The sequence below is a fragment of the Stomoxys calcitrans genome, chromosome 2 (assembly GCF_963082655.1).
Source record: "Stomoxys calcitrans chromosome 2, idStoCalc2.1, whole genome shotgun sequence".
NCBI lineage: Eukaryota > Metazoa > Arthropoda > Insecta > Diptera > Muscidae > Stomoxys > Stomoxys calcitrans.
In genome coordinates this window covers 6,563,490-6,707,668 of record NC_081553.1, presented here as the reverse complement: position 1 = coordinate 6,707,668, position 144,179 = coordinate 6,563,490, and the positions used below count along the sequence as shown (strand labels likewise).

Here is a 144,179-nt window from a genome sequence, read left to right as displayed (position 1 = left end):
GCTGATATATTTTCAGGGATAAGTGTTTTTGGGCGACCACCTCACTCCTCAAAACACCCCAAAATCGGACATATTTTCCGATCACGTACGAAATTGATTCGCACTATCGGGATCAATTTTCTGGGTGTGTACCCTTTCCCCAAAAACCCTCCGAGCGAATCCATAGACGATTAAAGATCTTATGCAATTCAGATAAAGGCATTTATATTGTTATACTGTTTGTTAAGCTACATACACATACTAGCATGATATTTCACTAAATGCTCTTTAATTTTCAAAAATAAATATTTAAAGGATAATTTTGTTACATATAAAGTAAAAGAAGGCGCAGCGGAGCGGACCCTGTCCAGCTAGTCTTATATATAAACAAGTAAAAGCGTGCTAAGTTCGGCCGGGCCGAATCTTATATACCCTCCACCATGGATCGCATTTGTCAAGTTCTTTTCCCGGCATCTCTTCTTAGGCAAAAAAGTATATAAGAAAAGAGTTACTCTGCTATTAAAAAGATATCAAGATATGGTCCGGTTCGGACCACAATTAAATTATTATTGGAGGCCTGTGTAAAATTTCAGCCAATTCGTTTAAGAATTGCGCCCATTGGGGCTCACGAAGTAAAATAGAGAGATCGATTTATATGGGATATGTATCGGGCTATAGACCGATTCAGACCATAATAAACACGTTTGTTGATGGTCATGAGAGGATCCATCGTACAAAATTTCAGGCATATCGGATAATAATTGCGACCTCTAGGGCTCAAGAAGTCAAGATCCCAGATCGGTTTATATGGCAGCTATATCAGGTTATAAACCGATTTGAACCTTATTTGACCCAGTTGTTGAAAGTAAAAATAAAATACGTCATGCAAAATTTCAGCCAAATCGGATAGGAATTGCGCCCTCTAGAAGCTCAAGAAATCAAATCCCCAGATCTGTTTATATGACAGCTATATCAGTTTATGAACCGATTTGAACCATACTTGGCACAGTTGTTGGATATCATAACGAAATACTTCGTGCAAAAATTCATTCAAATCGGATAAGAATTGTGCCCTCTAGAGGGTCAAGAAGTCAAGACCCAAGATCGGTTTATATGGCAGCTATATCAGGTTATGGACCGATTTGAACCATACTTGGCACAGTTGTTGGGTATCATAACAAAACACGTCGTGCGAAATTCCATTCCAATCGGATAAGAATTGCGCACTCTAGAGGCTCAAGAAATCAAGACCCAAGATCGGTTTATATGGCAGCTATATCAGGTTATGGACCGATTTGAACTATACTTGGCACTGTTGTTGGATATAATAAGAAAACACGTGGTGCAAAATTTCATTCCAATCGGATAAGAATTGCGCACTCTAGAGGCTCAAGAAGTCAAGACCCAAGATCGGTTTATATGGCAGCTATATCAGGTTATGGACCGATTTGAACCATACTTGGCACAGTTGTTGGATATCATAACAAAACACTTTGTGCAAAATTTCATTCTGATCGGATAAGAATTGCGCACGCTAGAGGCTCAAGAAGTCAAGACCCAAGATCGGTTTATATGGCAGCTATATCAGGTTATGGTCCGATTTGAACCATACTTGGCACAGTTGTTGGATATCATAGCAAAACACGTCATGCAAAATTTCGTTCCAATCGGATAAGAATTGCGCACTCTACAGGCTCAAGAAGTCAAGACCCAAGATCGGTTTATATGGCAGCTATATCAAAACATGGACCGATATGGCCCATTTACAATACCAACCGACCTACACTAATAAGAAGTATTTGTGCAAAATTTCAAGCGGCTAGCTTTACTCCTTCGGAAGTTAGCGTGCTTTCGACAGACAGACGGACGGACGGACGGACGGACGGACGGACGGACGGACGGACAGACGGACGGACATGGCTAAATCGACATAAAATGTCACGACGATCAAGAATATATATACTTTATGGGGTCTCAGACGAATATTTCGAGTAGTTACAAACAGAATGACGAAATTAGTATACCCCCCATCTTATGGTGGAGGGTATAAAAATAATTTGTGTTGGTTTCTCGGCTTGTTTGTTTGTTCCGTATAGACTCAAAAATGGCTGAATCGATTACCTTTATATTTTTACAGATTGTGTAGATCGACCAGGAAGGAAACATAAGCTATATAAATTTTTGATAACGGAAGGGGGGCGGACCCAACAGTACTACCCAAAAATAAAAGTGTACCGGTCAGAACAATATGGAACTCAAATGAAAGGTATACAGGAGTAGAGTACGAAGTTCATATTAAAAATTGCGTCCAAGTAACTGTGGGGCCGCCCAAACCCCAAAACAACCTGAAATAGGTTTATTGGACGAGCATGACAATATGGGACTCAAATGAAAGGTATTCGGGAGTAGTTTGCGAATAAAGTTAGGGAGAAGAAATATGCTCTTTAATTTGTTGATATCGAAAGGGGACGGAACCTCCCCCGTTACCCCAAAATCACCACCCAAAATCAAAAGCCGACCGATATGGATATCAAATGAAAGATATTGAAGAGTAGAATACGAAAATGGTAATAAAAAATTGGGTGCAAGTACCCAGGAAGTCGCCCCAACCCCAAAACTTCTAAAAGCAGACAAATTGAACGTCCATATCAATATGGGGTTCAAATGGAAAATATTCGGAAGTAGATTACAATTCTGGCATACAAAATTAGATTGAAGTGTTGGGGGTCACCCCACCCCCCATATAACACATCATGACTACATGAGACTCGGTATGTTTGTTTGTTCCGTAGAATCAAAGACGGCTGAACCGATTTTCTTAAAATGTTCATAGATTATGTAGGTTTTTTGTAAAATGTATCATAGTTTATATAATTTTTAGTTAGATGATGGTGGCGGATCCTCCCTCTTACCCCAAAAACGTCAACCAAATCCAAAATTTTAATGAGAGACACAATAATTAAAGATTTTGGAGACTAGAAAGCGAATATTGTAATAAATTTTAGATCCATGTACCCAGCGAGTCCCCCAAACCCAAAACACCTTTAAACCTGCCAAATGGATATATAGACCAATCACGACAATACAGAGCCATGTTATATACAAGCTAATGGGGTTGGATATTGATTGATTGATTTTCGGGAAATTGATTTTAATTTTCGGGACAAAGACCCTGGGATCCACCCCACCCTCAAACACAACTTCCATTCCATTAAGGGGCTCATATGAAATGTGTTTGCTAGTAGATCATCTTATATTTACTTTAATAAGTTAGTGACCACCCCCGAAATACCCACTAAACCAGAAATATTTACCTATACGGTAATTGGACTCAAAAGAAAGGTATTTAGAAGTAGAGTAAAAATTTGCCCAGGCACCGAGCAAGGGCAAACTTTTCACACATCAATGAGTGCTTTCGGATTCAAATATATATAAAATTTATTAAAATATGGGCAAAAAATGGTATCCAATGTGAATACCTCGGTGATTTTCCAATACATTCAAGTTAAATCACGCATTTGGACTTTAAAGAACAGAAATTCAGAACAAATACAAATATATTTATGAAATTTGAAATGAATAGAGGGAAGGTATTTCATAGATGATATGCAAAATTTCAAGGGCTTAGAAGGCCTGGGCCCTATTTGCGGTTCCCTCATTCATTTACGGTCCGATCTATTAAAACCATTATAGTTTATGCGAAATATCTCCTACAGTTTTGGACATATTCGACTTATATTCGAAATATTTACCTATACGGTAATTGGACTCAAAAGAAAGGTATTTAGAAGTAGAGTAAAAATTTGCCCAGGCACCGAGCAAGGGCAAACTTTTCACACATCAATGAGTGCTTTCGGATTCAAATATATATAAAATTTATTAAAATATGGGCAAAAAATGGTATCCAATGTGAATACCTCGGTGATTTTCCAATACATTCAAGTTAAATCACGCATTTGGACTTTAAAGAACAGAAATTCAGAACAAATACAAATATATTTATGAAATTTGAAATGAATAGAGGGAAGGTATTTCATAGATGATATGCAAAATTTCAAGGGCGTAGAAGGCCTGGGCCCTATTTGCGGTTCCCTCATTCATTTACGGTCCGATCTATTAAAACCATTATAGTTTATGCGAAATATCTCCTACAGTTTTGGACATATTCGACTTATATTCGTATTTTGTGATTTTCGAAGAAATTTGTAAAAAGATTTTTCATATTTATTTACAGACTTAGATTGCTTACAAAATTAACAATAATTTTGATGCATTATATTACTCCTCAGCTATAACCATGTGAGATATCTTCGTCCATTAAAATATAGCAGACTTATTTCTACTTATTTTTCCCCATCCCACAATGCAGCGCCCTACCAAAGGCAAAGCTGCTTCTTTATTTCGTTTTTCCCCAAATATAATTTGAAAAGGTTTAAGTAAGTTGATTAGCCAAATAATTGACATCCCATTTAGGAATTTTCGCATACGGATTAGTCGAATAACCGATTTTAATTTTTTTCCGAATAAATACCCAAGCATTAGGTATTTACCCAGTAGAAACACATCTCTAAACTTACTGAATGCAATAAATATGTTATAGTTATTATATATGTTAAAAATGTCTGTTTGCGCTTTTTTTTATTCATTATTCTATTTAACATATCCTTCTGATTATTTTTCTTGGTTGAAAATGAAATCGCGATAAAGGAAACCAGTCAAATGCTTCTAGCAACAACACACAGTGTTTCCATCCTAATAACTGCAATGCTATCTATGTGTTCAAAATTATCCCTAATCGATTTTTTCAAATGCGGTATCTCTTTGGAATCGCTAGTAGAATCGCTTTACAGCACTCAAGGATGAAATGTTCCTAAAAGTATGCTCAACTTTTAATGAAGAGAAATGACAATACTAAAAGGGGCCTTTCCACGTTTTAAATAACAGAGTACAAATCAAGTACAAATACTGATTGTTAGAAAGCAAATCACAATTTGTTATGATATGTATAAGCATTTAGCCGTGCATTTTAAAAAAAACTTGGTTGATTGTTGCAAATGGAGAAAAAGTTTGTCCTTAAAAATAATTTATTATTTATACTGTTATAAATAAATTTATAATATATATATATATATATATATATGTATAGAATGCGGTAGATAATTTTTATTTTACATTTTACGATGCATGCAATCAAAAGACGTCAATGAAATCATTATGAATTTAATTTTCTAAATACCATCTTTTACTAACATAATTAAAAAAAAATAAGTTTTATGACTGGAAATGAACGAGCACAACATGATTAATACAATGTGTTTTTTATACATGCTTAAAACCAGCCCTGATTATAAATTGTAATTCTCCTAAAAGTATTCTACAATAGTAGAATAAAGTTGTGCTTCGGAAACTTAGCAACGCAAAGTTCAAAATGACCATAGTTTTATTAAATATAGATAAAGATTTTGGAATCCACAAATGGACTGGTTGGTAACTCTCGTGAGAATGGATAACCATAGATAAAGTATATTATTATTTCTTGTCTCTGGGATAACAAAGAGTTATCTAAGTATGGGGGTATACCAATGTCGCCATTCCGTTTGTAACACTACGAATTATTCGTCTAGAACCTCATAAAGTATAAATATTCTTGATCGTCATGACATTTTAAGTTGACATAGGCATGTCCGTCCGTCTGTCTGTCAAAAGCACGCCAACTTTCGAAAGGGTGAAGCTAGACATTTGAAATTTTGCACTAATACTTCTTATATGTGTATATCGTTTGGGATTGTAAATGCGTAGAATCGGTCCATGTTTTCACATAGCTGCCATATAAACCGATCTTCTGTCTTGACTTCTTGAGGTTCTAGAGGGCGCAATGCTTATCCTTTTAGACGGAAACATTGCACGTGGTGTTTTGGTATGACTTCCAATAATTGTGCCATGTATGGTCGAAACTTGTTCATATCCTGATATAGCTGCCATATAAACCCATCTCTCGATTAGACTTCTTGAGCCTCTAGATGTCGCAGTTCTTATCATATGTCGTTTCGTTATGACTTCCAATAAGTGTGCCAAATTTGGTCTAAATCTGTTCATGACCTGATATAGCCGCAATATAAACCGATCTCCCAATTTTACTTTTTGAGCTTCTAGCCTGAGGTGATATTTTCCTACGACTTCTAACAGCTATGACAAGTATGGCCCATATCGGTCAATAACTTGATACAGCTCATATAAAGAACTTGGCAATTGCGATCCATGGTAGTGGGTATATAAGATTCGGCCCGGTTGAACTTAGCGCGCTTTTACGCGTTTTTGAAAATTTGTAATCCATTCCATCCGTTTTACAAATCACAAACCCTAACTCTTTTAACCGATTAACAGCCCACCCTAAAAAACTTCAAGCGGGTTTGTAGTATTGTATTTGTAAACATTGTTACCTTTCTTCTACACTAGTTTTGACTTAGCTTCCCATGTTACTTTTGCATGCTTACATGTGCAGGTAAAAGAAAGAAGCACTTATCGCGAATGTACCTACCTGGCTCAATGTGCATATACAGGGTGGCTGATGAATATTGCTACAATGATGAATATTGCTACATTTTTTTTTCGGTGTATGGAATACATTTTTCTTTTATTCATGTTAAATTAAATTATTAAATTAATTATTAAATTATTATTAATTAAATTAATTAATTAATTAATTAAATTAATTATTAAATTATTATTATTAAATAGAAAAAAAGTTATTACATTTTTTTTTGGTAGCGGCTTTCATCAGCCACCCTGTACAATTGCATATATGTATCCTGTCTGAATGCGCTGGTTAATACAATTTCATACGTGTCTTAAAATGCAGTTTAGTAATTTTTATACCTTATGCCAAAGGACGGGGGTATACTAATTTTATCATTCAGTTGATAACACATTGAAATATTGATCTGAGACCCAAAAAGTATATATGTTCTTGATCGAAATTAGTTTTTAAAGACAAAATTTCAATAATTTTAAGGAGTTTTTAAGTACTAAATTTCAGCGAAAAATTTAAAGACAACCTAACCTTGAGATTAATTTTTAAAGCCAAAATCTCAGTTAAATTTTTCATTTTGCGCTAATACATTTGCATAAACATTTTTAAAGAGATCAAGAAATCAAGATCCGAGATCAGTTTATATGGCAACTATATCAGATTATAAAGTGATTCGAACCATTCTTGACACAATTGTTGGAAATCTAAACAAAACACCTCATGCAAAATTTTTGCCAATCAGATAATATTTGCGTCTCTAGAGGCTCAAAAGTAAAGAGCCGAGATGGGTTTAAATGGCTGCTATAAAAGATTATGTGCCGATTTAAACCATATTTGGCAATGTTGTTAGAAGACGAAATAAAACACCTCAGCTAAATTTCGGCCCAATCGGATAATAATTACGCCCTCAAGAAGTGAAGATCTTAGATCGATTTATATGGCAGCTATAACAGGTTATGGATGGATTGAGACCGCACCAGGTACAATTGTTGGAAGTCAAAATAAAACACCACATGCATAATTTCAGTCAAATCAGATAAGTATTGCACACTCTTAAGGTTCAAGAAGATAAGATCCGAGAACGGTTTATGTGGTAGCTACATAAAAACGTGAATCGATATGGCCAATTAACAATCCCAACCCACCTACACTAAAAGGAAGTGCAAGTGAAAATTTTGCCCATGAACATTCCACTAAGGAACAGGGGTAAACTTCTCACATATCAATGGGTGCAGTCCGAATCAAGTTTAAGCTCAATGATAAGGGGCCTCCTTTTTATAGCCGAGTCCGAACGGCGTGCCGCAGTGCGACACCTCTTTAGAGAGAAGTTTTACTTGGCATAGTACCTCACAAATTATGAGGAGGGGAAAACCACCGCTGAAAATTTTTTCTGATGGTCTCGCCAGGATTCGAAACCTGGCGTCATAGGCGGACATACAAACCTCTGCGCTACGGTGGCCTCCAACCATATAAGCTTTACTTATTATATGATTTCGCTGAATAAGATTCAGATCGAACTATATTTTGATAGAGCTATCATATAGACCAAGCCTGCTTCAATTGACGCATTGCAAGATAACATTGAAACATTTATTTGTGAGATGCCGGCCGAAATGTTGGAAAGAATATGCCAAAATTGGACTAAGCAAATGGACCATTTGAGGCGCAGTCACATTCAATATTTCCATGAAATAATCTTCAAACATTAAATTATATCGACAGTACAATCGATTCGACAGTACCCCTGTTCCTTAATGGAATGTTCATGGACAAATTTGCAATTTTACTACCGATTCAAATAAAGATTTCATGCATGAAATAAATATTTTTGTAACTTGGAAAATACTTAATTTTTCTAAATTTTTGCATATATTGTAGAAGTTGAGGTTACTGGTAAACTGTTAAGAAAATTGAGTTAAAAATAAAGCTTTTATGGGCTTCAGACCCTTAATCGACAGATCGGCCTATATGCTATATCTAAAGTACGTGATAAGTACGGTTTAAGTCGTGGTAAGTACGGTTGTTGGAATACTTGACAGAACACTACGTACATAACTTCAGGCAAATCGGATAACAATTGCGGCTTTCTTGGGCTAAGAAATTAAAATTCGGAGATCGATTTATTTGGTACTTAGTACGGTTGTTGGTAGAGAAAAATGTCAGCGAAATTGGACAACAATTGAGTATTCTAGGGGCACAAGAAGTCAAATCAAGGATCTCTTTATAAGGAAGCTATGTCCTAATCTAAACGGATATGGCCCATTTACAATCCTCGTAGACATACATTAAAAAGAATCTGTACAAAATTTCTAGCGGATATTTTCATTCTTTCGACCGCTACCGTGATTTCGACAGAAGGACGGGCGGAAATGGCTAGATCGACTTAGAATGTCTAGCCGATCAAGAATGTATTGTATATAATTTTTGGAATTCCAGATCAATATTTCGATGTGTTAATGACACCAGGTAAACAAGGTAAGTATACCCCCATCCTATGTTGGTGGGTATAAAAATCAATCTCCTGATTAGATTTCTAGAGCCCATAGAAACCTCATTGAAATAATCGATATATATATACAAAGCTAAGTAATTTGTGCACTGTCTTAACAAAATTCACGTTGGTGAGGTAACCAAGGTTCAATCGAAACGCGTCTTTTAACTTGCCTTTGAACTAAATTGTAATTAGATAACACCCATTAATATGGGAAGTCTCACAGCTGTTTCTAAATGATATGCTCGTGGGAATACTTGCATTTTTTACCCTCCACCATAAGATGGGGGGTATACTAATTTCGTCATTCTGTTTGTAACTACTCGAAATATTCGTCTGAGACCCCATAAAGTATATATATTCTTGATCGTCGTGACATTTTATGTCGATCTAGCCATGTCCGTCCGTCTGTCTGTCGAAAGCACGCTAACGTCCGAAGGAGTAAAGCTAGCCGCTTGAAATTTTGCACAAATACTTCTTATTAGTGTAGGTCGGTTGGTATTGTAAATGGACCATATCGGTCCATGTTTTGATATAGCTGCCATATAAACCGATCTTGGGTCTTGACTTCTTGAGCCTCTAGAGTGCGCAATTCTTATCCGATTGGGATGAAATTTTGCACGACGTGTTTTGTTATGATATCCAACAACTGTGCCAAGTATGGTTTAAATCGGTCCATAACCTGATATAGCTGCCATATAAACCGATCTTGGGTCTTGACTTCTTGAGCCTCTAGAGGGCGCAATTCTTATCCGAATGGAATGGAATTTCGCACGACGTGTTTTGTTATGATACCCAACAACTATGCCAAGTATGGTTTAAATCGGTCCATAACCTGATATAGCTGCCATATAAACCGATCTTGGGTCTTGACTTCTTGAGGTTCTAGAGGGCGCAATTCTTATCCGATTTGGCTGAAATTTTGCATGACGTATTTTATTTTAACTTTCAACAACTGTGTCAAATAAGGTTCAAATCGGTTCTTAACCTGATATAGCTGCCATATAAACCGATCTGGGATCTTGACTTCTTGACCCCTAGAGGTCGCAATTATTATCCGATATGCCTGAAATTTTGTACGACGGATCCTCTCATGACCATCAACAAACGTGTTTATTATGGTCTGAATCGGTCTATAGCCCGATGCAGATCCCATATAAATCGTTCTCTCTATTTTACTTCGTAAGCCCCAAAGGGCGCAATTCTTATACGAATTGCCTGAAATTTTACACAGGTCTCCAACATATAATTTAATTGTGGTCCGAACCGGACCATATCTTGATATCGTTTTAATAGGAGAGCAACTCTTTTCTTATATCCTTTTTTGCCTAAGAAGAGATGCCAGGAAAAGAACTCGACAAATGCGATCCATAGTGGAGGGTATATAAGATTCGGCCCGGCCGAACTAAGCACGCTTTTACTTGTTTTCACTTGCAATTGCACTTGCAATCCATTCCTTGCTTTCATTCATTTCTTAAAGTGGTAATGTGGAGGTTTTACATTTTCGATGGAACTATAAGTTTTAATTCAGTTGGACGCACCTTGAGCCTTTAAGCTAAGTACAACAAGATATATTGAAATATATAGCATGTTATAACATTAAGTGATTACCTCCGACCTCTATAAGAAATTCCATCAAAATATGAAGTTATTAGAAAGAACTGCATTTTATGTACTTCCAAAGTGACAAAGTATGTTGTTTTCCTTCATCTTGGGATGTAATGCAGAATAGCATTGGCAATGGTATGTTTAACCGCTTCTGTGAAATATACATAAAAGGGGGGAGTTATGAATGAATTACATTTACATGTTTAATAGCTTCAAAGTGACATATATTGGTTGAGCGCTGTACGCCGTTTTTGACTATTAAAGTTAAGTGCTTTAAAAGAGATTTCGTCATACTCTTGCAGAATTTTTAGTCGATTTTCCATTTGAACGTTTTACGTTGCGTTTTTATACCCATCACTAATCTAGTCATTCGTTTTGTAACATCTCGAAATATTCGTCTAAGACCCCATCAAGCATATATATTCTTGATCGTCTCAATGTTCTGAGTCGATCTAGCCATGTCCGTCCGTCACGATAGCGGTCGAACGCGCAGAGCTAGCAGCTTGAGGATTCTGCGCAGATACTTACCATTGATGTAGGTCAATGGCGATTACAAATGGGCCATATTGATTCAGATTTATATATAGCTGCCATATAAACCGATTACCCGATTTGACTTCTTGAGCCCCTACAAGCTGCAATTTGTAAGAGCTCAGGTTATAGACCGTTTTGGACCGTACTTGACACAGTTGTTGAAAGTAATAACAGAACACTATGTGCAAAATTTCAACGAAATCGGACAAAAATAGAGTATGCTAGGGGCACAAGAAGGCAAATCACAGGATCACTTTATAGGGAGCTATATTCAAATCTTAAAGGATATGGCCCATTTGTAGAGATGGGCGATGGGTAAAACCCAAAAGTTATGTACCCGATAAATTGGGTACCCATTTATACCCAAAAGCTGGGTATTTATAATTTTGCAGATATCTTGGGTATAAAAAATTTTTCAACAAATTTTTTACGATTTCGTATTCTCTGTATATAAACCTGATCTTCTGATCTAATATAGCCGCTATATAGACCGATCTCCAGACTTAAAGTCTTGAGGCAATAAATAGGTAATTTTTCATCCGATTTCGATGAAATTTGGCACAGTGAGTTCCGGTAGACCCCTATTCATTTCTGTGAAGTGCGGTTCAGATCGGACTATATTTTGATATAGCTGCCCTTAGACCGGCCACCCGATCTCCCGATATAGGGTATTGAGGTCATAAAAGATCCATTTATTACCCAAATTCATTCCATTCCTTTCAAATGTGGTGCAGATCGGACCATATTTGGATAAATCTTCCATATATACGGATCTACCTATATTGTGTAATGAGCCTATAAAAGAAGCATTTTTTATCCTGTTTCGATGAAATTTGGCACAGCGAATTCCGGTACCCCTCCTAATTTTTTGTTGAATATCGTCCAGATGGGGCCATATGTGGATCGGGTCGTCGGTCTAAGGGCACCTATATCCAAATATAGTCCGATCTGAACCGCACTTCACAGAAATTACAATAATATGGGACCACCAGAACGCACTGTTCGCACTGTTCGGTCTATATAGCGGCTATATAAAACTAAAATCCAACTTTATGAGATTAGAAGGTCAGGTTTATGTACAAAGAATACGAAATCATCAAAAATTGTTCCGAAAATTGTTTTATACCCAAGATATCTGCAAAATTATAAATACCCAAAAAAGGTATTTTTGGGTATTTACCCCATCTCTACCCATCTCCCCAAAGACATACATAAATAAGAAACTGTACAAAATTTCAAGCGGATATTTTCATTCGTTCGACCGCTACCGTGATTTCGACAGAAGGACGGACTGTATATACTTTATGGAATTTCAGATCAATATTTCGATGCGTTAATGACACCGGGTAAACAAGATAAGTATACCCCTATCCTATGTTGGTGGGTATAAAAATCATTCTCCTGATTAGATTTCTTGAGCCCATAGATGCCTCATTGAAATAACCGACATATATAATAAGCTAAGTAATTTTCTAACTTTCGAAGGAGTAAAGCTCGTCGCTTGAAATTTTGCACAAACTTCCTCAAATTTGATCATTGTATGATCAGATTTCTGTTCCATGGTTCTTTAAGCATGATCTGATTTACCTCGCCTACGATTTCCTTTGCGGGAGGAATTTTGTCTTTATGATGCAACAGTTCTAATGAGGATTTAAAAAAGGGCCCACACAAAGCCATGGTTCAATTCAAGAATCAAGGCGCTTATCGGAGACAGGGACTTGGTTTACAGTAGATGGAAGAGTTTCAAGTCTCCAGAGCTGAAAGAAAATTCCGTGAAGCCAGTAGAAAAGTTAATAGTTTTATTAATGGGGCTCAAATGCAGTATTATTATTCTAGATTTAATTACGCAGTCGGCTTGAAGAGTATGTAGAAGGTGATAAATGATATCGGAGTGGGTAAGCACAAGTCAAACATTCGATACCATGGGGATCTAGATGAACTAAACAGGACCTTCGTAAGCATTCCCGCAATTGTACAGTGATGATAATGGGCCGGCTTTTGTGTTTGATGCCCGCAATCCTCTTGAGTTTAGATGTGTTAGACAAGAGGAAGTTTATGAGAGTTTTATCCAAGTTAAGTCAAATGCAATTGGTTTGGACGGACTTGATCCGAGATTTGTTCGAATGTTACTTCCATATCTCCTACCGTACTTTGCGTGCCTGTTTAATATAATTTTGAGCTCCAGTGTGTATCCTATCATATGGAAGCATGCAAAGATTATCCCCATTCCCAAATCCAACGTTGATTATCGACCGATATCAATTCGATGCTATCTCTCTAAGGTTTTCAAGAAAATACTTCTTAGACAGATGTCGGTATATCTTTACCAAGAGTCCCTGTTGTCTGAAAAGCAGTCCAGCTTCCATTCTGTTCATAGTTGCATTACTGCATTGGTTGAAAAGGCTGAATCAATCAGAAATGATAATGATAAAAACAAAGTTGGCTTTCTGGTTCTTTTGGATCACTCCAAAGCTTTCGACACGGTTGGTCACCTGAATTTGTGCGGAAAACTACGGATTTTTTCAACTTCATATCAATGGCAACGAGTCTGGTTATGTCGTATATGAGCGATAGAGGTCGTCTGTATGAGCAGGGAATATAATATCTAACCCCTTGTTCATACCTAAGGGGGTTCCACAATATGCGAACGACTTGCCTCGTCACCTAGCACACGGTCAGATTATGATGTATGCTAATGACGTATAGATATTTCGATGTTGACGACTGCATAAGTAAACTTAACGCGGACCTTCTTCGAGTTTATGATTGGACGACTGCAAATGGTTTGTTGAGCTGGTCCGGTCATGCTAACGTTACAGCCAGGCAGCCTTATGCAAAGCTTCGTGCTTTATGAAACACACACTTTCTTACACCCATAAATATCCGAATTCTTCTGGCGAAAACATTCCTAGTTCCAGATTTGATACACACTCTCTTAAACCCATAAATATTCGAATTCTTCCGGCAAAAACATTCCTAGTTCCAGGTTTGATACATGTTTGAGAACTTTTTTTGAATTGTGATTCTTCGAGCCTCCGCAAATTGAATGCAGCTTTTAACAGCATAGTCCGTTATGCCATGGACTGGACTTAGTTTCAACATTGGACTTAGTTTCAACATTGGACTTAGTTTCAACAATCTTCTAAATAACAGATCATTAATATTTTTACATAATGTTATTTTGGAAAAGACACCCAGATATTTGTTTGAGAAACTGAGATTTGCTCAATCTGATAGAGAAAGAAAGTTAATACCTTTTAGAAGACGGAGCCTTATGTCTGAAGGACAATTTTATATTAGCAACATATGTCTTTGGAATAATCTCTCACAGGGTATTCAATGCATCAGCAACACGATTACATTTAAAACACGGTTTATTCAATTTTTCTCATAGTTAACCGATATTTCATTTCTTTAAATTTTGCTTTAAAATTTTTTTAACTTATAAATTTATATGTGCTTTGGTTAAATTTACAATTACATACGGCTGTTTTTTTTAACAACATTCTCCATCATTCAATTGGATTATGGTCGAAATCGAACCATAACTTCATATAGCTCCAATAGCAAAACAATTATTTTTCTATATCCATTGTTGGCCTAAAAAGAGATACCGGGAAAAGAACTCGACAAATGCGATCAATGTTGGGGGTATATTAGATTCGGCCCGGCCGATCTTAGCACGCTTTTATTTTTTCATTTACACTTGCACTTGCTCTCATTCATTTCTTAAAAGTACATTTATATTGGGCACTAAATCCAGAGTTATGGTCATTTCGAGGTTTAATGGTAAATCTTGTGTATTTTGCAAGTCTTACGCTACAAAAATAAATTCCATTTTTGCAGGATTTTTTAGTAGCTATATCTAAAAATGAACCGATCTGAACCATATACGACATGGATGTCGAAAAGCCACGTAAGTTAATGTGTCATTTTCAGTTAAATCGGATTATAAATGCGCCTTTTATGGGCCCAAAACATTAAATCGAGAGATCGGTCTATATGGCAGCTATATTCAAATCTGGACCGATCCGTGCCATAATTTAGAAGTATGTCAAAGGACTTAACTTAACTCGCTGTCCCAAATTTCGGCGACATCGGACAATAAATGCGCCTTTTATGGGCCTAAGACCCTAAATCGGAGGATCGGTCTATATGACAGCTACATCCAAATCTAGACCAATCTGGGCCAAATTGACGACGGATATCGAGGGGCCTAACACAACTCACTGTCCCAAATTTCAGAAAAATCGGATAATAAATGTGGGTTTTATGGGCCTAAGACCCTAAATCGGCGCATCGGTCTAAAGGGGGCTATATCAAGATATAGTCTGATATAGCTCATCTTCGAACTTAACCTGCTTATGGACAAAGAAAGAATCTGTGCAAAGTTTCAGCTCAATATCTCTATTTTTGAAAACTGTAGCGTGATTTCAACAGACAGACGGACGGACGTGTCTAAACATTTCTTTTTTAAACATTTTCTTTTTTACACCTATAAATCATATTTATCGTTAATATAAACTGAGGTCAAATTTCTCACTATAAGGCGTGTCGCAGTGCGACACCACTTTGGGTTGAAAGTTTTATATGGCATAGCACCTCACAAATGTCGCCAGCATAAGGAGGGGGTCACCGCACTTGAAAATTTTTTGTGATGTTTTCATTACGATTCGAACCAAGGCAAGACATGCTAACCTCTACACTTCGCTGGCCTTCAGCAAGTACATTTGTCAAATCGAAAAAAACAGTATAAGTTGTTGGAAAAAGAACAACCATGGCTCAAAAAATAATTCATAACACTTGATTTTCTACAACAAATCTGAAAAAATAATTAGGATTATTTTATTATTTGAGGGGGTGCTAATTAAGTGAATGGCAGTGAAGGAGTTACAAACGGAATGGTAATATTTGACAGTATATTGAATTGATAGCTATTGTCAGGTTTACAACATCAAGAATTGGGAATAAAATTGTTCTGTAGCTGTACCCTGATAATTAATTATAAACACAAACAAATTTTGCCCATGAACATTCCATTAAGGAACAGGGGCAAACTTCTCTCATATCAATGAGTGCAGTCCGATTCAAGTTTAAGCTCAATGATAAGGGGCCTCCTTTTTAAAGCCGAGTCCGAACGACGTGCCGCAGTGCGACACCTCTTTGGAGAGAAGTTTTACATGGCATAGTACTTTACAAATGTTGCCAGCATTAGGAGGGGAAAACCACTGCTGATGGTCTCGCCAGGATTCGAACCCAGGCGTTCAGCGTCATAGGCGGTAATGCTAACCTCTGCGCTACGGTGGCTTGTCTGATTAATTATTAATTTTAATACCAAATCCCTTTTTTATATAAACATTTTTTATGGTATATATGAACTACGATATTCATTTAATTTTCATAGAGATAGAAATGTGTGCATTCTTCCCAATCTCTGCTATGTCTGTCTGACCAACAAGCTAGCGAACTCATAACTGCACTGAACTTCTTGACGATGTAGACGATTTAGCTATGAGTTCATTGGGTTCTTCTTGTATCCGATCATTAACACAGCTTCTTTTTGATATTCTGGTTTCTCTTCGAATGATAATTCAGTGCGCTCGGCTCGCTTGATGGTCATCGTTGGGTCGTGGAGGGAACGCAAGTCTGTGGTGGAAGAAACCACCAAATTGAATATTCGTTATTGTTATCGTTATTGTTTTAAATGCGAATAAGTATTAATATTCATACAAAAAATAGTATATCGGCAACATTTGTACAGACCACATATATACATATGTTGGTACTTACAAACAACCATCTGTAGCTATTCTTGTCTAATTTTTGGTGGTCAATGCTACTTCCGCATTTTAAGATATGAGATATGACTATGATTATGCCCTAGCATTTGTCGTTTTTACTCCATGCCCATGGTCCAAGTGCTATGCCATAAAGCGACCGGTTGCGAGTGAGCGTGTGTGTATGCATGGTTTATCCACATCCGATACCTATGAATAACAAATTGGACTGAAACATATAGTTACGGCGCTGGACCACTCCGTTAGGTTCTTAATATTTGTGATATTGAACTCTAACTGCTAACTGGTCTTACATACATACATATGCTTGCTGTGCCAGCGATGCTGGGCTGGAGTTTGCCTGAACCATAGCAACGGCGACAACACCATAGCCCCACAGAACTGGGTTAGTGGTCTCGAATGAACTTGAAATTTGGAAATTCGTTTTATCTGCATATTAGAACAACAAATGTTCTCACTAACTTGTCTTTATCAGGTGGTTATCAATGTGACTCCTTTTTTTTTTGTTTATGCATTGGAGAATTTTTTCAAAAATAAAGATTTTTTTTTAAAATTATTTTGAATGCAATTCGCATTAGCTTCGAATGAAATTTAAAATTTATTATTGATTTTCGTTTTATTGAGTATCTATGTGTTGTGCATGCTATGCGTGCACAATCTAAGCTTGACACGCGATATACGCGAGCGCCGCCGCATCATTCACGTGAGGCTAGCGACAATCATTGGCATCAAAACTGCTGGCAGTACCGCTTTAAAATGACGTTCTTCATATTGGCTGCCGTTTATATTATTTTGACTGATAATTTCCGTGGTGACAGCAGATAAAGCATCAAAATTAAATAGAGCCATTTCGCAAATTAAATGAAGAGTTAATCCGATGAGGCAAAACCTATTTAAATCAATTTATGCAAATACATTGCCTACCAAAGAGCTTTGGAAATCGTTGACTTAATCGAACCGATTTATTTCAAGGGAGTTTTGATTTAGCTGGTCTTCAATATGCCTATCAGTCATTTTAGTGAAGAAAAGTAATAGTCACGTAAATACATAGATATAAATATACAATGCATTTACGATTTCTAACTGGGGTATTAGTACATCAATTTTCATTTATTGACGATTTCATGCGATAACAGCGCTGTGGAATAAATCTAACTAAATTTGAGAACAATTATAAAAAATTTTAATTAAATGAATTTTTCAACATAGCTGTTAACATATTAGTTCTATTATTTCTGATTTATTGAAAATTAAATTTTAATTCTTAATATCCTTATTTGTTTAAATAAATCGATTGAAATGCAAATACTACTTCACTGCAACTAACAAACTAACACTCAAACGAATAGAACTCAATCATGCAAAGCACATAGAGTTGTGATCCAAATAAAAGTAATGTGCTCCTCTAAAATTAAAATTTAATCAATTCTCTAAATTGTGTGAGGATAAATTATATATTGTAATTGAGGCTACAAAAATTTAAAATATTTTTTTCCAAAATTCGCTTTTCAAAATAATAGGAGTCTTGATGTATAGCCCAATACTTTTAAAGCAAATGACACAAAAGATGAAACTAATTAATAAAAACTTAAATTATTTTTATGCCTTCATCAATAACGTCTTTTTTGATGACTTCGGCACAACTATGATGCATGGAGTCTCAATAGAATAGGTTAGGTTTGAAAAAAAGGTACAGATATCAATCCGCCCCATGCCACTATGGACATACACCTAAGCCAGTAATAGGCTTGTCGTGCACTCTAAAAACTTTAAAGTAACCTCTAACAAGTAAAAGCGTGCTAAGTTCGGCCGGGCCGAATCTTATATACCCTCCACCATGGATCGCATTTGTCGAGTTCTTTTCCCGGCATCTCTTCTTGGGCAAAAAAAAAAGGATATAAGAAAAGATTTGCTCTTCTATTAGAGCGATATCAAGATATTGTCCGGTTTGGACCACAATTAAATTATATGTTGGAGACCTGTGTAAATGTCAGCCAATTCGAATAAGAATTGCGCCCTTTGGGGGCTCATGAAGTAAAATAGAGAGATCGATTTATATGGGAGCTGTATCGGGCTATAGACCGATTCAGACCATAATAAACATGTATTTTGATGGTCATGAGAGAATCCGTCGTACAAAATTTCAGACAATTCGGATAATAATTGCGACCTCTAGAGGCTCAAGAAGTCAAGATCCCAGATCGGTTTATATGGCAGCTTTATCAGGTTATGAACCGATTTTAACCATACTAGGCACAGTTGTTGGATATAATAACAAAACACGTCGTGCAAAATTTCATTCCAATCGGATAAGAATTGCGCACTCTAGAGGCTCAAGAAGTCAAGACCCCAGATCGGTTTGTATGGCAGCTATATCAGGTTATGGACCGATTTGAACCATACTTGGCACAGTTGTTGCATATCATAACAAAACACGTCGTACAAAATTTCATTCCAATCGGATAAGAATTGCGCACTCTAGAGGCTCAAGAAGTCAAGACCCAAGATCGGTTTATATGGCAGCTATATCAGGTTATAAACCGATTTGATCCATACTTGGTACAGTTGTTGGATATCATAAGAAAACACGTCGTGCAAAATTTCATTCCAATCGGTTAAGAATTGCGCACTCTAGAGGCTCAAGAAGTCAAGACCCAAGATCGGTTTATATGGCAGCTATATCAAAACATGGACCGATATGGCCCATTTACAATACCAACCAACCTACACTAATAAGAAGTATTTGTGCAAAATTTCAAGAGGCTAGCTTTACTCCTTCGGAAGTTAGCGTGCTTTCGACAGACAGACGGACGGACGGACGGACGGACGGACGGACAGACGGACAGACATGGCTAGATCGACATAAAATTTCACGACGATCAAGAATATATATACTTTATGGGGTCTCAGTCGAATATTTCGACTAGTTACAAACAGAATGACGAAATTAGTATACCCCCCATCCTATGGTGGAGGGTATAAAAAGAAAATTGTAAGTTAGGAATTCCGTGCTACTTACAAAATCCTTAATTGTTTTCAATACCACCCCCCTAAGTTAGTTCATGTCTGATATTGTGTCTCCACCTAAGTACCGGTATCTGTTCGACGCGAAAGCCGGGCAATGACAAAGGAAAGGCCCCAACGTCTCATCATCTTTCCCTCATGCCCTACACATGCTATCACTTGCCGCACCGATTTTACATAAGTGAGCTCGTAGTCCTATTTGTCCCGTTATGATACTAATAGCTATACTGACCTCCTTCTTGCTTCCATTTAGTATAAAGCTAGCTGTTCTAAAATTGGAATAAATGCTTCTTATTGATGTAAAACAGTTGATGACATATTGGTGTCTGACTGTATGGAATATTTATATTTTAAATGAATCAAGCCCGTCTAGATACCTACATCTGGCAAATCCACTCTAAATGGCTAGCTGCTCTAAATTTGGAACAAATGCTTGTTATTGTTATTGTACAACAGTAGATGAGGCAAGTCTCATATGTTGATAGCACCAATGTAAGCCGATCTTCACTGTTGACTTCTTCGGACCCCTGAAGATGCAATATTTCCCGATTTAGCAAAAAGATTTTGTAATGATGTCAAGGCCGAACCAAAAGCCGATCTCCAGAGTTGACTTGTCAAGAACATGGGGAATATAATTCTTATCTGATAATGTGGATATGTTTTTAGATCCAGATATGAAATATAGTCCAAGGAACATTACAAATCTTTGATGTACAGTATATAAGGGTTAATCAATTTTGGTTCAGGAAATGGTATTAAATAAGAACGCTAACCGTCCTACCGATCAGCAAATCTATCTCCAAATAATCAATTAATCGACTTGTGCTAATATGCAGATAATTTAGAAATCCGAATTTGTATTCTGGCAGCAAGTGTGATCGATTTTGACTTTGGCAAGTATTTTTATAACCACCACCGTAGGAAAGGGGTATATTTAATTAGTCATTCCGTTTGCAATACATCAAAATATCATTTTCCGGCCCTATAAAGTGTATATATTTCGGAACGTCGTAAAATTCTAAGACGATTTAACGATGTCCGTGTGTCTGTCCGTCCGTCTGTTGTAATCACTCTACAGCCTTCAAAAATTGAAATATTGAGCTGAAATTTGGCAAAGATGTTTCTTTTTGATGCACGCTGGTTAAGTTCATCAACGGGCCAATTCGGACCATATTTAGATATAGCTGCTATATAGACCGATCTGCCGATAAAGTGTCTTATTACTATTAATATATATAATCTTTTGATATGGGACTCCAATAAGATGTATTTTTGAGTAGAACAAAAATCTGATTTGGTTCAACGTCCCCAGAGAGCCGCCTAAAATTTTTCTACATTCAACTTTTTCAACCGTGATTGCCTTTTGTTTTATTGCTGTCTTTGTTAAAAGAAGTATATTGGTTCAACCAAAGTTTACAAGAAGTTGGCATATCATCATAGGGACACAATTTTCGGCACCGTATATTGAAATAAATCGTAATGGATACCAACCTCAGCATTTCGCGTATAACATCTTGAAGTGTTGATCCACATGAAGGGGTGCTGTATAGTAGTTTTGTTTTTGTCAACCGATATAAGGAAGCCTAATTAATTTATGGATAATTACATATTCCAACGCAACATAACATACCTAAATACCTCGTCTTATTATATCCACCACCGAAGGATGGGGGTATATTCATTTTGTCATTCCGTTTGGAACACATCGAAATCCCCATTTCCATTTCCCTTCGACAGCCCTCTTCTCTTTAGCCCAGATCGTTTCAGATTTGGGCACGTTTCGCATGTATTCAATTTTTCTATTTAAATTTTTTCCGGATGAGCCGATTTAGGCCATGTTTAGCACAGTTGTTGGAAGTAATACCAAAACATCTCATTTAAAATTACGGCCAAATCGGATAAGAATTGCGCCCTCTAAAAGCTGAAGTAGTCAAGACCCCAGATCGGTTTATATGGCAGCTATACAAGGTTATGGACCAATTCAACCATATTTAGCACAGTTGTTAGAAGTGATACCAAAACACCGCGTACAAAATTTCAGTCAAATCGGACGAGAAATGCGCCCACTAGAGGCTCATGAATTCAAGACCCAAGATCGGTTTATATGGCAGCTATATCAAAACGTGGGCCGTTTTGGCGCATTTACAATCCCAACCGACTAATACAAAGTATTAACTAATACAAAGTATTTGTGCAAAATTTCAAGCGCCTAGCTTTACTCCTTCGAAAATTAGCGTGCTTTCGACAGACGGACGGACGGACAGACGGACGGACAGACGGACGGACGGACGGACAGACGACCGGCGGACGGACATGGCTAGATCGACTTAAAATGTCATGACGATGAAGAATATATATACTTTATGGAGTCTTAGACGCATATTTCGCATCCTATGTTGGAGGGTATAGAAACCTTTCTAGAGAATTTGCTTTTTGATAATATTTATACATTGTGGTACAGGGTATTATAAATTTGTGCATGCACGGAATGTTGCACATATCACTTTTTTGGCCCAAGGACGAACGCTATTGATTTTGCTAAAAATCGCTTCAGATTTAGATATAATTCCCATATATATGTATCGCCCGATTTGCACTTAAATGGCCGTAGTAGCTAAAATTTTCAACCGATCTGCACAAAATTTGGCATGGACAGTTTTGTTTCTAATCCTAGCATATGTGCAAGATTTCATTAAAATCGGTTCAGATTTGGATACACTTATAAGGCTGTAGTACACACAAAATATATATTAAAATATATACCAATTATAGTTGCTTAATGTTTTCAGCTTATTTGCGTAAAATTTTATGGAAATAAAAGTCATTAAAACCATTTGACCAATACAAAAATAACCTTTTGAAATCATAAAACCAGTTTTGAGAGCAAATTAAAATGAGGTCAAAAGAAAAAATTTCATCAAAATACTGTCGCTGATTTTCTGAAAATCTCACGATAAAACTAAGAAATTTGCAAAGACAATCACATTTTGAAGGATTTTAAAGATTAGAGTAGGCCTAAAAAAAAGTGTGTTAGCAAGCAGTACAAAACTTGATTTATGACCATATACCACCGCCGAACTTTAGTCCCAACACCCAATAGTGACCACAACTTTCAACAAAAAATTGAGGTACCTTTACCAATTTTGGGAATTTTTCGATTTTGAAAAAATTGTGTGGTGGGCCCCTTTCCCAAAATAAAGTTCTGGCTACGTTCCTGGTGCCAGTATAGTTTATGTTAGGTTGAAAAGTGGGTGCACATATTAATCCGCCCTATGCCACTATGAACATACACGTAATCCAGTAATCGGCTTGTTGTGCGCTCTAAATACAAACAAAAAAAATAACCTCGAAAAAGAAAATCTAAGTTAGTTGGTTCATGTCTGGTATAGTGTCCCCACCTAAATGCCGGTATCGGTTAGACACGAAAGCCGGACGATGACATGGCGCCAGTACATGAGTGCACAAAAAAAAAGAATCATGTCAGTATCTTAAAAATGCAAATTTGTCCATGAAAATTCCTGCATACAATTTGCCGCTTGGCAAATTTCAGAAAAATCTAGGTAAAAATGTTGTTTCCGTAGAAAAAAAAAAAACAAAAATCGGATGTATCGGACCTACACCGAAAGTTGGACCGTATAGACCACAATTCTAGATGGGTATAACACCAATTGCTTTGTTTGCCTTCGAAATTATAGAATAGGCTCGGCTGATATTTTTTCCGAAATCGATAACTTCCGGCCAAATAATATTGTTATCCATCATCCAACTAGTATTACCGAGACGAAGCATATCTTCGAACAAAAACTCGATCGAATAAAATGTATTTGAGTGTAGATTATATTTTGTAAAAGAAATCGCAGAGGAGAGGGCCTGATTTAGATAGTAGTCCATAGACCTAAAATTGTGTCTTAAGTGAATTGTATTTCAAATTTGTTATTTTTATACCCATCACCATAGGATAGGGTGTATATTCATTTAGTCACTCCGCTTGCAACACATCGAAATATCCATTTCCGACTCCATGAAATATATATATTCCTGATCGACGTAAAATTCTAAAATGATTTAACAGTGTCCGTCCTTCAACGGGTCAATTCGGACCATATTTGGTGTAGCTGCCATGTAGACCGATCTGCCGATTTAGGGTCAAAATCTCGTAACTGCTGTATTTATTATCCTATTTCGCTCAAATTTGAAACAGTGAGTTGTTTTAAGCCACATCGGACTTTATTTGGACATAGCTGCCAAATAGACCGATATTCCGATTTATGGCCTTAAAACCATAAAAGCCGCATCTTTTATCTGAATTGGCTGATATTAGAAACTGTGAGTTAATTTAAGCCTGCCGTTATCCGACTTAAATATGTTCCGGATCTGACCATATTTATATATAGCTGTCATAAAGACGATCTACCGATTTAGCATCTTAAGCCAATAACTGCTATGTTTATTAACCGATCTCGCTGAAATTTATAGCGGTGAGTTGTTCTTTGTCTCCCGATATCCGGGCCAGGTATGGTCTAGATCGTACTATATTTAGATGTAGCTGCCATATAGACCAATCTATCGATTTAGGGCATAAAGCCCATAACTGCTGTGTTTAGTAACCGATTTCGCTAAATTTTAAACAATAAGTTGTTATAAGTCTCATCATCCGTCATCCAACCAGAAAATAGACCAGATCAGGCCAATTTTTAGATATAGATATCATATAGATCGACCTTCCAATTTATCGTCTTAATCCCATACAAAGCGGATTAATTGCCAATTTCGCTAAAACCGTGGCTTGTATAAGAGTTCTGGCATCTGAATCAAAATCAATGCGGACCAGCCCATATTTGGATATAACTACAATATGTATGTGGTATTGGAGCTATAATAAAATAGGAAGATAAATATGGTCGTGAGCATAAAAAATTAGGCACAACCGAACTTAACACGTTTCTACTTATTTTAACTTGGTAAGATTATAATTGCAGTCTGAAATCAAACTGACTTAGACTGACCCCTGGACCAGCAATCGGATTCTGTTACCAACTTAGCTACCGGTACCCCCTTTAAAAAAAAAGATTCATACTAGTTTTTACAAAACTGAGGAACAAAATCATTAAGGAGTGTTGTCAGAAAAATAGAAAATTTAAAAGTTAAAAATTATTTGATTAAATAATTTCGTGATTCCAGGCAATTTTGTAATCTTTTATCTATCCAACAAACTTTTTGTTAGTTTTTGATCGCGTGACATATAGTCAAAAGAAGAATTTAAAAGGAATTTGGAAAAACTGAATGCTTGGAACAAATCATGATTAAATTTCTTGTTTTCATTTATGTATGTATCCGCTGGCATTATTAACTAACCATTTATGTGTGTGTCCGGTATGTTTGGACGAGAAACCAGAGAAAATATCAAGTTCAATGTCAAGATTATTATGCTCTGAAGCATCACCGAGTGTAGCCCCACCAAAGTGTTTGGTGTAGCCAAACACCATCGCATCTCAAGATGGTCTAACAGTTATAACAGTAAAAATTATCATCTTAAACTTGTCGCAACAGGAAATAAACTAAAATTGTTAACAGAAACAAATAAATAAATATGTATAGAAACATACACAAAAGAATTCGAAAACCAAAAGTGAATAATATCGCTGGCAGCAACAGCATTAAAACAGCCCCATTGTTACTGGCTTGAAAAAATTTAATTAAGAAAATTAACAGAGAGAAATATGACAGAATGCCAAAATCATGGAGACAACAACGAAGAAAATGTGGACGATGATGGGCTGATGAATATCGGAAATGTATGTTCGCTAATGGACTTATCGCTAAAGAACCGTCGAAACAAATTCAAGTTGAAACGCAACGTTTTGTTAGACTTGCCATGTTCTTATTTGGCTCCGTGTTCTGTACTAGTGCATCGTCTTTAATTTTCTTTTGACCAAATCCAAACCAATACTGAAATGAAGCCATTGATTATTGCCATTGGGAGGTCCATGGTGGATGATCCAAAACTCTAAAAATCGAACGCGCATATTCACATGCATTAATTAAAAGGTCTATGGACGAGCACACACTACAGCCTATACCACATACATATGCAAATTGATCCATACGCACACGGGCATTCAAAGCCAAGCACACAAAAAGTTGTCAAAGAACACCCAACAGATGGCGTGGTGTGCGTGTGTGTAAGGGTTTTGTAGCCAACACACAAACACACACTGCCGCTCGCAGGCTTGCTAACCCAGTCATGCGGCATCAAGAGTTTGGCAAAGCCAAAGGTACCGGTAGCACTGCAGAGATTGTATACTTAGTGCCGTACACATTCACCCAACTGATCAGTTTGTGAATGGGAGTCGTGGTAAGCGGATGTCAAAGGTTTCGAGTGTAGTGAACAAAATAGTTGAGCGTAAATAGTTCTTCTAACCAAATAAAAAATCCAAGAAAATTTTAAAACAATTTGGGAAAGAACGAAAACAAAAAAAAAACAATACTGCATATGTGATTTAAGGAAAACAATATTCACGCCCAAAGCGAAAAAGACTTTGAACAAGAAACAAATAACACGGATATAACATCAACAAGTTAAGACTTGTTGTACGACTAACACATAAGAGGTGAGCAGCTCCTGCTGAGAGCAGACACTAAATATTTTGCAACAGTGTTCTAAGTGAGAAGTGTTGTGTATGATTTTGGGACAAGAACATAAAAATCGCCTTATCATCCAAGTCATTAGAGATGTGAATAAGCTCTGCTCCGATAACTTGCAATGCGAAAAAACTCAAAAAAGAAATACAGTGACATTTAAAAATTCTTAATGATTTTTGTTTTTTTTGGAACATGTCATTTAGCTGTGTTATGACATTGAATTTTCCGTTTTTGTGATTGTGATTGCCTGCATGAAAAATTGAGTCCATCGTCAAAAAGATTTATCTGTCAACCTCCTCATGTGTCATCGCTGCTCTTGACGGTCTTCGTTGCGGTCTTTCGATATTGTAAACTACTACTAGTTCAAATGTTATGCAGCATGCATTTTTAATAGGTTATAAAAATTATACTGGGTAAACTTCGTGCAAGGATTATCCAATGTTTTTTTTTAATCTATCGGAAAATACTTATGACCTTTGCATGGTCATTTACTACTAACCTACACAAATCTTTGTAAAACAATGTCATCTATGCCTATTAATAATATACTAACACTTGCTGTTGACATTCTTTTACAAGGAGCAATTGGCTATTGTTAATAAATTTTTTAAATTATTTTAACTAATTTGTTCAAGGCAGCATTCCTAAATGATTCATTATTTGCAATTGTCCTAATATTACCGAAACATTTGTCATATATTTGATAGATATACAAAAATTAATTTCAAAAACCTTTGTTAAAACTACTTTCGGTGTAATCGATTTAACCCTGCTGCTGAAGCAGAGAGAAGATTGAGGAATCACAATGGGCCATACAAGGCCTCAGCGGATAGCAAGGCAATGTTTTGGTATAATCCTCCTCCAATCTAACTTATGCAATAACTACTACCATTTTCCCTTTTATCTAAGTCAAATCGAATCTTGAAATTTCCTACAGCAGCTTCAATAGTATAACTCCAATATACCGAAATAGGGGATCAATTTGCCTATTCAAATTTCTAAACTTTTTAAAAATAATCTAGGAATGCCTTAAGATTTCGAAGCCTTGAAATAAATTTATTTCAAAGTTCAGTCAAATAAATCTGCATTAAGTTTTGTGAATACCGATTTTAAAATTTAGATCTTTTAAGTCTAAACAGTTGAAAATGTCCTAAGAACATTCTTAAAAACATTCCCTTCCTAAAGACATTCCCTTCCTAAAAACATTCCGTTCCTAAGAACATTCCCTTCCTTAGAACATTCCATTGTGAGATAGCGGAGATATTTCTCTCATATCAATGAGTGTGGTCTGATACACTGTGTAGGTGACACGTAATAAATTCAAACGACCACATTTTTTTTGTGTGAAACTATTTTTAACATATTCAAAAATGTGTGGAAATAGTCTAATTTTCGGAATCCACTCCCTTTTGCTCGATATGATCACTTTCAACCCTAACTATCGCTTTGAGTCAGTCAAAAAACAAGTTGGAAGCTGTGCGAATGTAATGGCTTCGATACTGGCATTTTTGTTAGTTCTTACCTTGTTCTCTAAAATGGCTCAAATAGAAAAGTCCATCGGATTGGCAACCACTTCAGGCGCTGCTGCAGTTTTTTTTTTTCAACTCCACCATGGCTTTTGGCAATGGTACAATACACAAACATTTTGTTCACTTTGAGGTGTTTGAGTTCGTCAACAATAGTCGGTAGTGATTTTTCAGGCAAATATAACGCAATCACTCTATTACACTTGAACTCTATTGTGAATAATTTTTTTTTTAAATAAATTCAGAATCAAATGCTTTTGGTGGCTTGTAAACAATGCAAAAATCTGCCAATAAAACAAATATCATGTAGTTGCCATTTCTAGTTTGCCAGATATATCACCATGAACTTAGTAACACTTCGTGTCAACTACGCTGTATGGTTTTTCTCACGTATAAGGAGCTACTTTTTATAGACTAGTTCATGCAAACATGACAAATGCCGCCAGCATTAATGAAGGGATAACCACAGCTGAAAATGTTTTGTTCTCGCCTGAATTCCAAAGCAGGCGTTTAGCGTCATATAGGTGGCTTCGAAACAGTTGGAATTCAGCTACATATAGCTAGCCACACACACTCTCAGCTTGAACTCCTCCCCTACAACTTCATCGTATTTATTTTATGATCTTATTAGATACCTTTTCTTCTCCATCTGTACAACTCACTCACTCACCTCTGTGGGAATGATGCACACCACACACACAGTTAGTTAATCCGCGACTACAAATCTTTTGCACACAAATACGAAAACAACGATCATAGCAAAAATGTAAAAACTCTTAGAACAGCAAATATAGATATTCTAGATTGAAGATTATAAATTGGTTTGTGCCTTAAAATAAAATGATTGTTACACATTAAAACCCTGCTGTAGCGTATTTTCCCATTCCCCTATTCACATACAAATTTCTTTTAACATAATATAAAATTATAAACTTGTTCTATAAAATATTCATGGTTGTTTGTGCTTTTGCAGAAATTTTGCACATAAATAAAATATTCCTCAAATCCAATCGAAGTCTTCACCTTTCTCGTTCAGAACGTTAAATAACGTTTTCATTCTAGATTTTACCTAATTTACACAAGTCATGATTTCTTTGAAATGTTAAAAACAAAATGTATTGTGTCTGGAATTTAATAGCTTTGTGAATTTAAAGTGAGATCGTATTAATTATAATTTATAATAGCAAGAGATCTCTTGCATGGCATAATATGAACATCGTCTTGGCTGAAAATTTAGTTGTTAGCTACAGCTACGATCTTTTAACAATACATATTTTCTGTGTAATTTTTGGATGTTCCGATTTTACTTATGCACGTGCCGTTTACATGACTAAATAACCGTTCTTAGAAATACATATTTTTAGAAGCATGTGTATTGATCTCCAACTTGACCTTCGAGCAGCAGAATAAATTAGTCACACCCTTGTCCATACCTGTTTAACATTCAGTTTCTATGCTGAAAAAGGTCAAATTTTATATTCTGTTTACAGTTGCCAGATTCTTTTAAACAAATGGGTTACGAATATCATTAAATCGTCAATAGCCCATCGTCAATAGAACCATTAAAAAAGTCATTACAAATTAGGCCATGTGTATATATCTTCCTCCCATAATTTACTTTATTCTATACAAACAAAAAGTTTTCGTCATCTTCTTCCATAATTCGTCTTTCCATAGTTTGCTTAATTCAATGAAAGGTCTAAAGACAATTGCATGTTTGTGAGAAAATACACCCCAAAGAATATTTCCTTGCTTTAGTTTTTTTGTTCAATCATCTTTAAAAAGATTCATGGTATTTTTTTATTACTATTTCTTTATATACATTTATTTAAATTGTATATATAAAAAAATATGTATTGGATTTTCTTAAATCTTTTATACAAAAATCAATTTATTTGTTTTTTTTTTCGTATAGACTCAAAAACTTCTGAACCTATTTTCTTTACATTTCACGTGTAGAACACGTGGCTGAAACTGAAAGCTTCATTTTTCGATATCTGAAGGGTGGCGGTTCCTCTCACTTACCCCTATTTTCAAAAATTTCATATCTCAGCGAAATTTTGTTTGAATTCTTAAAAAAACTTAAAAATAAAAATTTTATATCCAAATTTAGGGTGGGGTACCTTGCAGAACTGGCAAACTATCGATATACGCAACTTTTGATATTTCTAACAAAAAATATCGATAGAATCGATACTATCGTTAATTTCCCATCACCTATATGTCAAACGAAAATGAAAAGTAACAATTTGGAAATCGGCTTAATAATTTAATAAAGTCGGTTGGAAGTCATGAGAGAAACAAACAGATTTGGTATTCAAATTTAAAATAGGATACCTTGCAGAGCTGATAAACTATCGATATATTCAAAATTCGATATTTTCGATAATAATAATAAAAGTTTCGTTAGTATCGATACTGTCCTTAATATCCCATCACCTACATGACGAACGAAAATGAGAACATAAAATCTGGAAATCGGTTTATATAGAAGCATATCAATGCACAGACCAAGTAAAACTAAATTTAATAAATCCAGTTAAAAATCACGAGAGAAATTATTGTACAAAATTTTAACCCAATCAAACGAAAATTGCGCTCTCCACAGGCGCTATGTGTGTTATATACATTCAGTGTCCGATTGCTCATTCTTGTTCAATTTGCCAAATTAACTTTCCCGATAGTATTGATACGAAAAATACCTATCGAAAAATGCCATCGATATTCTGCTAGCTCGAGTACTCGAAGTACCGTCGTGAATAAATATTTTTTTTTTATCTATTCATCACTTTCACTTCAATAGTTTGCGCACATATATGTTTATTATACTGCTACCCAACTTTCCCCTAAAAGTATGCAACAATAAGATGGTTCTAAGAATTTCTACTTGCGTTCTAAGTCTTTTGTTTTCTTCAGCAATGCACTTGCAATATACAATCAAGAAAAGCTTACCTTACGTTCCTCTAAAAAAACAATTTATTTCTTATTATAAATTTTAAAAATAGTCATTAAGCTGAAAGAAATAATAAAATAAAAAAATATTCTAACAAAAGTTACATTGATGATCAAATCCATTTTTATACCCACAACTATAGTATGGATGTATGCTAATCTCTTCATTCCCATTGTAACACCTCGAAATATTCAGCTGCGACTTTCTAAAGAATATATATGTTCTTGATTGTTTAGAAATTCTAAGTCGATCTAGCCTTGGCCGTCCGTACGTCATATGGAAATCACGATAGCGGTCGAACGCGTAAAGCTAACAGCTCACGTGCACTGGTAATTCTTTTGGAGATTGCAAATAGCCCGATATGGTTCAGATCTGGATATGCTCCAATATGAAGTGGTATTTAGACTTGATTTTTTGAGCCCCTAGAAAATGCAATTGCCGTTCGATTGGACTAAAACATTGTGTGTAGTAAATTACCATTACGAATCGGTCCAAATCGGTTCAAAAAATTATATAGCACCCATATAAACCGATCTTCCGATTTGACATCTTGGACCTCTACAAGCCGCAATTGTTTAAATTTATTTTTGCCTGATTTGGCAGAAATTTGATATGGAGAAATTTTTAACAGAATTCAAGGTGACGAGTTCCCAAGATTAAGCCCGGACGAACTTAGCACTTTGTGTACTGGTTTAACACTAGAAAGATCAAACCAACCAAAATGACCGGTTAGGGCTATTTTTAATTTATTTTTTTTTATAAAATGCATTATTTTTTATGAATTTTGTAGATTTTAAAACTATAATTTTTATATTTATAAGTTTTCCATTAAGACACTAAATCATTCATTATGGCGAATAAGGCAAAAAATGTGTAAAAATGGCGTTCACAGTTTGCCACAAAAAGACTTGCAGTCAAAAAATTTTTGTAGCTGTTTTAGAAATGCAAATAACTTTTAATAGGATTTATTTTTACATAGTAGTGGCCATCACATATTTGTTTAATTTGAAAAACCAAAACTAGAAGTTATCTCGATTGAAGGCTGTTTCCTATAGCATCCAATTGCCACCAAATGCTAAGCTACATAGAGCACGACAAACATTGTTTGACAAGTTTTAAATCTTCTTCGTTTTTAAGTGCAAACATGAATCGGTGAAAATAATTATTAATTAATAATTAGTAAACACATTAATTAGCATACAAACACAGAATGTTTGTTCCCCTTTAGCTAACCCATTCACACACACACACACACACATACATCTAAAGCAAAAGCCATAAAGATAACCAGCCAAGCAATTCTGTGTAGATTTTAACCATCCGGCCATAGCCTCAGAGTCACTGCCTATGGCATATGATTATGACCATCAATATATTCGCTGGTACAGGTCATGTCTTGCAGGTTTGGGTGATAATGATTTAACGATTCTTTTCATGAAATTTGAAAAAGTTGGCTTAGCAGATGAAAACAAACAGAACCAGGCAGCCAGGCAGTCATTTAGTCTGGCATAAGCATTAAATCCGCGTGAGACAACAAATATTTGTCAATTCATTGTCCAACCGAGTGATGACAAGGTCACGTAGTCAGTTAGACAGGTTATGAACTAATTCTCATTAGAGGCTAGTGGTCAAGAAAAAACAAAGATAACAAGAACAATATTACCAAAATGCAAATATGCGAGAACGCAAAGTTAAAGAAGTGTATAGCCACAAATATTTAATTTACAAGTTTCAATTTTGAATAAACAATATTGTTATGAAATACCTGTGAAATAGTTGAAGGTTACGTCTAATTTCAAGGAAAATTCCATGTTAATATTTAAAAATTGATTATAAAAGTACAAAAAATATAAAACATTTCTAACAATTTACAAATAATTTAATCCATATCTCTCAGAAGGGAGGTTGTTCTGTTCCTAAAATATGTAAAAAAATCTGTTTGTTACCAATTTTGTAGATTAAAAAAAAAAGAAACAAAAGAAAACGAAACCAAAAAATCAACAGATATTTAGTTTCAAGAGATTGAGATGAAAAAATCCAAGGACAATTTCCTTTCACTTGGAAATAATTTTCCTTTTTTAATTTTCTTAACTATTTAGTCTGCGTTTGATATTTCAGCAAACAAATAGGTTTTTTGTTGTTGTACAAACTTTTTGACTAGTATTACCAGCAAATTTCATTGAGAGTATTTTTGAGAACAGATGATTCAACAGCTTGTCAAACTTAAAATATATCTTATTTTTTTACATTTTTAAAACCAAACTACAGATTTCTGCTTTTGGAAAAGTTTTTATTTTTTTTTAATTCTTGTTACAGAATATTAAAAAAAAGGTTAATAAAAACCTTGACATAATTTTCTTTAATAATTAAAACCGTAAACCTTTTTTTTAGCTAAGAAGTTATCCCAAATATTTTCTACCACACAATAATTTGTCCCAACTACAGATTTATTAATATTCTATATCTTTGGTAATCTAAAGCTACAAAACAAGTGTCATTATCCATACGTGCGACTTCCTCAAAAAATATTCTTAAGCAAATAGTGATCTTCATATGTCATGCGTTAAGTAAGCTAATTATTTCATTAATGTGGATAAAATGGCATTGCAAATGCCTGTGGTAGCTTCCTCCCAAAAATAATTCTATATTTGCTAGTCATTTTAATTGATATATACATCAAAGATTTTTTATTTCTAATTTAATGGGCCAAATTAACAGTCGGAAGTGACATGTTTTGCAGTCAAGCATCTCGTGCACCTGCTAAGCCAACAAACACTCCAAGCTTTTGAAGATTGCTCAATGGTCCGAAATTATTTTTGCTTGCCATTCGCTTTACTCTAAGCTTGGCTAAAATGTATTTGTTGTTGTTACTATTATAGTGATCCCCATTTCATACATCATGACCACATTGTTGTCATATTAAGTGGCACCTAGACCTAATTTTTGCTTCTGTATTTTTTCTTTAGTGTTTTACTATTTTTTTCCAATGCTAAGTCGTGATATTTCGCCACCAAGCTGCGGGTGCGACCGGCAAACGGCAAACGCAAAATTGGGAAATATTTACAAATGGATCTTTCTCCATGGACCATAGACGCCCAACTGGTAGACTGGTAACATGGACATGTATGTAGATACATGGTAGCTTGTGCGTTTATTTATATATGGTATATGTTTTTTAATAATAGTTAATGATCATAAATTATGGTTACATGACAATTTTTCCAAGACAATTCATTTCATGTCTTACTTGGCACTCAGCAAAGCTATTTGCTCAAATGGCATAGTCACTCCCAGCTTCCGAGAGGTATTTGTAATCGTCATTGTCGATTTGAAGCGCAAGAGCTTAACCGAAAAAAATGAATTGTTAAGAATTATATTTCTTAATTATTGATGAGATAGATGGACAAGTCAAACGCATGTTGTGAAAGTTCTAGCAGATTTTTGCAAGGTCTTGCAACTAAGTGTAGCTATCCACTTAGCGCCGCATAGGTCAATGGCCTGGCTCTAAATGAAACAATGGAATACATTAAAAAATATTCTGTGTTTCTTCTTTGATTAATTTCGTTGGCTAAACTTTGTTGTCCATGTTTTTAACATGACAAAGCTTAAGCAATAATTGTTGATTGATGCTTCGCACGGTGTCCATAAATAGAATTCTCATTTTGTAATTAATTTTATTCGATGATGCAATGTCCAATTCCAAATCCCATATAATACTTCAACAGCATTGATCAGTAGTCTTCTAATGTTGGAACTCCATTTTAAAAAAGGTTTTGTAATATTGGAAGAATTGTTCTTTCTTTTCTTTCTCATGAGAAATTGATTGTATTTTGTCAAAAAAAGGCGAACTTCTACCTTGCAAAGAAATATCAAAATGTTTCATCACCTAGCCTCAATCACGTTTTTATACAAAACAAAGCTCCCTTCGATATAACTAAATAATGAAAAACTGAATAAATTATGCAAAATTTAATGTAGAAACATTAACCAGTTTCTCTAGAGAAGAATGCAAAATAGATTCGCGAAATTCAAGCAAACTATTCTGGACTTGCAAATTTAATCTAAAATATAAATTTCTAGCTGGGTTTCAACTCAAATGACTCACTGCTTATTTTAAAGATATTTAACTCGATCAAATGTTGCACTCCTCTTATTCAAATTATTTGCGATTCTGTTTTCACACCCAAATTTGTTTTTCTGTGTTCTAGAAAAAAAAATTCTGAAAAATTCCCCTAACTTATATGCAAATTTGTTGAAATTTCAAATGTTATGAGTGAATTCTTTTATTTTTTAAATCGATCTCAGGTTTTTCTGGAAATTTTAAAAATGATTTGTTCATAAATTGATCGATACCAAATAAAAGTGGTTAACATTCAAAATATGATAACTATGCTAAAGAAAATTGGTTGCAAAAATTCGCAAAAAAAAATTTATTGAAATAATCGGGTATATTTGCTGTTTTTGCAAGCTTTGACATTTATAATGGCAAAAATTTCCTCTTGAAAAAAAAATGTCTCAACCACTGCTAAAAAGTGAAACAAATTTAAAATTCAGCAGTGAAAGGTCTAGCCTTGCACCATCTAGATAAACACAACATCAAAACGATGCCCAATTGGATGCTGTAATTGAATACATTGTGCCTACTAACTAGATTAACCATGAATATTCCAGGAACAGGAACAGGAACAGAGTATACTTCTCTCATATAAATGAGTGCATTCCGACTAAAGTTTAAGCATAATGATAAGGGACCTCCTTTTTATGCCGAGCGGAACGGCGAGCCACATAGCGACACCACTAGCTAGGGAAGTTTAATATGGCAGGAAACCTGACAAATCTAGCCAGAAGGGGATAACCACCGCTGAACATTTTTCTGATGTTCACTCCTGGGTTTGAATTTTATAAAAGTTAAAAAGATCCCTAACTATAAATTTTAGATATTTTAGAGAACAAGAAAGAGCGTGCTGATTTCGAACGCATTTGTCGAGTTCTATGCTATTGGAGCTATATCAAGTTATAGTCCGATTCGGACCATAAATGAACGCTGAACATTGTAGAAGTCATTGTGCAATATTTCATTTCGGTTTATATGGCAGCTATATCAAACCATGGACCGATTTGAATCATTTACAATTGGGAGACTGGTTATGTTATAGATTGATTCGGACCATACTAGGCAAAGTTGTTGGATGTCATAACAATACATCACTTGCAAAATTTCAGCTAAATCGGATTAGAATTACGCCCTCTAGGAGCACAAGAAATAAAATCGGGAGATCGGTTTTTACGGGGTGCGCCAGAAACACTTACTTGTTTGAAAAAAACTCTCAAGCGATGAGTTGGGAGGGGACGGCGTGGAAATGCAGGGAGAAGTCCCCAAGTTTGTTTCTCTCTCCAGTTGCCATCATGCTCTGGTCTAGGGAGCAGCGGGTCTTCGCCGTCGAGTGCTTCTTTTCTAACGGACGCTCAATTTTTGCTACTCATCGTGCCTTCTGCGCTCGCTTTGAAACTCCTACTCTCAGACTCGTTCTTATTATGGGGTTATTTGAAATCCCTGGTTTATGTCGATCGACCCTGGACCATAGCACACCTCAAGAATAACTTTCGTGATGCCGTTACCAACATATAGTCATGCAAAATTTCGCCTCAATCGAATAAGATTTGCAACCTCTAGAACCTCAAGAAGTATAACCGAGAGATCGATTCAATTGGGAGCTGTATAGGGTTTTAAAACGATCCGGAATATACTTGGTATAGGTATTGGTATTTGCATTAAATGTTATGGTTCAAAATTTCACCAAAATCGGATTAGAATTGAGCCCTCTAAAAGCTTAAGAAGTGTAACCGGGAGACCGGTTTACATGGGAGCTATATCAGGTTTAATACAGATTCGGGCCACGCTTGATGCAACTGTTAAAGGTCATGGGGAAAGTCATTGGGCAAAAAATTGCGCTCTCTAGAAGATCTAGAAGAACAATAGTAAGATCGGCTAATATGGGAGCTAAATCTAAACATGAACCAATTTTAAAATATCCTTTTCCTGAAATTTTCCATAACCATATCACAAAATGGTTGCCCTAGGTCTTTGATAGCCTCACGATTTCGTTCTTTGAGGTCTTGAGTCTGGGCTGTTGACGTACACCTTATCTCTCACGTGAACCCAAAGGAATGAGTCGCAAGGCATTGAATTACAAGTTCTCGCTGGTCAATTGTGATCACCTTTTCAAGAAATAACAGGGCCGGGAAATTTTTCACGTAAAAGAGCAATGGTTGCTTGTGTGGCTCGTAGCGCCGCTTTGTTGAAAGCAATCATTGTCCAGAGCAATACCATCAAACTCCGACCATAACAAATCATTAATCAACTCTCGATAATACAATTCATTCACCGTTTCTGTTGATTCAACTTCATTTTCGAAACAGTAAGGTTCAATGACCCCACCGGACCATAAACCGCACCAAACACTCAATCATTGAGGAAGGAGAGGCTTCTCAATAATAACAATTGGGTTTTTCGAGTTCCAGATGCGACAATTTTGCTTGACCAATAGATGTATAAAGTTTGTGAACTGTGATTGCAAGTTTTTCCCCATTTTTGTAGCGTGTTTTAGTAACTTCAATTTATTGTCGAAACGTGTATCGTTCGTCAAATGTTGAACTATAAAAGCTTCAAAAGTGACAGCTACCGAAATACCAGGTAATCCAAAATAACGCCCCTTGTTGGACGCCTACTTGTTTTTAAATGTTATATATTATAGATTTTAAAATTAAATTATTTGAATGACTCAAAATATCAAATTGGAAAAACCGTATGTGCTAAAACTATATCTCTAAATATGACTCGATATTAGCAGATATATTTTAATGCATCAGCAAAAAGGTCTACATACAACCATCTGAAATTCTATGTATAATTCTTAATATTCAATAATTTTTTCCATTCCATTTTTTTCATTTCTTGACAGATCTGCTCTTATTTGGTTTGGAATTCACTATAATTGTTTAGACACAGAAGCCGAAGACTATACAATCGATCGGAAATATGGAGGACATGAACGCTACCTCAACCGATTACTGGAATTTCCTTTTCACCGAATTAGCCGGTAAATATTCCAGCCATGTGTGAAATGAACAAACAACATAGATTGTTATAACTAAAATTATTGTCTCTTTCTTTCTTTTCTACTTAAGATGAACGCACCAATGATTGGTTCCTGGTCAAATCACCTGTTCCAATTTTTGCCTTGATAGGCGCATATCTGTATTTTGTGCTTTCATGGGGTCCCAAGTTCATGAAGGATCGCAAACCTTTTAAATTGGAAAGGTCAATGATTATTTACAACTTCATACAAGTGGTGCTGAGTTGTTGGATGGTTTATGATGTACATATCATCGTTTCGATGTTGTAGACATCTTCACAATGACTGATTTTATTTATCTTTTGTTCAAACCTCTTGCAGGGTATTATTGTGTGGAGCACCTACAACTGGAGATGTCAACCCGTCAACCGTTCCAGAACACCAATGGCTTATAGAGTATGTCTGGTGATTGTAAGTGTGTATTGATCCCTATATGGATTTCATTTCTATTTCTAGGAAGCCCGAGGCGTCTACGTGTACTTCTTGGCCAAGATCAGTGAGTTATTGGATACCGTGTTCTTTGTGCTGCGCAAAAATGAGCGCCAAGTGACTTTCTTGCATGTTTACCATCACTCTGTGATGCCAATGATTTCATGGGCTGCTACCAAATACTTCCCTGGAGGACATGGTACCTTTGTGGGATGCATCAACTCCTTTGTTCACATTGTCATGTACAGCTACTACTTCCTGTCTGCATTCGGACCACACATGCAAAAATACTTGTGGTGGAAGAAGCACATCACCAACTTGCAAATGGTAAGGTCCCCTGCCCAAAGGCCCACTTCAACCTAGATTAACTTCTCGATGTTTGCTTTGACTCTTTTTAGATCCAATTCTGTCTGATCTTCGTCCATCAAACCCAATTACTTTACACCGAATGTAATTATCCCCGTTGGTCGGTGTGCTTCACACTACCCAATGCAGTGTTCTTCTTCTTCCTCTTCAAGGACTTTTACCAAAAGTCGTACAAAAATAAGAAGGAAGCCGCTGCCGCCTTAGCAAACCAAAAGGCAGCCGCCGCAGCAGCCGCCGCCTTGACATGCCAGCAACAAGCAGCAGCCATGGATGCCGCCAACAACAACACCATTCATACAGAGACCAAGAAGGTTCTCTAAGATGTCCATCCCGCACTCCATGGGGAGCGGGACTCTGCAATTCTAAGGGAGGAAAGAGCAAAGAACTGTACGTACCTCAGGGTAATGCTAAACTCTCTCTCGTTGCCCGCTCTCTACTCTCAACTCTCCCTCTCTCTGTCTCTTCACTCGCCATCGTTCTATCCTGGCTATCGTTGAGAGGCGGTAGCCAACGCTTTCTTGTCGCTGTGTTAAATATTTTCTAAAAATTAAAAAAACAAAAATGAAAAAACAACAAAGAAAAGGATAACCATTACATTTTACCGAGTTTTAAGTTTAAGTCATCCTTTTGTGCCGAGAGGATTACAAAACAGTGTTTGTTATTGTAGTCGTAAGTCATTGCAAGTGTATATAGTCCGTAACGTTCTTTTTAAGCAATAATTGTACCATCTAGTTGTAAGACCCAAGTACCGGTATTTAGTTCATAAGTCGATGTATTTTTACTTTGTTTTCGAAAATAAAGATACAAAATATTTTTTTTATATAAATAATGGAATTAAAAACTTTTATTTCTTTCAATTTGTTCTCGTCTAGTACAAAAATCATTTCCAAATTAAGGTAAACCCCTACTGTGATACAGGACATTTTAACTTAGTGCATTCGTTTGTAAAGCTTAATCCATATCGACCGTCTATTTCAAGCACAAAATTTCATATCGCCTAACAACGGTTCAGGTAGGAATAACACGCTAAGGGTTATCACTCTATTCGGATTTTCACGTGATCAACTGTCAAACTGCATATAAAAAACGTATAAACTTGAAGCATGTGAAAACAATTAGGCACTTAAAAGCAATTAATGCTAACGTAATATGAATGAAAAATTGAGTTAGAATAAAAAAAAAAAAATCTTTTTAGGGTGGGGACACTTCGCCCTGAATGCGGATTTCGAATTCGTGCCATTGTAGCCTATAACACTGAACGCGTTCGAATCCTGGCGAGAACATCGGACAAAGCGGTGTCTATCCCCTCTTAATGTTGGCGACATTTTCGAGGTACAATGCCATGCATGGTCATTTAAAAAATTTTCCCCAAAGAGGTGTCGCACTGCGGACGCCGTTCGCACTCGGCTATAAAAAAGGTCCCTTATCATTGAGTTTAAACTTGAATCAGAAAGAACTCATTGATGTGTACTTGGGTGTACCCACTTTTAATTTTGGTTGGTGTTTTTGGGGTAACGGTGGAGGTCCGCCCCCTTCCGTTATCAATAAATTATGAAGCCTATTCCTACTTCCTGACCATATTCGTAATCTACTCCCGAATACCTTTTATTTGAGTCCCATATTGTCATGATCGTCAAATAAACCTATTTTAAAGGGTTTTGGGGCTGGGGTGGCCCCCAGGTACTTGGACCCAACTTTCATTATGAAATTCGTACTCTTCTCTAGAAAACCTTTCATTTGAATCCCGAATTGTCCCGATCGATCCACTTTTATTTTTGGGTAGTGCTTTTGGGGTAAGGGGGAGGGTCCGCCCCCCTCCCCATATCAAAAAATTATAATGCCTATGTTTTCTTCCAGACCAACCTACACAATCTGTGAAAATGTCAAGGTAATCGGTTCAGCCTTTTTTGAGTCTACAAACAAACACAAATTTATATATAAGAAAGATAAGTGTAGAAAAAAGGGTATACTAATCTAGTCATTCCGCTTGTAATACCTCGAAATGTTGATCTGCAACCCCATAAACATACACATATTCTGGATCGTCTCGATATTCTCAGTCGATCTAGCCATATTCCTCTGTCCGTCTGTCAAAATCACGATAGCGGTCGAACGCGTAAAGCACCTCTTTTTGATGTAGGTCGCTGGGGATTGCAAATGGATCATATTGGTTCGGATTTGGATAAAGCCCCCATATAAACCGATCCCCCTATTTGACTTCTTGAGCCTCAGTTTTCATCCGATTTAGCTGAACTTTGGAACAAAGACTTGTGTTATGACTTCCAATATCCATGTCAAGTACGATCATAGTTGGTCTATAAACTAATATTAATATAAACCGATCCCCAGCATTTGACATCTTGAGCCCCTAGAAGCCTCAATTTTCATTTAGGTTATTTTCTGATTTAGGTGAAATTTGGAACAAAGACTTGTGTTATGGCTTCCAGCATTCATGTTAAGTACGATCCTAGTCAATCAATAAACTGATATAGCCCCCATATAAACTGATCCCCGGGTTTGATTTTTTAGCCCCTAGAAGCCTAAACTTTCATCTGATTTGGCTGAAATTTGACACAAAGACATGTGTTATGATTTCCAACATCCATGCCAAGTTGGATCCAAGTCAGACTAAAAACTGGAACTTACTTAATTTAATTGGCTATGACAGAATATTTGTTCCACTAGCCGAACGTAGAATAGCGTTCTAAGCGCCTCGTTCTTCTGCTCTCATTATAAAATCTCTGACACCAAGTTTCGAGGTGTTTCCCACCACTTGATCTTCCATCGGGCTTTTGGTCTTCCCGGTTTGCGTGTACCACCGTGCTTGCCTTCAAAAGACTTCCTTGCTGGAGCTTCTTTGTCCATTATGACAACATGAACTAGCCATTGCAGCCGTTTGCATTTTGATGCATGTAACTATGCTATCGTCGTCATACAGCTCGTGGTTCATACGTCACCTCTATTCTCCTTTATCGCAAACTGGTTCATATATTTTACGAAGAATCTTTCTCTCAAATACTCCAAGCACTGCCTCATCTGCTTTCACAAGTATCAAGTGCTTCAGAACCACATAACAATACGGGTAGTATCAGTGTCTTGTATAGTGTAATCTTCGTCTGTCGAGAGGTGGCCTTGTTTCTAAACTTCTTACTTAGTCCAAGTAGCATCTGTTTACCAGTATTATTCTTCGCCTAATCTCAAAACTATCATTCGTTTCAGTTACGGCTGTGCCGAGGAAGATAAAGTTACTGACTATCTCAAAGTTGTGGTTACCAACTTTCTCCATTTTCTTTATTTGCTTGGTTGTACAGGATGTTTTGGGAGTTGAAACCATCCATTTCGTCTTATCTCCATTTACTGCCAGACCCATTTTCACTGACTCTCTTTCGATTCTTTCAAAGGCAGCAGCTACTAATTCCGGTGACCCACCTATGATGTCGATGTTGTCGGCATAGGCGAGTACCATGTGTTCTCTTGTGATTAGTGTGCCATATCTATTCACATCTGCATCTCGTATAATATTCTCCAACAGGATATTAAAGAGATCACACAATAGACTGTCTCCTTGTCTGAAACCTCGTTTGGTATTAAATGGTTCGGAGAGATTCTTTCCTATTCTTACTGAGGAACGCGTATCAGCAAGTGTCATCCTGCAGAGTTTTATTAATTTTGCAGGAATAACTGATATAGTTCCCATATAAATCCATCCTTGGATTTGACTTCTTGAGACCCTAGGAGCCTCAGTTTTCCTCCAATTTGGCTGAAATTTGGAAAAAAGACTAGTGTTATGATGTACAACATCAGTGCCAAGTTTTATTCAAATCGGTCAATATGGTGGTATAGGTCCCCTATCATATCGGGGATTTCTTGAGACCATTGAAGCCCCGATCAATTCCCGATTTGATCTCTGGTACCCAAGATTCGGCCCGGACGAACTAAGCTCGTTTTCACTTGTTAAATATAATTCTATTTGGCTGATAAATCAATTATAAGTCCTACATATTGTTTCACTGGTTTTAAGAGAATAAGCTGAATGAAGAAAACTGGAATTTAGCACTTCTTTCTGATTTTAAAATGCTCGAAAAGAAATATTTTTAAAATAAAAAATTCTTGCTCCAAAATGTTTTTCCTCTAATAAGTCGCTATTACTTTGACACCAGGCTAGATGAAAACGATTAGAGAGCAGTCATTAGCAGTAATAGCTCCACATATTATCACTTTAGATGGAATATTGTCTCGGGTGGCCGCTCGTACTCTATATATGTAGCTACCTTTCACCATATATTTTCAGATCTTAAGCCATTTGAATTCCACTGCGGCATGGATTTCGTTGAATTGGAGCCTTCAATCGACTAAACTTTTCAAGTGTTGTTGCAGTTTTTTTTACCACCACCATGGTGTTTGACAAAGCACTTTGAGGTTTGAACTTCGCCAACAATGGTCGGTTGTGATTTTCTGGCCAAATAAAATACAATCACGTGCCCAAAAAATAAAACAGTTAGGTAATTTTTACAACAAACAAAACACTTTTATTACGAAGTTTTATTTTAAATGTAAATGTGTAACGTTTCGCTTCAAGATATAAAACGTTGACCATAAAAGTAGCAGAAGTAGTAATAGTAATAGGACCTGCCTTACATATAATGGCAACTGTGAGCTCGTCGTTGGTATAGACTGAGCAATGAGCAGTCTGTATGTTGAAAAGCTCGGTCGAGTGCGAATGGTAAACTCGAAAAATGAAAATTTTTAAAGTTTCTCCTTAGATAAAAAAATGCTGGTATGTCCAATGACAAAAATCATAAGAGCAACAGACAAATTGCTGCCAGGTACAAGAAAACAAAACAACAATAATATTTACGCGATAAAGAAATGTCCATCCCAAAGTAGGTATTTAAATGTGCGAAAACAACAACTCCCATAAGTAACTTTTTGTTTTTAAGATAACGAATACAACGGACAATAAGACAAAAACATAAGAATTGTGCGAAAATGGAAGGCCTTTAATATAATTGTGTATACTAATATCGAAATAGATCCAAATTAATTCTGAAAGAATTTGAATCACAAACTGATATCTGCTTTTAACTGCCAAATATTTGATTTTGAATTATGTTACAACAATAAATTTAACTTAGCATCAATCTATTTTAAAATTAAAATTAATATACTTATTAGGGTGATGACTTTTTGCAACCTCATATCTTTGATTAGTTTTTATTTAAGATTAGATAAAAGCTTACATTTAAAGTGATGATTTTAAAATTTTTATTTCGGCATTTGGGGAAATTTTCTCAAGTTATATTATTGAACATGAGTTTCAGAGCCACATATATGCAACATAACATAGGATCATCAACCCCACAAGGATGTTAGATATTCACGTTGTTATTGGAGAGGATGAATCTTAGTGGGATGTTGTCCTTGTTGCAACAGGAGTTGTATGAGTCTTACGTAATTTTGATCGCACGCTCAGAGAACTGATTGTTTGGGGCAATGTTGATAGGAGATTTACCTTTTTCCAGTTGGTCTTCAATCATTTGCGAACTTTTGGGTAGTCATTCAGAGCTACAGATAGTTCTTCAAAATCTTAAGTGCGGATCAATTAACTATAGAACCAATAACCAGGCTTTGAGCAGATTTTACGCAGCCTTTGAGAGCAGATTTTACGCAGCCTGTTCTGTGCATCAGCCATCAGAATAAACGCAGGAAGAGCTAGGATGGCAAGACAGTTCAGCGTGTGTTGCAGATATTCGGGATCTTAAACTTTACAAATAGGATCTTACTACCCTCAGCGAAGTGACGGAGTGAGTTGGAAGAGAAACTTAATGTCGTCTCTCCTGCCCCCTATTTCCATATTTTTGTTCATGTTTGGTGATTTAGTCAACCTATGGAGCACATGGTGTTGGCAACGGATGAAGTTGGGCGTGGAGTGAACTTTCTCATCGAACATTTGCTGCAGTCGAACTACAACACCTGTCTTTTACTCGGTATTCACACTTGTTGAATCGGCAACAACCATCACAATTGATACCCTAGGTTGAATTCAACGAACACATTCTGGAGTCTTTCTGCGATTTTTCTGTAATTGCCGGGCATGCAGAGATGCTGTCAAATCAAAAGAGGATGCATTTCGCAGTTTTCGCAGCGCGTTCATATGTTCAGCCAATGTCCTTCTTAGCGATAGGCAGTATGGGTTCCGCAGAAATCGCTCTACGAGAAACCTAATGACATTTTTGTCGGAACGATGGAGTCGCTCTATCCACCAGTTTGGTGAGAGTAAGGTCGTGGCTCTGGATATCTCCAAGGCATTTGATAGGGTTTGGCATGTTGGCACTATTATCAAAGCTTGTCGCTTTTGGAGTCGGTAATAACTTCGTTCGATTTATATCGATCTTTCTCAGAGATAGCACTATACGAGTTGTTGTAACTGGGTTCTCATCCGATGAGTATACATTGACCGCAGGTGTGCCACAAGGCTCTGTCCTTTCCCCTTCCCTTTTTCTTATTTTCATTAACGATCTCTTGGGTCAGACTTCGAATCCAGTCAACTAATTTGCCGATGACAGTAGTCTGTGCTATTCATATTAATTCGACCATAGGCCCAGTCCTCAAGAAATTGTGGACAGGAGGCCCATTGTGGATGAGACGCCCTTCCAGGATTTATTGGCTATTTCTGAGTAGGGAAGAATGAACAGAGTAGACTTTTAACGCACAGAAGACGCAGTGCTGTTTCTTGTCTCACAAGCGATTCACTGACCCACTACAGTCATCGATATCTATCGACGTTATAGATATTGAGCAGTCAGATGCTCTTGAAATTCTGAGAAGCATTCAAGTCTCGAAAGAAGCATTAAAGTGTTTGGGTTTTCTTAAGCGGTGCAAGAAATATTTCACCTCTTCTTATCTTCTCAATATGAATACTACCTACATCAGGCCGAGGATGGAATATAACTCTCATATATTAACAGGAGCTCCAAAATCATTCTAGAAGCTACTTGATTGGGGACAGTAGAGTATCCAACTTTATGGATTCTCTTGAACATTGTCGGAATGTGGGTAGCGTTATATTGCTCTATCGTTATTTTCATGACATGTGTTCCATATTCGTCTTCTTAACCCTGACGTTTGGAGGTTCACCAGGAATACAAGAATTGCGAGGAATTCACACCCGCCAGTCGACCGATACATGTATTACGGAGAATTTTAATTTTTCGCCCGAACCATTCGTAAGTGGTATCGACTTCCGGCTAATGTCTTTTCCACCGACATTGACGTTCAGCAATTTAAGACGAATATAAATAAACAATACTCCCTGTTTCCACCCTCCAACCCTTAATTTTTCTAATTACCAACGCAATGCACTGCATATATAGGGGACATTCCCTTGAGAAAAAAAACAACTACGCCAGTTAAGGTCTAAATCGGTTCAGCTTTATGCGTTCGACCGCTATTTCGAAAATCTGCCGTTAAACAAACACATGCATTGGGAAAGAAATAGCTAGGGGATAGGGTTGTCGTGCGTGGGTAATGGGGTATTTGTGTCATACAGGCGTTTTCGCAATAAATACGATACAAATACAACATACCAACGTACTAACGTGCGCTCCTTGAAGCCTTCACGTCTGATATGGTTGAAAAGTCTACTAACAAAAGACGAAACGCGTCCCATAGTGGTTGGTGTGTGTGGTGATCTCAGGCTTCCTTTTTTCATTGCAGAAAAATCTCCGATCATTGAATTCGTCTCGAAAGAGAATTAAATTAATATTGTTTATTTTCCATAAAAATATAATTGGAAAAATTTTAACAATATCTAAAATGTCAAATTTTTTGCAGGTAAAAAGCTTTTATATAATTTTGAGATATCTTCATTATTCTGCAGTTTTTGCTTTAATTCAATGATTGGCGTCTATTTCTTCAATCATTAATATTTTATTTAAAAAAAGCTTCACCATGAGAACTAGACTTTCAAAAGAGAGATTTATGATCGTATCATTTTTGAAGGTCATCAGTTTTATTCGTTAATACTGACCCAAATATTTTAATATAATTTTCTTGAACCTTTATAAAAGTAAGTTTTTATTACGAAATTCTTACGTAAAACATAAACATATACTCTGTGCAAACGGAATTTTGTTTAATTTCATTGCTGGGAATCAATTGAATTGCTTATTTCTCAGATAATAAAATTCACATTTTAAAAAGTTAGTAACCCTATGTTCGTTTTGCTTTTGTGATAAGCTGTCATAACCTGTCATAGCTGTCTGGGGTTTGTTCATCCGATTGAATAAGATACTAAGAGGAAACTATTAGAAACTCATCATTAAACTGTGCCGATATTAGCCTTGAACTAATGAATTACAACAAATCTAAATTCTCATCACAAAATCAAAACCTGAAGATGGTGGTAATTTTCGTTTCTCTTTTTCTTAGTTCTTAAAGATAACTGGCTCAGATACACATATGCACATGTAAACATCTGATATCGATAATTTTTGATACTTTAATTGAATATGTATTAGAATAGAAGAAGCCTATAACCATTCTAGTCTTTGACTTGTTCTTCAAGATCGCTTTTCGGTTGTTTCCGGAAGTGAAACTGTAAACAACAAACCGCTGCATCTCTGTGGCGATTAGTGAATCTCAAACACAAAAAGACACAGCCCGCAGTCATATTGAATATACACTCGAAACGGGTTTGTTCGATCATTTAGCCATGATCTTGACCACCAAAACAACGGTCCGGACAACAAATAACAACTAAACGGCAACAATCATAATCTAATCACCCGAAATGAATGAAGGAGCTAAGAAGGGCACCATTATCACATCGATTCATTTTAATAACAAAACGGTTTCGGTTAAAGCGTATGTATTAAGACGTATCTAACCTAGGCTCAATATATCAATATCTCTAAAACAATAAATAACACAAATGTAGATTATTTTATAGTTTTATTGAAAAAGATGTGGTTATTGTAGCACCTTGATATAAAGTCGTTAAGTCATGAACTAGAAAATTCATAAAATATTTATTTTATTTAGATGAAAATAAGGCATACCTTTAGGCGTCCGCAGTGTAATTGCGACTAGTTTCTAAACCATATTTTTGTATACCCTCCACCATTTATATAAAAAAGACTCAATATATATACTAACTTAAATTAAAATTTATACTCTCAACCAGGGACGTAGCCAAGGGGGTTGCTATCGAAATCTCTAGTGACGCTTGAAATGCCTAATAAATCGATTCAGATTCAGATTTGTGATACATATTAAAAGTATTTTACTTTGACAATACATATACATGTTATTCAAGATTTCAACTAGTTTTTTCTTTATTTATAAATTAATTTAATGTCATGTTTATTATTAATTTTAAAATAGACTGTTCATATGAAAAAGGATGTCAAGTTCAATTTTATCATTTTATCAATTAAAACATAAGTCAAACTCAAATGTTTACCAATTATAAGCAGATCTCATTTGGTAATTCAAACTCTTTCACAGTTTATTTGGATTTATATCGATGTTATGAAACAGAATTATATTAAAAGCTTTCCATTTTCGCACAATTTGTTATGGATTTTTGTCATATTATCTGCTGTATTACTTATCCTACAAAAAAATGGGAGTTGTTGTTTTCGCACATTCAAATACCTACTATGGGATAGGCATTTCTTTATCGTGTGTTTTGTTTTCTTTACCTGGCAGTCAATTTTTTGTCATTGGTCATACCAGTATTTTTGTTTCTAAGGCGAAACTTTAAAAATGTTCACTTTCCGAGTTGACGATCCGCAATCAGTCTATACCAATGACGAACACACAATTGTAATTATGTGCAAACCGATTGCTCTGCTTGGGATTATTTTCTTGTGTACGTACACAGTAATGTGCAACAATGTATATTTTCGTCCAATCTAGTAGGAGAGACACATACTGGTCCGGTAAACGTTTGCGGCTATCGAAACATTTTTGCCATTAAAGCGTTTTTGGTTTTGAAAATTTTGATTGCAGCCAAAACATTTATGTCTACACTGGAAATTAGTAGTGTAGACTAGAAGATGGCGACAAAGCCAGTTTAATGGTATTTAGATGTCAATTCGGCAGCAAACAGCCCCTTTTTGTTGCACGTTCTCTTTCTTTGTGGTCCTCTTTGTATCTTGGTCCTCTTTGTGGGTGTTTTGGGCAGGGGTGACCCCCCAAACACTTGGTCCCAGGAGGTGTTTTTGGGATGGGTGGGCCCCCAGAAACTTGGTCTCGAAAGTGGATTTTAATTTCATTCTCTACTCCCAAATACCTTTCATTTGAGCCCCATATTGTCATATGTCCAATTTAAGAGTGTTTTAGGGTTTTGGGAGGTCTCCCAAATAACTGGTCCCACAGTTGGATATCGGATACGTTTCCTACTCTCAAATACCTTTCATTTGAGTCCCATAATCTGGGGGTTCTGAAAATTAGGGTTAGGGGGAGGGTCCGCCTCCCGTTCTGATATCAAAAATGTAGTACCCTATTTTCACCGCGCTATTTTCAGTGAACATTTCAAGAAAATCGGTTCCGCCAAACAAACAAACACAAATTGATTTGTATACCCTACACCATATGATGGGGGTATACTAATTTCGTCATTCTATTAGTAACACCTTGAAATATGCGTCTAAAACCCCATAAAGTATGTATTTATATTCTTGATCGTCATGACGTTTTAAGTCGATCTAACCATGTCCGTCCGTCTGTCTGTCGAAAGCACGCTAACTTTCGAATGGAATAAAGCTAGGCGCTTGAAATTTTGCACAAATACTTTTTATTAGTGTAGGTTGGCTGGGACTGCAAATAGGCCAAATCTGTCCATGGTTTGATAAAGCTGCCTTATAAACCGATCTAGGGTCTTAACTTCTTAAGCCTCTAGAGGGCGCAATTTTCCGATTTGACTGAAATTTTGCACGTGGTGTTATAGTATCACTTCCAACATCTGTGTTAAGTAAGGTTCAAATCGGTTCATAACCTGATATAGCTGCCATATAAACCGATCTTGACTCTTGAATCCTTAAGCTTTTAAGGGGGCGCAATTCTTATCCGATTTGGCTAAAATTTCGCATGAGGTGTTTTGTTATGACTTCCAACAACTGTGTTTAGTATGGCGCAAATTGGTACATAACCTGATATAGTTGCCATATAAACCGATCTGGGATCTGGACTTCTTGAGCCGCTAGAGGGCGCAATTCTCATCCGATGTGACAGACATTTAGTGCAACGATTTCTCTCATGACCTTCAACATACGTGTCCAATATGGTCTGAATCGACCTATTGCCTGATACAGCTCCCATATAATCCGATCTCCCGATTTTGCTTCTTGAGCCCTTACAAGGCGCAATTCTTATCCGAATGGACTGAAATATTACACAATAACTTCTACAATGTTCATACAGTTCCAATAGCAATAAAGAGATACCACCATGGTGGAGGGTATATAAGATTCGGCCCGGCCGAACTTAGCACGCTCTGACTTGTTATATTTAATTAATCGTTGTTTTTATTTAATTAATCGTTTTTATTTGCAAACAACTTTATTTCATGTTGCATGGAGCTATTACAACATACATTTTCTTTCGTAGTTGCAAGTTGAGGATTTGTACAATAAGCGAAATAATGTTTTGTGAAAACTTTCGACATTGAACGATCTTAATAACTATCTTTATTGTAGAAATCCTTAAGACAAAGTTTTTTGCAATAAAAATACTCACAGGCACAATTTTAGTGCAAGATAACATTTTTTTTTTTTGTTGTTAGTATATTCCTATTGGCGCCATAGAAAAACTTTTGCTATGCTATGGAATCGTCTTTAATTTTATTGGAATATATAAAATTGAAAGACAAAATTGCAAAAAATTATATTTGTATGTAGCCGCCAAATTAAATTTTGGAATCGGCACAGCCGCTGATTTGTATTTTTCAATCGGCACAGCTGACGAGCCGTCGCCGCCGACAAAGGTTTTGGCCAAGCCGCCGCCGTCGACGAAAAGCCTCGGTGACACCCACAATATGTACGGATCTTGAAATTATTTATTTCAAATTTAAACAAAATTTAATTTTGACGACTTACCATGCATCCCCAAAGTAGTGTAGGGTATTAAAAAGTCGGCTTTTCTCGACTTTAGCCCGTCCTTATTTGTTTTGCTTAAATAATGTAATTTTTTCATCAATAATAATAAATGAATAGCCTAATAGAGCTACCGTATAAACCGATCGCCCGTTCTTATGGACGATCGCCCTAAATGGCGTAATTGTTAGCCGATTTTACCGACATTCAGCGTGATGACCACCTATGGTCCGAATCTGTACTTAACCTAAAAAAGATCCCACATAAACTGATCTCCCGATCTGGCTTCCTTTTTTTTAAATTAATATCTATATATTATTCAGTGAATTATTATTTATTCTTGTTATTTTAATTATTTAACTGAAATATATCTCAGATTATTTAAAGGAACATAGTCATCAAAAAAAAAATTGTTTCAATCACAAAATTTTTCAGCTTAAAATCATTATTTAGACCGGTTTGGTCTAACTAGGCATATTCAAAATGTTGGTCTTTCTAGTGACAAAAATGAAGCTATTGGGACAGATCTCCGAATTTTTCATCCGATTTCAAACCTTAACAGCGAGTTGTATGATATACATTGACACCTACGTCAGATATGGTCGATATCGAAAAGTATAGCTTGAACTAAACCTTCCTCCCTAATCTTGTTATATATAAAAATCAATTTGTGTTTGTTCATAGGTTTGTTTGTTTGTTTGTATGTCTGTGTGTTCCTTATAGACTCAGAAACGGCTGAAGCGATTTTCTTGAAATTTTCAGAGATGGTGCATAATGACCCCGTGGTGAAAATAGGGTACTACATTTTTTGATATCTGAAGGGGGGGTGGACCCTCCCCCTTACCCTAATTTTCAGAGACGCCAGATCTCGGAGATGGGTGGTGCGATTTATGCGAAATTTTGTGTGCTCTCATTTAGTACCCTAAAAATAAAAATTTGGTATCCAAATTTCGGATGGGGTACCTAGGGGGGCTGCCCCTCCCTAAAATCTACCAATCATATATTTAGACCAATCACGACAATATGGGACTCAAAAGAAAGGTATTTAGGATAAGAAAACGTATTTGATATCCAATTGTCCTACCAAGTGCTAGGAGGACCACATCAAGCCCCAGAACACCCCTAAATCGGACATATTTACCGACCATGGCAATATGGGACTCAAATGAAAGGTATTTGCGAGTAGAATATGAATTTGATATCCAAATGTGGGACCACGTTACAGGGGGTCCACCCCTTTCCCAAAACACCCCCCAAACAGGACTTATTTACTGACCATGGGAATATGGGGCTTAAATAAAAGGTATTTGAATGCAGAATACGAACCGGATATCCAAATGTGGTCCCAAATGTGGGACTCACTGAGTGGCCGCCGATCCCCCAAAACACCCCCAAGCCGGTCATGTTTGCCGACTATGGAAATATGGTGCTCAAATTAAAGGTATTTGGGAGTAGACCACGTATCGGATATCAACATTAGGGGCCAACTGTCTAGCGGACGTCCCACCACCATAACAGCCCCCAAATAGGACGTATTTGCTCACCAAGACAATTTGGGTCTTAAAGAGAGTGGAACTAAATATTCATAGATTTCAGGGCCAATACCCCAAACCGGACATATTTGCTGACTGTTGCAATAAGGAGTTTAAATGAAATTTGAAAACGAATTTGATATCCAATTTTGAGGGCAATGGCAATATGGAGTTCATATAAATGATATATAGATATATGAGAATAGAGCACGCTGCTGATATATTTTCAGGGCTTAGAATTTGTGGGACCACCCCACTCCCCAAACACCCCTAAATCGGGCATATTTACCGACCATGACAATGTGGGGCTTAAATGAAAGATTTTGGAGGGTAGAGCAAGAATTGATACCCATTTTCGGAACCTTTCCCAAAATACCCCACAAACAGCTATTTTTTAGTGACCATCGCAATATGGGGCTCAAATAAAGGTATTTGGGAGTAGATGCAAATATGATATCGAAATGTAGGACCATATATTTAGGGCATCACTCCTTCCCAAAACACCCCCAAAGGGAAAAAATTTTTCGACCATGCAAATATGTGGCTCAAATGAAAGGTCTGCTATTAAAATTATAACGATTACTGAACTTCTTGAGCCTATTAAGGCATTCGTTTCTAGATTTATTTAATTGTAATGAAATGTTTTGGCTAACTGTCGAAATCACGATAGAGTTGGAACGAGTGAAGCCATCCAATAAAAATTTTCTGCTTGAGTCTCTGGAAACATTAATTTTCATTCGATTGAGGTGAAATTTAGAACGTGCAGTACCCTTAAACGCTTACAACTTATTTCTTATTAAATAAAAAAAGATAAGCCCTTAAATAAAATGATCCCCCGGTTTTACTTCACTAGCCCTTAGAAGCCATAATGTCGGGTATGATTTCTTCAACATAATCCATGTATTAACTGAGCCCCAGTCCTTAGATGTTTTAGCCCACTTATACTTACTTGGTTCAAAGAATAATTGCAATAAATGGGCTTAACTGTTCCATTATCTTTTTGAATCCTTTTATTTGCATATGGAAAAACATGCATTAACACACATACATGTGTACCAACAGAAGTTGATACATACATACATTGCATGTGCATATGTTTGTGTTTGCATTTATAATGACGAAAATCGCTTTCGTTTCTCCTTTGGGATTCTAAATGGGGCCCAGGACAATCACACGCACATAAAACATCGACGTACGTGTGTATTGGTGACATCCTTTGATACAGACAGACATTCACACAAACATATTTACAAACTAAAATGAATCAGACATACTATATCACATTCACACACACAAATTGAAATGACGGCATAGTCCAACACAAAAAGCCTCTCAGATGGAGCAGCTACGGCGAGTTGGACCAAAGTGAGTAAATCAAAACAAGGCGGGAGAAGAAACGAAATCGGCTCGAAATAAACAATAGAAAACATTTACAAATCAAACCTACTTAGGAGTACAACTAAAAATTAAACAGCATGATGAAGGAAGAACTAACTTTACGACGATGGCTTACGACTAAATTAACTTAGTAGTACACTTGTACGAAAAAAATTATAATAAAAATACCCCCCTGTTCACCATTGGTTCTATTCAGCTTTGGTCGATTTAATAGTGTTATTGTTGTTATCGATTAATCGTTTCATTTGGTCGCCCTGCGACAGGAAGGCCTTGGAGGGTATGCAGCCCAAGCCATTGGCTGCTTGAATGGCAGCCTTGGTGGCTCCACCATTCTTCGTCTTGTAGGTCCTTTTGTAGAAATTACCAAACAGATAGAGGAAGATCATGGTGTTGGCAATGAAGAAGAATGTTAACGTCTTGGGCATGTTGCAGCCTTTGAGGGCAATGGTAACCATGTAGGCCATAATCAGAACGAATTGTATCAACTGGATGCTGGTCATGTACTTCTTCCACCACAAGTATTTCTGATATTGGGGGCCCATGGCGGCGACCATATAATAGAAATACATGATGATGTGGACTCCAGAGTTGAGGATGCCAATGACAACGCCTTGCTCGCCTGCAATATACGTAATAAAAAAAAACGAAATAGGTTAATGGGCACTTCAAGAACCAAAAGTTTCACAATTTACCTGGAGCATATTTCAAGTACATCCATGAGAACAATGCTGTAATGGTGTGATGATATACATGCAAGAAAGTGACTTGATTTTGCTTTTTACGCAACACAAAGAAGCAGGTGTCCAACAGATCAATGATCTTTGAGAAAAAGTAGAACCATGCACCCGAGTATAAGGCCAAACTCTGTTCGCGAGTTCGATGAATTTCGCACTTCTTGGACATCAGCGTATCAGTGATACGACTTTCACGCCAAGACTAAAAAATAAAAATTTCTCTTTTCCTATAGAAGATATCATGTTAGAAAATTACGGGTGAGCAATAATTACCGTACGACACATCCATATTGAGTAGCACACCTGGAAGGCATTATAGGCAACCATGATTTTCTTTAGTTGATAGGGTTGACGGTTTTTCATAAAGGTAGGACCGATCTTCAAAACAATCATCAAATAAAGTGCTACTATGCTGAATACGGGGCCTGGAGAATTCATTAGGAACCAGCTGTCAATGGTTTCGTCTGAAAGGGTTAAAAAAATTGTTTGATTAAAACAACTATAAAAACTAATCAAAAACATGTGGTCCAAATGTTTCCCTACAAAATTCGTCAGTTTTTCTGCTCGAGATAGCTTGGTAGTTTTTGATAGCTAATAAGTGTAAGACAGCTAACAAGCCTAGCATGTCCGCTTATGACGCAGAACGCCTTGGTTCGAATTCTGGCGAGACCATCAGGAAATATTTTTATCGGTGGTTTTCCCCACCTAATCCTGGCAACATTCGTGAGTTACTTTGCCATGTAAAAACTTCTCTTCAAAAAGCTGTCGCATGTTAGGCTCGATGTTCGGACTCGGCTGTAGAAAGGAGGCCTGTTATGATTGAGCTTAAACTAGAATCCGACTGCACTCATTGATATATGAGAAGTTTGCCCTGTTCTTTAGTTCATGGCCAACATTGTCATTTGCAATGTAAGGCGGGCAACAATTACTAACCATTTTTAGTGGCTTAAGCGAAAGAAAGAAATGTCAGCGCATTACAGAAGCAGATAAGCAATTAACAGCTTAACCTTAAAAACCTGCAAAAACTTAACATTTAAAGACGTTCCTATTTGTAAGGCAATTTTGGGTCTTTAACTCGGTACACTGTTGTCTTGTCGCAAAACCAATTTCCTAATTTTCAACGATATTTTGACCAAGCAGTGAGGATTACTCCTGAGCCGCTTTTTGATAAACAGTACTGTACCACTATTTCTAATAAATTCGATTGGAACTACGACAACCCTGGAAATAGAAGTTACATAGACTACTTAACGGATGGTTCCAAACTAGAATGGCTGACGAATTGTTGGTATGGCTAAGATATAATGACACACGACGATAGGCATAAATATCTTCACAGGCAGCCCGATCTCTCAACGGGATGGCTGAACAGTTCAAAATTCTGCTGTTCTGGGTGCCGCCCCACCGAGATATTCCAGGGAATTGTAGAGCAGACGAGCTGATGAGTATTGCTTATTGACATTTGTCTTAAATCTTTGGATGTCAAAGTGGGTTGGATAACCATTAGCCGGAAATCGATTTCACATACGAACGGTTCGGGCGAAATAAGAATTCTCTCTATCAGGCATTGTGCGGTCCGCTGACCAACCAATTACAAACGGGTGTGAGTTTCTGAAATGTCTAGTATCCCTGATATTACACAAAAAGAAGACGAATATCAGACGAACACACACCATTAAAATACCGATGGAACAGCGCCAAACAACCCACATTACGACGATGATGAAAGGAGGCAATAGAGTTGGATATCTCATTGTCCCCACTCAACGTCATCGCTATCCTCTGTATACGGTCCAGTAGCTCCGGGGATGCTTTTGAAGCTCCAGCCCCCACATGTGAGTTGTACTCCATTTTCGGTCTTATGAATGTGGTGTACATGTTAAGAAGAGCAGACGGAGTGAAGTAATTCTTACAACGTTTAGCCCAACGGACATCACTTTGTATTTTTATGCCCAGAAAATCAAGAGCTTCTGATTGCTCAACATTTACAGTGTTGATAGACAAAGATGATCGTAATGGGTCAGCGAATCGTTTGTGTGACAACAAGCAGCACTGAGTCTATGGAAATGGACAGCAAATCCTGGCAGAGTGTATTCCATAACCCACCTCTTGTCCTCAATCTCTCGAAGACTCGGCCCCACTCGAAGTCCATAACCCGCCTCTTGGCCTCAATCTCTCGAAGACTCGACCTATGGTCGATTGACAGAGATTACTGTCATCCGCAAATGAGTAGATCGGATTCGATGTCTGACCCAACAGATCTTGTCTGATTTAGAGAATGTTAACATTCGCAAGTTGAGGGGCTTTTTCAAAGCGATCTGGATTGTTCAACGGTAGGAACTAGAAGGGATAGCTAGCGAGAATGTGCCGAGAGATCATCTAAACAAATAGTATACGGCATTGCCTTTTTCAAACTTACATCCATCCGACATCCAAAATTAGGTCGCAGATGTTTTTTTGCATTCTAATCAGGAATGCATCATCACTATCTGAGATACCAACATCACTTCGGCCACCTTGTGGCAGCAAGGTTTAAATTTAAATGTTAGTAACCTTTTGCGTATAATTCAGTCGACTTTGACACACCTTTTCTTCACTCCGTTTGCCTAATGGGTTCCACCTCTGTGCAAAAGGATTTTCTCCCCGACATTTAAACATTTTACATGTTTTTTTATTTTGTGCACCAAAATAATTAGGAAAAGTTTTCGTTTTAATTTCTAACTTACCAACTCCTTTGGAGAGACTCATATAGCGCTCGTTTATTTCCCTCATGTAGGTCGTCATTTTGTTTTACTTATGAATAGCTGAAAGAGATAAAAAATAAAACATTTCTATTATAGGATTATGAAAAAAAAACACAAAATTAAATCGAAAATGCAAACAAAAATATTATTAATGCTGATTTATTGTAAAATAAAAACTCTGCTGGTATAATTCAGCAGCGCTCATTACTAATTGTAAAATATTTATTGTAACGTATTTTAATGAGAATTTAATTTAAGGTCAAGTTCTTACTTCCCCTTTGTGTATATAGAAGGTAAACATAAGGCTGACGTGTCTATATCTGAATAATTTATTAAAAACAAACAAAATAATAAATTACTTTCAGCGGAACCATAAAATATATTTGTGCTGTGACTATCCCTCACAAATGCTGAGGGCATCTCAATTGGACTCTATAAAAAGAAATATTGTGTTAATTTGTAAAATCTAGGATATTATAAAATCTCAAATTAAAGGATACATATTTTATTGTACTTGCTAACCTCTGCACTACGGTGCCCTCCCAATGAAATAATCAAACCAAGCATTTTGTAGCTATGCTTTCTGTCAAATAGAAGAGACACAAGATGTAAACAAACAAAAAGAATCATCTTTTCGTCTAAAAATCGTTTTTTGCTGTAAGCGAAGCATTTTTGGATTAAAATAAGTTTTGAATTTTTGCGTAAAAGAGCCATCCTTTACCACAGATGAAGTTCATAAAAATTTTACCATTACCAAAGTGATTTAAACATCAAAATTTGGCAAATTTACGAGGAACATTCAATTGTCGGGAAATGTTGCACAGTTAGTATAAAAATATTACTTCATCAATAAAACAGATTTGTTTCTCAAAGATACATGTTAAAATTTAACCAATATTGTCGATGAGTCTAACTCCTCTCAATGTCTAAGTAAAATCGAAACAAGTAAAAGCGTGCAAAGTTCGGCTGGGCCGAATCTTATATACCCTCCACCATGGATCGCATATGTATAGTTCTTTTCCCGGTATCTCTTTTTAGGCAAACACATGATAAAAGAAAAAAATTGCTATAATATTGGACCTATATCAACTTATGGTCCGATGGTCCGAACCATAATTGAACTAAGTGTTGAAGAACATAGTAGACGTCGTTGTGTAAAATTTCACCCACTTCGAATAAAAATTGCGCAATTTTCCATTTTTTAAAAGCCTGGGGCCATTAAAAAAGTGTACATAATTTTTAGCAATATTTTTCATGTTTAATACGCAATTTAATCCAAAGAAATAAAAAGTAATTTATGAATATGAAAAATAAAAGTTATTTACTTTTATTAAAACAGCAAAAACGTTAATTAAAATAAATGACAAATTTCAATGAATAGTTTACTGAGTTAATATAACTTCTTTAATTGGATTTTTGAGCTTATCATAAATTCAAACTGCAAAATTGGTAATCAACAATAAAAATTCCCATTTCAGCAAATTTTTTAATTGAATGTACAAATTTCTTAATTGAACATAGTTTTTTCATTTTTTTTGTGTAGCTTAACTTTAGAGACTGTAATATGATCAGACAAATAAATACTAGGACTCGTTGAAAAGAGAATAAAGAACGATATGCAAACTACTCCCTGAACTACCTCGTTGGTCTGAAAATATATTCGATACGCCTTTCCTTTGTAGAATGAAATCCAGCCTCAGTTGTACTTGCAAAACTGTGTAGTTTTATAGATTTATTATTATTGTTTACTTGAATGTTTTTTGAATCCTCAACTATTTTGACTATCAGTAGGTACTTTGCAACTTAAAGGTCAAAATGCTTACATGTGAGCCGCACCTGTTCCTTTTGCATTACAAGTAAATATTGTTGGTAAATAAAGAGTTTTCTAAGATTTGAGTTCAATGGCAGTATTTTTTAAGATCGAAATATATTTTGGTGCTTGTCAATTGCACGACCAGTGGCAACTGTCTGTCGTTGAAAAAGTGTTAGTTAGTTTGCTTCATAGTTGCGGGGTTTCTAATGATGGCGTGTTTGGCGATGAAGCTGGTTCCTTGCCATGACTGTAATAGTTACTGCAAGCGATGCAGTTATACCAGAACCTAAATGGAATGACGGAGTTTCGAATAGTTGGTATGACAAACAAGTAAAAGACTCAGAAAGTCAAATTGGGAGATGGGTTTATTTGGGAGCAATATCAGATTATGAACCGATTTAGACCATACTAGGTTGCTGGAAGTCATACCAAAACAACGTGTGAACAATTTTTTATCCAAATTGGATAAGAATTGCGCCCTCTAGAGGGTCAAGAATTGTTATCGGGAGATCAGTTAAAATGGCAGCTATATCAGGTTATGAACTGATTAAAACCCTACTTGGCACAGTTGTTGAATACCTTACCAAAACGATATGTGCCAAATTTTAGACAAATTGGATACGAATTGCTATTGGAGCTATATCAAGTTATAGTCCGATTCGGACCATAAATGAATGCTGAACATTCTTGAAGTCATTGTGTAATATTTCAGTTCATTCGTCATTGTGTAATATTTGAGCGCCTCGTAGGGGCTCAAAAAACAAAATTGGGAGATAGGTTTATATGGGAGCTGTATCAAGCTGTCGATCGATTCAGACCATATTAGACACGTATGTTGAAGGTCATGAGAGAAGCCGTTGTACAAAATTTCTGCCAAATCGGATGAGAATTGCGTGCTCTATCGGCTCAAGAAAATTTGCGCCCTCTAGAGGCTCAAGAAATCAAGACCCAAGATCGGTTTATATGGCAGCGATATCAAAACATGGAGCGATTTGGCCCATTTACATTCCCAACTGACCTGCACTAATAAAAAGTATTTGTGCAAAATTCCAAGCGGCTAGCTTTACTCCTTCGAAAGTTTGCGTGCTTTCGACAGACAGGCGGACGGACGGACATGGCTAGATCGACTTAAAATGGCATGACGATCAAGAATATATATATACTTTACGGGGTCTAAGACGATAATTTCGAGGTGTTACAAACGGAATTCTCACTTAATTCTATTTCTTAGCATTTTAAATTTTATGTTTTGAAGGCTATTCACTGTCGGGAAATGTTGCACAGTTAGTATAAAAATATTACTTCATCAATAAAACAGATTTGTTTCTCAAAGATACATGTTAAAATTTAACCAATATTGTCGATGAGTCTAACTCCTCTCAATGTCTAAGTAAAATCGAAACAAGTAAAAGCGTGCAAAGTTCGGCTGGGCCGAATCTTATATACCCTCCACCATGGATCGCATATGTATAGTTCTTTTCCCGGTATCTCTTTTCAGGCAAACATATGATAAAAGAAAAAAATTGCTATAATATTGGACCTATATCAACTTATGGTCCGATGGTCCGAACCATAATTGAACTAAGTGTTGAAGAACATAGTAGACGTCGTTGTGTAAAATTTCACCCACTTCGAATAAAAATTGCGCAATTTTCCATTTTTTAAAAGCCTGGGGCCATTAAAAAAGTGTACATAATTTTTAGCAATATTTTTCATGTTTAATACGCAATTTAATCCAAAGAAATAAAAAGTAATTTATGAATATGAAAAATAAAAGTTATTTACTTTTATTAAAACAGCAAAAACGTTAATTAAAATAAATGACAAATTTCAATGAATAGTTTACTGAGTTAATATAACCTCTTTAATTGGATTTTTGAGCTTATCATAAATTCAAACTGCAAAATTGGTAATCAACAATAAAAATTCCCATTTCAGCAAATTTTTTAATTGAATGTACAAATTTCTTAATTGAACATAGTTTTTTCATTTTTTTTGTGTAGCTTAACTTTAGAGACTGTAATATGATCAGACAAATAAATACTAGGACTCGTTGAAAAGAGAATAAAGAACGATATGCAAACTACTCCCTGAACTACCTCGTTGGTCTGAAAATATATTCGATACGCCTTTCCTTTGTAGAATGAAATCCAGCCTCAGTTGTACTTGCAAAACTGTGTAGTTTTATAGATTTATTATTATTGTTTACTTGAATGTTTTTTGAATCCTCAACTATTTTGACTATCAGTAGGTACTTTGCAACTTAAAGGTCAAAATGCTTACATGTGAGCCGCACCTGTTCCTTTTGCATTACAAGTAAATATTGTTGGTAAATAAAGAGTTTTCTAAGATTTGAGTTCAATGGCAGTATTTTTTAAGATCGAAATATATTTTGGTGCTTGTCAATTGCACGACCAGTGGCAACTGTCTGTCGTTGAAAAAGTGTTAGTTAGTTTGCTTCATAGTTGCGGGGTTTCTAATGATGGCGTGTTTGGCGATGAAGCTGGTTCCTTGCCATGACTGTAATAGTTACTGCAAGCGATGCAGTTATACCAGAACCTAAATGGAATGACGGAGTTTCGAATAGTTGGTATGACAAACAAGTAAAAGACTCAGAAAGTCAAATTGGGAGATGGGTTTATTTGGGAGCAATATCAGATTATGAACCGATTTAGACCATACTAGGTTGCTGGAAGTCATACCAAAACAACGTGTGAACAATTTTTTATCCAAATTGGATAAGAATTGCGCCCTCTAGAGGGTCAAGAATTGTTATCGGGAGATCAGTTAAAATGGCAGCTATATCAGGTTATGAACTGATTAAAACCCTACTTGGCACAGTTGTTGAATACCTTACCAAAACGATATGTGCCAAATTTTAGACAAATTGGATACGAATTGCTATTGGAGCTATATCAAGTTATAGTCCGATTCGGACCATAAATGAATGCTGAACATTCTTGAAGTCATTGTGTAATATTTCAGTTCATTCGTCATTGTGTAATATTTGAGCGCCTCGTAGGGGCTCAAAAAACAAAATTGGGAGATAGGTTTATATGGGAGCTGTATCAAGCTGTCGATCGATTCAGACCATATTAGACACGTATGTTGAAGGTCATGAGAGAAGCCGTTGTACAAAATTTCTGCCAAATCGGATGAGAATTGCGTGCTCTATCGGCTCAAGAAAATTTGCGCCCTCTAGAGGCTCAAGAAATCAAGACCCAAGATCGGTTTATATGGCAGCGATATCAAAACATGGAGCGATTTGGCCCATTTACATTCCCAACTGACCTGCACTAATAAAAAGTATTTGTGCAAAATTCCAAGCGGCTAGCTTTACTCCTTCGAAAGTTTGCGTGCTTTCGACAGACAGGCGGACGGACGGACATGGCTAGATCGACTTAAAATGGCATGACGATCAAGAATATATATATACTTTACGGGGTCTAAGACGATAATTTCGAGGTGTTACAAACGGAATTCTCACTTAATTCTATTTCTTAGCATTTTAAATTTTATGTTTTGAAGGCTATTCACTGTAATATTTTAAATACATAATTAAATATTTTATTCCCGATTTCCCGATTGAAATTTAAGTTTTCAGCTTAAGTTCGTTTTCTCATTCTTTGTATTTTTTCTAAATCCCAACGCAACACAATTCTAATACACCTTGCAATTTTTAACTTTTATCACACCAAATTCTTTTTCTTCGTTCGGCGTGGACGCATGTAATGTATTTTGAAATTCTTAGAACTTACCTACTGCCATGTGCTTTGGAGAACAGACGAACCGTTTGATTGAAATGGAGGTGAATGAATACTTAGTTCGTGCTTCAAACAAGTATTTGCACCATAAGCGAAATGAAAAACAACTAATCGCACTAAACGAACCAACTAAACAGAATTCGAGATTCAAGATAGAAGTCAAGGCAGTCATCTCTTGTTCATAAACTTCATTTAAAATTCTTTCAAGACAGAAGACTGAAGCACAGGCAAGAGCGGGCGGACGATCAAACTTCTACATGCTAAAGACAAAGCCATACTTTTGTACATTATCAAAATTGCCAAAATTTAACGTTATGTTCGTCTTTAAGCACCAATTTCGATACATTGGAGCTTTTTCGGTTAGCATTTACGCTGCCACGCCTTTGCAGAATGTTGGCTCCTTTGACAATCAAGTTTTTTAGTGGATAATAATGAACTTCATCAATTTGCTTTTTGTAGTCACCAATCACATTTTCAAGATGTTCTTAAGTTCAAGGGAGGCTATTAAAATACAGAAAATATTACCTTTTAGGTTGACAAGCTTAAAAAAATGTATCTAATAAATGTCCATATTTTTTGTTTGATAGACGAAAGAACTTGATTTGTTAGCGGAATTTTTTTAAATTTATATACTTTACCATTCTTTGAAAATTAAGCTATTGAGTTAGAACGTGGTAGAGCATTTTTTCCATAGATAGAAAAAGTTTGGAGATGACCTATACCAAACTATACATCAATTTGGCCGATAAAACAATTTATACTAAAGTACTCTTATCGCTACCATACGGAATGAATAGTGAACTTTCTTCGTTTTTTAAGCAATACTACATCTTATTCAAGATATAAAGGCGTTTGATATTGAATTGAATTAAATAATGCTGGCCACATTTGTGAGGTACTATGCAGCCATGCAAAAGCTTCTCCCGACGGACTCGGCTTAAAAACATTAATCGAATTGCACTTATTGATATATGAGAAGTTTGCCCTCTGTTCTAAAATGGAATGTTCATGGGAAACTTTTCAATAATGACGAATATTGGCGATGTGTCATGGTATATACAAACACCATATAGACTCATATCTTATCTAATGTTTTAAATCCAATATTTGAAATTTAAATATGAACCTGCCGGTTTTGAAGAAAATGAGAAACAAATACTCTGATTGAAAGTCCAAGTTAAGAAAGATGTATCGAAAATAAGTGTCAGAATTTAAAATTTTATTATTTGCCTTATAGCGCTTTTTTTACGTAAGCCTCAAGAAACCATAATTTCACAAGGAAATAATTTTATGTTACACATTTATACTTTTCTCCCAAATATATTTCGGCCGCTTTTTACGGTATGCTTGGCCTTTACTGCCTTGCTCCAAATTTTAATATCTCATTTGTATTGTATTTTACTACAAAGCTCGCATGTGCAAAATTTCGGATGGTCGGGCAGGGCCAGATAGATTTGAAACGTGATGTCAATCAAGAATATGTACATTCGTTATAGGGTCGAAAACCAACATTTCAAGGAGTTAAACGAAATGAGGAAACTAATGCATCTATTATCTATGCTGAAGGGTTTAAAAAGAGAGAACAGTTAACAGGTAATTATTAACTTTTTTTGAATGATTCTTTCAACGAACAGTGATACTTTCAACGAAACTAGTTCCTTCGCGAACTACACAACTGTATTTACAACCCACTCTCTTATTGCCGATCTTCATTCTTGACCTTTCTTCTGGCTTCAGCGATATTTCGTTATGAGTACATTAGACTGTCCCACGCTATAAAACGACTCTTTTTGTAATAGTGAAAAGCATACCCCCATTTTTGTCCTTTTGATCTCAGTAACCAAACTACGAAATATCATGGTTAACCATAAGCCGTGCCGACGCAAACTCCAAAGTTCGAAACTTTTTAGTTTTTTTAGTCCTAAAATGAAATTCGTTGATAAACTACATGTTTATCTGTCACTTATGGCCAAATCTTGAACTGTTTGCAAATCTAAATCGATTTTGATTAAATTTAGCGGAAGCATTCAGATGGGTTATAAAACATTCCATAGTAACTTTCATTCAAATCGGTTGACCTTCAATAGCCATCTACAAAATGGTGTCAAAATTAGCAGACCTAAGAATGAGGAGGCCACCGTAGCGCAGAGATTAGCATGTCCGCCTATGACGCTGAACGCATGGGTTCGAATCCTTGCGAGAACATCAGGAAAAAATTTTTAACTGTAGTTGAAAATGCCGGTGACATTTGCGACTTCTCCACAAAGAGGTGTCACACTAAGGCAAGCCGATCTGGCTCGGTTATTAAAAGGAGGTCCCTTACTACTGAGCTCAAACTTGAATCGGAGCACTCATTGATTTGTGAGAGATTTGCCCCTGTTCCCGAATGTTCATGGGCAAATTTGCATTTGCAAAAATGAAGTCAGCATCATACAATAAGTGAATGTTGAGTTATCAATCTAAATTTATGTTTTATTTTTGTGACCATATAGACCATTTCCGCCGATTCCATTTAGAACCCTTAGAAATCTACAACGTTTAAAACAATCATTGTTTGTAGGTAGATTCTGATCCTTTTTAGTGATATCTTACTCAAGCCACATGAAATCAGGATGAATGGAAAGTTAGTAGCCTAAAATAACATTCATCGAGATTAAATAGTAAGGAATGTCATGTGCGAATTTGTCATTTCCGCAATATAAATTTTTAACATGTATGTATCTCTACGATACCCATATTTTAGACAAGTAACGGCATTCGACTAGACATTGTTTACAAAGAAAAGAAGTGAATAACTTCCAAAATGAACTGGTCTTTCCGAAACTCTTTCATTATTCAATGATTAAACAAAAACACACATTAAATCAAATGATGATGATGACCAATAATAAATTATGCGGAAGCTTTTCAGTAAGTCAGTAATGAAAGCGAATTTGATGATGGAATATTCATTCATGCACCTAATTTACATTTCATAGCTCAATTCAAACAAACACTGGGTTATTAATTATTTCAGAAAGCCCCCACCCTCCCCACCTTTCGATACATTATTACAATGGTTCATAGTGTGGTTCAACGAACTTCAAATCTTTGCAAGAGATTTTTGAGACTCTGCGATTAAGGGTCAAATAAGCGATCATTGTACTGGCTACCAAGATGGCAGGCAAGTGTAAGTGTTGACACAAGTGGTAAACCCGACTAGTTTCAATTGTATCTTGGTTTTAAACAAGGTCAACGCTACACACACACACACACTAGTTTCGATGCTATTGGATATTGATTATGATTCTTCTCTGCGGAAGAAGCGGAAACAAAGTCAATTCAAGAATCGAAAGGTAATCCGCCAAAGACAACCAGCCACCAATGGCATACAAATGCGTACTCGTGAAGCTGGGCTTAATTGATATTTAACATTGAGAGGTGCTATTAATAAATATATTTTGAATATCTTTTGTACAAATATTGTGGAATGTTGGGCGCTAATATGGCTGGTGAGACGTTAACTAAAACAACCAGTTCTTTGAGAACAGAAAGACTTATTTAAAAGTTCTGTTTCAAACTTAAAATTCTAGAAGGGAAGATGCTAATATGTGACTATATGCGTACTATGTTTGTTATATAGAAAGACCTTGACACACAAAAATTCTTTATATTCTCATAGAGATAGGTGTAAGTAGAGTTAAGGGTTTTTTCTATAAGCAACTGGCTTAGAAGCAAGTCTTTTATGAAAATTAAGTTTCACATTTTAATAACGGTCTGTTGTAAATGAAGCAGGGAACCTTCCTTTTTATACATTTGTTCTACATTTCATGAGATCATCTTATTTTTGTTCACAAACCGGATCTTTTTAAAAGCATTTTAATTTTTTACAGAAACCAACTAACAAAATTAGGTCAAATAATTATAGCCTATAATTACCAATTCTTGAATTTTTGTGAGAGTAAATTTTTTAGCTTCTCAAACATTGACTATTGAATTGTGTACTTTCTTTTATAAGCTCCCCAAACATTTATCATCTTAACAAATAACATAGTTCGTTTAACTTCAACTCTTAAAACAAACGAAAAAATGGCATGATTTCTAGAAGGTGGTGGGGAAATTCATTTTCCATCGTTTACTTTAAACATAAGATTTTTGCATTTCTTAATATCTCGAAAGAAAACTTTCTTTAGCCACACTACATTATTAAACATTTTTGGCAAACAACTCAGTTATCCGTTATCAGTTTAAAATCAAATAAATACAAACAAGTAAAAACGTGCTAAGTTCGACCGGGCCGAGTAATGGGAAAACACAACAATGGATTGTACTAAAAATTTACAAAAATTAACTTTGTTAAATGCCTATGGGTACTACTTCAGGCTAAAATTTAAGCTTCTTTGGGTAATTAATACTAACGAGGAGATCGGTTCATATAGGAGCATATCATATTATACATCGATTTGAACCATACTTTCACACATATGGGAAGTCATAATAGAACACAATGTGCAAGCTCAGACAACAATTGTGGATACCCGGGGCTCAAAAACTTAAATCATGAGATCGGTGTTTATGGAAGCAATATCAGGTTATAGACCGATTTGGATCGTACTTGGCAGCTGCTGGCAGTCCTAAGAGAAAAGCACATGCAATATCTATGACACATCGGCTTCAAGGGGCTCAAGATCTCAAATCGGGAGATCGGTTTATATGGGATCTTTATCTAAATAAGGGGCCACCGTAGCTCAGAGGTTAACAAATCCGCCTCCGACGGTGAACGCCTTGGTTCAAATCCAAGCGACAGCATCAGAAAATTTTTTGGTTTCCCCCTCCTTGGTAATCAGCCGAGTAAACTTCACTACTGAGTGGTGCCGCTCTGCGAAGATCCCTTCAAATTCGGCAATAAAAAGGAGGTCCCTTATCATTGAACTTAAAATTTTATCGAAAAACACTCATTGATATGAGAGCAGTATCCATGCTATTCCTCAATGGAATAATTTAAATGTCCAAATCAGAACTGATATAGCCCATTTGCAATCCCCAATGACCTACATCAATAAGATATATCTGTGCAAACTTCAAGCGCATATCTTTATACGTTCGCCAGTTATCTTGATTTCGACAGACGGACATGGCTGGATCGATTTAGAATGTCAATACGATCGAAAATATACATATATTCTTTATGGGGTCACAGATCAATATTTCGAAGTTAAACAAAACAAGGAAAAGCGTGCTAAGTTCGGCCGGGCCGAATTTTATATACCCTCCACCATGGATCGCATTTGTCGAGTGCTTTTCCCCGCATCTCTTCTTAGGCGAAAAAGGAGATTTGCCCTGCTATTAGAGCGATATCAAGATATGGTCCGGTTCGGACCACAATTAAATTATATGTTGTATACCTGTGTAAAATGTCAGCCAATTCGAATAAGAATTGCACAATTTGGGGGCTCAAGTAGTAAAATAGAGATATAGATTTTTATGGGAGCTGTATCAGGCTTAAAACCGATTCAGACCATAATGGTATGTTGATGGTCATGAGAGGATCTGTCGTACAAAATTTTAGGCAAATCGAATGATAGTTGCGACCTTTAGAGGCTCAAGAAGTCAATATCCCAGATAGGTTTATATGGCAGCTATATCGGGTTAAGAACCGATTTGAACCTTATTTGGCACAATTATTGAAAGTCATAATAAAATACGTCATGCAAAATTTCAGCCAAATCGGGTAACAATTGCGCCCTCTAGAAGCTCAATAAGTCAAGTCCCCAGATCGGTTTATACGACAGCTATATCATGGACCGATTTGAACCATTCTTGGCACAATTGTTAGATATCATAACAAAATACTTTGTGCAAAATTTCTTTCAAATCGGATAAGAATTACGCCCTCTAGTGGCTCAAGAAGTCAAGATTCAAGATCGGTTTATATGGCAGCTATATCAAAACATTGACCGATATGGCCCATGTACAATCCCAACCGATCTACACTAATAAGAAGTATTTTTGCAACATTTCAAACGGCTAGCTTTACTCCTTCAAAATTTTGCGTGCTTTTGACAAACTGATGGACAAACGGCTAGGTTGACATAAAATGTCACGACGATCAAGAATATATATGTTTTGTGGGGTCTCAGACGAATATTTCGAGTAGTTACAAACAGAATGACGAAATTAGTATACCCCCATCCTATGGTGGAGGTTATAAAAACTAACTAGATTCGTATCGTATGGTGCTGAACATATGCATAGAAAGGCCTCTGGCTCCCACAGAAAAACTTTATACCCTTCCCCAGAATTTTGAAACCAAATCTGAACCGATATGTTGCATTTGCAATCCCCGACGACCTACATCAACTAGCAGCATCTGTGCAAAATGTCAAGCGGAAATTATTAATCGTTAGATCGCTATCGCGATTTCCACTGACGGACGGCCATGGCTAGATCGACATAGAATGTCAATGAGAGATATCACTAAAATAAAGCTTCTAAAATAAAGCTTTAATTGAAGTCCTCTCCTAGAAAATATTTCTAGCTCCTCTAATGATGGTAGGTATAAAAATTTCCAAAATGTGGGTAATTTCCCATGTTTTTCATAATATGCTCCGTTTTCTATGTAATTTATGAAAATACGCATGTGTGAAATTTTGTTCCACAATATTATAATGACCCCCCTAGTGCAGGGGTCGTGGGTTCGATTCCCGCCAGAGGCCTTGGTCTGTCGCTACTGTGATATCACAATGGACTTGAAATTGTCTAAGTGAGTCTGCAAAGGACTGCAACTCGTACCTAACCTAACCTATAATGATATTTAATTTGGTAATGTAACACACAATGTTACATGTGTAATGCAAATGCAATTTTTTTTTTTTTTCATGAACATTCCATTAACCCATTTTAGGCAGGTGTAGCGTTTTCTCAGAGCGACAACTCTTTGGCGAGAAGTGGCAAAGTACCTCATAATTATCACCAGTATTAGGAGGCGACTACCGCAGACAATTTTTTTCCTGATGTTCTCGCCAGGGTTCGAACCCAGGAATTCAGGGTCTTAGACGGACATGCTAACCTCTGAACCGAGCTCAAATAAATTTGTAGTAACTTTACTAACTGCAAAAGCTATAAATTATATCAGGTCAGAATCTGCTTAATATTTTACAAACTAGCACAGATTATTTTATAGGTATCAAATCTTACAATGAATGGGCTTTGGAGGCATTAGAAGTCAAAAGGGAGGATCGTTTGATATGGGTCCATAACTATTAACGTAATTTTTAGGAGCTTAATATGAAGGGGTTATTGGAGATCACAACTGTACAATATCTGTCAAGAATTTTGTGTTTAAAGGATAATAAAAAGCAAATCGCCAGATCGGTTTATATGACATTAAACCCATTGGGTCCATTTTTGAGATTGTGCGGAAGAGAACATAATAAACTTGAAATACCATAAAATAGCAAGTCGGATTAAACATAAGTATGCTAGGGGCTCAGGGAGGCCACCGTAACGCAGAGGTTAGCATGTCCGCCTATGACGCTGAACGCCTGGGTACGAATCCTGGCGAGACCATCAGAAAAAAAATGTTTCAGCGGTGGTTTTACCCTTCTAATGCTTGCAAACATTTGTGAGGTACTATGACATGTAAAACTTCTCTCCAAAGAGGTGTCGCACGCCTTTCGGACTCGGCTATAAAAAGGAGGCCCCTAATCATTGAGCTTAAACTTGAATCGGACTGCACTCATTGATATGTGAGAAGTTTGCCCATGTTCCTTAGTGGAATGTTCATGGGCAAAATTTGCAATGCTAGGGGCTCAAGGAGTAAAATCGAGGGACCGGTCTCTACATTTTTTATATATATACTATGTAATTTTGCTGTCAGTGCCTGATTTTCAAAAGTATAAAAGTCAACCGATCGGGTAAAAAGCAACCCATACTAAGTACATTCATTGTGAATGTGAAAAATTTCTAGTGGTGTCTTTATCCCAAGATGAATATGATTTTGATGTCGCACTTTCATACAAATGTGTACTTTGTTTCAGAATTTCACTCAGGATCGGCACGGGTTATGGTTATCCATAATATTCCTTAGTTTTTTTCATTGAGGAAAAAAAGGTTAAAATTGGAGGAAATCCTTTTTTCTACTTAAAAAAAAAATTTTTCTCTTTTATAGATTGGTACAGTATAATGGTAAATACGTTTGTTCAGGAAAATGTAATTTATCCATACCAAACTTTAGGTTTTGAAATTTTGTCAAAAGTTCAAATCAACTTACGCTACCATAGATTTGAAAATTTTACTAGGCTTCTTACCTGAAATAAATAAAAACAAATAGATATAACAAATTAATTTTTGTATAGTTGGATAATTCTAAAATTTTCCCTATTAATTTGTGCTGCCTTATTTTATAAAACTAATTAACCTTTTGTTAATCTTATCCTTTAAATATATATAGTTCACATATTGCATTGTGAATTTGCTATTTTAAGTAAATAAAACCAGTAAGGAAAGGCAAAAGTCGAGCGGAGCCTACACCTACCCTACAATTATAAATTCGGGCAATATATAAATATTCATGTATATGAGGGCTGTATCTAAATCGGAGCTGACTTTTAAACAGATCTTTTGAAAATTGTTGTTACTACGGCCATATAAGTGCAAATCCGGCTATAAATATGTATGGGTGCTACATCCAAATTTGAGCCAATTATAATGTTAAGATCAGTAACAAAACAATCCGTGCCAAATTTTGTGTTGATCGGTTACAAATTGTGTTTATTACAGCCTTATAAGTGTAAATTGGGCGCTACATATACATGGGAGCTACATCCAAATCTGAACCGATTTTAGTAAAATCCCGTAGATATGTTAAGATCAGTAGCAAAACAATCCGTGCCGAATTTCGTGCAGATCGGTTGAAAATTAGAGTTACTACGGCCATTTATGTGCAGATCGGGCGATACATATATATAGGAGCTATATCTAAATATGAACCGATTTTGATGAAATCTTGTAAATGTATATAAATCAGCCACAAAACAATCTGTGCCAAATTTTGTGCATTTCGGTTGAAAATTGTAGCTACTACGGCCATTTAAGTGCAAATTGGCCGATACATATACATGGGAGCTATATCTAAATCTGAACCGATTTTTACCAAAATCAATAGCGTCCGTCCTTGGGTCAAAAAAGTGATATGTGCAAAATTTCATGATGATTGTACAACAAATACGACCTGCACTTTGATTACAAGAATAAATGGACTCACCGACGGACAGATGGACATGGCTAAATCGAATCACAAAGTGATTCTGAGTCGTATATATACGATGTCAATGGGTCTAGCTCTTGTCCTTCTTCGCGTTGCAAACAAAAACTTCTAATACCCTGTACAACAGGGGTGGTGTAGGGTATAAAACTATGCATTCCAAAACAAAGGTGAAGATTACAGGAGTAGTTAAAGTGCAACATCGCAAAAGAGTAGTTCTAATTTGTTTTATTATTCCTCTTCCTTCTACCAAATTGAATGTACGAATGATATTCAACTTCCTTGACTAGAATTTTAGCTACATTTGCTTCCAAATTGCACGATTTTTTGTTTATAGCTATTTTCATATTTTTAAGTACTATTCAATTACTTAAATTGAGTATCATTAATGCGTGAACTAAATTAAAATAAAGAACACGTTCAACTGGAAGAAATCGGTGCATTTAACTATACAATCATTATTCCAAACAAGGCTCAAATTGAATAACCAAAAACATGAATTAAAACCAACTTAATAGCACTCTAGAAATAGATAAATTTGAAGTCCATAAGGCAACCCGAATTTATTCGCCTTAAATACTAATCACTTAGCATAGTAGATCAATTGAGCAGAAAAAACCATTAAAAGCATACATATGTCCAAATAAAATATCAATATATTTAATTAAATATTAGCCATTCATTAAATATTAGAATATTTGTAGTATTAAAACAGAATTACCCATGTGGTATTTAGCCTGTTTGCCTGAAGGGCCCATAGGTATGTTTCCCAGAATGGCTCTAGCATTTGTTTTTCGAATAAATATGCGGAAGATAACTTGGAACAACAATTCATAGTTAAATTTTGCAGTTGCCTGAAAATGATGAACAAAACTGAAGCAGAAACATTCAGCCAGACAGGCGATCGATGGCGCAGAAAAAATTAGGTATTCAAGGCATGTTGTCCTAGCAAAAGCAACAGACAGAAATCGACACAAACTCGTATATGGCAAATTGTGGTTTTTTTGATGACGTCCAAAGTACGAGTAACTATCTACAATACATGTGTGTCGAACATGTGATCTACACCGACAGAGTAGACCATTGTAGGGTGCTATTTATTAGCATGTGGCTATGGCAGAACTTTTACACTTTTTTTAATATTAATTGAATATGCTATGCAGTGGCAAATTATGTTAATGCAAAGTGGCCATTGTCGTCAATAGTTTTCTAAGAAATTATAGACTCTTTCCTAGCCTGGCAAGCTTGCACTTAATGCATGGGTAATATGTATTTAGTTCATCATTATGCTAATTTTGGAACATGACCATTGATTACTCCCATGAAGCAGGTGTAACGAGCATGAAACGGGGAACATTGGTTCCAATTTTGTGAAAGGGCTCGTCATTCATTATGTATACAGTACTCGGCCTGTTGCACGTTCTAAATATTAAAAGTAACCTCGAAAAAAATAAAACTTAAGTCAGAAACTCTGTGCTACTTACGAAATCACAAATCGTTTTCCATACCACCCCCCTAAGTTGGTTCATGTATACCAGACATGAACTGGCTATACTGGAAGCTATACAGACCTCCTTCTTAATTTCTTTAAGTAATATTCTCGTCTTCTCACAACCCGGATCTCTTCATAGGATTTTCGTCGTCTTACTGTTGTTATTGTTCTGATGGCCAGTTTATGATGTTCACATTCGACTTCCTCACATTAACACCACACCACCTCCCGCATTCCGTGATCGCACGGATCTTCGCCTGCAAGACCGTATTGTGGTCAGGCAGTCTAAAACAGATTTTAGTCAATGCGTTCTCAATGTAGACCCGCAGACCCACTCTGTCCTCTAGCTTTGATCCATCCGTGTAACATGATCTTCCAACTGGCAATACCAGAGTTCCGTCAATCCAAGGCTGTGCCTCCCACTCGACCTTAAGCGTCGTCTGAGGTATCCGATCGGAAACCTCTTCCATATATATCGTTGCCTCGACTGTACCGCGATGTTGAGACCTGCACTCTAACCTCTATCCATTCTCCCATAGCCCTAAGCCTCCTAGCCTCACACTTAAACTGTATGTCTATGGATCGAATATTTAGAATAGTCTCCAGTGCCCTGTTGGGCGTGGTTCTCATAACTCTGTTCCAAGGCAACATGTTCTCTAAACCTGTTGCATTATTCTTACGTTGCACTTTTTCTGCATCGCAGTCCACCAAACTACCGAGGGGTAAGAAAGTATTGGGATAATCCCGCTTCTGTATAGCCAGTGGAATATCCTCGGATTCAGGCCCCATTTCGAGCCCACGGGCCATCTATATATTGACCAATATCTGTGAGCCGCATCTGTACGCTTCTAATTCAGTATCCTGTCGAAGATCACTGTCAAATATTTATCTGTTCCTTGTCATATATCGAAATCGTTTTATTAAGGAAACGTGGTGCATCAAATGGTCCCACCTTCGTCTTCTTCGTGAACAGGCATATTGCAGTCTTCATTGAGATTCCAAAGAAAGAAAGACCCTTTCGGCCCTTCTCCATAGCAGATTCGAATCTTTACCCCTTAGAAGTATTATACGAGTATCATGGTCTGCTTAGCAAATCCCTCCTTAGTCAGCATCCTTAATAGGCTATTTATGGCCAGTTGGAGCGCTAGATTGTCCTCCTCCTTCTATAGTAATGCCAGAAATATCCCCTACGTTACTTTGATCAACCTCAATATTCCTAGTTTCGAGTGTCTTTTTGATCCTGTGGAAAATGCGTTTTCATCAAAAGCCTCAAATTTTAAAATATTTCCTCTTTCTTTTATTTGTAATAAACAATGGATTGTAGGTTTTTTAAACCTTTGAGGAAGAAGAATAAACCCCTACATAAAGTATTGTTTTTTTTTTTTTTTTTTGCATATTCGTTCTTAGAATAGTCCTATTTACTAAGTAAAGTGTCACCAAATGGTAAAAATTTTGCTCCTTCTATGAAAAAAATCATGGAATATATATGTCCCATTCGTCCTCAAAGGCAAATATTTAAGCAAAAAAACGTTTTCGAATATTGCTTAAAATTTAAAATAAATCAGATCGTGCAGTCTGTTTAGACTGCCATAGATAAAAACTTGTAAGGGTAGTGGGCGTGGTGGGATATACAGTAAGGTTCAAAATGAAGTGTAGAAAAGCATTTGATGCAAAAAAAATTATTTCATCTTCAAATTTAATAGTTATACGAAATACAAAAATAATAAACTAACCATTCTTAAACAATGTTTTGTTTAGTGATGAATGTAAGTTTGAGGTATGGATCAAAGCTAGGAGACAGAGTGGGCCTGAGGGTCTATATTGAGAACCCAGGAACTGAGATCAGTTTTAAACTGTCTGACCATAATACGATCCTGCAGGCGGAGATCCGGGCGATCACGGAATGCGTGAAGTGGTGTGGTACTAATGCGAGGATGTCGAGTATGACCATCTTTACGGACAGTAAAATGGCCACAAGTGCAAGAAAAACCAGGACTGTAAGGTCACGAACAGAGTAAGGAGTAATGACAGGGCAGACTATTCGGCAGTGAAGGCTAGAGAACCACCGCTTGGTAACGATAAACTTGGTAAACCCGAAGCCTTTCGAGTCGACGGCCGTTAAAGGCGTGGGCGACGAAAGCGCATGCAACCCTGTGGAACAGCGAAACGGTCGATAGGACCGCGAAAATCCTATGAGGTAACCCGGATCGTGAGATTCCTATTACTAAAAGGAAGTAAGAAGGAGATCAGTTAGCTTTGGGCTTACTTATGTAACAAAAATCGGTCAAATCCGATGAAAAATTTTGTTATCTGGGGGCTCAAGAAACAAATTCGGGGCTATATCTATTCAAAGAACTATCTGGTTTGGCTACTGGAGATAGTTAGTGTACTATGAATCGTAAACTCCAGCCAAATTGGATAAATCTTAAGGCTCATAGGGGCTCAAAAAGCGAAATCTGAGGATTTTGGGATATAATATTATTTACAAGCTCCATTCGCAATAACCACTTTCATATATAAAAAAAAAAAAAAATCCTGTGCAAATTTGAGGCTAAAAGATTTTTTCCTTCGTACGGGGAAAGGCGGGGGAAGCATGGATCGACTAAGAATGTGAAAACAATCAGGATATATATCAAATAGCCTCGGAAATCGACTTTTTGAGGCGAGACTAGTAAAAATATTCTTCCCACCCCATATAAAAAAGATTGTCCGCCTTTAATTTTGGCCTTGGCAAGTCAAAAATATTAAAATCGGGACTGGGCCGTTGCTATTACGTTAGCTAACTTTTCCAAAAGAAAACTGCATCTCGTTAAACACTTTAACGCTCTAATTAAGTTAATTTGGTTGCTTTGTCCATTAATTACCGTTTTTTGTATATTTTTATGATCTTAAAAATTTTCAAGTCAAAAACTGATTTGATGATGATTGGTTACGTTTGAGGACGACTAGAAAGTGTAAAGGTAAAAGAACATCACCAAACCAATTAAGGTGAAAAGTTACTGAAGAAGGAGACATTGACTCTAATAATACTAAAAATTGAGCTAATTTTTATTAATGAAAAAAATAATGCAAATTTTTGTGTTGGACATCTTACCAAAACGAAACGGGAAAATTATATTCAATGTTTTTGACCGAATTTTATTGATTCTCTATCGATTAAATGCAAATTTTCAAAAATCCATTATTAAATATGGATTTTAGAGCAAAAATACAATATAGGATATAGTATATGTCCCATTCGTCCTCAAAGGGTTAATAAACCTTTTCTTTATATGCAGATTTTCTATCATTTAATTGCCCTTCACTGGGAATATGCAACAATTTGCTGCTGCTTCGTCTACCGGTAATGATTTCAAATTCCATAATAATTTGTTCTTCGCTTCAGGTTTAACTTTGAACTGATAGTAATACTAAAGTATCGGCGATATAAACACGGCAATGATTTCAAATTCCATAATCAGTTGTACTTCGCTTCAGGTTTAACTTTGAACTGATAGTAATACTCAAATATATTACTCCAATGCCTTATACTGGACTCGGAACCAAGTTATAACGGTATTTCTATTAATCATTTTTCAACTAAAATTCGATAAAACTTTTGGTTTTAACTAACAGAAATAGCCCGCCAAAAAAATAAAAAAATTACTAAACTTTTTTTGAAATTGTTTCATTTTATTATTTGGGAATTATTTCATAATGAAATAATCTCCAAACAGTATCAGCGATATAAGCCCAAATAAAATTAAAAAAAAAAAATAAAAATTTTCCCCAATTTACTTTCGCTGGTTATTTAATTGTTTGCTTTGGAGGTTATTTCATTGCGGGTTGCTTCGTAGCGCCACAAATTAAAACATGGGCATTGTGTTCTCTTTTTCTGGGCCTTATGACCGATATATGGGCAGTCTTAATGCCCTATTTCATCGTTATGACCGCCATACCGCGGTCATAAAGCCCAACATTGATTTTGGACCTTATGATCGTTTGGCGTTATGACAGGTCGCCGTAACACGCTTATTGCCATAAATGTATTTTTTTATTATAAGAACCATCAAATAAAACACACTAAAATATATAACGCGTTAAAGTGATCATGTTCCTATGTCTTTATATAGCAGGCAAAATTGTTAATTTCGATATGATCAATTCCCTTAACCCATTCAAAACAAAAATTTATTTTGGAAGTATTTTGCCCTGCATGTTTTAATTTAACTTTCAACTTTATATTCATCTTAGTATAATTTTATTTATTATTTCTCGAGCAATTGCCAAATGCTATTTCTCGCAGATAAAAAGACATTTACAGATGTTTAAATTATAATGAGGTAAAACTGTAAAATTTGTGAATGTCACAAAATTGCCATTGCAACATGTCCCGTCTGGCGAAGGCAGCTTCATTTTTGTGTCTTACATGTCACGTGTCAATTGATATGATTTATTTACATAAACATTTACATGTTGATATCACAAAGAAGCGATCACGTACTCGCATTCACTGCAAATGTTGTCTTCCATTCAAGTATTTTGAAATTAAAATTTTTATTTGAAATCTTTCAATACCTTATTTACTTAGTTACGGGATTAATCATCAGCTGACGAGCGAAAATGTGTTACGAATGTCATAAAGGCATTACGTGAGACGAAAAATAACGCTGTCATGGAGTGTGAACATAAGAAGCATCATTCAATGGCCAATATGAACAAACAAAAAAATGTTTATAACAATTCTCACTAAAACTTATATGTACCATAAAAAAAATCTGTTTCCACATTGATGCATAAACTAAAATGGTGCCAAGAAGGTTTTGATTATTTGGTAAAAAAAACAGCTTGGAAATGCACCCACTTGCGAGTACCCATCAAATATCGAATGATTAGGTGACTGATATGGTATGCGATGTGTACTGCTCAGCATTAGATGTTCATACTTCTAGCTAACTTATTCATTCTTTCATTCACTCATTCATGCATAACACTTGACGTACGTATTTCATGTTCGATCCATAATCGGCTGGGCTTTCATTGTCCGCATGAGAACCTCAACAAAGTTAGTTTCACGTAATAATTCTATCGCCTCTTCCTGTCGCCTTAGAAATCCGAAAAAATTCTGGGGACTGCTTTAAGCGTTTCTAATACATTTCAACGTGTTTGGCATAGGTAATGTGAGTGACTGCTTTCTGCAATCTTTCTATATTTCAACAAAGAAAATCTAATTCAAATATATTAAAAGTACATAACATAGTGTGGTTGGTATATACAAAAATATTTACATTTGTATCAAGACTTCTCCAAAACTGTTCAGCACAAAATAAGAAAAAAAAAATATATTTCAAAAAAATCTATTAGTGATTGATCGATTATGACAGGCACTTGTCCATTCTATACATCTATTTGAATTCGTTTCCCCCGTTGTTATTACAAGAGTGTTGACATTGAATCAACAAATTGCTCAAAAGCAAATAATTAATAATTAATGAAACTTTTCATTCGCTTATAATCTAGTCGCACCAACTGACATATTGCAAACCATAAGGCCTTAAATGGGCAAATTGGAAGCTTAATTTTAAACCTAATGCGTGCACAAATGTCTCTTAGACTTTCCTTTAGCACATGTGAGAAACGATTTAAATTCTTTATATTACATTATAATTCCCATATATATCTTGTACTCGATTTCAATGTTTGTCAAATAGAAATATAAATACACACAACTTGTCTCCGCTCGACTTCAGCATTTCCTCACTATTATGTTTGTATACGAGTCCAATTCAAAGTACAAATTTCTAAGTTTACTTAATCTAGAATAAGTTATATATCGTAGTGGACTTTTTTCAATGGGTTTAATACGAAACACTGTCGTACTGAGTATTACAACTGTGTTTGCAACGCTAAAAGATCTAGACTCATTGATAAATATACCGATCGGCTTAGAATCACTGATTCGATTTAGCCATGTCGGTCTGTCTGTCGATTTATTCTTATAATCAAGGTACAGCTCGCATTTCTGTCCGATTGTCGTAAAATTGTGCAAAAGTCTCTTTTTTGGTTCAAGGACGAATGCTATTAATTTTAAACAAGTAAAAGGATATCCAAAAATCGGCCGGGCCTAACATAAGTCACTGTGTCAAATTTCAGTGAAATTTGGTTATAAATGCGTCTTTTATGGGGCCAAGACTTTAAATCGACATATCGGTCTATATGGCAGCTATATCCAAATCTGAACCGATTTGGGCCAAGTTGCAGAAATATTTCGAAAAGCCTAACACAACTCACTTTCCCAAATTTCGGCAAAATCGGACAATAAATTCGCCCTTTATGGCCCCAAAACCTTAAATCGAGAGATTGGTTTATATGGCAGCTATATCCAATTCTGAACCGGTCTGAGCCAAATTGAAGACGGATGTCGAAGGGCCTAGCACAACTCTCTGTCCCAAATTTCGGCGACATCGGACAATAAATGCGTTTTTTATGGGCCCAAGACCTTAAATCGAGAGATTGGTCTCTATGGCAGCTGTATCAAAATATGGACCGATCTGGGCCAAATTTAAGAAGGATGTTGAAGGACATAGCACAACTCACTGTCCCAAATTTTGGCAAAATCGGATAATAAATGTGGCTTTTGTGGGCCTAAGATCCTAAATCGGCGGATCGGTCCATATGGGGGCTATATCAAGATATAGTCCGATATAGCCCAACTTCGAACTTAACCTGCTTATGGACAAAAAAAAAAATCTGTGCAAAGTTTCAGCTGAATATCTCTATTTTTAAAGACTGTAGCGTGATTTCAACAGACAGACGGACGGGCATGGCTATATCGTCTTAGATGTTTACGCTGATCAAGAATATATATACTTTATAGGGTCGGAAATGGATATTTCGATGTGTTACAAACGAAATAACAAAATGAATATACCCCCATGCTTCGGTGGTGGGTATAAAAAGATCGTATCAGATTAAGATATAGCTGTCAAACTGTTAAGATTGAGGTAGGTATAATTGTGGTCCGATCGTTACAAAATTTTTCGTGAGTTGTTTTATACGACGTTCCAAAATTTCACCCAAATATATATTTATATATATATATATGGTTTTTTCGAAATTTTATCAAAATCGGATCAGATTTTGATAAAGCTTCCATATATAGTTTTCTTTTGGCATGGCCTTTTAAGGATATAGAAGCCACAATATATATTGTAGTTTTCATCTAATATGGCCTTTTAAGCATGTAGAAGCCACATTTGTGCTTCGATCTTTTCCAAAATTTGGCGTGCGGTGTTTTATATGACGTTCATGAAAATCGGTTCAGATTTAGATACATCTCACATATATATCATTCAACGGATATGGAATTTTTAGCCGTAGAAGCCACAGTTTTGGCCCGGTCTTTACAAAGTTTTGCATGAGGTATTTCATTTGACCTCCCAACATGCGTGTACAATTCCATCAAAATTGGCCCACATTTACATATAGCTCACATATACATGTTTTAGCCGATATACGCTTTTAAGTCTCCAGTAGCCACAATTCGTTAGACAATTTTAAATATTCGTATAGGTATACAAAATTTAAGTCTGCCTAGATTTGGACATAGGTTATATATATTTAAAACGAGAACGTAGACTCGTGGTTTAGGGTATTATATAGTCGGTTCCGCCAGACTTTTGCCTTTCTTTAATGGTCTTATTTGCACTTCAATCCACATGTCTTTTCACTTCGCAACCTTAAAACCTATATAAATAGAACATTCCATGTGAAAAGCTTTACAAAAACAATTTAAATTATTCCTCCTATATAAGGTGAAGAATAATCCCAATGCAGAATTCATTCTACTCTCAATTAAAATAATTATCGGAAACTCTTATTTTGTTTTATAATAGAAAATTTTCCAACAAATACATATTTTGTAAACTTCCATATTTCCAAGCCTCTTTCGCACTCCCCATTGACCGAGACGGAATGCGTAAACCCTATTCCACCAATTGTTGAAGGAATGCATGAATGTATAAATGTCCCACTTTGTCAAGGTCACTTATAACATTAAAAATCAGAAACTGGCTGCCAGTGTAATTAGACACCTGACTGAGTAACGACGACAATGACAATGGTGATTTTATATATGCGATTTTTTGTTTGTCTAATAGCTTTTTATACCGTTGATTACACCAAATAAACTCTAAAATGCATCTTTAAGCATTTGGAATTTGACTATGAGATGATGCGGTTTAAAAAACCGCAAAATCAAAGAAAATAACATAGAGTTCCAAAATTATGCACAGATGTATATTTGAACTTAATATAGGAAAATCGGAGGTACGGTCCAAATCTAGGAGCCCCGGTAGCCGAGTTGGTAGTGTGCTGTGTTGGTAGTGTGCCGAGTTGGTAGCGTGCCGAGTTGCCATTGCAGGGGTCGTAGATTCGATTTTCACCAAAGGCCATGGTCTGTCGCTACTGTGATGTCACAATCAACTTAAAGTTGTCTAAGTGAGTCTTAAAAAGACTGTCACTATAACCTAACCTATGGTTCAAATCGGTCTGTAACCTGCTATGGTTACCATATAAACCAATCTCCCGATTAAACTTCTTGAGCACTTAGAATGCACAAATTCTATCCGATTTGACTAAAATTTTAAAAATTACTTTTGGTATGACTTTCAACAACTACGAAAAGTATGGTCGGTCTTTAGCCTTATATGGCTCCAATGTTAACCTATCTCTCGATATGACTTCTTGAAATCCTAGTGCGCGTAATTGACTTCTGCTATTACTCTTAAGACACAATGACTTCTGCTATTACTCTTAAGAAACGTGTCAAATTTGGTTGAAATTGGTATATAAATTTATCTCTCGATATGACTTCTAAAGATCTTAAAGTGCGTAAGACTCTTAAGAAACGTGCCAAATTTGGTTCAAATTGGTATATAATTTTATAGTCTCATTTAAACCAGTCTTTTGGTTAGACTCCTCTAATCAATAGACGTCTTTTATTTTCACGTACGACTTTCCCAAAAATGTGTTATCAATTTTACTGATTTCCAGCGTATACGTTAAGTTTTAGAGATTGGTGTATTCAGGAGCCTATAGTAGAATTTTCTAGCGAACATTTTAGTGGAATATTATGATATGCTAAAATTCAATACCCACCAGAGGTCCAAAAAGACTATAATTCCAGAGTCTCTTAAATAACGATTCTGGTTTGACATACCGAATTTTTAAACAAATTAGAATTTAAAACGCCTGGATTTAAATCCTAACGAGAATATCAGAAAACCTATTTTGCGGTGTTTATCCCCTCCCCCTTTCGACATTTGTGGAAATAAAGCTGGCAGTTGTAAACGGATAAAGGTGCAAAATTTTAAGGCCCTTGGTCAACTGGTCACCTCGGTCCTACAAAAATTTGTTTGGGATGCCTAAAGGGCATATGTGGGCCAATTTTCAAAATTAATTATTAGCTGGAAAACATCATTTTATGTGCGAGATATGTTATATCGTGTCCAAAAAAACCGGTTTAAGATTTAAAAAAAACTGTTATTTTTTCTATAAATGTAGATCTTTTGCAATTTTATAAATGAACATTAGATGAAGATAAAAGACGACCATCATATCCTCTTTTCATAACCTGAGATGAAATAAAACTTCAATGAAATTTTCTATAAAGACAAACTTTTAATGAACTTTTTTATGAATGCGAAAGTTTTTATTTTCAAACTTTGATGAAAAATTTCGATAAAAATTTTCGAAAGAACAAATTTTTATTTAATTTTCTACAAAGTAAAAAAATTTGGCCAAATTTCTTTATAGCTAAAATATTGACAGAATTTTCCCTAAAGACAGAATTTCCATAATTCTAAGACTTTTCCTCTAAAGCAAAGAGGAAAAATGTCGCAAAACAAAATTTAAATGAAATAAAATAAAAGTGATAATTATCACAATACATGGTTAGACATGAACCATTAGTAAGAAACCGGTTAATCCGAGAAATGGCAATTTTCAAGGAACCGATTTGTATATGGAGTTCAAAAATCGAAAAACCAGTTTCCAAAAACCGAACTGATCACGGTAATTTCTTACCAGATTTGAAATTTCAACAAATTTACTATATTTTTTCGCATTATGTGCCAAGGTTTGATTCTGCAGCTAAATGTTTAACGAGTTACAAATCAAAAAAAATGTGAAAAATGCAATTTTTCCATTGCTTTTAAGAATATTTAGCCTAATGTTTCAAATTATCTTGCTAAACTGCAATAAGTCCTTTTTACAGTAGAAGCGTTTCAAATGAATGAAATGAAATGTGAAGTTCAATACTGTAATTTTTTTACGAAAAAGATGTTAAACGAGTTGTTAAAATGCAAATCTGAAACCCCCAACTTGATAACATATTTTTGTGATCCCTTTATACATGCAAAAACCTTTTTGCTATATCCAAGGATTATTTGATTGACCGATAAATGCTGATTTTGCAAACATCGTTTCCCAGTATGGGCATTTTAGTAGTTTCGTCCAGAAATATAGCCAAAATAATAAGTGCAAATATAGCCAAAATAATAAGTACATTCCATTAAGGAACAAGGGCAAACTTCTCACATATCAATGAGTGCAGTCCGGGCAGTAAGGGGCCTCCTTTTTATAGCCGAGTCCAAACGGCGTGCCGCAGTGCGACACCTCTTTGGAGAGAAGTTTTACATGGCATAGTCCTCACAAAAGTTGCCAGCATTAGGAGGAGAAAACCACCGTTGTAAACTTTTTCTGGTGGTCTCGCCAGGATTCGAACGCAGGCGTTCAGCGTCATAGGCGGACATGCTAACCTCCGCGCTAGGGTGGCCTCCATATTTTAGTAGTATATAATTCAATTCGTCATACAATTTATTATTGAGCCTTAACTTGAATAGGACTGCACTCATTGATATGTAAGAAATTTGCCACTGTTCCTTAGTGGAATGTTCCAAATTAATAATCTAAATTACGATCATTCGTTTAATATCTGTTATAACATAATATCGATAAGTATCCGGTACAACTTTGCACTAAAATTGTATCCAGAACATCCGATTTGCGCTGGACAGGACTAAAATAAAGTTGTGGGACTTTTTTTTAGTTTTTCTACATGATTCTCTGGGTGTATTAAATAAAAGGTCGAAAATGTTTACCATCTCTTGAATAGAAATTAACATTATTTTCAAATTCATTATTAGAAATCCGTCTGTCTCGTCCATTCTCTCTCATTGGAATAATTTGCATACATAATTTTATATGGGATTCCCCTAAGACAAAGGAGGAAAAAATGCGTTTCAATCTAAGAATAAAAACATAATTTAGAGTTAACCCTAATGGGAAAATTAGTTTATCGGTGTTTCGTTAGGGCAACAAATATTGACTCAATCATTGAAAGTAAATACATTTAAGTAATTTAAAATGTTCAACAAATCAGTTGTGTCCGGCCAACTATGACAAATGTTTAATTTTCACACTACACAAACGCAACTTGGAATGGAAATGAAACCGGCTCATTAACAACCAACAACAACAAAAAAGCGAATAAACCACAAAACACTACCCCAGGTCTGCAACATCTAAGGAACTCCACAGCTTGAAAAAAAAAACAGACAAATAAATGAGCTGAGTAAAAGATGCTATGTTTTCTCAGCAGATATGATTCATTTTGTTAAAAAGAAGTAAAAAAGAGACAATTTAAATCATAGCCACATATGGCAGGTGTGGATATAAAGAAACAAAATTGGCCATTAAATTTTCATGGCCAATTTAAGACAACACACAATTTTCACATATAACCATAGATAAAACCACTTCAACAATACCCCACACAGCTCAAAGGCGAGAACAAAAATTCAAATTTTCATCCAAAAGATGGGACATTTTAATTGAAGAACTAATCACACAATTATTATGTTTGCTTCGTTGGCGTTAGAGCTATAATTATACTCCTACTTGTAAAAGGAGGTACAGTGTTCTTAATAAAGTTGTGCAAAACTAAATATAATTCGTAGACTTCTTGAGACAGAATGGATAGATGGGTTTTAAGCACTAAACTTCCATTGAATTCATTCAACTCAACCTTGGCAAGAGTTTTGTCCTAACAGAATACTTTATACTCGAGAATAGATATCAAAACTTCTTCGAAACTTTATCAATTAGGCTTTTAAATGTCGGGAAGTCATAAAATGAATAATAACATTATAATAATTTTATTTATTGTATTTCACTTTTTATAACCCCCTTAATAACTATGGTGGATAGTCGTTTAATAGCCTATTATTTTTCGTTTTTATTCCATTACCAAATTTTGTAGGGAACAAAAAACTAAGTAAGAATTTAAATTTACTTATACCATAATAAGTTTTCGTTTAAAAACAACATTAAAATTTGAAATTTTAAAAGTTCTAAATCAAAAATTTGCTTAAAATTATGCAGCCTTACTTTCATATGATTAGTAGTTCAAATTAGATTTCATAAATATTTCTGTTATGGATATAACAGCAAATCACTTTTTCCTATACAACCCTTTAGCATCCCCTAACGGTTAATTTTACCTAGTGTTCTGCTAAATAGCAAGGTCCAAAGAACGCTTCCCAGCAACAACTCTCATTACCAAATAACCAGAAAGGTAAGTTCATTCAAAAACTAATAACTACTTATTTTTAGGCATCGTTTCTAATTACTTTTACATGGCGATGTCCTAGGAGGAAAGTCCTTCCGCACAAGCATACCAATAGTTCAGAAATAAGTACTTTTGCCTAAGCATACAAGTTGTCAAAAAATAATGACATTATCTTAGTTGAACGTTGCTAAAAATAACTACTTAGACTCAAACATGTTCGCGCCTTTCCCCATGCCCATGCCTTTGCGTTTATGTTTGACATATTCTATTTATATACACAATATTCTTACACATGGGAGTGATTTTAGTAGTATTGTGGCATAGAGCGTACATCAGAAGTTTTACAATACATGGGTACCGAGTTCGAATCTCGGACCAGCAAAATTATTTTTAATTTTTTTATTTCTTTAAAATTACGCCCACATCATGCGGAACAATCAAGGGATTTGTGGGGAGGTAGAAAAATTTAAAAATATTTTTTTATATTAATAACGCCACAGTACTTAACTCCCTCCTAGTGCTTCTAAGTGGTGTAGCTTTGCAATAAAATCATAAAATCGAGGTCCCTTATCATTGAGCTTAACCTTGTAACGGACAGCACTCATGGGTATGAGATAATTTTGACCGCAGTTTCTAAATGCCATTTTTTTTTATACCAAGGTTATAATAATAATTTTTTCTATTATTACAAATAAGTGCTTATTCTTAAGCTTCATCGAATGTTGTATGTAATGACATTTGTATTACCGGTAACACAGATGGTATTCCTGTTGATAGCTCGTTATATTTTAGCAGCTGGTAAATCTAAGGATAATGAGTTATCCATTATTTTACATGCCAAATATAATGACATGCACTTGCCAAGTTTTTGCTGGGTTGTCCGTGTATCACAGCCGCACTGAACATATGATGCGGTGAATCAAATGCTATATCCTGCAAATTTTTTTAAATTATACTTTCGAAGCTACATCTACATTCCTAATTCCTCTTAACTTTATGTCTAACTTACTGTGACCACTGCCGTTATGTTAAAGGAATGAATGTTATTTAACACAAATGAACAAATTAAACAGTTCGAAGGAAAATGCTTAAAATCAGTACTAGACTAAAGAGCGAATCTGAGGATCGTGGTATATAATTGGTTCAAATATATGAAAACATAACATAACGGTGGAAAAATTCCAAAGGTGACCCTCCACCATAGTAACCCTCTGTTATTCCGTTTAATCTTGGTAAGACCACAATTCTTTCTTTGAAAATAAAGTTGAAAAAACTTATTTAAAGTACTTATCATTATGCTTGTAACTCCTTGAAATATAGATCTGCGACCCTAAAAATTATATATTAGACGAATTCTAATTAGGTCCAAAATCAAAATTGAGCTTCTGGGTTTTAACGTCAAAATCGATTACAATTTTGTAAACCCATTGATAAGCGTGTTTGGCCCACCCTAATATATTCTAGATATTTCCGTTCGTTCCTCTTTCATAATCAAGATAGTGTTCGAACTAATAAAACAATCTATTGAAATTTTCATGTTTAGATATTACTGGCAAATAATTTGATGCGACCTTTAAGCTTATATAGCTCCCATATAAACCGATCTCCCGATGTCACATTTTGAGCCTCCAGAGGGTGCAATAATTATCAGATTTGGAATTTTGGACAATGACTTCTGCTATGACTCTCAAAAGCTCCATCAATTATGGTCCACATCGGTATATAACCTGATAAAGCTCCCATATTAACCAATCTCTTGATTTGAGTTTAACCCTCATTTGTGTTTTCCGTTTATCTGATTTCCGGTGTCTATGTTCAATAGTAGAACTTTCCGGCGAACATTTTAGTTTAACTCAATTTAAAGCTGTTTCTAAAAAGGGGCAAAAAATAATTTTTTTGTTTTTATACCCTCCACCATAAGATGGGGGGTATACTAATTTCGTCATTCTGTTTGTAACTACTCGAAATATTCGTCTGAGACCCCATAAAGTATATATATTCTTGATCGTCGTGACATTTTATGTCGTTCTAGCCATGTCCGTCCGTCCGTCTGTCTGTCGAAAGCACGCTAACTTCCGAAGGAGTAAAGCTAGCCGCTTGAAATTTTGCACAAATACTTCTTATTAGTGTAGGTCGGTTGGTATTGTAAATGGGCCATATCGGTCCATGTTTTGATATAGCTGCCATATAAACCGATCTTAGCCTCTAGAGTGCGCAATTCTTATCCGATTGGAATGAAATTTTGCACGACGTGTTTTGTTATGATATCCAACAACTTTACCAAGTATGGTTCAAATCGGTCCATAACCTGATATAGCTGTCATATAAACCGATCTTGGTTCTTGACTTCTTGAGCCTCTAGAGTGCGCAATTCTTATCCGATTGGCATGAAATTTTGCACGACGTATTTTGTTATTATGTCCAACAACTGTGCTAAGTATGGTACAAATCGGTTCATAACCTGACATAGCTGCCATATAAACCGATCTTGGGTCTTGACTTCTTGAGCGGAATTCTTATCCGATTGGAATGAAATTTTGCACGACGTGTTTTGTTATGATATCCAATAACTGTGCCAAGTATGGTTCAAATCGCTCCATAACCTGATATAGCTTCCATATAAATCGATCTTGGGTCTTGACTTCTTGAGCCTCTAGAGCGCGCAATTCTTATCCGATTGGGATGAAATTTTGCACGACGTGTTTTGTTATGATATCCAACAACTGTGCTAAGTATGGTTCAAATCGGTTTATAACCTGATATAGCTGCCATATAAACCGATCTTGGGTCTTGACTTCTTGAGCCTCTAAATGCGCAATTCTTATTCGATTGGGATGAAATTTTGCACGACGTGTTTTGTTATGATATCCAATAACTGTGCCAAGTGTGGTTCAAATCGGTTCATAACCTGATATAGCTGTCATATAAACAGATCTGGGGACTTGACTTCTTGAGCTTCTAGAGGGCGCAATTCCTATCCGATTTGGTTGAAAATTTTCATGAAGTATTTTATTCTTACTTTCAACAACTGTGTCAAAGAAGGTTCAAATCGGTTCATAACCTGATATAGCTGCCATATAAACCGGTCTGGGATCTTGACTTCTTGAGCCTCTAGAGGTCGCAATTATTATCCGATTTGCCTGAAATTTTGTACTACGGATCCTCTCATGACCATCAACATACGTGTTTATTATGATCTGAATCGGTTTATAGCCCGATACAGCTCCCATATAAATCGATCTCTCTATTTTACTTCTTGAGCCCCCAAAAGGGCGCAATTCTTATTCGAATTGGCTGACATTTTACACAGGACTCCAACAAATAATTTAATTGTGGTGCTAACCGCACCATATCTTGATATCGCTCTAACAGCAGAACAAATCTTTTCTTATATCCTTTTTTGCCTAAGAAGAGATGCCGGGAAAAGAACTTGACAAATGCGATCCATGGTGGAGGGTATATAAGATTCGGCCCGGCCGAACTTAGCACGCTTTTACTTGTTTTTGCTAAATAATAAAAATATTGTATTGGAGCAAGTTCGTGCAGCTGAAATTTAGCTTTTTTTGATAAAGGACTGAAGAACCGAACACTGAAAAAGAATTAGGGCGGTCCAAGTCGGCCCATTTTAGATCCAAACTGCTGAAAATTTCAATTAAGATTTCAGTTATGTCCTCTTTAAGATCTTAATCTATTTTGCTACTCCAATTTAAAAAAAAATCCATTTTGCCTACATAACCAAAATTTGAATTTTTAGGAAAAATAAAAAAAAATTGGAATAAATAAAAAAATTGTACCGAAACATCGATTAGCTGACGGGGAATCTCAAATATAAATATTTTTTTATCTTCTTATTTAAAGGGTTTTTTTTTCATTTAATTTTCGATTATTGCATTTTTATCCATCGGAGCAACACTATCATATCGTCTTCAAAGAAGGTTTTTTTGTGGCAGACACAAGGAGAACAACAGCCAAAGAACAATGGCTTCCAATTGACGAAAGAAGCTTTTCCTTGAAAAATAAAAATCCTGCCGCAGTAAATCTAGTGGTTGAATAACCAATTTTTTGCTTTGGTCATGTTTGTAGACAATAATTGATATTGATTGATCATTTTCTTTATCAATTTTGTCTAAGCACAAAGGCAAAGCTTTCTGGGGGGCTAAAGCCCTTTGAACAGCGACATAATTAGTAAATGTTATCAAAAACAATTAAATTTTTGAAATTCTGGGAGGGCTAAAACTTTTTTTGGAAGGTGCTTACCCCATCACCCAGAGGCCTTTCTACACTTGACATGTGTGATCCAAAACTGACCATATTTGCATACAGCTGTCATGTAGACTGAGACCATAAAGTTCGCATTTATTATCGACGGTTATTAACATTTGAAATGGAAAATTGTATTCGACATCGGATCAAAGTTGATTATTGTTGCCATTTAGAACGATCTACCGATTGGTGCACCATGAAAGGTGTGTGTAAATGAAATATGGAAATATTAAATTAAACATTAAAAAGTTTTTCTTATTAAACCTGTACACGGTAATCAATGGTGGACGGTATGTAAGTCCGGCCAAATGTTTTCGCTTATTTTATATCAAAAGTTAAGAAATATCTTTCGAATTTCTACGTTTATTAAAAAGATATTAGAAATCCCCTTATCATTGAGCTAAAACTTGGATTGAGCAACACTTTTTGATTAAAAAATGTTTGACCTCTGCCCCTGATGAAAGTTTTGTGGGAATATATAATTTATTCCAAATTCAAATAACATAGTTTCGTTAAAACCTAGTGTCCCGTGTTGAATACGCCTAAACTCTCATTGAATACCGATATAATTCGAATCGGCATAATGTAGGGTTGCAGAAAGTTAAATGTATGTCACGACTAGTTTGCAGTTTATTATTTATGCGACGCTATATGCGAATATATGTATGTTTGAAGTTTTCATTTTGAAAATGGAATTTGAAATTGAGAATTGTTATGAAGGTCGTATCAGAGCACTGGACCTTTGAACTAGAATGATCATATGTTTTAAAGCCAAGAGTAGTTGAATAGCACTCAATGTGATATGTTGCTCATTTTATGACGTGCTTTTAATTTTTTATGTGAAAACATTCCTTTAATTAAAGTTTCGGTATAAATCCATCTGATTTTTGTTATTTTTTATTTTTTTGGTCAAGAATTAATAATTTCAGAAAAACATTTAAATTAAAAAACTAAGTAAAATTTTCAATAATTTTTAGCTACACAATGCATAATAGCAGCAACGTCGATAAGCACACAAATGAATTTTGAAAGGTTTTTTCTATTTTAATTTTCTTTAAAACATTCGCACAGTAGATGTATTGATTGCATTAAATCTTTTCTGAAAACCTCAAGCAATGGTAGCAGCGCAGAAACATTCTTGTGTAAAAAATTTAGTTAATGCTTTGGGTTAAGGTCAACCAGAAAATGAGTTATTTAAAGTGAATTGTGCTTAAAGGCTGCAACGACGGCACCAACATAAACGCAACAACGAATATGAAAAATTTGGCTGATCCAATATGGAATTAAAAAAGAATATTTCACAATTTTGCTGGAATTTAAAAAAAGCATGGTCCCACATTTTTATTCAAATTGGTTTGTTTTCTTTTAAACTTGTAGGCGGCACTTTATATCACAACTTATTTGTCTTTTTTAGTTTCAAGTTTTTTTTTTTTTTAATATCGCATTTTTCACATGGTTTAAATTTTTACTTCCAACTCACTTTGTGTGTATGGGAATGTGTGTGTGTGCGTGTATCGTTTTTAAAATTAAAATTTTGTATATCCGTTTCCGTTCAAATCAAATGCTTTTTCTCCAACCCCGTAATTCTTTTCGGTTCTTAACCGTCAATGGTGCCAAGAAGACATCAACTAAACGTTGATCGCGAACGAGGGATCTATAAATAAAAGTTTTGCTTTTTGCAAAGCCCAAAAGCGCAAAACTCAATACTTGACAACTATTTTTCCTCTATTCGGTTATTCGGTGCTCGATGGCGTTGTGAAGTATTCGTGTTCTCAGGGGTTTCAACCCAGCTCAGGCTGTTGGTGGGCATCCACCGTCGCCATCGCAACTTACGGCTGGCTCGTCACTCGTTAAGTTTTCTCTGCCTCGCCACAAAAATCTTAGATGCACGAACATACACACCTATGTACTTACATTCAAACCGATGGGCATAGACACCGAACATCTTGCATGCTGTGTGAGTATGTCTAATTATGTGTAACATATACATATTATGCTGCTCTACCTGGCTTTGTGGTTTAATTTGAGTCAAGCAAATAACGCCTTATACAAACAGAAGATTCTCACAATGATGGCGTTGCATGGTTGCCAGGTTGTTTTGATAAAAAAATTTTGCAAACGAAACAGGCATTTTGAGTTCCAATTTTTAATGAAAATTTTAAATTTATGTAAGTCATAAGGTTGGTACTATACTCGCTCTTAGTGAAATTTTTTCTTGACTCCCTTTTTATACCATCCACAATAGGATGGGGGTATACTAATTTCGCCATTCTGTTTGTAACACCTCCAAATATGCATCTGAGACCCCATAAAGTATTTATATATTATTGATCGTCATGTCTTAACTAAATCGGTCCATGTTTTGATATAGCTGCCATATAAACCGATCTTGGGTCTTGACTTCTTGAGCCTCTAGAGGGCGCAATTCCTATTCGATTCGGCAGAAATTTTGCAAGAAGTGTTTTGTTATGACTTCCAACAGTTCTGCCAAATATGGTTTCAATTGGTCCATAACCTAATAAGGCTGCCATATAAACCGATCTAGGATCATGACTTCTTGAGCCAAAAGAGCGCCGAACTTTAGTTCGATTTGGCTGAAATTTTGCATGCGGTATTTTGTTGTGACTTCCAATAACTGTGGTAAGTATCGTGCAAATCGGTACATAACCAGATATAGCTGCCATATAAACCGATTGAGCCCCTACAAGGCGCAATTCTTATACTTGATATAGCTCCAATAGCATAACAGTTCTTATTCAATATTCTTTGTTTGCCTAAAAAGAGTAACCGCGCATAGAACTCGACAAATGCGATCCATTTTGGAGAGTATATAAGATTCGGACGGGCCGAAATTAGCACGCTCTTACTTGTTTAGATAATAGATTTTAAAGTAAAAAAACTTTCTGATTTCATTCAGTAGGACATTCCCTCATTACCTTTGAAAAAAATATATAAACATTTTACGTTATGATTGAGATTTTTGTACCGTTTCAAAATGTAAGCGTGAAAACATGTATTTTTACTAGCCTATAAAAGACATAGTTGTAATGTAATATCAAAAAATAAAATTCTGTCGAACTTTGCATAACCAGCATCATTGTAACAAATCATTTATTTAGTGAGCTTATCAATTGATCAAGATCAATTGATATAGTTCCAATAAAACCCAAACTTCCAAATTTCGGAATAGGAAAAAAGTTCGGCATGTGAAATGCGTATGTCTTACCTATCTACAACTGTGTCGAAAATAGTCCAGATCCAATATAGCCCCCATCATTAGCGTACTCAGCCAAGTTTTCTCTGTGCGGGTACGTTTATTAGGAACCTTTTAAATTACAAAATTTTGTCGGAAACAAAAAATTTTAAATTCGGGGGGAAGGGGCTAAAGCTTTTCTGAGGGGTGCTTATCCCACCCCCTGAGGCCTATCAACGCTTATGGCCCCCATACACTATTTCGTCCGATTTTGTCTTATATTACAATTACGTGACCTGTGAATTGCTAACCGATTTATGCGAAATTAGGCAGAAAGATTTTCTAATTACAATATGAGACCTATATCAAAATGGAACCTTTATCAAAATCTGTCCGGATTTCTATGAAATTCGCCAGTAATGTCAAAATCCATTTGGACTCGGCTACAAAAACGGAGGCCCCGTTTGGTCCCGTCCTAACTAAGTGAAGTCTGGATGGAATTTATGGAAGATAGATTTCGAGTAAGGAAATGTTTAATAGTATAAATCGTTGGAAAGTATAGAAATTTCTCTTAAAATAATGTATATTGCGTAACAAAGGCTGTCGGATTTCATGTGTAATGGTGACGGCTTTTTTCAAAATTTTACTTTTATCAAAACCAGATGGTAAAGATATTTTCATGATTCTTTCTGTGTTTTGTCGAAAAGTTGTATAGGTTGAAAGGTCTTCACACATGTGTGCAATAAAATATGACGTAGTACGTGGTTTTTAACAGTAAAAAACGACCTTTTGGTCGTCCGGCTTGCGTGTACCACCGTGATCGCCTTCAAAAGAATTCTTCGCTGGAGCTTCATCATGCCAACGCAACCGTTATATTTTGATACGTGGGAATTGATACCATCCATTTTTTTTCATTTACTGCCAGAACGATGAAAGACATCTTGGAAACAATCTCTTTCGATTCTTTCAAAGCCAGCAGTTACAAGACAGCATGCAACGCCACATTTTGCCCCCTTTCGATATTTCTCTTCAGTAAGGTTTGCCATTTCATAATAGACAGATATACGAGCTAACAACGAGTCGAAATTATTAAAATTTATTACCGAAATTCGGAGTCAGTGGCCTCAACGACAAGTGCTTCAGCGATTAAATGCATTTCTGACTGAATGGCTTCGTCAACAAGCTTCCCGACAAAAAATTACGGTTTGATGCGGTTAATGGGCCGGCGGCGTCCTCTCATTATCGTCATGGATGTTATTGTTATCTCCGATCATCAGTCTCATTTTCCAGGCCAATATAGGGATAATAACATATTAAAATAAAAAATATTTATAAATACTACGTTTACCTTCTTCCATGTTCTTAAATGAGTTCGTTTGGAATGCATTTATTTCATTTGTTCACATCCTAATTTGTTCTGCTTTAAAATATTTAGATCCACACAATTTGTATTATAATATAACAATTTAATTTGTACAATTAAAAATATGTTCAACACATGCCTTCTTTACCAATAATTTTCCATGACACAAAAAAATCAGATTCCAATGTCAAAAATAATTAAAGCGATTAACACCTTGTTTGAAAAGTTTTTTATTAGTCAATACCATGTTTAATCGGCCAAATTAGGTCTATATCTAGGCCTTCTCCTTTCGGATAGGGCTCGATGATCTCAAATTTTACAACCCTCAATAATACACATATTTATCGCAGGGTCGCAAATAAATGTTTAGATGTGTTGCATTCGGAATGGCAAAATGAATACCTCCCATCTTCGGGGTATTTATAAAAATTAAACGGAAAATTTAATTTATTAAAATATAGAAAAACTCTGCACTTAACTGTATATGAAGAAGAAAAATCCGCATAGCTGGCAGCCCTGTGTTGTTTCTGTCGTCGTCTTCTTGTACACAGGTTGGTTTGAGCTGTCAATGCGTATGAAGTATTTTTTTTTACATTCATGTGAGTGCGTATGTCATAATTTTCTATCGAACTTGTTTGAAGTGATCGAGTCAAACCGATTAAATTGTTCATATTTGAATTTATAGCATTGCTGGTGGTCAAGGGAACGATTGAATCACCAACGGCGGTTCAATAATTTCTTGTATTTGAAATATTTTAAATACAAATGCAAATGATGGAATTCCGTCATTTCCTTTATATTTCGCAAAACATAACGAATCTCATTTTAAAAACATAAATTTTTGCTAAGAATCTGCAAAACAAAACAAACTATTATTGCCAACAAAAGCCAATAGAAGCGCGATCTATATAAATACTTATTGAAAAAAAAAACATTAGTAAACATAATAGGAGAATTGTTGTTAATTCAAAAATTTTATAGATTTTGGAATTTTCCACATACTCGTATGTTCTGTTCTCATAAAAAATGCGACCAGTATTGCCACTATCTTAAAACATCAACTTAAATTCTTTAAAGTGATCCGCCACACTGAATAAATTTCTTTTAATCTTCATCTGTTGATATTACATTAAGTTTATTTAGGATACTCTTTTTATTTTTTTTTTTTTTTTATTAAGGATACTCTTTTTAAGTTTTTTTTTAATCTTCATCTGTTGATATTACATTAAGTTTATTTAGGATACTCTTTTTATTTTTTTTTTTTTTTATTAAGGATACTCTTTTTAAGTTTTTTTTTCAAATAAGCACGCTAAAAAAATAAATTTGAATGAAATTTTGACATTTCTTTTTATAGTTCTACCTCTTCAGCAGATTTTTCCCTAATTCAGTTCATTTTCTCTTGTTTTAACACATTACGTTTCACATAAAATAAATTTTCGCCAAGTAAACTTCTTTCTGAAAACCGTTGGATTTACAATAAAAGTTTTGCTTTTGTTTTTTGCTATAAATTCTTGCAAGAATTTGTGACAATTATAAATTTTTTTTACACTGACAATACCTCTCATTCTTGATAAATAAAATGTTTATTTATTTTATTTATTTAGTGCGAGTCTTATCGACTGACCCAACTGATTGATGAAAGCACTCCTTGTTCCGATGATATAATGGCGTGGTGGCAAACTATTGCCCACTCCATGGAAAATGCCGCGATATCCGTACTTGGGTACCGGAAGCCCCCTCCAAGAAACCCATGATACTACCAAGAGTGTCGAGATGCTACTGAAGCCAAGAATTCCGCATATAGATCAGCAATGATGATGGTATAGAATGTTTACAACAAGGCAGTAGGAGCCGACAGGTTACCCGCTGAACTATTTAAGACCGGAGGCCACACGCTGATAAAGCGTATGCATCAGCTTATCTGCGCAATCTGGCAACAAGAATGCATACCCGATGATTGGAACCTCAGCATACTATGTCCCGTACACAAGACGGAATGTGCCAACTACAGAGGAAAAAGTCTCCTCCCCATCACATACAAGATACTGTCGATCGTACTGTGTGAAAGATTAAAACCTAAAGTCAATGAAAAATTGGGCCCTATCAATGCGGCTTTAGACCTAGTAAAAAGAAGGACAAATCAACACCTACCATCACTTTGTTGATTACAAAGTCGCTTTCGATACTCCTTTACGTTCAAAGGTATTTCAAGTCATGTCTGAGTTTGGTATCCCTGCAAAATTAATAAGACTTTACAGGATGACACTGGCTGATACGTGTTCCTCAGTAAGAATATGAAATAATCTCTCCGAACCATTTAATACCAAACGAGGTTTCAGACAAGGAGACAGCCTATCGTGTGATCTCTTTAATATCCTGCTGAAGAAGATTATACGAGATGCAGATGTGAAAAGATATGGCACACTAATCACAAAAGAACACAGGTCGGTCACCGGAAGTAGTAACTGCTGCCTTTGAAAGAAGTAACTGCTGCCTTAGAAACAAGGCCATCTCTCGACAGACGAAGTTTAAACTATACAAGACACTGATACTACCCGTGCTGTTATATGGTTCTGAAGCATGGGTACTTGTGAAAGCAGATGAGGCAGTGCTTGAAGTATTTGAGAGAAAGGTTCTTCGTAAAATAAATGGACCAGTTTGCGCTAATGGAGAATATAGGCAACTTATGAACCACGAGCTGTATGAGCAGAATGGATGAAGTAGTTCCAGCAAAGAAGTCCTTTGAAGGCAAACACGGTGGTACACGCAAACCGGAAAGACCAAAGCCCGATGGAAAGATCAAGTTGTGGGAAACACCTCGAAACTTGGTGTCAGAGATTTTAGAATGAGCGCAGATGATCGAGGCACTTGGAACGCTATTCTACGTTCGGCTAGTGGAACAAATGTTCTGTCATAGCCAATTAAAGTAAGTACTAGTCTTACTTATACTAGTCACTGTTATACGTTTTCCGCATTTTGGACACTTATTATCAATATCCATATTAAGTAAGTGTTGATGAGTAGCAATGGTATGGCCCCATTCGAAGTCGAGAAAATATTTTAATTCTCTTAGAGTCAGTATCCGTAGGATAGATTGGGCATAAATAGTCTGTATTAATCGAAGAGTAGTGGTAGTGTTGGAAGCATTAGCTTTTGTCTCCTTTTTGTCGATTAAGCTTATATAGAATAGCGATTTTTAAATCCTCCTTTTCAAAAAGTCGATCTGTTATTAGAGCTGCTGTGCAAGCCGATTTAGCAATTGAATCTGCATGAATATTTCCGACTGAAACGACCTGCCCAGGAACTCAAAAAGCGTTTAGGCAGCATCCCGTCATTACATCACGAATTTTGTTTATGATATTCCAGTTGAAAGAAAGAATTCCAGTAGTTTCTGCAGAAAAAAATGGAGTAGTAATTGCTTACCAATGTTGTCCCCCACTGCATATTCCGTTGTATAGCTGTTTTTAGACGCATCAGTAAATAACATGGTCCAACCAGAATGTTTAGCTGTGAAGTCTTGGAAATGTTTCTTGTAAATTTCGTTAGGTGTGGTACTTTTGTTTTATTTACAAAGTGAATAATCGCAACATTTTTCAGGAAAGTTCCAGACAGGGTGGGTGATATTGAACTTGGTTAATTCTTCCTTATATCCAAGAATATTTTTATTAATACATTGCGAAATAACTGACGGTACCTTCGGGGTTCTTTTGGCCCCTCATACATTAGATACATCGGGGTCGATCACAGACAAGTTAAAGTATACAATTTTCGGATCTAATCTGTTTTTTGATATCCATAATTCTCTCTTCAAAAGAGGGTAAACCGGATACAATGTAGAGCATGTTCGTTGGAGTTGTACGGAAGTCATATGTACTGGCTCTAATGCTAACATGATATACAGATTTTTATACTTTAACGTAGACTTTGCTCTGTATCCGTAGAAAAAAAGTCCATAATCTATTTTACTCAGTATATAATCTATTTACTCTGTAATTATTGGTCCGGTAAACGAATAAGCGTTTGCAGCTATCAAAACACTTTTGCCATTGAAGGGCTCTTGTTTTACTACAAAAGAAAGGTTTTTTTTACCGTAGGCGAAGTTGCTAAACGTTTTACAATAAACAAAGTAAGTTACATTCGATAATACTACGTTTATGGATAACGTTTGATATGTTGAGGTCATAATAAAAGTTCATGTCCATGTACCTGGGGAGCCGCCCCAGCCCCAAAACCCCTTACAATAGGTTTATTTGACGATCATGACAATATGGGACTTAAATGAAAGGTATTCGGGAGTAGATTATGAATATGGTCAGGAAGTAGGAATTGGCTTTATAATTTATTGATAACGGAGGGGGGCGGACCCTACACCGTTACCCCAAAATCAAAAGTGGACCGATAAGGACAATGTGGGTATCAAATGAAAAGTATGCGGGAGTAGATAACGAATCTGGCATACAAATTGATGTGAAGGATAGGAGGTTACCTCACCCCCACAAAAACGCCCAAAATAGGAACATTGGCCAATCACGGATATATGGGACTCGGTTTGTTTGTTCCGTATAGACTAAAAACGGCAGAACCGATTATATCGAAATTTTCGCATCTTATGTAGGTTGATCTGGAAGGAAAGACCCAAAATCAAAAGTGGACCGATCGGGGAAACATAGGTATCAAATGAAAGGAATTGGAGAGTATAATACGAATATGGAATTAAAATTTTAGTCTAAGTACCCATCGGGCCGCCCCAGCCCAAAAACTCCTCCAAACAGACATATTGGACGTTCATTTCAACATGGGGCTCAAATAAAAGGTATTCGGGAGTAGATTTCGAATCTGGCATACAAAATCAGACCGAAGTATAAGGGGTCACGCCACCTCTCAAAAACGCCATTGGGCTACTTATGACCATATGATACTTGGCTAAACCGATTTTCTTAAAATTTTCATAGATTGTAAAAGTTTGTCTGGAAAGAAACATAGGCTATATAATTTTGAGATATCGGGTGGAGGCGGACACTTCCCCTTACCCAAAAAAACGCCACCCATACCGCCACCCAAAGGTGGTCCGATGGGCACAATAAGGCCTTTTTTATAGCCCAGTCCGAAGGGCCTCCCGCAGTGCGACACCTCTTTGCGGGAAATTTTTAAATGACCATGCATGACATTGTACCTCGCAAATGTCGCCAACATTAAGAAGAATTAAACCCAGCCTTGTCCGATGTTCTCGCAAGGATTCGAACGCGTTCAGTGTCAAAGGCTACTATGGCACGAATTCGATATCCGCATTCAGGGCGAGGTGGAGACACTTCACACTCAAAAGATTTTAGAGAGTTAAAGACAGCGCAGCGGAGCGAGCCCGGTTTGGCTAGTAGTTACAATGAAAGAAAACTACGTTGGACTAAGCATTTTGTTTATCGAAAAAATATCTCAAACGTTTTATTTTTATATCCACCACTGAAGGATGGGGATATATTTATTTTGCTATTCCGTTTCCAACACATTGAAATACTCATTTCCGACCCTATAAAAAATATATATATTCTGAAGACGATGTGGCTATACTCGTACCCGTCTCTCCGTCCGTCATACAGTCATGAAAAACGAAGATATTGAGCTGACACTTTGCACATATTCTTTTTTTGTCCATAGACTGATTTAGTTCGAAGATGGGCTATGTCGGATTTTATCTTGATATATCCCCCATATAGACCGTTCTCCCGATTTAGGGTCTAAGGCTCATAAAAACTTTAATCATTATCCGATTTGACTGAAAGTTGGCACTATAATTTGTGTTCAAATCACCAACATCTTTTTCGAATATGATCGGTCTATATTAAGTTACAGAGATCGGCTCTTGATTTAAGGTCCTAGGCCCAAAGCTTTACTTACTAACCGATATGGCTGAAATTTGGCACAATGATTTGTGTTAAGATCCTCGAAATCTGTGCCCAATATGATTTAAATCGTAGTTTATCTTAATATAGCCCCCATTTAGACAGATCTTCAGATTTAATGTCTCAGGCCAATAAAACCACATTTATTACCCGATTTCGCTGAAGAAAATGGAGAAAGTTGGGAACCTTAACTTTGAGACAGTCAGTAACTTTATCTACCTCGGCACCGCCGTAACCGAAACGAATGACACCAGTTTTGAGATTAAGCGAAGAATAATACTGGCAAACAAATGCTACGTTGGACTAAGTAAGCAGTTTAGAAACAAGGCCACCTCTCCATAGACGAAGATTACACTATACAAGACACTGATACTACACTGAAGCATCGGTACTTGTGAAAGCAGATGAGGCAGTGTTTGGAGTATTTGAGAGAAAGATTCTTCGTAAAATATATGGACCAGTTTGCGTTAATGGACCACGAGCTGTATGACGACGATAGCATAGTTACACGCATCAAAATACAACGGCTGCGTTGACTAGGTCATGTTGTCAGAATGGATGAAGAAGCTCCAGCAAAGAAGTCTTTTGAAGGCAAACACGGTGGTACACGCAAACCGGGAAGACCACAAGCCCAATGGAAAGATCAAGTTGTGGGTGACACCTCGAAACTTAGTGTCAGAGATTTTAGAATGAGCGCAGAAGATCGAGGCGCTTGGAACGATATTCTACGTTCAGCTAGTGGAACAATTATTCTATCATAACCAATTAAAGTAAAGTAAAGATATGTTAAACCACTAAACATTCTCCCTAAATATGGTGCAGATCTGATCATATTTGGATATAGCTGCTACACCCAGAAAACAGCTTTGTTGCCTCAACTAATTTTTTTTTTTGCCAACCGCAACATTTCTGTTGTGACAACCAATGTTGGTGTTTAGGTTATTCTGAAGTTTATGTTATGGTACCAAAAATAAAAATTGCTTTAAGCGTGCGTCGTCGTTCGGGTGCGCTGCGCTTATTTGTTCTTTTCTGCTTGCTGCTACTCTCCCTCAGGTTTTTCTCTCTCGACTTATTACATTTAAAATTATTTAAATTAGTTTTGTCGGTGGTCGAGGGGAGATTTGAACTCATGATGTCACCGACATTATTTTCTTACTGATGATACAGGACAATAAATTGTTTAATAAAAAATACATATTTATTTAAGAAAATTCGGCTTTTCTTAAATAAATTTAAAGAAAAAAAATAACAAAAAAAATTTGGCCGTTTGGGGAACTCGAACATCGGTTTCCGAATTCTTCAGTGATATATGAAGATTTTATATGCAGTACTAACTGCCGGAAGGATAGTTAGTACAACTACCAGTAAGGGGTTAGTAGAACTCCGGTATGGCAGTTAGCACAACTACCGGTAGGGTAATAAGCAAACTACCATAAGGGTGTTGTGCTAACTGTTTGGTAGTACTGCAGAAAATAAAACGTTGTTGATACAATTGGCAGAAGCAAAATAAATTTATTTTTTATGGAAATGATTGATGGAACTGTTTTATCGGTAAGTAGCATCTTCTTTTAGCCCTATTTGTTGTATCGTGGTTAAAATAGCTACTGAACTCTGACCAAATAACCATAATAACAGTTTCTGACTGCTGAAAATGGGAAAGTAGACATGACTGCTGTTTCAGCAAATAAGGAGCTGTCGTTTTATCAAACATATCCGTTTGTTATTTCAACTGCTATTTCGAGTGGGGAACCACTCGTTACTGGTTAAGTATATTAAATTTAAATTTATTTTCATTTTAGTATGTAAGTTCTAATTCGGGCTATGATTCAATATAATTCGATTTTTGGCCCAGGTGGCTTCTGTATTTGAACTGGAATTGTAAAAATAAATAAATATATTTTGACCAATGGCAACGACCCCTGCAGTCTGGTACAGTTAGGTTATAGTGGCATTCTGAAAATTAGATTCTCCTTTAGATAAAGCTTTTCCATTGTGATATTACAGTAGCGGCATATCAAAGCCTCTGATGGTTATCAAACCTGGTCCTCTGCACTGTTAATTCTTACTCTCTACCAACTGAGCCACCAGGTCTGGAGTAACCAAGGCAGAAAAAGGTTGTATGTTCTAAACTGGATTTAAACCCTGGCTGTTATCACCACATCCTAACCATGAGCCATGGTGTTCCCCAAAAAAATATTAATTCATATGTATTAGCACTTTTCGCCTAGCTGTTGTCCTAGACATTGATCAACCAGTCAATCAATTATACTTACCTTAAAATTTAATAATGTGCAATTATAAGCACTTGTGCTTTCCTAAAAAAATGTGTCAAAAGTTTCCACTTACATTTAGAAAATGAATACATTATAAAATAACAACGTCAATTACGGACATGGAACAGAGAATCTGCATATTTTGTTGAAAAAACGCAAACCACTCCATCTGTACCACCACAAAAAAAAACCACTTGAAGATCATTAAGACTTTGAATATTCACATATGTACTACATTGTGTCTTTCTTAGAATACGCTTTGCGTCACAGGTTAAAGCCCCATGCGCAATAGAAATAAACTATGTGTACTGCAATAGGACGATTGCTTACAATGATACTTGGCTACTATGAAATGGACATACACAATTTGTGGAATTAATTTCACTGTTATCGATTAATTAGCACACTTAATGTCATTTCTTTCTATTCATTTCAACTTTCCAATTAATACATCCGATATATCATGGTGTCCATCAGAAAAAGTGAAAAACTTATTTGCTACTCTACAGTCTAAATTGTGTGCATTTTATATTTCATCTGTAATATCATACTGCAAAAATGTTGCGATATAAAATTTTGAAGGGGCCCAATGAACTTTCCCGTGTTCAATGTATTTATTACATTCTGCCAAATTAGTACATGTTTATGATATACTAGCTGGAGCAGGCCCGCTCCACTGCGTCTTCTTATACAATATAAGAGGTGGTGAGAATACCCAAACACTTGGCTTTACAAATGTATATTAGATTTTTAATCTTCTCTCAAATGCCCGCATTACCATGGTCGATATAAGGGGTTTTTGGAAGGTGGGCCTAGACACTTGTGCCGAATGTGGATATCAAATTCGTGTTCTACTTCCAAATACCCTCTACGAAATGGGAATGTTTTCAAAACTATTGTAAGGAGAAAGGTCCGCCCCTCTTTAGATATCACAAATTAAGTACCTTTTTTCAGCACAGGACCATTCTACATAATCAGCGAAAATTTTAGGAAAATCGGTGTAGAATCCCACTGAGCGACACCTATAATATAAAGTTTTCCTGTGTGCCGGAGTGATAGCCACAAAGGACGGGAATGGCCGAATTACTATCCATAAATATAATCACACTCGACGTCGACGTAGAGCAGTGCAATGGTGCGATTGGTCTTTATCGCCCCCCATCATATTGGATTTTTTCTAATTCGCAGCATGCACCTCTGGCGAAATTTTCGTTATAAGAAATGCATGGACATATCCTAAACGAAATTTTCGTTACCCGTACCGTTACCGAAAATTTCGCTTGCAGTTACGCAGCTCAAATGAAATTTTCTTTGCATAACCGAGTGACCTAATAGGCTTTGGTGGATTTTTTCTTGCAACTACGAAGGAAAATGTATTTGTTAATAGCTCCATGCAACATGAAATGAAGTTATTTGCAAATAAAAACGATTACTTGCAGCACATTTTTACTATATTAGCCAAAAACAGTTAAGAGCCAAAAACGATTCAGACCATAGTAGACACGTATGTTGAAGGTCATGAGAGAAACCATTGTACATATTTCTTCCTAATTGGATGAGAATTGCGCCCTCTAGTGGCTCAAGAAGTCAAGATCCCAGATCGGTTTATAGGGCAGCTATATCAAAGCATAGACCGATATTGCCCATTTCCAATCCCAACCAACCTACACCAATAAGAAGTATTCGTGCAAAATTTCAAGCGGCTCCTTCGAAAGTTATCGTGCTTTCATCATACAGACAAGTATTCGTGCAAAATTTCAAGCGGCTCCTTCGAAAGTTATCGTGCTTTCATCATACAGACGGACGGACATTGCAAGATGGACTTAAAATGAAATGACGATCAAGAAAATATATACTTTATGGGGTCTCAGAGGAATCTTTCGAGGAGTTACAAACAGAATGACGAAATTAGTATACCCCCATACTATGTTGGAGGGTATAAAAAAATTTGCCAATTTTAGGCGATAATTATACCCTCCACCATAGGGTGGGGGTGTACTAATTTCGTCATTAGTTTGTAACACCTCGAAATATGCGTCTGAGACCCCATAGAGTATATATATTCTTGATCGGTTGGAATTGTAAATGGGCCAAATTGGTCCATGTTTTGATATAGCTATCATATAAACCGATCTTGGGTCTTGACTTCTTGAACCTCTAGAGGGCGCAATTCTCGTCCGATTTGACTGAAATTTTGCACGTTGTGTTTTGGTATATGTATATATATGTATATGTATTATATATATGTATATGTATTTTGGTATGTATATATATATATTCTTGATCGCTTTGACATTATAATACATTTGATTTAGCAATGTTTGTCGGTGTATCCATCTGACTTCTTGAGCCTCTAGAAGGCGAATCCGATTTGCCTCAACATTTTGCAAATGTGGTTTTTACTTTTAATAGTTTTCCCATGTATTGTTCAAATCGGTCTATAACTTAATGTAGCTTCCATATAAACCAATCTTCGAATTGACTTCTTGAACTTCTAGAAGGCGCAATTGTCTTGTCTTGTCACTGAAATTTTGCACGCCATGTTTTGCTATACTGATAAACAGACGTGTGAAGTATGGTTTAAATCGGTTCATACCCTGATATAGTTCCCACATAAAATGATCGCCCGATTTGATTTAATTATCATCTGGAGGGCACAATTATTATCCGATTTAGCTAAAATAATGACAAGTAATGTCCATATCCGTCCTAGCTTGATGTTTCTCCTATATTTTTGAAAAAGTCATTCATAGAACATGGCAAATGCGATCCATGGTGGATGAAGGTTAGGCCGAACTTAAAGCGCTTTTACAGTTTAAGTATCTGTTTTAGAGAACAATCGCAATTTTTTATTTTTAATTTGTTAACTAGTGCTAACAAGTTATCTGAGAACTAAAGTAGAGCAAGGGAGGAGATTGGTCTGTATTTTCATACATACCATGATCTTCACATTTAAATTAAAAGAAAAGCATTGAAAATGTTTTATTATTTGGTGTGAAATTCTATTGGGAATCCCTTTCTATATTAAAGTAGTCAGTCTTCAACATAACTCTTAATCTTAATGTCTTAATGTAGTATGAAATTTTAAACGCATTGACGTATTGTCATCGACTTTATGCATTTATGCATCGACACGTTTGGGCAAAAAATTCCGCAAAAAGAGTTTTATACCTATAGCAAAATCGTTAATTTGAAATCCATGTACTTGTGTGATTTCCGTCTACTAACTTCAAATGTATAACTGCCACGTACAGTTATAATCTTCTTTAGATTTATAGCCTTTCTTCTTTGCGCATCTGACGGTCGCAACAATGAATCAATGACTGATTGACTAAATCTGATCTTCTGCTTAGCCCCATGAGTATGGAGACATGCAAAATATTTCGAAATGACAAACTAAAACCAAACATTCATTAACCGTTCGATGCTGGGTGGGCTCACCATGTATTCCGCATAGATATGACTGGTCATTTAAAAACCCCCAACTAAAGCCCATGGTAGAAGAATAAACACAAACCTGGTCAAGGCATTTGAGAAAGAGAAATGAAACAAAAACGGTGGCAAAAAAACGAAGACGGAATATCTTCAAAACCGTTTGACTACTTTCAAGGTGAAGTTCATGAACGGAAATAACGACAAAAGAAAAGCGAGAACTAAGTAAAAAACAAAATCGAAAAGGCCAACAACAGTCCATGAGCATAACTTGAACTAAGAATATGACAATGGTTCTGCGATCGAATTGGCACCAGCATGGTTAAAGAAAATTGACTAATTTTTGCAATTGTTTCCCTTTGCTGATATGAAAGTAACTGTCTTCCATACACGAGGTCTGTCCGATAAAATTGTAACATATACAGGCTTGTTAAATTTTTTGAAGACGCAAAATGAAAGAAAGAATTTCTTTGCCTTATTTCTTGCAAACCTTGCAACGTCGATGTTTGAATGCATGTTCTTATCAAACTTCTATATCATGGCGAAACAATTAATGCTGGTCTCATTTGTACAACAACCACAAATCATATGTTGCAATCCGTCATCTTGCCATCAAGCTAATCGACGTTTTGCCAACACACACAAAGAAATTTGTGTGGGTGTGTGTATACGAGTGCGTACATGAGCAGAGAATATGCGATATAGAAGATAACAAAGAGAATGCAAAAAAAATCTGACTTCGTAATACCGTCAAACCTGGCCGGCTGTTAACAGCTGTTCGCGTGCGACCACCTTTTTAAATCCCCCTTGCCTCTATATAGTAAAAGAAACCTAAAGTGAAAGTATGGGCAAAACAATTTTTGCGTTTTGACAAATGTTGCCAGCATTAGCAGGGCGGTGGTTACGCCCTGCTAATGCTGGCAACATTTGTGAGGTACTTTGTCATGTAAAAACTTCTTTCGAAAGAGGTGTCGCTCTGCGGCACGCCAACACGCAGGTGATGTCCCCAATGAATGCAGTGCATTGCGTTGATGAGAGGAAATTAGGAAATGGGGGGGGGTGTGTGTGAGGGGGGTTTTAAAAACGTATTAAAGACCAATTTTTTGTCTATAAAGAAAGTTTAAATTTGTTGTTTGTTTTAGTATTGCCTTTGGAGAAAATGTTTATGGTATTTATGGGTCGATTATGGATTTCAACCCAACTTCAGTTGAGTTGCCAATGCCCAAAATTATTATAGAAATGTTCATTTCTGTATTAAATTGCTGAACGTTCAAAACACTGATATTGAATGAAACTGAGAAAAATGTCCAAATTTAAACTAATTTTTATTTCAGCGTTGTATCTTCTGGCAACACAACTATAGTTGACCGACAATTCATAATAGACTTCTTGGTCTTTGAAGGAAACGAAAAAGAATATATGGTGTATTTTTTAAAAATTTAATTAGAAAAATCAAAATTGAAATTTTGTTTTCAAGAAATTTCATTAAAATTTTGTGCAAAAAAAAATGTACTAAATTTTTGCCTAAGACGGATGTCATTTTTTTATTAAAAAAAATTTAATACAATTGTTTGTTTTAAAATAACCTCATTAAAATTTTGCGTTGACAAAAAATATTCATTGACTTTTACACAATATTTTCTTGTATATCAACCACCTATGCAATTTTGTCGAAAAATTTATCATTGAAATCGATATATGTAGTTCAGGATATAGTCTAGCTTTAGACAACATTGGTTTAAAACAGAATAGGAAGCAGAGAGCATTTAAGATTGGTATTATGTTCATCTTTTCACATGAATTACTGCCAAACTCCACATAAAAATATTTGAAATATGTGTAAAAAAAATAAAAATATTTGAAAATGTGTAAAAAATATAAGTGCTTTTTATACCCACCACCGAAGGATGGTGGCAGAAAGGAGGTATATCCATTTTGTCATTCCGTTTGCAACACATCGAAATATCCATTTCCGACCCTATAAAGTATATATATTCTTGATCAGCGTAAAAATCTAAGACGATCTAAACATGTCCGTCCGTCCGTCTGTCTGTTGAAATCACGCTACAGTCTTCAAAAAAAGAGATATTGAACTGAAACTTTGCACAGAATCATTTTTTGTTCATAAGCAGGTTAAGTTCGAAGATGGGCTATATAGGACTATATGTTGATATAGCCCGCATATAGACCGATCTTCCGATTTAAGGTCTTAGGCCCATAAAAGCCACATTTATCATCCAATTTTGATGAAATTTGGGACAGTGAGTTGTATTAGGCCCTTTGACATCCTTTATCAATTTGGCTAAGGTCGGTTGAGATTTGGATATAGCTGCCATAGACCGATCGTCCGATTTAGGGTCTTAGGCCCATAAAAACTACATTTATTATCCAATTTTGCTGAAATTTGGGACAGTGAGTTGTATTAGGCCCTTCGACATTCTTCGTGAATTTGGCTAAGATCGGTCCAGATTTGGATATAGCTGCCATATAGACCGATCCTCCGATTTAGAGTCTTAAGCCCATAAAAGCTACATTAATTATCCGATTTTGCTGAAATTTGGGACAGTGAGTTGTCTTAAAACCTTCGACGTGCTTCGTCAATATGGCTAAGATCGGTCTGGATTTGGATATAGCTGCCATATAGACCGATCCGCCGATTTAGGGTCTTAGGCCCATAAAAGCCACATTTATAATCCGATTTTACTGAAATTTGGGACAGTGAGTTGTGTTAGGGACTTCGACATCCTTCGTCAATTTTGCCAAGATCGGTCCAGATTTGGATATAGCTGCCATATAGGCCGATCCTCCGATTTAGGGTCTTTAGGCCCATAAAAGCAACATTTATTATCTGATTTTGCTGAAATTTGGGACAGTGAGTTGTGTTAGGCCCTTCGACATCCTTCGTCAATTTGGCTCAGATCGGTCCAGATTTGGATATAGCTGCCATATAGACCGATCCTCCGATTTAGAGTCTTAGGCCCATTAAAGGCGCATTTATTGTCCGATGTCGCCGAAATTTGTGTCAGTGAGTTAAGTTAAGCCCCTTCACATACTTCTGCATTATCGCACAGATCGGTGCAGATTTGGATATAGCTGCCATATAGACCGATCTCTCGGTTTTAGGTTTTGGAACCATAAAGAGCGCATTTATTGTCCGATGTCGCCGCAATATGGGACAGTGAGTTGTGTTAGGCCCTTCGACATCCTTCTTCAATTTCACTCAGATCGGTCCAGATTTGGATATAGCTGCCATAAAGACTGATCTCTCGATATAACGTTTTGGGCCCATAAAAGGCGCATTTATTGCCCGATGTCGCCGAAATTTGGGATAGTGAGTAAAGTTAGTCCCCTCAACATATTTCAGCAATTTGGCCTAGATCGATCAAGATTTGCATATAGCTGCCATTTAGACCGATCTCTCGATTTAAAGTCTTAGCCCCATTAAAGGCCCATTTTTAATACGATTTCACTGAAATTTGACAAACTGACTTATGTTATGCTTTTTGATATCCGTGTCGTATATAGTTCAGATCGGTTTATTTTTAGATATAACTACTAAAAATACCAATATTTTCTTATATATAATTGAATAATGACTTTTACCTATTAGTATTTGGTCCAAATCGGAACATATATTGATATTGCTGCTATGGGACACAAGGTATGAATTTTGCACCGGATTTTGAAGAAAGGTCGTTTACATACATACCCGAGGTGGTGGGTATCCAAGGTTCGGCCCGGCCGAACTTAACGCCTTTTTACTTGTTTATGCCTAGGACATAAAGGATTGCAGTTTAAAACGATTGACTCTAATGTTATTTAAAGGCAAGATTGTGTAGGTACAAAAAATTTCTTCCAGTTAAAAAAATTAGGATATTTTGTTAAATCTTCTGAAAGCAGAGCAGAGCGAAGTGTGCTCTGCAAAAGGCAAAAATATAGCTTAAAAAATTAAATGTTACAACCTCAGTGACATGGCGAACATTTACATATGTATTTTGGCTGTATATTACGAACTTATATTGAGAAAAAAAAACAACTTTTACAAATTACTTTGACTCTACAATATAATACAAAAATAATAAATTTTTCAGAAAATTACATGTGGTATTTGTATTGCGATTTTTCGTTAATAAACCAAAAAGAAGTTTAATTTCGGAAAAAGTGTAAAAAATTTCACCTTTTTTATATATTGATGGAAAAGGTGGAATACGTCATAATAATTTTAGTGAAGGTAGACAGGAAAAGTTTTAATACAAAATATATATTTTCATTTCTAGAAGGGATTGTAGTCTAAAATGGGTTAATGGCTGGTACTATTTTCGTCTTTTCATGCGGATAAATATTAAAAACGTGTGACATAATAAATCATTAACGCTAGATTTTTTTATATAACAATTTACAATTTTTTTCACATCTTTTTATTAATTTTTTAATGTATCATTACAGAAATTAAGATGGTAAAGTTTTTCTTGTTGTTGTTGTAGCAGTTTGTTGTACACTGTGGTGGCAGCCCTTGCTAATGAAGGAATCCATCGGGTCATTCCGGTACGTACAATCGGCTGTCATGGGATTGTCATTATGTACTATTTCCATCATAGTGGTCTAATATTATAGCAATATTTTTTTCCAAGAACTCGGCAATTTCCTGCTGTTCTTTCAATTCACATTCCAAAGCTTGGTCTTGCTTCTCTATATGCGCCATTTTGTCATCCTTTTCTTTTAGAACTCGTTGTAAGGACTCGATTTTGGCTTTACAAGTCTTTTCCTTTTGCTCGAACTCTTGCTTTTTCGCCTGATGTTGCTGTTCAAGGGCATCATAATTTTGTTGCTCTTCCTCGATGATTTGCGACAACTGTTTTTGCCTAACATGTGCCGAATCTTCCTCCTCCATTGCCCTATCCAATTGTTTCTTTGTCTCCGCAAGTTGTTCTACCAGTCGCAAGGGAACGATATCGTGGGCCTTTTCAACTTCTTTTTTCAAATGCTGCATAAGTTTTACACTTTCCGTCAGTTTTCTTAAAGTAGCCTCATTGGTTGCTGCCAATTCTTTGCGCTGTGTCAAATCTGCTTGAAGACTTTCTATTTGTTTTTGCAGCTCCTGTTGTTCTTCGTCGGCTACAACCCTCTTAAGCAATGAACGCTTTTGTTCAGTGAGATGTTTAAGTTTTTCCGCCAACTCATTAAATTGACCCTTCAGCTTTTTTTTCTCTTCTTCCTGGTCGGCATTGCGCTTCGACAACTCCTTGTGTTCCGAGCGAAGATGAGGAACCTTCTTCAGCAATTCATCAACGTTCATTTTTAGCACTTTTGCATCTTGCATCCTTTTCTCGTTTTCCTGCTGTTGCCCTATTATCAATGCTTTAATCTCATGAAATTTCTGTATTGGTTCATGGGCCATTTTGAAGACTTCTTCCTTATACATGTTGTAATAGAATAAATAATTCAATAAAATATATAATGAATGAGATGTCTTCTTGGGAGCTAAAAAAAAATACATAAATACTATTATGGTCCACAAAAGCAGCGTCGATGATCCCCACATACTTGGCCTAATGAGTTCATAATAAGTGAAGGAATATGATTTATCAGTTATCTTCAGGAAATGATCAACTTGCCGAGCTAGTCGGATAAGAAATAACCGATTTTCTTTATTGTTCTCCACTTTTTCCCCATTCAATGGAAAGGGGGGTTCCACCTTGTAACCAAATCTACGTGTATAACAAACCAAAGCCTTTACAAGGAATCCTTCGGAGGGCTGTGTAAGATCACTTTGCTTTATTTGACAATCAGCGAAGACTTTATTCCAACCCTCCACATCTTCTTTGGTGAGCATTTTGATTATTTGAATTAAAAAATCCACTTTCGCCTCAAGATCCTTGGCGCTAACTTTTATTTTTTCGGTTTGTTTTGTTTATGAGGTTATCAACTTATGGGGAATTTACATGACACATCAAACGCTTAAAGATGAAACACAATGAGCGCGTTGATCTCTATTTCATGCCTTGCGTTGACGCCGAAAAAGTTAAAATACTCAATTTAAAGGGCATAGGGAAACAATTAAAGGTGGTCTCATTTGTACAACAACCAAAAATCATATGGTGGAATCTGCCATCTTTTCATCAAACTGATCGACGTTTTGCCAACACACACAAAGAAATATGTGTGAGTGTGTGCATACGTGTGCGTACATGAGCAGAAAATATGCGACACAATTTTAAGCTTTGACGACTAAAAACACTACTTTATGTGTGAGCTCAGAATGACTCGCTTTCAAGAGTTAACGAACGACTTTCAAAACGCACTATAAAAAATTGGTGACGAAGATAATGCGAACACATTCCATACAGATGGTACCGCACGTTGGCATCAGTCCTTGCTCTGTAGGAATTGAGGCGGCTGCATCTGCCGGTTCGTAATTGAGCCAGAACTACTCTGGTTAGCCGGGGGAGGTCAATTTCTCCAGGTGCAATGGGAGGCGGTCGTTCTCCAGGGACCATATTCACTCAGTAGCTATTTGCCGCATCTGCTGCCATGTCTGCGTGAATGTTGTCTAGGCCCGCTTGATCTAGAGGTTCCCTCTTGTAGCGCTGGACCTTACGCTCTAGACCATGTAGATCTACCTTAAGGCTTCTGGGCGGTGAATACCCATATGGAAGATGATGATTTGGATGGTCTCTGCGATAACAGCCCAGAAAATATTGCTTAGGCAGCATGTAGTTATGTCTTCGCACAGGTAGAATCTTTTTCTCCTGATCTGGATCAGGCAGGCCGAAGAGCGGCATTCTGACAGACCTGTATATTATTCCACTGCGTGTCACAAAGCTGATGGGTGCACACCGGCGCTGCAGAACTTACCATAGACCGGCCAATGGCTTTGTACGTTGTCAACAAGGTTTCTATGTCAGCACCCCAAGCACTGCCGGTAAGTGACTTGAGAACCTTGTTTCTACTTTTGACTTTATCGTAAATTGCTTTGGCATGTGAGAAGAATTTGTAACAGCTGTCAAATGTGACACCAAGTATTTTGGGACACTTGATGTTCGGAATTGCCACACCGTCAACCATCACTTTCAGCTCCCTACACTCCTCATACGTGTATCTAATGAACGATGTGGCTGAAGATTTGGTTGCAGACATCTTCAAATTTTTTGCAGCGAAATAAGAGGCATGTTCGTTGAGGTAGATGTCCAACCTACCGCAGATGTCATCAATGGATGGGGGCCTGATGCCATTATCTTGCAATCGTCCGCATATGATACGGTCTCTATGCTGTCTGGAGGATAGGTAGAGGTTAAACAGTGCCGGAGATATCACCCCGCCTTGGGGAGCTCCCTGTTTCACTCTACGATGTTTCGATTTCCTATCCCTAAATTCCACAAATGACTGACGATGTCCTCAAAGAGTTTGGCATGGCTGAACGTGTCGAATGCGTTCGATACGTTCAATGCCACTATGACCGTTCTATCACATGGCCTGAGCTGATTGAAGCCAGGCAAATGTGTGCGGTGATGGCATGCAGAGCAATTGTTGTGCTATGCAATCTTCGAAATCCATGCTGATGCTCGCCGAATGGAAATTCTTCAACGAAGCTTGGGAGGACTAGTCTCTCAAGCATCTTGGCTACTGGTGAGAGTATGGAGATCGGTCTGTATGACTCCCTCTTACTCGGATCCTTTCCAGGATTCAGTAGCGAGATTCCGAAAGTTGAACGGAGTACTCTGCTTAAGAAATAAACTTTGTTTTACAACTTATCTTGTTCAAATGATTTTTATATTTGTATTTTCATCATTATAACACTGTTTTGTTGTTTATGTGTTCGATATCGGATCAAATAGAATATCGTTTCAAGATTTTAGAAAAAACCACAGCTGTGTTATGAAGGGAGGCCACCGTAGTGCAGAGATTACCATGTCCGCCTATGACGCTGAACGCCGGGGTTCGAATCCTGGCGAGACCATCAAAAAAAAAATATTTCAGTGGTGGTTTTCTGCTCCTAATGCTGGCAACGTTTGTAAGGTACTGTGCCATGTAAAACTTCTCTCCAAAGAGGTGTCGCACTGCGGCACGCCGTTCGGACTCGGCTATAAAAGGGGGGCCCCTTATCATTGAGCTTAAACTTGAATCGGACTGCACTCATTGATATGTGAGAAGTTTGCCCCTGTTCCTTAGTGGAATGTTCATGGGCAAAATTTGCATTTTGTGTTATGAAGCCTTTGACATTTAGATTTACTGCAAAATCAAAACAAAAATAAAAAAATTTTGCTCAGCTGTTCGCATGACCTCATAAGTTCGCATGGTCTCATTAGATTTGTTCGCGTACTTTTCCAGCAAAATTTTGCCGGTATATATTTGTAGGAGAGCAAGAACAACCTGTAATCTCTTTTGCTACTTATTTGAAATAAATAGCTAGTGTATATAAAACAGCCATTCAATGCTTCAAATTTCTGCAGGGAAAAAATTTCTAGTAGAAATTTGCAATCTTCCAATTACCAATGTCTCAAAGTTTTGCTCGCTCGAACGACTTCTAGTAACAATTTATGCAAATTTTTGCACTCATTATAAGCGCATCCTGAAGCAGGCCTTTGACTTCCTGTTTGAATTTTTGTGGACTTTTGTTGACGATAAATATAACAATAAAAACGATCGATATATTTATATAAACCTAAGTAAAAAATATTACGTCAACACCTGGCAATTTATTTATTTCCTGCAGTGATGCCAACAATTTACCAGCGAAAAGCGCAACGAAAAGTTTGATTAGAAAAGCACTGACTTAAAATTTTGAACATTTTACCAAATGGTAATGCTGGCAACATTTGTGAGGTACTATACCATATAAAACTTCTTTCCAAAGTGATGTCGCACTGCGGCACGCCGTTCGGACTCGGCTATAAAAGGAGGCGCCTTATCATTGAGCTTAAAACTTAAATCGGACAGCACTCATTGATATGTGAGAAGTTAGACCCTGTTCCTAAGTGGAATGTTTATGAACAAAATTTGCAATTTTTTTTACCAAATGGGTAACATTAACCTTTTTAAAGATTTTCTTGAATTGTGTCGCATATCTTTTGCGAAAACCGCTTCATTTAGTAGGATATTCCCTTATTACTTATGATAAAATTTTAATAAATTTGTTATTTTATAATTTTTATTTGCGTAGTATTTAAAAAGGAATCTCGAAAAATGGGGCTTCAACGATGAAAAACTTACATAGTACCATCCATTAATTGTTTTAATTTTTAATTTACACGTTTATAATCATAAAGCTTTTGAACTTGTGGCTGCTACACATGATAATGACAATAAAAACCACGATGTCAAATAGGAAGTGTCCAGAAATTTGACTGTTTAGTGGGAATTTGCGCCACAATCGCCACAGGGTTGTATCGTTGTTGTTGGGCAAGCGAATCAACCTTCTTAATACAACCATGAGTGAACCCTTGACTTACCTTCTTAATTCAACCATGGTCATACCTTTTCGCGAAGTGCGAAGAGCCAAGTTGGCATCACTTTTTCACAATTTTCACTTGTATCTTTTTTTGTATTTTTTTACGTGTTTAACTGCAGAGTTATTGTGTGGAATTAGTGAGGAAAAAGTGTGGAACTAGTAAATAATAGAAAAAAGTGGTTAGTAAATTTATAGAGGAGAAAAAGTAGAAATCAGTGGATGGTTTAATTTGATACATGTGGACTGTGGTGAAATTGAATGGCTCAGGCATTTATATACGACGAAAAATATTAGGGTCAACGCAGTAGAAGACAGATAGATATGTGTTAGCAAACAATTGTACAAAAAGGAAACAGATTTATGCAAATCTATCAGCACAGGAATGAGACAAATGCGTCATAATTGCTGTTAATTTAAAATCAATCTTATTTGTTTGTGTTTTATATAACCACTTTTAAAAGACGTAGTATATATACATGGTATATATACATATATACCTATGTGCGATGTGTCGAAAGTTTGTGTGGTCTATGGTTGTGTGTAACGTGTCAGCTGGCTTTTAGTTTTATTCCCCATTGTATTGTTTAATTATAGTTGTGTGCTTTATGTTGAATAGTTGACAAATCTAGTCTCATTGCAGTATTTCCTGAAAATTAAAAAGGCATGAATAGATTGAAAAACTGTTGGTTGATCCGCTCCACATTTTCCTATTAGCCGATAAATACAAACATGTGTGTGCGTACGAAGAAAGTTAAAATATATTTTTGATCCCTAGGGCAAAGATTATCACATTGCAATAAACCATGATTATGGATCGATCAATTAAGCATTTATAGATGTCTCAACATCGACCATTCGCGTATACCTGCTTATCAGTTCAAGAGCTCCCAAGTTTATCAACTTCTTAAAGTCTGAGACAACGAATTGGAAAAATGTTTTGACAATTGTGGAATGGAATTGTCCACAGCTGTAGAACAATATGTTTCTTTTTAAAGTGGATAAGTGATTAAGAAGTATCTCCCTTTCATTTCAATTTGTGCCACGCTTGGTGCCTTTGCATTGGTGCGGTTTGTTTGGAAAAGTCACATGATTGTAGCATTTTTTTAAGGGTATCTACAAAAAAAATGTATATAGTAGTTTGTGGTATCCAAATAAAAATAACGAGAATTGCACAGGGACACTAATCTGCAGTCAGTTTGTAAAGCAAAAGTCCCACGGGCCACCCTAAAGCCACCCTGCTCTATCTTAGCCAATATGGGTATTAAACGAAATTTATTAACGAGAAGTTTGTTAATATGCAAAAAAAAATTAAAATTGGGCCTGAGTTTAATTGATTCTTCCGGTGTTAGTCAGTTCTTGAAAATCAACAAAATCTGTTAACAAATCACCTTCTACAGCCAAAAAGCCGTGACGCTAAGCGACACATCTAACTAGAGAAATGTATTTTAGATTATTTGAACTTTTATAAATGTTGCTGGTATTAGTATGAAATACCATCATTAACTAAATGAAAATTACCTCAAATGCATTGCTAGCATCCAAATTATGTGGATGGACTATAAATAAAAATAAAATAAAATAAAAATAAAAAATAAAATTGATAATAAGATAAAAATGGCTGATAAATAATGAATATCTGAACGCTTAATATATCAAACATCTTTTTTTGTCTAACCATTGCTTAAGTTTTTTTTATGTTCACGCTACTATTCGAACCCTGGCGTACAGCTTCATAAGCAGATATGCTAACCTCTGCGTCACGATGGCCTCCACTCCATCGGGAATATTCACAAATTTATAGTCCCGGCACGAGATAGCAGTGGGCACCACATAGGCTGGAACTTTGAGGTCCGATCTGTGCGATGTTTATCGCTGTCACGAGAAGCTTAGCTGCGAGCCACTGGGCGAGTCCATTGTTTGCGGATAGTGGTATGCCCCATACGGAGTAGCTGCTACGGCAGTCGCGGGCAATTAGCGGTATCGAGCGAAGAGTCTCAGTGAGAGGCCGGGTGGCAACGGCTCTTGCGTAAATACTGAATGCCTGCGATGCTCCATACCATAAGGCGACTTATTGGCGCCTTTAAATAACCAATGGCTATCATGTTCCCGCGGCGATCGGTCGTATAGACCGGAACGAGCTTACGAGCTAGCTCTCCCATAAGAGCTTGATGAGGAACGCCACATCCACATGCAAATGTGGCTATAACAATAACAACAAATTTTTAGTCAGACGGAGGCCACCGTAGGGCAGAGGTTTCGGAGGCCACCGTAGCGCAGAGGTTAGCTTGTCCGCCTATGACGCTGAACGCCTGGGTTCGAATCCTGGCGAGACAATCAGAAAAAATTGTCAACGGTGGTTTTCCCCTCCTAAAGCTGGCAACATTTGTGATGTGCTATGCCAGGTAAAACCAAAGAGGTGTCGCACTGCGTCACGCTGTTCGGACTCGGCTATAAAAAGGAAGCCCCTTAGCATTGAGCTTAAAACTTGATATGTGAGAAGTTTGCCCCTGTTCCTTAGTGAAAAGTTCAAAGACCCAATTATTCATACGATGGCTATTGCTTCTACCTCTTAATAGTTGAGATAAGTTTTTCAGATATTTATTTTTCGAAATATAGCTAAAAATATTAATTATATCCATACATTTCAACTTCGTCGACTGAGGCCTACATTGCCACATTGTCGTATATGCTTAGTAATTCGTTCTTTAGTAAAATAAAATTCATTGCATTTCTTAGCCATATAAAATTGGAGGATTGGTTTTATATCAGTTATTGCTTATAATTTTTAGCAATTTGGTTTTGAATGTTGATTTAGATTTATCTAGAAGCAGTAAGTGTTAAATAGTTCATTACTTTTGGCTTATTCTTAGTTTAAAGTCTTCTTATTCAATTTGAGTAAGTTTTTTAAATTATGTTAGAAAAGTACTTATGCATAGTGTGATTACTTCTGATTATTCCGCATTGCATGAAATGAAATTGTTCGAAAAAGCAAATGCAATTTTGTCCATGAGCATTCCGATTCGAGTCCGAACGGCGGGCCTCGTTCCGAAACCTCTTTGGGAAGAAGTTTAATATGGCTTCTATGCATGGCATAGAACCTCTTAAATGTCAACAGCTGAAAATTAGCTAAGTTAAATAGAAAGAAAATAGCTAGGTTTAATAAAAAGAAAACTCTGAAAAAATATTGTAGAAGAAGAATACTACGAAGCCAATGAAAATATAATATGTTTTAAACTGCAGGGGTAGAGTTTTGACTCACCCAATTGCGTCCATTCATTATCTAGGCAATTGACATGGGCAAGTTATCTGTCTCCTAAAATAAAGTCATTGGGAAAAGCTTTTGCGTTTATCAGGGCCATACAACTAATGCAGAGTATTGTCTAGACTTTGTCCATTGATTGGTATGACTAACAAATTTTTGTTGATTTTAGCTGTTAACAATGACAAACAAAAGGGAAATGAAAGTGTTGGGAATGATTTACCAAAAATTTAACAAAGTATATGAAATGTTTTGGCAAGGGAAACACATAATTCAATGCAACAATAAATGAACAGCAGTGTTCGCGATCGTCTTCAATTGTTGAAGAATTCGTGAACGTACAAATACTGAGGAAGGAAAAGGTAACCTTTCATGATGGTGATAGACCCCAACACACGGATGTAAATAAACTTAATTTGGTAACATAAATGTGTTAAGACTTATATAGTGATTAAAAATGTTCCTATATGGATTAAAATAAGTATTATTTCCAGAGAATTACAACCAGAAATTGTATGAATTTCGAGTGAATGTGAATGCTATGTCATTAATGGCTTTCGAAAAGCAAAATACCCTCTTTATTTCGGCGATTTTTTTTATTAATTTTATAAAATTAATATAAAATAAAACGAAACGAGAAACTAATTTTAAGGAATATAATAATGAAACTTCTTTCTGTGTTACCATTTCAGCCATCATAAGGCACACTTTAAATCTTAAAAAAACTTTAAGAAGCAGCATGGATATGGAATCTTCAAAGATATTGCTGCACCGCAATAACTCCCTTTCGGATTACTCGGAAGTTCGGACACACGAACCGTTGAGTGACTTCGAATCACCACTTCATTCACGTAACGAGAAGAAAATAAATGAGAGTGAGTTGGGAATACGCAGCGACGATGATGATGAATTCATATCGGCCGATGTAAAAATGATTCTACGTAAACGTCGTGGTTGGGGCCATGACGACTCTCTGAGTGCGAATGATTTGGATTTGTTGGGGGAAGATGATGATGTACTAGCCGAAGAGGATGATGCTGGCTGCCCATTGCCGTCGACCCCAGAAGATACGCAATTAATTGAGGCTGAGGTAAGGATACATTTATTTAAGCTTTTTTTATTTTATTTACACAGTATTAGTGTAGCGCAACCATGGTACAGGTTGTTAGAAACTACTCCTAGAGGGGCAAACCCATTATGCAAATATTGTATAAATAGGCTCACGAAAATAAAAACTGAAGCTGCTCAATAAATATTTAACTTAAAGTTCCAAAGAAAGGAATCATTGACTTTTTGTCAATTGAAATTAAAGTTCTTGCCTTTGAAATAGACCTTATATCAATAAATTCATGATTTTTCCTCTACATATACGCGAGATTTTTCCTTCAATATTTAACTTTTTGTTAAATGAAGACAGGGTTAAATATCTTAAAATACGAAACTGACGCCATATTTCCATTAGAAGTGAAAATGCAATACATTAGCTTGTAGTAATCTTCTATGTAAATAGCTTACCACCTTAGGTATGAGTTATTGATTTGTTTAACGACCGCTCCGTCGAATTAATGATACTAATTAGCATTCGATTTTTATAATAATCTCCTTCTGCGACCCTTGGTCTCCTAAATATAAACAAAACGTGACCCTCAGAACTTTCTACCATATTAATCACACCTGTAGACAGCTACAACCAACGTGGCGATTTCATACAGCAAACATGCTGACGTATTTTGTTTTCCTTTCTATTCGTTTTGATTGCTACATGCCCATACCAGTAGTAGAAGTAAACAAAAATCATGCAATGAGTGTATATACAAAAACATTCATACGGATGATTACAAATGTGTATTTTCAATAGAAAATCGTATTCAAAAAATTTTAACGGAACCTAGGAGACTTCGTGATATGTGTCGTAGCCAATAGGAAATATATGATGCTAATAATCGGATTTTTTACAACAATTCTGTTAACTTTCTATTATACCCACCATCAAAGGATGGGAGGAGGGAGTATATTTCCGACTTAGAAAATGTATGTACAGCGGTCAAAAAAAGTATTCATCATTAGCAAAATTGATAATAAATTCACTTATTTTGGGTAATTGAAGAAAATTTAAAGTAAACAAATAATGCAGTTTTATGCAATAGTTTATTTTTCGTAATATGTTTTAAAATAAATTCAAAAAATAAATTTAATTAGCGCAAAAAATGCAATTTTATATAATAACACCAAAAACAGAACAAAAAAAGTATTCATCATTGATGTGCTATCATCAAAGTCAAATTCAAATATTATTTGGGAATCCCCCTTTTCTGTTTTATTTAGTAAAGAGGCTTTGCCCTTGACAGCAAATATTTAATTTCATTGGAAATATAGTTTTTGTCAAAATGGGTCGTAAGCAAAACGAGGTTTCTGATGAGGTAAAAGTTTTGATAATAAAACACCACAGGAATGGTTTAACTCAAAAAACTATCAGTGAAATATTAAATAGACCACGATCTACTATACAATCCATCATCAGAAAGTGGACAGAAACGAAAACTGTTGACAATAAACCAAGATCTGGTCGACCAAAAGCACTTTCAGTTGGAGATGTGCGTTGGCTAGTGCGGCAAGTTCAGAAAACTCCGAAGACAAATGCGACCATTCTTCGTAAAAACACTATGGAATATTTAGGGAAGGAAGTTACTACACAAACAATTCGAAATACACTCAAAAGGCATAGTTACAGAGGAAGAACTGCACGTAAGAAGCCCTTTATAAATAAAATAAACCGAGTGAAAAGGCTAAACTTCGCAAAAATGTATGTAAAACAGCCCGAATCATTTTGGAAAACAGTCATTTTTGCAGACGAGAGCAAGTTTAATCTTTTTGGGTGCGATGGAAAGGTCATAGTGTACAGAAAACCAAATACAGAGCTTGAAGAACGAAACACAGTTGCTACTGTAAAACATGGTGGAGGTGGTTTAATGGTTTGGGGGTGTATGGCGGCTTCAGGAGCGGGAAATCTTGAAATTATTAATGGAGTAATGGATCATAAGTACTACATTGACATTTTAAAGAGGAATTTAAAAGATAGTGCTGTAAAACTTGGGTTTGGTAATAACTTTCAATATTATCAAGATAATGACCCCAAACATTCTGCTTTAAATACCAAGATGTGGATGCTGTATAACTGCCCCAAAGTCATTAAAACTCCTCCTCAAAGTCCCGACTTGAACCCAATTGAACATCTTTGGGAACATCTCGAACGCAAATTGAGAACGCGCAATTTTTCGAGCAAGAGTCAAATGCAACAGGTGATAATGGACTAATATAGACCAAAATATAACCGCTAAATTAGTCCAATCGATGTCAAACCGTTTAAAAGAAGTTATAAGACGCGGTGGTCGAATAACAAAGTATTAATTTTTTTAAATTATGTTATTTATTTTTTTGTTTTTTTGCAATGATAAATACTTTTTTTGTTTAATTTTTTGTGTTCAGCTGTAAAATGGCCCTTTTTGTTCCAATAAATACTATTTTTTTCTTTAAAAACAATGAAATTGTGTACATATATATCACACAAGCACTACTGCATCAATAGTTTAATATGTTTTTATTCCTATTGTCTTTTGTAGACTTATTAAAAAAAAAAAACATTGAATGATGAATACTTTTTTTGACCGCTGTATGTATTCCTAATCAAAGTAAAATTCGATTAATCGACTTTAACCCTGGCGACCCGGTGCTGCTCTGTATGAAGATTTTCCGAAATAAAGTATATGAGTTTTTGCATTTCATTTAAACTGCAATCTTTGGCAAGGCGATGGTTTACAATATCTGGGTCTATGATGGTCTGTCTGCGGTTCGTTAGTTGTAATTACGCTACATCCTTAAAATATTGCGATGAAATATAATACAGATTTGTATTTGGGCATAGCTGCCATATAGACTTGATCCCCTGTTTAAGGTAACGAGCGCATAAAAGGCACATTTCTTACTGGATTTTAATGACATTTCGTACAGTGATTTGCTTTTGACTCCCGATATTCGAACTGAATTTTGTTCAGATACAGATCTTCCAATTAAAGCACTTGAGCCCCTAAATTGCACAAGCCTCATTCAATTGCGACCAAAAATAGAACAGTGAGTTTTTTAAGTCTCCTCTACATGTCTGTCTAGTATGGGGTAGGTTGGAATCTGTTTAGAACTGCCATTTTGACCGATTGCCAGATTTACATAATATTTTAAGCAGTAATTTAGGTCCATCGACGTTCGTGTTGAAAATGGTTAAGATCTTACCATGTTCGAAGAGAGTTGGTCACAAGAGTTTGTATCCTATTTTCTCCCCAATTCGGAACAGTAACTAACTATGGTCTATATATCCTTACTCAATACGGTCTATATAGGAAAACATTTGAAAATAACTGCCATATAGAGCGATCTCGCGATATTAGTGACTGAGGTACAGGAATTTAGGAAATTCGGAACAAAAAGTTGTTTTGGACCCTCGACATAGTTATCCGATATGATCTGGATTGGATTACATTTGGAGACAGTTTTCTATTGTCTATTCGATTTCATTGAAAATCAATTAAACACATATACATATGGTTGTGGGTATCCAAGGCTAGGTGCAGCAGAATATAATGCGTTTTCATTTGTTTTTCTGAGCATGATATTTAAATGTTATCAGGAACATTCGATCAAGGAAAAGGGTATTGCAAATTTTACGCATGAACATTTCTTTAAGGAACAGGGGCAAACTTCTCACTTTTCAAGAGTGCAGTTCGATTCAAGTTTTTAAGCTCTATGATTAGGAAACACCTTTTTATATCCGAGTCCGAACGGAGTGCCGCAGTGTGACACCTCTTTGGAGAGAAGCTTTTACATGGCATAGTATCTCACAAATGTTGCCAGCATTAGGAATTTTTTCTGATGAGAATTTTTTCTGATGGTCTCGCCAGGATTCGAACCCAGGCGTTAAGCGTCACGGTGGCCTCCATCAGGGTATACTTCTCTCAAATCAAGCAGTTCGGTCCAATTAGAATTTAAAGCTCAAAGAAAATTGACCTTTCATTTCTTATTCCGACCGAACGGAATGCCGCTTCAGCTGCCATTAGACGATAAGAGATGTCATATGTAATTTCAAAAAACAGCAACTCTGATAGAATATACGCATCGTTTGATACGTACGAAAAATTTATTACGACAAATCGATTTTGGAAAAAATATGCAACTTTTTCGATTAAATCGAGCTTTTATTTCAACGAACATACATGAAGATACATGTCTATAAAAAAAGACAATACATATAAGAATACATGCCGATTAGAGCGCGCTCTATTCGTATTGGCCCTACATAAGACAAGTCTTATGAATATGAATCAGAAAGTGACAACTCATATGATATGCCTAATGACAGTTTTAGCGACACCATTACGTAGAGACGTTTTACAAGGCTGGAGACTTCAAAAGTGCCGCCAGCATTAGTGGGGAATAACCAGTGCAGAAAATGTATGTATGTTGCTCTCGCCGGCATACTTACCTCCCGTCAAGGTGGCCCCTACCGCAATCTTATTGAAATCTATTGTCGCGATAGAAACAAATCCCTGACAAATGCATCTTTCTGATATAAGTTTGAAAATGGTCTCGTTAGGTAGTAGGGGTTAATAATTTGGTTTTTGAGATACATGTTTACAGTGTTTCCATTAACAGAAAAATTGATTTCATTTCGATTGAAATTTTGTTTTAATACAACCATTTTGGTTTTGGTATTATAGTCTAAATTGTGTAGAAGAGATACTAAAGTCTAATTGAGTTTTAAAATTTTTTCCCAAACTGAAAGTCGAGTACTGAATTCCTATTTTAAACTCCAATATTGGGTTAATTTTTCCTATTCTTAGACCTTCATATCGCAGCCGCACTGAAATTTATTTTGCGACTCATTTCATCTGCGGCAAGCTAAATCACACGCTAATTGCTCTTTTCTCTTGTTTGACAAAGAACACAAATTACTAAGATAATATACGGTTTTTGATAAAATTTAATTTTTGCCTTATGCCATCAGTCGCAAACAATTGTGGTCTCCTAAAGTGTCTGCACATAGTACTACATTTCAAACATTCATAGGTCAATTACGACACGATAAATGACGACGAAACCATTTGTAAACAAAACATTGTAGGAATTAAATAAAACATTAGCCAGTGTGGCTGTGGTTGTTATGAAAGGTAAATAAACCCACAGTTAGCAAGAGCAAAATTGTGCGATTTTCATTAAAGATCTGCTTACAGACATTGCGACCTATGTTTGAAGTTTAAAAAACGAGGTCTCTGCAATAGGAAAGGTTACATATATATTTCATTAAAAATATTCATTTATTCATTAATTTCTAGCTTTCCCCTCCTTGAAGTATGTCCCCATCGATATAACACATTTGTGTCATCGTTTTTCTACTTATCACTGGTTACCCACTCCTTTAACTGGTTACCAGCTACTGATATCGTCTTCAAAAACGCACGTCTTCCATAGGCAGCATAAGTTCGAATATAGGTTTTATCGGATTTTGACCTGATATAGCTCCTACATAGACCGATCTGTCGCATATATAAACGCTTTTCGATGAAATTTGGCACAGTGTTGAATATTTGGATAAAGCTGTCAGTATTGAGCTCCCATTTGAGCGGTGTACATCGTCATCACGAGAATCTCAGCTGAGAGCTTTTCTTTTTAAGGTCTAATGACAATAAAAAGGAGCATTTATAGAGCTGGCATATAGACCAATCTCCGCTTAACGGTCTTAAGTAGTAAATTGTCTTAGACCCCTAGACGTCCGCGTCCAGCTGGGTCAAGAGCGGACCATATTTCGACATCAATCCTTGCTCTGCAGCAGTTGAGTCCTTATAAAATGTCATTTTTTGACCCTAAGTGTAGTAGATCTATTTTCGCCCACATTTGTACGCCCTGAAATCTTGTTTGTGTTGATCGTTGCTAAAAGGCTAAAGGCAAAATCAGCTGCAAGTTTTTGCAATATTTTGATATATAAGCAATTTTAGGTGCAATGCCAATTTCAACCACCTTATAAATACGCATTGAGTCTATTGAAGTTTGTGTCAGACAGCAAATTAAATTTTCGCCACACGAAGACTTTCTCTTTATATTGATTGATATAAAACTAAACTCTCTTATTCCAATCCGGTACGAAATGCTAACATATACCAAGTTATATGGCAAGACCAAATGATAAGAAAACGTAGTATCCGAGCGGAGTGTTAGCAACAGAAATCTACGGCGACGTAGATATAAAAAGGATTGTAGATCACACTGCAACCAGAATCATAGAATGATATCCACATTTGCTCAAAAATATAAACATTTACGGAATGTGGGAGAATTAAGTTACAATGCGGCCGACACAACCACAGTGATCACGAAAATGCAACTTTCAACATTTTTTATTGCCATTTATCGAATATTCAAATTATTTTTTTCAATAAAACATTGAAATGTCGTTAATGCTTGCAAAGAAAACATATTAATTAGAAAAAATACAACAATTAAGATTTGAAAGATAATAATGAAGACTACATTTAACTTCCAACGAGTTACATCAATATAAAACAGTTACATTTTAAACGTGGTTTGAGGACGTGCCTTTATAAAAACCACTTTTTGCCAGAACTTAAAAACAAATAACCCGACCTGTCCAATTTTTACCTTCAAGAAAGCTGGCATAGCACGAAGCATTCGCCAAATTTCAGCCTACTAGTTTTTAAGATATTAATTTTATACAGCTGGATTGGTGATTTCGTCCACTGTGCGCCAGGCTTATGCACTTTTATATGAATTAAACGCCCCTTCTATACGGTACTTTCACATTAGAAATCGAAACATATATTTGAGTGATTTATTATCATGAGTGCCGGTCTAATGTTTTATTAGTTTAAAAAATTAAATCGTAAAAAGCTTTGTTTTTAATACGTTCATTTAATTGCCAGACATATATTCGGCATCAGCTTATCTTATCATTCTGCGGCTGGACTGATTGAGGTAGCCACTAAAAAAAAAATACTCATTCAGACATTGCGGTCTAACCAAACAAAAACATGGAAATTAGTGTTGAAAATGTTATCAATCCCAGTTTGGATGACGGAAAAACAACAAAGACTGAAACAAAATCCGGGAATGTGGAAATAGATGTTGGTCGTCATTTCAGTAATATCCAGCCAAGAATAACATAATGCTTATATCTTTGTATTAAACAATTATGTCTTATCGAGTTTGAAAACTGCACAATTTTTCATATCATATTTTTCAATGTTCCCTTTTTAGATGACGGAAGTATTGAAGGCTGGTGTTTTGTCCGATGAAATTGACTTGGGAGCTTTGGCACACAACGCAGCTGAGCAAGCCGAGGAATTTGTCCGTAAAGTATGTTTTATATTATGTTTGTATATTTCGTTCTGCTAACAACATTTTTTCTCTTTAAAGGTTTGGGAAGCCAGTTGGAAAGTATGTCATTACAAAAATCTACCCAAGTGGCTTCAGGACAATGATTTCTTACATCGTGGTCATCGTCCTCCTTTACCTTCATTTAGCGCATGTTTTAAATCCATCTTTCGTTTGCACACCGAAACTGGCAATATTTGGACTCATCTTTTGGGATGTGTAGCATTTATTGGTGTAGCATGTTATTTTTTGTCTCGTCCATCGGTCGAGATACAATTCCAGGAGAAACTAATTTTTGGCGCATTTTTTGTTGGAGCAATTATATGCCTGGGATTTTCATTTGCTTTCCACACACTCAGCTGTCATTCAGTAGAAATTGGAAGACTGTTTTCTAAGTAAGTTGACGAGAATATTTTTGTTGAAAAGTTTTTCAACAAAGTGAATATGAAAAACCTAGGCAGTAATATAAACTGATACCTGAAAAGTTTGTTGATTATATTTGGCTGTTGATTATTTTTGAAGATAGATGACAAGGTCAAAACAGCTCAGACACCAAAACGATATTTAGTATATTGAATACCATTTTAAAAAAGTCTGAAAGAATAAATTTGTTTTTGTATTGGAATGAAAAGGAACATTCGGAACACATATCCTGCACGTTGGCCATGATTCTAGCTCTGTAGGAGTTAAGGCGGCTGCATCTGTTGGATCGTAACTGAGCCAGGACTATTCTAGTTTGCCGGTGTTGGTCAATTTCCTCATGTGCGGTAGGTGGCGGTCGTTTTCTAAGGACAACATTTCCCCCGGTAGCTATTCACCGCATCTGCTTTCGTGTCTGCATAAATGTTGTCCAGACCTGCTTGATAAGTCCCTTAATCTAGAGGTTCTCTCTCGCAGAACGTCTCGCTCTAGATCATGAAGATCCAACTTCAAGCTTCTGGGCGGTTAAAACCTATCCACAAGATGAAGATTTGAATGGTCACTGCGATAAAAGCCCAGAAGGTAGACAGCATGTAGTTATGACTTTGCGAGGTTAGGATCTAAATTCGAAGAGCGGCGTTCTGATGGATGTGAATATTATTCCATTGCGTGGCCCATAGCTGTCGAGACCACACTGGTGCTGTATAGCTTACCACTGACCGGCCACGATCTTGACGATCCTGATGAATGATTGTACAATCGTCCGCTTATGATACGATCTCTATGCCGTCTGGAGAGATTGGAGTGGAGAATAAATATAGATTAAACGATGCCGGAGATGTCCCCCTTCTTGGGGAACTCCCTTTTTCACTCTGCGGTGTTTCGACCTTTTATACCTAAGTTACACAAATGTCTGGCGACCATACATATAATTCGTGACCCGATGGCGATGTCCTCAAAAATTTCTGAGCAAATTCACATATATCGTCAAAAGGGCGAAGCCCATACACAAAATGTGCCACAATATTAAAAAGTTTTTCCTGCTTCTAAAAATGTTCGCCAATAGTACGGGTAATCCCTTCAATGGAATAGCAAATAGTGGACATTAGGTAACGAAAAGCAAGTCGCCTTCTAATAGACTCCGGCAAATATACGTTTACGCCATACAATCGTTGCAAAGTAGCAATAATTATGGGAATAACGAATCTATATGGCATTCAAAATCAAACAACCATCAAGTATTACTCCTAGATATGTCAGTTTATCACCCATATCTACTCTAGTGCCGTCAAGATGAATGTCACGTCTGTTCATGACAAGATAAAAATGTCTTTTTGCTGCTGCTGTTCGTCACCCATGTCTTCATTTGGAGAAGAACGCTAAGTCGGCCCGGTTATCTGGTTTGATTCCTTGAGTCTACCACAGTATTTCTCCCACCATATTCCAACATTCTTACGAAATAAGCTGTTGTAAATTCTTCAGTCGTCTTTCCCAATAATATTAATCACCGCAATCATCCAGGTTTTTTTTGGACCGATTTTCTTTCCCCGAAGCGAACAAAATTGCAACCGTAAAGGAGTTTAATATTGCTTAATATTAGATGCTATCGTAGCACAGGGGTTAGCATGTCCGCCTTTGACGCTGAACGCCTGGCTTCGTATCCAGGTGAAAACATCAGAAAAAATTTTCAGCGGTGGTTTATATAATGCTTTATATTTTGGGTAGGTTAGGTTAGGTAAGAGTGGCAGTCCTTTACAGACTCACTTAGACAATTTTAGGTCCATTGTGATGCCATAGTAGCAACAGACCAATGCTTCTGGCGGGAATCGAACCCACGACCCTGCACTGGCAATCCAAGCACGCTACCAACTCGGCTTCCGGGGCTCCCAAAACGAATATTTTGGGTAACATATAATAAAAAATTACTCTAAGTTTTTGCCGTAAATATAAATATCTTATTAACTTGGTATAGAGTTAAACCAATACCAAAAATTGCGTTAGCCAAAATCTTCTACGTGTCTCCCAGAAATTCATGGACTGTCTATTTTTAATAGTGTAAAGTGCATGCAAGTTATAAGCTGTTATCACATGATAACTTGTTGTGTATGTATGTGGTATATGTTGTCTATCTGGCTAGCACTGTAGAGTGAAAAATAGAAGCATTGCATTAAGCTATCAAAGCTATACCCAACAAGATAATAAATGATGATTTATGGTCTATTAAATGGTATTTATGGTCTCGTTAAAGTCTCATGCAAACGTTAAGAATCAATAAGAAAATATTAGCCTTCTCAAGTAGTTGGAACCAAATAATTATTGCCCAAGTTTATTTGTATAATCTAAGTAATTGTATTGAAAACCTCGATATTTCTTTACATTTGTTGATTTTGGTCTTTTGTTACAGGTTAGATTATTGCGGTATTGCTTTACTTATTATGGGCTCATTTGTGCCCTGGCTCTACTATGGATTCTATTGTCACTATCAGCCAAAAGTAATCTACCTGTCAGTCGTTTGTGTATTGGGCTGTTTATCGATAATTGTATCGCTTTGGGATAAATTTTCGGAACCAGCATTTCGGCCACTGAGAGCTGGAGTGTTCATGTGCTTCGGCTTGTCAGGTGTGATTCCAGCTATACACTATGGAGTGATGGAGGGATGGTTTAGTCAAATTAGCCAATCGAGTCTGGGATGGCTAGTGTTAATGGGTATGACATACTAATATATGTTTAAAACATGAAACAGAAATATCTATACATTCATTTATAGGCTTTCTTTACATTTTGGGAGCATTGCTGTATGCCTTGCGAGTGCCGGAAAGATGGTTCCCCGGTAAATTTGATTTGTGGGTAAGTGCAGTTGAAATGTCAGCATTGTTCGAGTGGAAAGTATATATTACATTAAATTGGAATTTCTTTACAGTTTCAATCCCATCAATTATTCCATATTTTGGTTATAGCTGCTGCTTTTGTACATTATCATGGCATTTCCGAAATGGCAATGTATCGCGTTACCGTGGGAGAATGCACCGTTCCCCATGAGCCAATCACCTTTTAAGAATTAGGGCAATTGCCTCCATCATCATCAGCGTTACTGCAAATGCATAAACAATGAAAGACAGAAAAAACCAAATAGCATCACAAAGTTTCCCGAACATACAAAATAATGTCCAGAGCCTATTCATCTCTCAATCGCGCTCTATTGCTATGCCATGAACTCTCAAATAATGTTCAAACATTGAGCATCCAGTAACATTATCTTATCTAATCCATACAAGAGAGGAAAATGAAATGAGAAAGTTTTCAGTAAAAGTAAAAAAGTTAAAATCTTCATCATAGTCAGTTTTCCTAAAATTCCATCTTTTGTAATGAGAAGTATAGAAACGATATACATATCTATGTATGTCGTACATCATTCCCAAAACCTACATACATGTTGGCTTGAATACACACAAACATTTGTTGTGAAACATAAAATATTATTTTTAAGTTTACGCGAAGCAAAATTACAAAATATAGTATTTTTCGTAAATCGAATTGTTAAAATAAATTCAAAATTAAATTATCAAAACAAAATCTCTCCTGACTATTTTTTGACCGATTTCTTGTTACAATAATTGAAGAATAATGAAGGAATGAACGAATGATTAACTTTTTATCGCGCTCTCTTGAATTCCTCACAAAAATACAAGGCGAACAAAATATTGTTTAATTTAATTAATATAATTGTAGTGAAATATCCGAAATAAATACAACAGAGATAACATGAAAGATTGGACAATTGATTGTTGTTCACAGGAGTAATTGGCAAGGTATGTCTGTATGCAAAAAATAACTACTTTAAAGGTATTGGTTTCCTGCAATCTCTTTTCTTTGTTAGTTTTATTTTTGATTTTAACGGCTATGCTAAAGCCCGACAGGCAACGGGGCTCGCTGACGAGAGCGATGAGATTTCTCGTTCGAATCCGAGTGACCCAACAATTGAAATTGTTGTTGAATAAACGACTACTATTTAGTTAAAATAGAACATTTAAAGTATAGAAAAACTTAAACACTTGGTCAAAAAGTGGCGGTTTGCTTAAGACACGCATAGTGTGAGTAGGAATTTTAAAATGAACAAGTAAAAGCGTGCTATGTTCGGCCGGGTCGAATCTTGGGAACCCACCACCATGGATTATGCTAACAATTTATACAACATAAATTAGATGAAGGGAATAATTTTATTTTACATAGTTCCAGGAACCGAGCAAGGATGATCGGGAGACCGGTTTACAAAGAAGCTATATCAGGTTATGGACCGATTTAGACCGTATTTGGTACAGTTGTTGAAAGTCATAACAGAACACTATATGCAAAATTTCAGCCAAATCGGACACAAATTGCGCAATGTAAGGGCTCAAGAAGTCAAATCGGGAGATCTGTTTTTATGGGAGCTATTTTAGGTTATAGACCGATTTAGACCGTACTTGACAGAGTTGTTGGAAGTCATAACAGAACACTACATGCAAAATCGAATAAAAATTTCGTCTTCCATGGGCTCATATTTCGAGGTGTTACAAACGGAATGACTGGATCAGTACACCCCATCGTATGATAGTGGGTAAAAAAAATATATGTATGCATCCTTGTTGACGTTAATGTCAGATTAGAATTATATTGGGTTGCCCTTAACATCTACCTGCTTAAGTTATCTGTGGAAATTAATTCTACAGGGTTTTTGTTATTGTAGCAATGCGTTGTACACGGAGGCGGCAGTACAAACAACCGGTTCCCTTGCCACAGGGTGTCTCCTGGATGTTGTCTGCTGGGAATTGTAATGTGGTGAAGATGGAGGTGTTTCAAAATCTTCTTTGGAAAGGTTGGGCATATGCAACTCTTCAAGTAGTATATCCAAAGGAAGTGTGCCGCCGGGTGTATTGCGTCGTCTTCCTGATTGGCAGCTCTACTCGAAGTTAGTTCGTGTAAGCTCTCACAAGTATATGCCGATCCTGAACTTGGGTGAAAGTGAGATTTGTTTTAATTTGGTTTCTTGTTGCGCCTTGCCAACAGCTCCTCGATGTACTTTATTAATGCTGGGCCTGTATACATTTCTACGAGCAAAGGGTTTGCTGCTGCGATATGACTTCGATAAAGTTTCAGCGTACGCGAGTTAAACATAAGGGAGACATCGATATTAGAAATTAATTCCCTACAACTGTAGTACAAGAGTATTAAAAAGTCAAAATCTTTTTTGTTGTCTGAGAAGACAACAAGAGAGATGCAGCAAGAAGGCTGTTGTTTCGACTATCATCTTGCAATTGGTTGATCGTTGACTTCATAGCGTTTGTCGTTCTTATCTGTGATCGAAGCTACTATGTACTCATATATGGCTTTTCGTGAGTAATGATTAGTATAGAAAAATTATCCGCATGGCCAAATTCGTCGTACATAAGAAAAATCAAGGCCCATATTTGCAGAAGGATAGCTGTATTCTAGGGTGGCCCTTTCTCAGAAACACAAATCATAAGCAGAGAGAATTTGGGACTGGTGTAGTGATACCTGCTTTCTCGAGACTGTCCAATTCCGTAAAGGAGTAGACGTTCTTTGGGGTCTGAAAGTAGTTGTATGTGAACTTAAGTCTTCGTACAGAGATCAATGCCCTTATTCCCAAAACTTAATGTAGCTTTAAAGTAGGTTTATTTGACAGTTCTATAAAGGAAATTTGTCAAATAAACCTACTTTAAAGCTGCATTAAGTTTTGCGAATATGGACACGAGTGAGGAGTTGTCAAAAACGGATTTGAATTTGTCGTTGATGGTGGAGATATATTCATTACTTGTAATTTGGCGACACCAAGCTGAAGTTGGTTTGTTCCAAATAATAACGCTTTCTCATCGTTCCCATTGTATTCAATTGGTCGAAAACAGCTATATGTCAAAGTGGAATCGCCTAATGTGACGTCATATTCACATTTTCCAACTAGACAGTCTGTAGATCAATAGATGTGCCGTTGATGTACGCTGATGTACTTTCAAAGTTCCAGGGATTGCGTACTCTTTGTTGAAAAAACAGATTTTGTGTTGAATTTGGTCTTTTCGGGTTTTGGCGTATTTTTTGATGGATTTCCTTGTTTGGCGCTGGCACAATAATTGTCCTTGCCGGACAATTGCCAATTGCCTGATAAATGCCAACGGCTCTTCAAGGATATGTTCAAAACTTATGGTTACAACTTGTGTTATTGGCCTGCTTTAGGTTTAGGGACTTAATGACAGCACAAACGCTCTTAGTTCGGTGTTCAAAAAGTGTGATGTCCATTTATAAATCCTGTCTACATGTGAAAATCTCAAAAACGATTTTCCAAATGTCAGAAAGACCGAATGAGTTATGGGTAAATACCCGAAAGGTACCCAACAAAATAGTTTAGAGCGGAACTAGCTGTGCCAAAATTCATTGAAATAGGATGAAAAATACTCCTTTTATAGACTCATTACACAATATCGGGAGATCGGTATATATGGCAGCTATATCTAAATATGGTCCGATCTGTACCACATTTGACAGGAATAGATAGGGGTCTACCAGAACTCACTGTGCCAAATTTCATAGAAATCGGATAAAAGATGTCCAATTTATTGCCTCAAGACTTTAAGTCCGGAGATCGGTCTATATAGCGGCTATATATAACTAAAATCCGACTTTATGAGATCAGAAGGTCAGGTTTATATAAAAAGAATACGAAATCATCAAAAATTTTGGGAAAAATTTTTATACCCAAGATATCTGTAACATTATAAATACCCAAGCGTTAGGTATTTACCTAGGTGAGAGAATTTGATATGTCAATTAGTTTTTAAATACGCCGTACAAAAATATTAACTTCAACATAAATATTTTATAAATAGTGTTTGCTGCTGTTATGGGTTTTAAACTTAGGTTATAGACTAGCACGCGTCTAACAACCTCATTCACTACCTGCTTCACTCAGAGAACTTAAACGCGCAGAAGACCACGGATAAAATTAACGTCATTACAATGTCAGGCGTTAGAATTAACTGGATTAGGAGTCAACATGTATGACGTCCAGGCGGTCTGGGAAAGTTTCCTCCAAGTTCCTGTTGCGGGACAATATTTTTCGTCTCACAATAGGGCAAAGAAAAATTTGGCGTAGGTCTCCCCTGGTATGAGGCCTTTTCGCCTACGTGGCGGCCTCAGGACCACGAATTATCTCCAGCTCCTATTGTTGGATTTGCTGGAGGAGCTGGAGAGATCTCCTGGGCACACGCGGACGGCAACCAGGCTTGTATCGTGCTATGGTTTGCCATGCACAGGCTGTTGTTGTTTTTTTTTGTTCTTTGTTATGCATTCGTATGCCTGAGCCGCCAAAGGGATTTGGGGATGTAAGTTTTGTATTTCCACATTTTCAGCTGCACGGAGCAGGAAAAGGTCGGGAGATCCAAGACAACATCTGGCCATTCCATTAATGCGACTCAGGGTGCCCACGGAATGATTCGCGATTTAATCCCACTGCCTGAAGAAAACGTGGAGTGAGTATGGGGATGCAAGTTGTGGGTTTCTAGGATAGTTTCTCCCCGTGGGAGAAGAAACCACCTGGAAACTCACAACTGCATCTTGCCGATTCACTATCACGGTTCAGGGTGCCTCGAGGATTTTATTTTTATTAATTTTTTTTGTGGGTTTACTCCTTTTATCCTTTTAATTCTGCTGGTGTTTCTTGCTGCGTGCTGTCGGTGGGGAATGTGGTTTCTAATGAACAGCTGTTTTGTCGATTGACAGCTATCGCCGGATCGCGTTGCCAATACTGCCCACCGAATTACACTGGCCGAAATTGTTGTTGCCATCGTACTACCAGATAACGCAGTTTTCATTCAAAATCTGCGGTTTTGAAATTGAGCGGAGATTTTGCGAAAAGGAAAAACGCGTAGAGTGGCACAAATGAGAGACGAGAAATTAAAGATGGCCACTGGAAGGTAAAAGGCCTGTTTTGTTGGGGAATTTGAGTGAAAGCAAGGTAATAAAAGGAGGTATTCGGGGAATTTTCCCGAATAGTTTGGTTCAGTTATTGGCGTCATTGCATATACATTTTATTATTTTTCTGTGTTTTTTTTTGTGGTTATTGCGAAGTAAGCCCGTGTATTTATTTGAATAAGCAAGTGGGAAAATTGTTAAATTACCTTGTTCTTGTTTTTAGTTATTTTTGATAAAATTTTAACTTCTAATTGTGGCGGAAAAACGGTCGTGCTTCTGTTTCTTATATTTTTTTTTTTTTTTGTTGTCCAATACACGAAGTAAGTTATGATTGTGCCATAGATTGTGCCTAAGGGCTTTTACCAGTTATGTTCTTTTATATAGGACACAACGCCTCCTGGACGTCAGGAGGCTGGTATTTTTCTTCCCGTACTGGTAATGAATTAATGAAGTATCTTGGGAAGCGGTCTTCTAATAGCCGACCGTGCCGTCCTGTTCCACCAGTTGCATCACAAACAGGAAATTGGACCAAATTTCCCAACACGAATCATAAAAAGGTAGGACGTGTAGTCTCTTATTGAATTTTACCCGCCAAATACACCCGAAATAATTAAAAAGTAAGGGAGAGACGACAAATCCTCCAGTCTTGGATTGGTGACTCTTTTTGTGTCACCCAGTTGAGGTTAGGCTCCCTCTGGCGTCCATGCCGGATGTTTATTTAACCATATCGAGAGGATAAAACAACCAAAGAGGTGTCAGGGCGATATACGATTTTGTGCATTTTTTACGATATACGATATGGGCATATTAATGACCCCTAAACAAGAAATCTGAACCGGAAATATCATATGTATTTCCAAGCGACATAAATGATTTTTGCTGCCGTTTTCAACATTTGGATTATCTATATTTTTTATTATTTTTTGTAAATATTGATTTGACATTTTAGTTTTATTGTTTTTTTTTAAGACCTCCATATATTTTTTTTATATTTCATATTATTTTTATTATATTTTATTTCTTTTTATATGTTAATTTGTAGGTCTCATTAACAGTTTTTTTTGTTCCTAAGCTGTGATAGGAGTTGCAAAGTAAATTCATTAATTCTTAGACCGAATCATAACTAGACCTTTTCCTTGGCTACTTGAGCTCATTTAGGTAGGGGTTTTGTCTAGGTATAATATTTTTTTTGGTAGTATTTTATTATGAGGAAAACTAGCCTTTATTAAGACAGTCTTTGCATATCCTAATTTTTTTTGTTCGATTGTGAAATCATTTCGGTTATACACAGGTCTTGCGGACCGTTCGTTTAATTGTATGACAATTTTTGTTAATATTAAATAATTGTTGTGTTTTGATAATTTTCCTTTTTTTTGTTTTATTAGATTTGTTTTGACACTACATAAATATAATAGGCTAGATTTTTTTTTAAAGACCAAATCTTTTATTATTAATAAAATTATGTATTTTTGATTGTTTATTGTGCAAACCAAAGATGGTGTGGTAATTGTCTTTTCGAAAGGAGGTTTAACGTGAGGTAAGTGGTGTGGTGTGAGCGGGTTTTCGGGGCCATGATAACAGGAGGGGAATCCTCATGGCCATGGTGGGGTGGGCGACTGGGGGCCAACATCTGCCTCCCACTCAAGTGAATCTGTTTGTTGTGATTTTTGTTCGTTTTATGTTAGGACTTCTTATTGATTGCTGCGTACCTTGGGCCGAAATGACGGGTTGGGACCGCCCATGAGAAAACGGCGAGAGCTAGTCGAGGCACTAAGTCATTTCTAGGCCGCATAGAGGAACACGTAACAATATGGCGCCCAATGGTGAAAGATATCCAGCATTTATTGTGCTGTCTTGAATAGGATGTGTAGGTCATCGAAGCACAGGAAATAGCCCAATAGATTTTGCAATAGACAAACATGGAATCTGAATTCGATAATGGAATAGTTAGGAGTCTTTATAACCGTTCTGGATGATATTCAGAAGTCTGTAGTATGAAGATCCGATGCTACGAAGTTTGAGAAGAAGGTGAACATGATAAATTCAAAATAAGGAGGCCAGTGGCATACAAATTTAAATTGAAATTTGGTATTAGCACTAGCTAGACTTTTATTGTAGAGAATTGTAGTTTCCGTAGACATCGTATGGGGACCAGAATTACGTACATCTAATAGCCGCTCTAGATATAGTTTAGGGGTCTGATGTATTAGAGTGAGGTAATCTGAGAATGAATGATCATTGCCCCGAATAGAAGCAAATAGTAAGTTTAAAGTATTTGACTGAAACAGATTCACATGGTGCTCTGAAGAGAGTTAAGGATTTGGAATACAATAAAAACCGTACACACCACAAACTCACGTTAAAACTCCTTTTTTTTACATATGAATTGAAGTTAAACCTTATTAAAATTTATTGATATCTCCAACATCGAAGATATTCTGCGTACATAAAAATCTCCATTCCTGTAAAGGGTGATGAGTATAGAGACCCGATCGAAATCTATTAAAAGAAGTAGACCAGAAGGTTTTGATTTGAATAACTCTATAGTTGCGGTTGAGAGGAAGAGAGTGAGAAAAGGTCGTACCAACCTCGATATGGCGGGAGAAGGCGGTGAGCCGAATGGGCAAATTACTGATTTGTCAGGATCCATAAACTCCGCAAACGATGATGCAGGCACAGCTTCCGCTATTAATACTCCGACGTTTCCAGGAGACGTACTGAGGCGGCAAAGAGTCCTTGAGAATAATGTTCACACAGTTCAAGGCCAGATGGGTGATATGAGAAAAGCAATTGAGGAATTATCGAAAACTATCAACCAATTGAAAGAACTTACCATCAATCAGACGCGAGATCGTTCAGTATCCGATTCCGGTTTATCAGGTTCTAATTGTAATGGCCAGGCTGGCAGTTCAAGTTCGACGACAGTAAACAACAACGGTTTAGGGCCAGGCACATCGGTTTTGGTGAATCGTAATTGGGATAATTCGAAAGTCCGGATCGATAAGTTAGGCTTGAAGTTTGATGCCAGTTCACAAGGTCTGGGCGTTGAGGAATTCGTTTACCGCCTGGAGTATTTTCAGGAACAATATGGTATACCTTGGTCTGAGATCATTCGAGATTTTCCACTTATAGTTTCTGGGCCAGCAGAGTCCTGGTATTGGTTATCACAGAAGACTAACAAGTATAGAGATTGGCCACAGTTGAAGCATTGTCTATTGAATCAATATCAATCTTCGAGATCGAATTTTGAAATTTTGACCGAGTTAGCTCAAAGGAAACAACAGATGCACGAGACTATAGATATGTTTTTCCAGAATATGGGTCAGATTAGGGCCAAATTAGTCCAACCGATATCAGAGTATGATATGATTAAAATCATGAAAAAGAATATAAAAGAGAGCATTGGCAGAATTATATACCCAATACAAGTTTCATCAGTGGAGCAATTGAGAATAGAATGTAACGAGGCAGAGAAAAATTTTCCAAGACGCGACATGCGAAACATTCCTCCACCATCCCGTCCCATAAGGCAAATCAATGAGGTTTTTGTAGGATGTCCTTCCGAAAGTGATTATGAGAATCCAGATTATGAAGAAATATCGGCTATACAGTACAATCGTCAGGCAAGGGCACCTCTTAAGTGTTGGAATTGCCAGAAGACTGGGCATTCCTTTCGCGATTGTGATTCCACAACAAGAGCTTTATTTTGTTATAAGTGCGGCAGGCCAGGTACGGTTACTCCAAGATGTCCAACTTGTCTACAGGGAAACCTGAACAAGGGCGTGGAGAATGTCGGGGGGCCACGTCCACCACCGAGTTCCCCCACTTTCGAGGAATAAGAGCAAAAGAAGCTCAGAACTCAATTACTTTAGAACCAGACAAATCAGAGAATGAATATGAACCATGGATGAGACATTATTTACCAATGAGTATCCGCCAGCAAAATTATGATAAAGTGCGATCTAAGATTTTCGGAAAGGACAGTATCGAGATGGGTGAAAAACCCGTACCTAAGGTCCGAATTAAATTCAACGAGAAGAAGAAGAAATTTAAAGCTATTTTAGATTCCATTAGGAAGCTCGTCCAAGGGAAAGATCCAAGGGTTTATGCCGATGTCGAGGTGAAGGGAGTACCAATGAAAGGACTATTAGATACTGGTGCCACGTTTAGTGTACTCGGTAATGGTTGTAGAGAGCTTATAGAGAATTTGAATTGTAGTTTTAAGGAAATATATTCAAATGTTAGAACCGCCGGGGGTGGGGAACATAGGATTTTGGGAAAAGTAACCTTAGATGTAGTATATAAGGGTATGAAACGTAATTTAGATTTATATCTATGCCCCGATTTAGATCAAGAGCTATACTTAGGAATTGATTTTTGGAAGATATACCAATTGGCTCCGGATATAATAAAAGTTGATGGGATCGATATTGAGAAGGTCCAGAAAGATCTACTAGATGGGGATGATGAATACAAGTTGAACCCCCATGTTCTTGAGGAAAGGCAACAACAGAAATTGGATGAAGTTATATCGGAATTCAATACTTTTGAGGAGAAAGGACTGGGCCACACCAATCTGGAAAGACATTCAATTAAGCTTATAGAAGGCGCTGAGCCATTTAAAGATAGACATTATCCAATGTCACCAGCTGTGCAGGCTTTGGTATACGAAGAGGTTGATACCATGCTTAGGTTGAACGTCATCGAAGAGAGCAACAGTCCGTGGAATAACCGAACTACAATAGTTCGAAAACCAGGAAAAAATCGATTCTGCCTGGATGCCAGGAAACTTAATAAGCTCACAGTGAAGGATGCATATCCACTTCAGAACATCGATGGCATCCTGAGCAGAATCGATGAGACCCAATATATCAGTAGCGTTGACTTAAAATATGCCTTCTGGCAGATCGAGCTGGACGAGGAAAGTAAGCAATACACAGCGTTCACGGTGCCAGGACGACCCCTGTATCAATTTCGGGTCATGCCCTTCGGGCTATGTAATGCGGCCCAACGTCTGTGCAGGCTTATGGACCGAGTCATACCTCAACGCCTAAAGGAGAACGTGTTTATTTATTTAGACGATTTATTGGTTATCTCCAGCGATTTGGACGAGCACATACGTCTATTGAGGGAAGTCGCCAGATGCCTTAAGGAGGCTAATTTGACTATTGGCATGAAGAAATCTCGTTTTTGTTTTAAGGAATTGAAATATTTAGGTTTCATCATCGGTAATGGTGTTCTGAGAACCGATCCCGACAAGGTGGCGGCCATAAGAACGATAAGGATTCCAAAAACCCCCAGGGAGGTGAGAAGCTTTTTAGGAACAGCTGGGTGGTACAGGAGATTTATTAAGAACTTCGCGACTATATCGGCTCCGTTAACGGAGGCCCTGAGAAAGTCAAGGAAATTCGAGTTGACCAATTTGGCAGTTAAGGCCTTTGAGGATTTGAAAAGGGCATTGACGTCTGCTCCTGTTCTACGCCACCCAGACTTCTCAAAGAGGTTTTATATTCAGTGCGATGCCTCGGAATACGGTATTGGGGCTGTTCTTTTTCAATTGAGTGGAGCTAACGAAGAACACCCCATAGCGTTTTACTCCCAAAAGCTGAATGCATGTCAACGCAACTACAGCGTAACGGAGAAGGAGTGTTTAGCGGCGGTAATGGCTGTCAAGAGATTTAGGCCATATGTGGAAATGATGCCATTTACCGTCATAACAGACCACGCTAGCCTGAAGTGGTTGATGACCCTCAAGGATTTGAGTGGCAGGCTTGCGCGTTGGTCACTCCAGCTCCAGCCGTACGATTTTGAGATTGAACACCGAAAGGGTGCCGAGAACGTGGTTGCGGACATGTTGTCCAGATCTCCTCAGGATGTTACGGTTGAAGAGTTGTCCAAATATGATTTACTGGAGGTCGAATCGGAGGAATTCCGGAGCGAAGAATACCTCGACCTGATAAAAACTGTCACTGACAACGGAGATAAGTTGCCGGACCTTAAAATTCGTGATGGTCTAATTTTCAAAAAGACGTGTTTTGACCAGGAGCTTGAGGATGAAAATAAGTGGAAATTGTGGGTTCCGTCGACTGTTACGAGAGGAATTATACAAAGAGCTCATGATTCACCCACTAGTGCCCATGGCGGTATCACTAAGACCATTGAAAGGGTCAAGAGGTTCTATTATTGGCCAAAAATGACCACACAAATAAAACATTATGTGGCGAATTGTCAAGTTTGTCGAGAGAGTAAACCGTGCAATAAGATACTGCGGCCAGAGATTGGGCAGGAGGCTGTAACGGATCGCCCATTTCAAAAATTATATATAGATTTTTTGGGAAAATATCCGCGTTCGAAGAAAGGAAACGCATACATATTCATAGTTATGGATCATTTTTCCAAATTTACCTTCTTAAAGGCCATGCGAGAGGCCACGGCTAATAATGTTATCGAATTTTTGGTAAAAGAGATATTTAATAAATTCGGAGTTCCAGAACTAATTCATAGCGATAACGGAGCTCAGTTTGTTTCCAAAAGTTTCCAGGATCTAATGGAGAGGTATAAGATACGACATATGCGAACCGCGGTTTATTCTCCGCAATCAAACGCCTCTGAGCGAGTCAACCAGTCCGTGATAGCGGCCATAAGGGCTTACTTAGAGGGCGATCATCGTAATTGGGACCAGTATTTATCCGAAATTGAATGCGCCCTACGAACATCCGTTCATTCCTCCACTGGAGTTACTCCGTTCTTTTCATTGTTTGGATATCATATGTATTCCAGTGGCCTTGATTATCAGCTGGCTAGGAAGCTAGGTTCCATGACGGACCATGAACTCCAGCAGTTGCAGAGACCTGAGAAACTCGAATTGATTCGGGAAAAAGTCAAGCAGAGAATACATGAGGCGTATCAACGAAGTTCGACCCGATATAATAGGCGTGCACGTACTATTAAGTTTCTACCGGGACAAGAGGTGTACAGACGAAATACTGTTTTATCAGATTTTGCAAAAGACCGAAACGCGAAACTTTGCAAGAAATTCTTGAAATGCCGGATATTGAGACCCGTGGGAAATAACATGTACGAGCTGGAGACCTTGCACGGGAGGTTTATAGGTGTATATCACGTCAAGGATATTCAGATGTAGTGCAATATAGATTTTAGAAAACTGTGATTATTAGTGCAATATTAGGATAATGCAAATTAGTGATTAAGTTCATGTTTGTTGGTTTGTATTCGTCCTAATATGTAATCACGTTCTATACTATAGTGCAGTATAACTCCTTTCTGTGATATATACCGAAGTACCTGATTTTTGTTTGACCATCCGCATAATTATACATATCTTGTGATTTTACTTTTGGTAATTATATTGACCGATCCGTAATTATACCCATCTTTTTTGTAACTTTACATGTGTCATTTAGTGATAATTTACTAAATCTTTTATCACGGTGTTCGGCCAGTTTCTAGACCGCTTCAAATTCTCCTTATTTTTTTTTTATCTGAGAACTCACCCTGATTGGGATAATTATTCGAGCCTTTATGGCCTTCGTCATAGATGTTTTGAGGACTACACGTCTGAAAATAGAAAGGACACAAAGTAAATTCCTTATGAGGTGGACTCCGACTGATGTACTTCCCTAATAGATATCGTGAGGCCCGGCTTTTTAATATCAGGGTTGTGGGAGTTCCCCACGTTCATGGACATTATTTGGTCATGAGTTCAGGGCCCGCACACCAGTCCTTTCATCGGATCCTCGAAAGCCCAGGTGTTTTGTTGCGGGACAATATT

At 36.4% G+C, this 144,179-nt stretch overlaps 4 protein-coding genes and 1 long non-coding RNA gene across 9 annotated transcripts; 2 read left to right on the top strand and 3 right to left on the bottom strand.

Moving 5' to 3' along the window:
* Nucleotides 1-26,517: 26,517 nt before the first annotated feature.
* On the top strand, nucleotides 26,518-39,335 carry LOC106083328 (elongation of very long chain fatty acids protein AAEL008004). The gene is made up of 6 exons (XM_013246264.2): nucleotides 26,518-26,574; nucleotides 38,047-38,184; nucleotides 38,273-38,463; nucleotides 38,542-38,616; nucleotides 38,677-38,976; nucleotides 39,048-39,335. Exons 2-6 carry the CDS (start codon nucleotides 38,124-38,126, stop codon nucleotides 39,333-39,335), a joined length of 915 nt encoding a protein of 304 aa, XP_013101718.1. The 5' UTR covers nucleotides 26,518-26,574; nucleotides 38,047-38,123.
* A 14,302-nt stretch (nucleotides 39,336-53,637) lies between these two features.
* On the bottom strand, nucleotides 53,638-92,350 carry LOC106083333 (elongation of very long chain fatty acids protein 7). 2 transcript variants are annotated; one of them, XM_059361940.1, is made up of 6 exons: nucleotides 92,188-92,350; nucleotides 71,350-71,386; nucleotides 57,504-57,581; nucleotides 55,051-55,241; nucleotides 54,736-54,979; nucleotides 53,638-54,662 (listed from the first exon to the last, which is right to left on the bottom strand). In XM_059361940.1, exons 3-6 carry the CDS (start codon nucleotides 57,559-57,561, stop codon nucleotides 54,232-54,234), a joined length of 924 nt encoding a protein of 307 aa, XP_059217923.1. In that variant the 5' UTR covers nucleotides 57,562-57,581; nucleotides 71,350-71,386; nucleotides 92,188-92,350; the 3' UTR covers nucleotides 53,638-54,231. The 2 variants fall into 2 exon arrangements, with proteins under 2 accessions (XP_059217923.1, XP_013101727.1); XM_013246273.2 differs by lacking the exon at nucleotides 71,350-71,386.
* Nucleotides 92,351-94,415: 2,065 nt separating this feature from the next.
* LOC106083334 (uncharacterized) lies at nucleotides 94,416-95,390 on the bottom strand. The gene is made up of 2 exons (XR_001220629.2): nucleotides 95,249-95,390; nucleotides 94,416-95,178 (listed from the first exon to the last, which is right to left on the bottom strand). It is a non-coding gene; the product is annotated as an uncharacterized LOC106083334 (long non-coding RNA).
* A 15,682-nt stretch (nucleotides 95,391-111,072) lies between these two features.
* LOC106083332 (golgin subfamily A member 6-like protein 2) lies at nucleotides 111,073-112,752 on the bottom strand. The gene is made up of 2 exons (XM_013246271.2): nucleotides 112,410-112,752; nucleotides 111,073-112,346 (listed from the first exon to the last, which is right to left on the bottom strand). The coding sequence occupies exons 1-2, from the start codon at nucleotides 112,696-112,698 to the stop codon at nucleotides 111,442-111,444; spliced, it is 1,194 nt and encodes a 397-aa protein (XP_013101725.1). The 5' UTR covers nucleotides 112,699-112,752; the 3' UTR covers nucleotides 111,073-111,441.
* Nucleotides 112,753-116,353: 3,601 nt separating this feature from the next.
* LOC106083331 (adiponectin receptor protein) lies at nucleotides 116,354-132,193 on the top strand. 4 transcript variants are annotated; one of them, XM_013246268.2, is made up of 7 exons: nucleotides 116,354-116,492; nucleotides 120,265-120,662; nucleotides 127,889-127,987; nucleotides 128,048-128,400; nucleotides 130,830-131,131; nucleotides 131,193-131,272; nucleotides 131,346-132,193. In XM_013246268.2, the coding sequence occupies exons 2-7, from the start codon at nucleotides 120,312-120,314 to the stop codon at nucleotides 131,478-131,480; spliced, it is 1,320 nt and encodes a 439-aa protein (XP_013101722.1). In that variant the 5' UTR covers nucleotides 116,354-116,492; nucleotides 120,265-120,311; the 3' UTR covers nucleotides 131,481-132,193. The 4 variants fall into 4 exon arrangements, with proteins under 4 accessions (XP_013101722.1, XP_059217922.1, XP_013101723.1 ...); XM_059361939.1 differs by lacking the exon at nucleotides 116,354-116,492 and adding an exon at nucleotides 119,950-119,973; XM_013246269.1 differs by lacking the exons at nucleotides 116,354-116,492; nucleotides 120,265-120,662 and adding an exon at nucleotides 127,648-127,755.
* The last annotated feature ends 11,986 nt before the right edge of the window (nucleotides 132,194-144,179 follow it).

Coding starts and splice junctions, on each gene's coding strand:
- LOC106083331 (XM_013246268.2), top strand. CDS start 120,312: ATGGATATGGAATCTTCAAAGATATTGCTGCACCGCAATAACTCCCTT. Junction 120,663..127,888: donor CGCAATTAATTGAGGCTGAG/GTAAGGATACAT, acceptor TTCCCTTTTTAG/ATGACGGAAGTATTGAAGGC. Junction 131,273..131,345: donor CCGGTAAATTTGATTTGTGG/GTAAGTGCAGTT, acceptor ATTTCTTTACAG/TTTCAATCCCATCAATTATT.
- LOC106083333 (XM_059361940.1), bottom strand. CDS start 57,561: ATGACGACCTACATGAGGGAAATAAACGAGCGCTATATGAGTCTCTCC. Junction 54,980..55,050: donor CAATATGGATGTGTCGTACG/GTAATTATTGCT, acceptor TTTATTTTTTAG/TCTTGGCGTGAAAGTCGTAT. Junction 54,663..54,735: donor GTACTTGAAATATGCTCCAG/GTAAATTGTGAA, acceptor CGTATATTGCAG/GCGAGCAAGGCGTTGTCATT.
- LOC106083328 (XM_013246264.2), top strand. CDS start 38,124: ATGGAGGACATGAACGCTACCTCAACCGATTACTGGAATTTCCTTTTC. Junction 38,464..38,541: donor GTTGTTGGATGGTTTATGAT/GTACATATCATC, acceptor AACCTCTTGCAG/GGTATTATTGTGTGGAGCAC. Junction 38,977..39,047: donor ACATCACCAACTTGCAAATG/GTAAGGTCCCCT, acceptor GACTCTTTTTAG/ATCCAATTCTGTCTGATCTT.
- LOC106083332 (XM_013246271.2), bottom strand. CDS start 112,698: ATGCTCACCAAAGAAGATGTGGAGGGTTGGAATAAAGTCTTCGCTGAT. Junction 112,347..112,409: donor TTATGAACTCATTAGGCCAA/GTATGTGGGGAT, acceptor ATTTTTTTTTAG/CTCCCAAGAAGACATCTCAT.